Below are 121,896 nucleotides of genomic sequence, written 5' to 3'. Positions count from 1 at the left end.
AAATAATGTAAAGCAGTTGAGACTAAATGTTTTTCAAATGTTCATTGTGTGTAGAAAGAGATATCTCACCATAAAATTTTTACATGAAGTCTTAATTAGGAATAAAGATATCTGTTCTTGTGTGGAAAGAGACCATCCTTTCTGCTTAACAATCTCTTTCATTTAGTAAGGAAAAGCTGCCTTGCGGGAAGCTTCTTTTGATAGTTCTCAGAGTTCAAAGAGTATGAAACCTTCAAGACGATTTCATCAAGTCTATTTATTAATGCATTTCAAGTTTCAAAAAACCTTACATCTTTGCACAATACTTTATTTTTTGCAATTTTTAGTAAAAATTTCCAAAGTGAACAAAAAGATACTGTATAAAACACAGTGGACATTAAACTGACAGTAGTATTAGATCTCATTTGTCTTGATCCTTTTGTTTTACCACATCTTGATTTGCAGTGGAAAGAGTTCAGTGCACGCATCTCTTTTCAGAAAACATTTAACTTAGACTCAAAATAAAATAGGGCAGTATGTACCTGCCAAAACCCTACCACAGGATAACATTACAAGCAAAAAATGTACATGTTCCAAAGTCTACCACACTCAAGAAGTTACTAATAACTCTTGCAGAGTAAAAGTCACCATTTTAGAAATGCAAACCCACTTCCAACCTTTGCACAGTCCGAAAACAAAGGCATTTAAATGATTTAAAAGCAATTACATATATATCTACCTACTTGTTTGTTTAGATTTATAGTCTATCTGGGGTTTCATGTACAAAATTCGTCTCTAAATCATGTACAAAAAGCTGTATTTTGAAAAAAGTCACCACGTACTATACAAGTTTACAAGGAAGAGATCCCATTATTTTCTCTAGCATTTTTGGCCTTGCTGGCTTGCGTCACATTATGAGAATGATTGTGTAAACCTTATACTCTTAAGAAAAAAAGGAAAAAAAAAAAAAAAAGCCAAACACAAATCTTTTCAACTTTCCCTAAATTTGCCTCCTATGTGAAGCCAGGAAAATCATAGCTGTTTACTTCTAATTTAAGTGATGTAGCTGGAAAACAGAAGCAATAAATATGTCACAAGCTTAAAGTTTTTTTGTAATGCCCCCTTCCATTCCTGCATAGCAATAAGCCTGTTAATACATTAAATGCTTTTGCCTTCTTTCTTTAAAAAGCCAATTATTTACACCTGTTTAAAAAATAAATTTGGAATGGGACATTGTGCTGTTTCACCTTCATTGCAGTTAAAATATTTTAGGGAAAAAAAATGTCAGAAGGCCTAGCTACAATTTTAACTACTTACTGGTTGAGCAAATCACTCTTCTTTAGTGGTTACCAATGATCAGTGATGATATGCTGAAAACACTGTTCAAATATTTTGATAAAATAGAGACACAGCTTTTCTTTTCCGTATCAGACAAAACCAAAACGTAATTAGCATACAAATAAGAGGCTGCAAATAAAAAGAATCATTTCACTGACATAATTGCTACCAAACATGAATAAAATTTCACCTATCAATTAAAAAATGTAATTGAATTAGAAAGTTTAAAATAAGTAAGCGGAAATCAGACATTTACGTAAAGAACTAAGCCTGAAGTAGTAGTATGCTGCATATGTCCAGTTTGCACTTAACTGTGTTCTTCAGCATCGTCACTCTTGTGCTCTTAGCAGCCATTTGATAAAACAAAATGAATATCAGAACCAACTCCATCATAAGGAAAAGGTAAACTGATTCTTGTTTCAAAACTGCCTGTGTAAAGCATTACAGAATCCTGGACTACTGAATACCACTGTTCTCTGTTATCCTGAGTATGTCAATTAAACAGTAATTTTTCATTAAGAGCGGAAAAATTTTATAATACAAAGAAACATCCATATTGCAATTTCTGTTTACAATTGCACACAGAAGTACAGTGTACGTAAGAAATACATGTCTGCATATAACAAGGTATGTACATTGGCAAGTGATGTCTCCAATGTTGAGGTGGTCAAGCCTCCTAGCCTTGATTGGCAGTTGAAAAAAATATATATATTTCAATTTGTGATAAAAGTTTATCGAGAGCCAAGTTTGCCTGCAAGTGAAGAAAATGCAGCAACGAAGAACAGGGAACATGGGGCACATAATAATATTCTAAGACTTTGTGCCATTAGGTTAAAAATATCTGTCCATAAGAAAATTGGGTTCCTTTTTCACATCCCACCCCCAAATTGGAATTTTCAGGCTTTAAAATTTAAGTAATTCTGAGGACCTGATCTGAGGACATGATCTCTTGCCATTTTTTTCTTCAACTGTTATTTGTGAGGGTTTAGTTTGGGGATGATGATTTAATAGGTTTCTCTTTGGAGTGAAGTTTTCCCATTGTAGGCACTAGGAAGAACCAAGGCAAAAGCTGAGTTAACGTCTCATGTGTCCCATCTGATAACTCTCCCGGGGCCTCTGACGCTGGGGTTGCTGAATGGGCTGGGGAGGTCTCCTCCTCTTTAAAGTGCCTGTGAGTCACAAACAAAAGCAAGAGAGATTTACCAAGAGCTTTTCAATCTTTAAAAACAAAGCTGCCATTTCAGTTAAAAAAAAAAAAAAAAAAAAAAAAAAAAAAAAAAAAAAAGGAGAAAAGAAAAAGAAAAAAGGTTCTAGATCATCATTGTCCAAAACAAATATAATATGAGCCATGTATGTAAGTTTCTATTTTCTGGTAACCACAATGAAAAAAGTTAAAGAGAAACAGGTAAAATAATTTAAATAATATTTTTATTTCATTTAACCCAATATAGTCAAAATATTATCATTTCAAGATGTAATCAATATAAGGAATCATTAATGAAATATTTCATTTTAAAAATACTAAGTCTTCAGAGTCTGTATGTATTTTATATTTACAATACATCTCAACTGAGACTAGCCACATTTCAAGTGCTTAACAGCTACAACTATTAGATTAATATGGGTCTGAGGATAGACGCCATGAGGAAGAAATTGCTGGTGTCTTTGAGCAAATGACTTGGCCTCTCTGAAACTCAGATGACTAGTCTGTAAAATAGGGATAATAACTAACTCAGTCTGTTGTGAGGATTATATGATAATTCATGTAAAAGTGCTCAACATTTTTTGTGAGCCTTCAATAAACAACAGTTAAGAGATGGAAAATGCTTAAAATGAAATTAAGTAAAAGAATTGCATCATTAAATGAGGCCATAATTGGTAATGTATCTAAAAAGTGTCACTTGGCCCTTGGAAATCCCTAAGAAACTGACATCAGTTCCAGAGTGCTAACGTGCTAATTTACAAAAAGCAATGACATCAAAATCAAATTTCCTCTGATTCCCACCAAGATACTGTCCCAGCATGACCACTGACCTCTCTTGCCTTAAGATAGGTAAATATAGGGGAACAACTGAGGGAAAATGGAGAAAATTATAAGAAACCCCCAGTTTTAAACAACTTTGGGTAGGGCAGTGGATTTGGCCTGAGGCAAGAGGCTTCAATGAGAAGTGAGTGGGAGACAGGAGAGGGAACTACTGCCATTTACCTGGGGCCTTGGGACAGTGTTGTCCCACACCTACTTTGCAGGTGTCCTGAGTGGAGCGTGGAAGTGACACCTACCTTGGGGAGGGGGTGGGAGAGACGGGTGGGGCCTAAGCAACCCGGAGCAGTCGCTTCCTTACCCTCCTTCTCCAAATCCCTGGGGCTCGTCTAAAGAGGGTATCTCCTCCCAGCCCTGTCTCCCTGAGAGGTAAAGGGTGGTGGAGACAAAACCTTAGGAGTTGTTTTCAGAGATGGAGAATAACTATGGTTGTTTGGTAAGTGAAGCCTCTACTCTAAGACTCTCCCACAGACTAGGACTTATATTTCCCCATAAGCATCATCCCTAGGGAAAATGACTTTATGTGCCAGAAAATATTTCAAGAGCACGAACGTTAAAAACCATAACTGAAGCATAGCTATTAGAATAGAAAGAACAATCATTTAAAAGTAATCTATCATAATAAAACCAAAAAGGGAAGATTTTTGGATTTTTTTTTAAAGGATATATTAGCATTAAATCGGCAACCATAAGCTAGACTGGGCTGATAAAAAAAAAAAAACAACAAAAAACACACACTTAAAAATCAACTACATAATTCATCCAGTAATCCCTTCTCAAGGAGAAAAAGTATAATATATTAGTTACTGAAGACTCATTTATAATTCAGTTCTACTTGCTAAATGGTTCTGAGTAATAAAAATATTGCTCAAATTGTCTTACCTGGAAGAGGTTTAGGAGGAGGCAACTTTGGATTACTACTTGGAGTATGAACACTGCATATCTTAATAAAACCGGCCATTAACATGATCAGGGCAATTCCCATAAGTAGTACTGCCCACCAATAAGCCTAGAAATAAACAGATTTTTGCACTGAAAAAACTATAAAATATTTTAGAATATTTTAGATTATATAAAATATATAATAGGATATATTACATTTTAATTTTTGAAGAACATCTGTTCATTGGGAGTTGTAGATATCATATAAAAGCACATATATATTAATCTCTTTAAATTAAAAAAAAGTACAAAGGAGAAAATAAAAATCACCCATAATTTCACTTCCTAGAGGAAACCACTCAATCATATTTTCATTTCAGTCTCTTTTCTATATAACTATGTTTGTCATACTCACAGAAAAACACACGTGCAAAACTGGGGTCATCCTGCATATAGTTTATATTGCATTTTCCCATGTTACTAAATATTTTCTGATTTAAATACTTCCTTCCTTTCTTTTGCCTGTTACTCTTACAGACTTTGCTTTTTATACTATCCAGTGACTTAGAAGGTATATAACTTGCTTTAAATTCTACTAGATAGATTTTTAAAATATTCTTTAACCTATATTTTTTTCTCATCATCAAAGCTAAGACTGAAATTCTATCTTTTTTGAGGCCCCTCTTTCCTCTTTCTCTATTTCATTTGGAACTTGAGTCCCAGACTACTGTTATTAAATTATTCCTATACAATGTATCTTAGTTTTCATTATATATATATATAAAATATCTATTACATATATATTCACTTATTTAAAGGTTAACTGTCTTCTTTAATATGAAAAGTGGAAGGATACACACATTCTAGAAGCAGGTAAAGTTTACCTCTAAGAAGGTACTAAAAAATTTCATTTCCAACTTAAATCATATTAAATCAATTAGCCAAACAAAAAACCTTCAAAAACTACTGACATAATCTTATTTATAGAAAAATTACTGTTGCCATTCTTAATAAATCTATTTTCCAATTCAAAATATTCAATTTTTGTCTTAAGATAACATGTACTAATAAACATCATACAAAATAGTAACAACTAGAAAACTATGAACCTTATATATTGGCTTTCACACAGATTGTTATAATACATATACAGTTATTGCTAATTATTGCCAATAAAACTCCTATTTAAGAAGCGCTTCTCGGATCTGGGGCCTTAAAACAAGCAGGCTACTACTTCTATACTGTTTTCTTTATCCAGCAGTGACAATATAATTAAAGAAACAGAAGCTGAAATAAAAATGAATGTTGTGGTAAAATACCCCAAGCCACTTTCCCCGTGTGTGCATAAAGCCTTTCATATATATATATAAACATATCAATTTAATTTTGAAAGAATCCCAAACTTATAGAGAAGTTCCAAGTACAGTACAAAGAAGTTTGTAAAATCTGGCACCAACTGAGAGTAAACTGCTACCATGATGTCCTGTTACACTTGAACAATTCAGCATAGAGTTCCTGCAACTTAAGGGGGTTTTCCTAGATAATCACAACAAAATCAGGAAATTGGCATTGTTACATCACTACCATTTAATCCTCAGACCTCCTCATTCAAGTTTTGCCATATGTCCCAATACCATCCGATTCAGAACTGTGCTGCATTTACCAGCTGTGTTTCTTTAGTCTCCTGCAATCTGGAAACAATCCACAGTCTTTCCTTAGCTTATATAACTCGACACTTTTGAAGATTACAGGTCAGTTATTTTGCATTGGAATGTCCCTCAACTGGGGTTTCTGAGATGTTTATTATTAGATTCAGGTCATATCTCTTTAGTAAGAATATCTCAGAAGTGATGCTGTATTCTTCTCATTGCATCCAACCCAGGTGACACATGACTTTGATCTCATTACTAAGGACGTTAACTGGATCACTTGATCAAGGTGTTAACTGCCAAACTTTACCAAAAAGATACTCTTCTCTTTTGTAGTCAATGAGTATTTTGTACAGACATAATTTAGAACTATATAAATATTCTATTCTTCAGAAAACTTTCCATTTATCCATTTATTTATTCCCTCATGATTTCCTATTTTTCTTAATGGGTTACAATCCATTACTATCATTATTGTGTCTTTTGGGCATGTCCTCACCATTCTTTGAGCACTTCAGCCGGCACAAGGAGTTCCAGGTTCATCTTGTTCTTTCCCTGCCCCAGCACTGGAATCAGTCATTTCTCCAAGGAGCCCTAGTTCCTTTTAAAACTGCCCCTCCTAAGTAGACACCCTCCTCACAATACTTGTACTCTGACATCCCAAGCCAGTCACCCCTCCACAGGGTACAAAGGGCACCCTGCCCTGTGCCAGTACAGCTCCACTCACCAGGCATGGATGCCTTGCTTGGCCTCACCTAATTGCCTTTAGGAATGAAGTGTTCAAGAAAGGAGAGCGCAAGGGGTGATGCAAGTCAGCCTTACTGCCGAAAGATTTATCTTTAAAGAGAAGCTACGAATCTGAATTTTTACATGAAATCTGTTTCTAAATGCTAACAACTCATTCAAAATTTCTAAAAACAACAGGTAGACCATACAAAGACACAATTGCCAGGCTGAATCTGGCTTGGAAACCACAGCTTACAATCTACTTTTCAGAAGCCATTTCTTGCATCCTACTGAGATTGCCAGATAGTTTTCTAAAACTTTCTTTTGGTTTCTGTAGAAAATAATTTTCAGAGCACTGCTCCTCTCTGTAAGTCTTTAGGATTATATTCCCTTTCCCTTGTTAAATAAATTTCCCACAGGCTCCTGTTGTTTTTCCTGTTTTATTCATCCTCAAATAACAGACACCCTATTTATCAAAATAAAGGCAGGGTTTAAGTCCTGTCCTCAGTCTGTCAACTCAAGTTCTGGCTGATTCCTCTTTTCATTTCTGCCTACTGTCACATGCAGAACTACATGTACAGCTTTTGTCGTGTTCCAAGCATCCACAGGCCTTTTAAATGTGGCATTCAATGAAGTTAAGACCTTCTTCTACCTTTCCTGTCTGCAACTCTGACACTCTGACCCAGGAAAATCATTAAGAACCAAAATCACCAGCCTGTACTGCTACAAGTACTCTTCCTGCTCTATACCAGTGGTTCTCAACCTTGGCTACACATTAGAATCGGCTGGAAACTCAGATACCTGGACTAAATCCCAGACTCCAGTAGGGTGGGGGTGGGATCCTGACATCAGCAGTTTTGTTAAAGCTGCCACATGATTCCACTATGTAGCCAAGACTGAGAACTACTGGTCTCTACCAAGGGTCAGCAACCTTTTTCTATAAAGAGCCAAACAACTAACATTTTAGGCTTTGTGGGCCATGTGGTCCTGGTCAAAATAATTCATTTCTGCCACTGTAGTACAAAAGCAGCCATAGATAAGACACAACACAGGTGAATGTGGTTGTGTTCCAGTAAAACATTACTTACAATTCAGTGTTCTGGTGGAGGGCCCAGGGAACTGCATTTTAAACAAGCAAGCCCGTGACTAGGATGCAGATGAGTGCTTCTTACTCAGTGTAGACATGCTGGCATTGTGGTACAGGACCATTTTGAGCAATGCAGGAAGTTTAGCATACATGGCCCTCATCCATCAAATGCCAGTAGAGTCCCTCAGTTACTCTGACAACTACTGTATATTTCCAAATACCCTCTGGAAAGGCAGTATCACCTCTAATGTGATCCATTTTATAAGCACAAAGGGTCAAGGGTCTTCCTACCTTCCGGCTGGTGGGCTAGTTCTGTTATGGGAGATGCCCTTCCATCCCTGACGTTCATTCTATTCTCTAACACATTTCCTTCCTTCTAGTCTTCCCTGCTGAAAACCATCTTCCACATGGTCATCAGTGCTACAACTACTTAAAACACAGAACTATGTCATTCCTCTATGTAAAACCCTTCTTCAAAAGCTTCCCACCAAAGATCTCCAAGATAAATCATTAAGTGGGAGAGAGAAAAAAAAAAAACAAACCAGAGCACACAATGAATTGCAGCCCAGTAAATATATGATTCCTTGTCTTTTTAAAATGTATTTTCTTGTAAAAGTACAGTTTCTGGAAAATATATAAGAAACTCGTCTTGAGAGGACTGGGCTCCAGGGAAAAAAGGTGGCTTACTTTTCAACATATTACTTTGTCAATTAAAAAATAAAGATAATCACACTTTTCAAAAGGATAAAAGTGAAAAAAAATTTTATTTAAAATATTTCTTATGTCTGTGACTATTTCAGCTGCTCTATCTTCATAAAACATCCACCTGTCCCTCTACTTCTACTAGTCCTTAAGAACTTAGCTTTGGTATCACATCCTTAAAGAAGCCTTCTCCAAATAGGTTCTCCTATTTCCTGTGAAAACAAGATGCAGAACTAAGAATATGTTTCTGTGTGCTTATCCTCTCTATCCCAAACTGGACTGCAAGCTTTTTGAATTTATATTCTATAAACTCAGTATCTACTCTACCAAAAAGTACCTGTTGGACTAGTTATTACACGTGAGTCATTACTCCAAATACTGACTTATCGAAACACTTCTCATTTATTATATTTATTATATCTAGATTGCACATTTGTTATATCTAGATTGCACGCACGCACAAATAATGCAAAAGGCTCTTACAACAGAGGACATAAAAATTATGGTTTGACACCTCTTCTAATACCAGTTTTTCAGTACCTATACAGTTTTAAATAGAGATGCAAGTAGTATGGCAGTAACAAAAGCAGACTGGAGAGAGGAAGCCTGGATTTAATAGTGGTTATAACTTTGTAGAAAACAAAGGTCAAAAGAACAGAGTCCCAGCTGAGGTCAACAGACATTTACGAAAATGTGGCACCCAGGTCCTTGAGAATTTCCAGTCCCTTCTAGCAGTGTTCTTGGTCTTCCTCTAAAATCTTCCAGGTAACTATATACCTCAAAAGCCCAAAGCTGAGATGTTTTCGTGACAATGACAGTAGCTCTCAGAAATAGAATATTGCAGTGGATAGAAGATAGCAAGGACAAAACCAAACAAAACAATAGCACATTTGAGAGTGTTAGTAAATATGGTCACCTTTGGTAGAGAAGATTTCTTTTTAATGCCCCCTTCAAAAGAGAATTATCAGAGAGTGGTAAATGCTAAATCACATGTTTTCTCATATACTATAAAATCTGGAAAAAGAATACCAACCAGGCTAATAAGTGCAATATATGTGTTTCATCTCAGAAAAGAGATCAGTTTGTCCACCTGTTAAGAGTCTGAAATAAAAGAGAGCTGTCATTCATTCAACAAGCATTTAATGAATGTAAATTACCAGTCAAGCTCTTGTCTTTCATAGATACAAGGGTGTTAAGTGAAACTTAAGAGACAAAGAGAAGACATCCAAAAGTTTAAAAAACAGCTTAGAAGTTTACAAGTACTAAATCAAGTCTGAGAAAATAATTCTACATAAGAAACAGATAGATGATGTTCAATACATCCACTTATATGGCCAAAAGAACACAAAGTAGAAAAATTAAGTAAAAATGACAAAAATGAAAGGTCAAAATTTGCCAGTCTAATTTATTATGTTCTAATTACAATAGTTTTTTATTTAATAATCTAAATAAACAAAAAGGACCTATAGGATAACAAAACAATAAAACAGGTTTCACCCAAAAAACTGTGAGGGGGAAGGGGCAAGACAAGCCATCAAGTCTCTTCAGACATAAGATAATCTTAGCTTTAAAGATCTCTAGAAAAAGTTAATCATATAATTCTTTAGATGAATTTCCAGTGTTAACAACTCTCAGTCACAGCAAACATGCTCTAGACTTCCGGGTGGTCACAAGACCATGTGGGTGGGACCCACAGTCCCTTGTCAGGATACTGATTATGCCATCCTGCAGGGGCAGAAAGCTTCCCTTCATCCTTCAGAAGATACCATTGTCTGGACTCTGACTAAATGTTCTTTTATCTTTCAACACTCCACGGACCACCCCTCTGGAAAGCAACTGGCTACTAATCTTGTTACTTTATACTCAGCCTGGGCAAGCAGGTTAAAATATCACTGAGAGATACCTGAAAACATTACAACTTCGAAGTTGAAATGACCCAAAATAATATGTGTGAGTTTTTCTTTTCCATATAAATTATGACATAGTTATCTGCTTCATTCATCTAGCAAACACATACTAACTCCTTATCATATGCTAAGCCCTGTGACAATACTGCATGTTTGTTATTAAAGTTTCGGTAGTGATATCTATGAGGCCTATTCTACTAGGCAACAAAGGACTCTGGAGGTCCACAACCACCTTCCATTTTCAACATAGCAGGAAGACAAAGTAGAAAATTTCTGTTACAAGTCTTTTAAAAAGGAGTCATTACACTGCAGAGACTGTAAAAATGGTTCCCAAACTTTAGCATGCACCACCACATACCAACTCAGGGGTGCACGTGGGACCTGATCATCTGCATTTTTATCAAGTTCCCAGGTGCTGCTGATGCTGCTGGTCAGGGGACTACACTTTGAGATCCACTGGTCTAGATTAAGGCTTGGCAGACACTTCCTATCAAAGGCCAGACAAATATTTTAGGCTTTATGGGGCCAGGCAGTCTCTGCTGCAACTATTCAAAGTGCAAAAGCAACCATAAGCAATATATAACTGAATGGGCATGGCCATGTTCTGATAAGTCACTACTTATGGACACTGAAATTTGAATTTCATATAATTTTCAGAAGAACATATATTTTTAAAATTAATTATGGCCATTAGTTCTGTTACGGGTAATATTCTTTTTTTAAAAAACATTAATTTATTTTATTTATTTATTTTTGGCTGCATTGGGTCTTCATTGCTATGCGCAGACCTTCTCTAGTTGCGGCGAGCGGGGGGCTACACTTTGTTGCGGTGTGCAGGCTTCTCATTGCGGTGGCTTCTCTCGTTGCGGAGATAGGCACGCGGGCTTCAGTGGTGCGCTGTGGTACACTGGCTTAGTTGCTCCGCCACATGTGGGATCTTCCAGGATCAGGGTTCGAACCCGTGTCCCCTGCATTGGCAGGAGGATTCTTAACCACTGCACCACCAGAGAAGTCCCCAGAAGAATATTATTTTGATTTTTTTCAACTACTTATACACTTGAAACCATTCTTAGCTTGCAAGCCATACAAAAATAGGCAGTGGGCTAAATTTGGCTCATGAGCCATAGTTTGCCAACCCCTGTTCTACATGAATGGTTGGTTCTCAATCCCAGTTGCTCATCAGAATTGAGAGTTGGGAGCTTTGAAATGACCCAAACACTTATACTCCATCCCCAGAGATTCTGACTTAATTGGTCTAAGCCCTTAGGTGATTCTCATGTACAATATGAATAAAGGTCAGGTAAGTTTGGAAAATGAAGTTAAAAAGATTTTTTATCATGGGGCTTCTCACAATATTATCACAAATCTCTAAGAGGGGACTATAGTACGCAATATTTTCCAGATTCATTTGACTACCAAACCTATGGATCTAGTGTTCTGTGAAGTACTTGGAAACACTGCTCTAAATCTTTCAAAAAGAACACCAGATACTTACCTAGTTTCATAAAATTACAGCAAAATGAGAGAAGAAATTAATTCAAAAATGAGAAACATAGTTGACTCTTGTCAAAATAATAATAAAAAGATGAACTCCTGATAAATCTGAACAAATTAAAAAGAAAAACGCCACAATCTAACAGGTGATTATTTTAAAGTATGGGGTAAATACAGTGATAGATTTGAAAAAAATCAAGGTCAAAGGTGGTTTCCTATGTCAAACCTAACACAAAAGGTGCAGAAAATGTGAACACATCACTAACTATGGAAGAACATGAAAAAGAATTACCAATGTACCCATTTAATGAAAAGGCGACAGTGGCACAGCGTCTTAACAGATTTACTGGTGAATGCTCTCCAACTTTTCAAGAACTAGGTGACCCCTCGATAAATCCAAAGGATGTATATCATTATCTCCTGGCAAGACACACAGTAGGCACTCAGCCTACATTCAAACATTACTGTCAAAAACAACTTTTCCCCAGAAAAGAAAGTAAAAGTCTTTATTACATCATTTCCATGGCAGTCAGTGCCTATAGCAGTCAGTAACTCATGCCCTGAACTATTAAACTGTTAAGGTTCTTCCCACTCTACCCTCATGAGGAAAAAAGATGCCATAGTATACTGTGGAAAGGAGACAAAAAAGTCACCAGGTACCAATGGAAAGGAAAGTCAGTGAAACTAACCCATCATCCCTTTCACAGCTTCTTACCAGAGCAAACTAATAACCTACATTACTAACTAGAAGGACACTTTCCTTATACATGATGAAAGACCAGTGTAGCAAAATGAACTCTGCTATGCAAGTGAACTCTGCAAGTAACACAAATGAGACAAATAACTTGTAAGGAAGTGGCTGTTGTTTATCCTACTGTTTGATCTGATTAATGCTCACAAATGCAGCAACAGCCTAATGGTACTCTTCAGGCATTATGGACCATGCTATTTGAAAGGGTGGCATGTGAATGTCAACACTGATTTAATAGCGTTCTATACCCATTTAAGGCAAATCTGCATAAACCTAAAAGTGCCTGATTAATCAGTTCCAGAGCACAAGAAAAGACTTCACATTGCTAAAATTCATTGTAAGAAGCATTTCACAAAATCCTCAAATCTAAAATATGAAATAAGGTTTTAAAAACACTTTAACTAAAAAGATCATTTCTATTAAATATTTTAAAATAGGAATGAGTTTTTGAAATTCTAAATAAAATGAATCAAAATTAAATATAATGGAGAAAAGTGAAAAAATATTATTTTTAGATGATATGATTTACTATCTAGAAAACCTAAAACATCTGGTGCAACAACATAAACTCAGCAGAACATAACTCTGAGATTCCAATTATCTGAATTTTTTTCTTTGAACGCACTGTTTCCCATAGTAGACAAGTATACCAGATCTCAACTTTTTCTTATTAGAGATAATCAGAAGAAAAGAAAATAAGAACTGGATCTGAGTTGAAAACACGGAAGTAAGGGAGCCATGAAATGTAAGCTACCTGAAGTCACAGAATTGTCAAACGTCAGAAGGATGATCTGAATCCTTGTGTAATTCCAAGCCTGTACTCTTTTCACTTTTACCATAGTGCCAGAAGGCACCTTTAGTTTTAACAGGTACTCTCTGAATACATAAATTATACACCCAGCACAGGAGTACAAAAATGAGTAACATACAACATTTTAAGGAGACCCAATTATTTGGTTTAAAACCTAGGTCTCCTAAATCCAACTTCAACAATCCTGCCACTATATAGTCATCATTACATATCTAAAAATCACATATTCTAACATGCAAAGTATTATACTTCCTATGTATAATAAATACCATTTTAATGCTAGAGATAATTCCAAAAATTTTATTATAAATTTTTACTACAATAGTACCAAAAAGGGGCAGACAACCTAGACAGAGGACTATTTTTGTGTGTGCTTTTAAGGCATCCTCAATCCTGAACACACATTAAAAAATGTAAAAAATAATTTGGCAAGGGCTTCCCTGGTGGCACAGTGGTTGAGAGTCCGCCTGCCGATGCAGGGGACATGGGCTCGTGCCCTAGTCCAGGAAGATCCCACATGTTGCAGAGCGGCTGGGCCCACGAGCCATGGCCGGTGAGCCTGTGCGTCCGGAGCCTGTGCTCTGCAACGGGAGAGGCCACAACAGTGAGAGGCCCACGTACCGCAAAAAAATAAAAATAAAAATAAAAATAATAATAATAATAATAATAATTTGGTAAGTGGGGAAGAGCTGAGTTTTAAGTCAATTTCCAAAGCAAACTCATTCAGTTCAGGCACAGTACACTCTCAAATACATCACCTGAAAGTTTCCTACTGTTATTTTAATGCAAAAACTTAGAAACATAAATATTTAAGTGACTTAATATAGTCATTCTCAGCAATCTTTTTCAAAAATGCAATATTTGTACAACTGGGGAAAATGTGGGCTTAAAAATAATATAGTTCAGTAGATATATATTGAATGAACATCCATAATCATTAAAAAATCTGCAAAAGGCTCTGTACCTGATCTTACCCTAATCAACCTTTCCTATAACGGACAAGATGAAGATGCAGAAACTACATTGAAACATCAGAAAAAAAACCTTTAGAAAAATCTTTCATCTCTCCTGTTCAGCAAAGTAGAACCCAGAGCTGGCTATATTGAGACAAGGGAGAAGTATAAAAAGCAAGCAGGGCTTTCCAAAACAACTTCAAGAAAAAGTTCCATGACAATACTCTCATCATATGGACCAAAGGATGAAGTAACCCATCCAGGACATGAACCAGGGAGCAGAGTAAAACAGAATGACTCCCATCACCTACCAACTAAATCTATGAATGATACATATGTGGAGATTCTGACTACTTGAGGAGAAAATAATACTCAGGGCTACTTGAACTTTAAAAATCACTCTTCAGATAAAATACAGTTGACCCTTGAATGTGGCAGGTTAATCATAGTTAGCCAACCACCTCCAAAGAGCTCTATATCCATGGTTCCTCCATACCTGCAGATTCAACCAACTCCACATTGTGTGCTACTGTAGTATTTACTATTGAAAAATATCTGCTTATAAGCAGACCCATGCAGTTCAAACCCATGTTGTTCAAGGGTCAACTATAACTCCAGTATAAACAGAAAAGAAGTGATTTTCTCATAACAGCGGTGACCTCTAACCAAGTAAAATTATGATCAAATCATTTTAAGATAAGGTTTCTTTATAAATAAAAACTATACTTACCACAATCCATTCAGCTATGTTTTCATAGAGCTCTGGACTGAAAATTGCTTTTTTAAGCCTAGCTAGAGGACCATCAGCATCTACTAATCTGCACCGCATGAAAACATCACAGTAGCCTCTAAAATCATTGCATGGGGATCCAGGTTGCAGGGTGATGGTTCGACCAAGGAAGTACTTGTTCCACTGCACAGACCCTGTACTGGCACAAGTTGATGGTTCCACTGCAAAAGAAGTGTCAAATATAAGCTGAAGATCAGATTTCCTATCGGGCTAGCTAGGGAGAGAGGGAGGAAAGGAAGAAACTGACTAAAATCATCACCATGACATGTTATATAGACTTTCATTAGTTAGACTAGATAACACCACTGGTAATTAACCTTAAATATTACAGCATAAACAAAGAACCAGCAACTCCTGACTTAGTGCCTACAATAGCTTTAAATCCTTCTAACTATTTATATTAATTATTGTAAAAATGCTGGCAGGTTTTGTCTAGTTTATCATTTTAAAAACATTGTAGGGACCATAATACTAGAAACACAATTCTATACTACATTTTAAAATTTCTCAAGAGGATCAGTTCAGCTGGAAATTATCTGTCCCAACTGTATATCAAAGTTTAACACTTAAAATTTAGGAGAAAATAAGGTTTTTGAAACAGATTTTATACTCTTGCATTTTAAAAGCCTTACTCTTCTTCATACAGCAGACATGGCATAATTCCTTATCATCTTTGCCATCAGAACTGGCACAGGTACACTCCTCCAACCCATACTTCTCACAGATAGAACCTGCACATTGCTGAAAGAAAAATAAAAGACCAATTATTTAATCCCTATACGATACGGTCAAACCTCTTGTTGACAGTAACAGACAGAGACACCTCCAATGCTAAAATAATTAAGTAGAAATACAAGTCGGGGTGGGGGAGCATAGATTAGTATCAGAAATGGATTGTATAAACACATCTTTAAAAGAGTAAGTGCAAATAAGATAGTAAATCTTTAAAAGAAATGGTAACTTAAAAATCTAGACCAAACAAAAATAGAGAAGGAGATTAGATGAGCATCACTTTATGTTGGTTATTATGACTCCTTTATAAGAAGAGAAAAATGAAATTTTCCTCATGTAGAGGAAAGTGATTATTTAGCCAAGAAAGCTTTAAAGGCTTCACATTCAGAGGAAATAACCAAGAGTTCTTTTATTTAGAGTATTAAAATATTAATTTATAAAACTTAAAAGCAATACAAAGTTACATGCCTAGTTACGTAACTATTTTTCTCTAGAGAGTATCAAACACATGCAGTAGAAAGATGAAAGACAAGTCAATAACTAATCAAATGCCACTAGGCACTTATGCCACGTAATGCATTCACAGCTTTGTGAGGAAATAGAAAGGGATGTTGAAACTGGGACCAAGATTAATTACTTTATGCGGCTTTAAGTGGCAACAAACAATTATTCTGAAAAAGGTTTCATAAAACTAAATAAACAACATACAAATCAAATGCTTACCCCATTAATGCACACTTGTGTATGCCTATTACAGTCTGTAAAGTTTGGTTTAGGATCAGATGCTGGGCAGACAGCTGTGACGCCATTACATATTCCTTCTTTTGCACAGTCTGAATCATCCCGACACTTCTCAGTTTTTGACTTGAATGCACACTGTGCTGTGCAACAGGGACCTTGACTTGGACTAGAAGAAACATTGAGGTGAGTAAAGAAAATCACTAGGATATTTCCTATACACACAGATACAGTCCTAATTTTTAAATCATAAATCTCATCTTTTAAATGCTAAGTATGTTACTGTTAAACAAGTCTTATTGGAATAAGAGGCTATTAAATTTCAACACTCTAATAAGTGCAGAAAAGTGATTAAGAATCTTGTTTTTATAATGAAGTCATACTATATTCGGCTTTCTTATTCTATTCTATTTGCCTTTAGTAAAAGGCTACAATGGAAAATGGATTAAATATTAGGCAAGTCATTGTTTTTCATAGATACACATTAGTCAATTTATCAACTTTTCTCACATATATACACTAAAATCAAACTAGGATACACAAAACATCCATTTTGAAAGTACTGCACAAACAATATTCTACTGCTTATATCTATCACTACCAAAATAATTTGGCAAGTGAAATTATATGACAACTAAGTTACAGGAGTGTATGGAAGCCATACTATCTAAATATTTAAAGTTAAGATTCTAAAACTACTGACAAGTCACATTTTTAAAGTTAGGCATTAAATAATATGTATTTTATTGAGTGTCCTTTGCATGTCCTTTTTTAACACCCGCCACACAAACTACAATTACAAGTAGTTCAATCTGCCAACAACAGTGCACTAAATACTACTACTCCAGAAAAATAAACCAACAACAAATAACAAAATTCCAAAACCACATACATCTCCTAATCTCAGTTTGAAATCTGACATAACTGCCCTCAGGTGACTTCCCAGGAACATTAACACTACTGGAATTAGCAAGGTACCTGCATTGCTTTCCAGGTTTCAGCTTGCATTTTTTCCCTTCTGGTTGGTTTGCATCATAGCAGCACTCATCTTTACACTGGTCACTATAGCCGCAATCACATTCTTCACCTTGCTCTACCATTCCATTTCCACAAATAGGTTGGCCAGATTCTGAAGAAAATAAGTAAGACAAAGTAAGCACTATATGCAACATTAATTTTATTTAAAATTCACAAACTCTTTAAAGCCACAGAACAAAAGAAGAAAGGAAAATTTCGAAGAATAAGAAAAGTAGAACAAACTAGGAATCTGGAAATTAGAAGATCTAATTATAACAGTAGCTTGGTCACTAACTAGCAATGTGGCCTTAGGCAAGTCACTTCCCTTTTTTGGGGCCTCAGTTTCTTAAGCTGTACAGTGAGGGAATTTGACCTGATGCTCCCCTTCTAAGGTCCCTCCCAGAAGCGGTAGCATTCTATTTAGGCCATGCCACACTGAGCTTTACTGAACAATGACTGTACTATTTATATTTTTAGCACATAAGTACAAAGTAAGTCAGTGTTTCATCAACCAGAAAAAAATTAAACCTTTTCTGTTAGAAAATTTCAAACATACACAGAAGTAGTAAAAGAATAAGTACAGTGAACTCTCATGTACCAATCACTTAGCTTTAACAACTTCAACAATTTGCTGTACACCTCCATCTAACATATTCTTCTGCTCTTAATATCCCAAGATGAATCTAACAGATAAGGAGTTCTTTCTTTTTAAAATCTAACCATAATACCATTATCACATCTAAAACACTTAGCAGTATGCTTAATAGCATCTAATAGCCAATCCGTGTTCAATTTTCTTCAATTGCCTCTTTACATTAGTTTATTTGAACCAAGTTTCACACAAGCTTCCCCCAACCCCTCTCCCCACGGTTGCTTTTGGTTGACATGTATCTTAAGTTCTTTTAATATGTAACAGATTCCCTCACCTCTTTTTATTTTTATACTATTAATTGTTAAAGAAATTGGGTCATTTTATTTTATGGAATTTCCCACATTCTATTTGGCTGACTGCATCCTAGTCAATTAGTAAATTTTTTGTAATGTACATTAGTTTTGCTTGTCAGCTAGACCAAGCTCCTTAAGGGAAGAACCATGTATTATTTACACTTGTTGTGTTTCCAGAGTCTAACAATATTGGGTCAGATCTTAGTTCATTAAGGTTAGACTGTCTGGTCTAAGCATAGTGAATAATTTCAGAAAGATTTTTAGGCTCTTTTTAAAAGTTCTTTGATTTTTCCAGTGAAGTTTAAAACTGGAACAAGAATGCTAAGTCTAAGAACATAAAATCACTGAATTTCAGTATCTGCAGGGAAATGAAAAGAATCAAATGTCTTCATTTTAGAGAAAAGAAAACTAACTTTCACAGAGTTTGTGACTTGCTGGAAACCATATGCCCCAGTTATGGACAAAACACAGACTAAACCCAGGTCTTCTGGATTTAAAATCTGGTGCTCTTTTCTTTCTGCTACACCAAATCAATGTGCAAAACAGCTGTAGCACAGTCTTCAAACTGAGAACTGAGTGAGTGAAAGGGAACATATCTCTAGCACAGGAACCCAAAACAATGCACATCTGAATCAAAAATATTCTAGAAAGCCTAGCTTTATACTCAGAAACTTCATTCTTATGCTTGACCACATCCAACATTAAAGGAAATTTTAGAGGTAACTGAAGCTCCATCCCACCCTTTCCTTTTTCTTTTTCTTGGCCATGCCACGAGGCTTGCGATCTCAGTTCCCCAACCAGGGATTGAACCCGGGACCATGGCAATGAAAGTGCCGAGTCCTAACCACTGGACTGACAGGGAATTCCCTCTCTCTTTCATTTTATACCATCTCTTTTGTTCTCAAAAACTAGAAGCATGAATATGCAAATATATACTAAGTAAATAATAATGATTTTTCTACAGTCTAGCAATAATCATTTTATAATTCATGTGACATGTAATTTAGGAGAAAAGGACAAATGACAAAAGTCAGAAAACGATTCATGCAATATTTACTACACATTAGTTTTCATCTCATACAAAAATATTACTTCAAATCAGCTATTTGCTAACAGCTTAAATAGAGGGAAAAGGGGCTGTTTAAATACAAAAATTATAATATGTACATATTTCATGGTAATTTAAGAAACAAATTTCCTTCCCATACTAAAAAGCAATATGCTCGTTTTTTTCTATCTTATGTAAATGTTATTTATTTATTTATGTTAAACTGTAGTATCGATATTTTACAATGTTGTGTCAGTTTCAAGTGTACAACAAAGTGATTCAGTTATACACACATACATCTATGTAAATATTTCTTTTTCAGAATCTTTTCTATTATAGGTTATCAATATATTGAGTATAGTTCCCTGTGCTATACAGTAGGTCCTTGTTGTTTACCTATTTTATATATAGCAGTGTGTATATGTTAATCTCAAACTCCTAATTTATCTCCCCCCCATGCCCTTGTCCCTGCTATCCCCTTTGGTAACCATAAGTTTGCTTCATATGTCTGTAAGTCCAATTCTGTTTTGTAAATAAGTTTATTTGTATCCTTTTTTTAGATTCCACATACAAGTGATATCATATGATGTCTGTCTTTCTCTGGTATTTGCCTATACTACAAAGCTACAGTAATCAAAACAGTATGGTACTGGCACAAAAACAGACATATAGGTCAATGGGACAGGATAGAAAACCCAGAAATAAACCCATGCACTTATGGTCAGTTAATCTACGACAAAGGAAACAAGAATATACAATGGAGAAAAGATAGTCTCTTCAAAAAGTAGTACTGGGAAAACTGGACAGCTACATGTAAAAGAATGAAATTAGAACATTCTCTAACTCCACATATAAAAATAAACTCAAAATGGATTAAAACCTAAATATAAGAACAGATACTACAAAACTCCTAGAGGAAAACATAGGCAGAACACTCTTTGACATAAACTGCAGCAGTATTTCTTTGGATCTGTCTCCTAGAGTAATGGAAATAAAACCAAAAATAAACCAATGGGACCTAATTAAACTTAATAGCTTTTGCACAGCATAGGAAACCATAAACTAAACGAATAGATAACCTGCAGACTGGGAGAAAATATTTGCAAACAATGTTATTGACAAGGTGTATAATTTCCAAAATATAAACAGCTCATACAGCTTAATGTCAAAAAACCCCACAAACAACCCAATCAAAAAATGGGCAGAAGACCTAAACAGACATTTCTTCAAAGAAGACATACAGATGGCCAACAGGCACATGAAAAGATGCTTAATATTGCTAATTATTAGAGAAATACAAATCAAAACTACAATGAGGTATCACCTCACACCAGTCAGAATGGCCATCATTAAAAAGTCTACAAATACTAAGTGCTGGAGAGGGTATAGAGAAAAAAGAATCCTCCTACACTCTTGGTGGGAATGTAAAGTGGTGCAGCCACTATGGAGAACTATGGAGATTCCTTAAAAACTAAAACCATATGATCCTGCAATCCCATTCTTGGGCATATATCTGGAGAAAACTCTCATTCGAAAAGATACATAAACCCCAATGTTCACTGCAGCACTATTTACAAGAGCCAAGACATATAAGCACCCTAAATGTCCATCAGTAGATGAATGGATAAAGAAGATGTGGTGTGTATATACACACACACACACACACACACACACACACACACACACACAATGTAATATTACTCAGCCATAAAAAAAGAATGAAATAATGCCATTTGCAGAAACATGGATAGACCTAGAGATTATCATATTAAGTGAAGTCAGACAGAGAAAGACAAATATGCTCACTTTTAAAGTCATTTTCAATCAGGAAGTTTATTGTGAAAACCCAGTTTACAGATGAAGAATCTATGTGTCACTTCTACACTAAGAAGATTTAGAAAAACTACCACTGATAACAACAATAACAAAAATTATAACATCAATGTAACTTTAATCTGCCCTTTTAAAAGAAAAAGGCTTTATAAAAAAAGTCAATCAATAGAAGTAAAAATTGATCATTTGAACATCATCAAAATTTGACTTTTGCTCTGCGAAAGACTGTAAAGAGGATGAAAAGACAAGCTAAAGACAGGAAGAAAATATATGCAGACCAATATCTGACAAGTGACTAGCATCTAGACTATATAAAGAACCCTCAAAACTCAACAGAAAAAACAAAACCAAAAAACTCAAGGGCCAAGAAACATGGACATTTCACCAAAGAAGATATACATATGGCAAAAAAAGCACATGAGAAGATATTCAATGTCATTAGTCATCAGAAAAACACAAAGTAAGCTACAATGAAATACCACTATATACCTATCACAATGGATAAAATAAAAATACCAAAACCTGACAAGGATAGAGAGAAATTAGATCACTCATACACTACTGGTGGGAATGTAAAATAGTACAGCCTTCTAGAGAACAGTTTGGCAGTTTCATGTAAATAAAAACAAACAACGGCTATATTCATCCATCAGTTGGATTTGGAGGCATTTATCACAGAGAAATGAAAACTTATATTCACCTGAAAAGCCTGTTTATAGCTGCTTTATTCATAACTGCCAAAAACTGAAGATAACCCAAATATCCTTTAATAGAAAAATCGTTAAACTGTAGTACACACATACCACCTACAATAAAAAGGAAAAAACTAGTGATGCAGGCAAACAATTTGGATTAATTTCCAAGGAATCATGCTGAGTGAAAAATCCCAAAGGTTACATACTGTATGATTCCATTTATATAACATTTTTGAAGTGACAAAATTTTAGAAATGGAGAATAGTTTAGTGGGGCAGGTGAAGGGACACCAGGAGGGAGGTGAGTGTGGTTATAAAAGGGCAACGCCAAGAGTTACTTGTGGTGGGACTTCCCTGGTGGCGCAATGGTTAAGAATCTGCCTGCCAATGCAGGAGACACGAGTTCGATCCCTGGTCCGGGAAGATCCCACATGCTGCGGAACAACTAAGCCCGTGCGCCACAACTACTGAGACTGTACTCTAGGGCCCATGAACCACAACTACTGAGCCTGCACACCACAACTACTGAAGCCCGTGTGTCCTACAGCCTGCATGCCACAACTACTGAGCTCAGGCACCTAGAGCTCATGGTCCGCAACAAGAGAAGCCACTGAAATGAGAAGCCCGCGCATCACAACAAAGAGTAGCTCCCGCTCACCACAACTAGAGAAAAGCCCATGCACAGCAACAAAGACCCAACACATGGGCTTTCCTGGTGGCGCAGTGGTTGAGAGTCCGCCTGCCAATGCAGGGGACACGGGTTCATGCCCCGGTCTGGGAGGATTCCACATGCCGCGGAGCGGCTGGGCCCGTGGGCCATGGCCACTGAGCCTGCACATCTGGAACCTGTGCTCCGCAATGGGAGAGGCCACACAGTGAGAGGCTCGTGTACCACACAAACAAAAAAGACCCAACACAGCCAAAAAAAAATTAAAAAAAAAAAAAAAAGAATTACTTGTGGTGATGGAACTATTCTTTATCATGGCTGTGGTGATGGACACATAAAGCTACACATGATATAACTGTATAGAACTAAACACACACCCAGAGAAATGAGGACAGGAAAAACTGGGGAAATCTGAATAAGATCTGTGGGCTGTATCAATGTCAATATCCTTGCTATATGTAATGCTGTAATGATACTATACAGTTTTGCAAGATGTTACCACTGGGGGGAACTGGGTGAAGGGTATATGGAATCTCCATTATTTCTTACAACTGCATGTGAATCTAAATTATCTCTGTATAAATTTCAATTAAAAACAAAAGGCCAGGGCTTCCCTGGTGGCGCAGTGGTTGAGAGCTCGCTTGCCGATGCAGGGGACACGGGTTCGTGCCCCGGTCCGGGAGGATCCCGCGTGCCGCGGAGCGGCTGGGCCCGTGAGCCATGGCCGCTGTGCCTGCGCATCCAGAGCCTGTGCTCCGCAGCGGGAGAGGCCGCAACAGTGAGAGGCCCACGTACCGCAAAAAAAAAAAAAAAAAAAAAAAAAAAAAAAAAAAAAAAAAAAAAGGCCATAGTGTTATGTCAATTATACCTCAAAAAAAAAAATGCAGGGCTTCCCTGGTGGCGCAGTGATTAAGAATCCGCCTGCTGGGGCTTCCCTGGTGGCACAGTGGTTGAGAGTCCACCTGCTGATGCAGGGGACATGGGTTCGTGCCCCGGTCTGGGAGGATCCCACATGCTGTGGAGCTGCTGGGCCTGTGGGCCATGGCTGCTAAGCCTGCGCATCCGGAGCCTGTGCTCCACAACGGGAGAGGCCACAGCAGTGAGAGGCCTACGTACCGCAAAAAAGAAAAAAAAAAAAAAAAAAGAATCCTACTGCCAATGCAGGGGACATGGGTTTGAGTGCTGATCCAGGAAGATCCCACATGTCATGGAGCAACTAAGCCCATGAGCCACAACTACTGAGCCTGCGCTCTAGAGCCCATGAGCCGCAACTACTGAGCCCATGTGACACAACTACTGAAGCCTGCATGCCTAGAGCCCATGCTCCGCAACAAGAGAAGCCTCTGCAATGAGAAGCCCACACACCGCAACGAAGAGTAGCCACCTGCTCACCACAACTAGAAAAACCTGCATGCAGCAACGAAGACCCAATGCAGACAAAAATAAATAAATAAAATAAATAAATTTTTTTTTTAAATGCAGCTAAAAAAATGAAAGGCCATGCTTATCTGGAAACCTTCCTCAATTCTTTCTCCTTTGTTGCCATATGTTTAACTCATCTATAAGAGTGCTGTTTATGTGCAATATGAGCAGGCCTCAGTGTCTGCCCTCAAGTAACTTAAAATCTTGTAAAATAGGACAAGGACCCCCCAAAACATAATAAAAGGTAGAATATTTAGAACATATTAAATGCCCTACAAGAGGCATAACAGATGAATGGATAAACACAATGTGGTATATCCATATAATGGAATATTATTCGGCCATAAAAAAGAATGGCATTCTGATACATGCTGCAACTTGTATAAATTTTGGAAATTTTATGCTAAGTGAAATAAACCAGATACAAAAGCATTATCCCATTTATATGAGATACCTAGAATAGGCAAAGTCACAGAGACACAAAATAGATCAGAGGTTACTAGGGGCCGGGGAGAGAAAGAAATAGGAGTTATTGCTTAATGGTTACTGAATTTCTATTTGGAGTGATTTTAAAAGTTTGAAAATGGAAAAGCAGTAATGTTGCATAATACTGTAAATGTACTTAATACTACTGAATTGTACACTTAAAATTAGTTTAAATATAAATTTTATGTTATATATATTTTACCACAGTAAGAAAAAAATTCATAGCAACTTTATTCATATTAGCCCAAACCTAAAAAGCCCAAGTGTTCCATTCAATAGGAGAGTAGATAAGCAAACTGTGATATATTCATATAATGCATATAATTCAGTGGGGAAAAAAAATGGTACAAAATAGTAATAATGAGGGCTTCCCTGGTGGCACAGTGGTTGACAGTCCGCCTGCCAATGCAGGGGACACAGGTTCGTGCCCTGGTCTGGGAAGATCCCACATGACGTGGAGCAGCTCGGCCTGTGAGCCATGGCCGCTGAGCCTGCGCATCCGGAGCCTGTGCTCCACAAGAGGAGAGGCCACAACAGTGAGAGGCCCGCGTACCGCAAAAAAAAAAAAAAAAAAAAAAAAAAAACACAACTAATAATGAATCTCAGAATAGTACGCTGAGTGAAAGCAGCCTTTCACAAAAGGGTGCAAACTGTATGATTCCAATTATATGAAATAAAATAAGCAAAATTTATCTATGGAGAAATAAATCAGAATAATGGTTGCAGGAGGGGTGCAAAGATTGATGGGGAAAGGAAATGAAAGAACTTTCTGGGGTGACAGAAATGTTGTGCGGGTACTTAGATTACACAGGTAAATGTATTTGTCAAAGCTCATCAAAATGGTGGACTTAAGATTTGTATATTGCACTTATGTGAAAAACAAAAACACCACAAACAATACTGAACTTTACTTAAATTGAACTCTACTTATGTAGGCTAAAGTGCTTAGGACTGAAGTATACTGATATCCACAATGCACTTTAAATTGCAACAAAAAAATATGGATTGAGAGATGAAAAGATTGACAAGTGTGATAAAGCAAATGTATTAAAGTGCTAACAACTGTAAAATATAGGTGGTAGGAACATACTAGGTGTTTACTATATAATTCTTTCAAGTTTTCTGAATGTTTCAAAATATTCATAATAAAATGCTGGGAAAATATACATACCAACAAAACAGTTGTTTCTCTTCTTCTCAAGAACTTGACTTATATTTCTAATACTACAGAGTGAGAATTTATTGTTGTTAAGTTTGTCCCCAGATGTTGCTCTTGCATACATGATGTAATTGCCATTTTCTTTTTGTCCTAAATTCTTAGATTCTCCTGGAGTGCACTCTGTTCCAGAATCATGCTGTCAAAAAGAATATAGAGTTACATAAACAGGAAGTAAAATAAGGTTTTCAGGTCATCTGATTAAATGTAATTTTCTCATCAGAAGAAAAATGGAAGCGTGTGGACTCTCCTTTAGAGTAGATCTTACAATTATTTTAGACTGTGAAAAGGAAGATAATTTGCTCTTTTAGGGGTCACTGTCTCAGAAGGGAAGAAAAAAAATCAGTGAAGGTATAACTGCAATGGATACCTTTTTTATTTTTATTTCTTCTTTTGAAATTTACATAAATCTCTGACACATTCTGCAGTTATTTCTTTTAGTTGGATTCCCAGAGGCAGAGTTACTGAGTTAAAAGGTCAAACATTTTAAAGGCCTGGATACATACTGCCAAACTGCCTGACAAAAGGGCCATATTAATTTACATTACATAACCACATGGATCAAGATTTCAATAGGCAGAAATGGAAAGGAATTGGCTTCCTGGCAGAAGTAAAGTTTTTTAAAATGACTTAATTTGACAGGGAAGAAGAAATAGCACTGGAATTACACTTAGACACAAATTATGGAAAAACCTAAATGCTAAGATAAGGAAATTGTATTAGCAATATCAGCAGGTATTGGAAATTGTGAACAGAAGTGACATGATCAGACCGATTAGAACTATACCTAGGGCTTCCCTGGTGGCGCAGTGGTTAAGAATCCACCTGCCAATGCAAGGGACATGGGTTCAAGCCCTGGCCCGGGAAGATCCCACATGCCGCAGAGGAACTAAGCCTGCGCACCACAACTACTGAGGCCTGTGCTCAAGAGCCCGCAGGCCACAACTACCGAGCCCACGTGCTGCAGCTCCTGAAGCCAGTGCGCCTACAGCCCGTGCTCCTCAACAAGAGAAGCCACTGCAATGAGAAGGCCATGCACTGCAACGAAGAGTAGCCCCCGCTCACCATAACTAGAGAAAGCCCGAGTGCAGCAACGAAGACCCAACACAGCCAAAAATAAAAACAAATAAATTAATCAAAAAAAAAAAAAAAAGAACTATATACACCTAGACAAAGATTCATCTGCTAAGAGTCAATACATTAAAACTTTCATACCGAGAGACAGGAACTTGTCTCATTTATGCTTACAACTCCCCACAACAAAGTTTATAAAGTGGTTAACAGCAGGTATGCAATAAACATTTAGGATAGGATAAATAAATATAAGGGATAGAGTGAACCACTCAGAGAGAAAGTAACATTATCATAATACAGATACATGACAGAAGAGATAAAGACAGATTTTAGATAAAAATGTCAAGGGAGACAGGCTCAGGAGTTCATGGTCTGGCTGATCTCACTATTAAATTACTTAATACATATTTACTAAGTACCTACTATCTATATGTACGGTATCATGAACAACATACACAAAGGGATGAGGTGTATTTGAGCATGACAGAAACATTAGAAGTAGTCTGGTATGATAGGAAAAGATAGCAAGGTAGGCAAAAAAATGTGAACCAATTTATCTGCTCAACAATAAGCAATAATTAATATTACATTAATGTCTTAAAAAACACCTCTCTGGCAACCAGGCAGAAGACAGATTAGATGGGAATTGAAAAGAGAACAGACTAGATATCCTACTCCAAGTATGGCCCACAGACCAGCACCAGCAGCATCCCCTGGGAGTATCTTAGAAAGGCAGACACTCAGGCCCGACCAAAGGCCCACTGAAATGGAATCTATACTGTAAGATCCTCAGTAATTTGTATGCACATTAAACTTTGAGAGGCCCTAGACTAACGAACAGAAGAGTAGTTGGAAGGGTACGAAAATCCCCTGGTAAGGGTTGGATGAAGGTGACTGGGAGAGTCGAGGACATTTAACTGCCCTTGAAAATGCAAATTAACAAGAGTTCTCTGCTCATCTCTAAAATTTCAATTACTCTTTTTAGAACATATCACAAAAGCAGATAAGAGGTAGAGAGATTCAACACATTTTAAATACTTTATCCAAGGGTACTGATTATCTATCCATTTCTGATTGAAATTAGAAGAAGACTTGCAACTTAGTGAGAGGGTACTTATATTTTACAAACTGGGGGAACATTAGATAAGAGCATTTGAGAATTTTAAGCTATGAGATTACAATTGTTTTTCTAAACTCATAAAAATTTCCATTTTTACAAGTGATAAGGTAGAAGTAATGAATTTATATGCAGTTTTCAAATGAAATTTTCCCAAACTTGTTACTTTAGTAAGACACACCAAAATCACAAAGACAGAATATCTTTCAGTATTTTGTATTTCCATGTGTATTAATCTTCAATTCACTTGAAAATCAATACAATGAACTGGGTATTAAATGATAACAAAGAACTGCTCATTTTGTCAGGTATCATAACCACATGGTGGTTATGGAAGAAAATGTCTAATTTTTTATGAGATGCATACTGAAATGTGGAAAGGGGAGTGAATTTGATTCTAACACCTTACGAAGAAAAAGAAAGAAACACAGAAAGGAGATGTGGCAAAATCTTGGTGATCGTTGAATCTGAATCAGAGGTTGGCAAATCACAGCCCACAGCCTGTTTTTATATGGCCTAAGCTAAGAATGGTTTTTCCATGTTTAAAAGATTGTAAAAAGAAAAACAACAACAAAGAAAAATATGCAACAGAGACCAAATATTGTCCCCCACACCTAGAATGTTTACTAGTAGACCAAAGAAAAAGGTTGCTGACCCCTGTGTCCTGGATATGAACGGAAGACTTTGCCGTACTATTTGTCTCTACTTTTATGTATGTTACAAATTTTTCATACCAAAAGATTTTAAAATAACAGTCTCATTCCACAGTAGAGAAAGACAAACTAGTAAACTCCAATAATGCTTTAATAGAAACCAAACAAGAACCCCACAATTTGTTAACATTCAAAATGTACTTTAAGCAATGAAAAGTGATTCTCATTCAATAAATATTTGAATGAATCATGTACCAGGCACTATTCTAAGGTCAGGGGAAACAGAAGTGAATGAAACAGACAAAATTCCTTGCTTTCATAGAATTCTGGCACTGTTGTGCTTATTTTCTTATTTTAATTACAAATATTCTATCTTCCTCCTTTTCAGTATTATGGTCAAGTACATTACTGTGTTCTGACATATAAAAACTAAATATTCATGTGTACTTGTTTTCACTGTAAACAATAACAAAAATTACACAATATGAAAGATTAGTAACTTTTAAAAAATGTAATAATTAAGCAATACTTACTGGAGATCCAAAGTTATGTCCAACTTCATGAGCAAATGTAATGTGAGAGACTTTGGGGGGTACATGAGACCCATAGTTCTGAACAGTAATAATTCCAGTGTTTAAAGACTTCTTCTTACCATCTGAATAAAGCTTACTTTTTTCACATATGCCTCCAGAGCTTCCTAATTCAAAACAAAAGATGGCTAAAATTAGCATCTATTTCCACCCAGATAATTTTCTTATATACGCTATATTAACTTGAAACATTTTATATGTATTTTGAGTCCAAAATTGGTACACATGTATATCAAATACTCAAAAGTTTCTTTGGTCCAAGGTTAGGAAGTCATTTCAAATAAAAGTTTTAATGGCACACATAAATTCCCAGGGTTGAACACAAAGTCCTTATAAAATGTTCCTCTTCATAATCAAAATGTCCCCCAATTTTTCTCCCATTAATTTAGCAAAACAAATATTTAAGAGTCTGTTAAATTTAAATATTTCAGCATTTACACTGGGTCAAATCCTACACCTCTTCATCTTGTAAAAAACAAACAAAAACAAACAAAAAACAACTTATACTTAAGTTAAATGAAAGTTGAACACAATATTCTCAAAGAGATTCTGAGAAAGTCACTGCTACCAATAATAGCAGTGACGCAAAGGAATATGTGATTCACTATTCTGAGAGGCAACATACAATGTATTCTTAAAAAAAGAAAAGAATTAGTGGTCACACAGGCTGGGGGTAGGGGAAACAGAGAGAGACTGATAGAGGTACAAACTTCCAGTTATAAGAAGAATAAGGTCTGAGGATCTAATGTGTAACACATGATGACTTTAGTTGATAACACAGTATTGTATAAATGAAATTTGCCAAGAGAATAGAACTTAAACATTCTCACATACACGAAAAGGAAAAAGGTAAATATGTGAGGTGATGGTTGTATTAATTAACTTGGTAGGGGGAATCCTTTCACAATGTATACAAATATCAAATCACCACACTGTACACTTTAAATATCTTACAATTTTGTCAATTACATATCTCTCAATAAAGCTTAAAAAAAGGAAAAAATATGTCAAGTGGGTTAAAAAAAAGGGAGGAGGGAATGAAGGAGAGAAGGTGGGAAGGGAGAGAAAGCAAATGTGGCAAAATCTTAACTGATTAATCTATCAAGAGTTCACTGTACTACTCTTGCAACCTTCTGGCAAGTTTGAACTTTTTTTCAAAATAGGTTCAAAAAACTGAATTATGATTTTCCAACATGCCTTGAGGATACTTTCAAATTTTAAAAGAAAAATCTTCATTTTTACTTATATGATACATATTAAATAATTTTGTAGTTCACCTGTTCGTTTACAGTTCCTGAACATCAGAGCTTAAGACCGAAATGAAAGTGCTTTCACATCTAAAGACAGTTAATTTAAGAAATTAGAAAAAGAACAACAGCAAATCAGAAACTGGCTGGCCAATCATTGTCTTTATGTACACTAAACTGAGAAGACCACAGTATTTTAAATAACTATTAAAGACTTTCAGTGAGAAGTTCTTTGGTTTACATTAAGATTTAAGAGGTTACTCTATTTAATTATTTTAATTAAAATATCACATGGATTAGGATATTCTGATAACTGATCAAATTATTTCAAATTAGCTTTCTACTACACATAAAGTTACAACAAAGTTATTTTTTTTGTGTGTGGTATGCGGGCCTCTCACTGTTGTGGCCTCTCCCGTTGCGGAGCACAGGCTCCAGACGCGCAGGCCCAGCGGCCATGGCTCACGGCCCCAGCCGCTCCGCGGCATGTGGGATCTTCCCGGACCGGGGCACGAACCCGTGTCCCCTGCATCGGCAGGCGGACTCTCAACCACTGTGCCAGCAGGGAAGCCCACAACAAAGTTATTAAACCATTTTTACAAGTCTAACATTTATAATCTCTGATAAAGTGTATAATAGAAAGCAATTCAAAAAAGATGTACACAAATGGCATGACACTACAATTGCTGCCTTGTTCCTTTTAATATTAGAAAATACATAGCAACAAATCATAAATTTAATGACTATTAGGATACAATTTAAGAAGCAGAAATGATAATGTGCTTTCACAGAAAACTAAGCTGAAAGGCTAACTCATATGCAGATTTTAACCAGCAAAGGACTGAGAACCTCTATATTTAAAACTTACTACATTTTCTACACCAAAAACTGGATAGAAAGAAAACAGCAAATGATTTATGAATATTTAATATATTCTCTTAAGCTACTTCTACTTTTGGAGCTGAGTCCTAAGGACTGTATCACTATTTCTAGAAACTAGAAAAGATAGAAATAAGCGCTCTGTACGTAATAATTACAGTCTATATATTACAGTTTTAAACAAATAGTAAATTAATATCCTGCCTCATCAAAGATCTGTCATATGCAAATTGGTCCAATGCAGTACTGTCAAACTTGAATTAAACATAGAAGACTCCACGCTGCAAATCTTTATCAGTTAAAAAAAAAAAAAACTAAGCAGCATATATTAAAAACTCTGGTTAATATACCTTATGTATTTTTAAGGTCTATCTAATTTAAAGGAAGATCATACATAAACTTGAGTGTACTATTCTGAAATATAGTCTTTATAATTCATATCTTGTTCAACATCTTAACTGCTTTTGGCTTTAATAACTATTGTTTACTTAGAAAGTTTATTATCTGTTACACAGACTAATAGCATATGTTGGAATAATTCAGTTATACAGGAAGAAATAAAATATTATGTCTAATATTATAAGTCATGGTTTAACTTTTTAAATACGCAACCAGTTTTGATATGCCAGAAACTCAATTAATGATATCATAAATACCTATAGCTAAGCCATAACTCAAGTTCGGTAATTGCTTTACATTGTAAATTTAAGATTTTACTACATATAGTCATTACTGAAAAACAGAAATTATGTAATGAGAAGAATAAAATGTTTTTAATTTGAGTCAAAAGCAATTATTGATGGATGGAGGACTCAGTGACCAACAAAGAAGTATGACATTTTTCTATCTACAGGATAGTGTGAAAGCTAGTCACAGAATATCAGTCTTAAACTTTAAAAAAGACTCCCCCAAAAGAAAAAAATTATACAAACTACAGGGTAGTATACTACCTTGACAGAATCCATAAATAAAGTTTTGATGTGAGCAGGCCTAAATATCTAAAACAATAGTATCATGCTGACCATACAATATTAATCTGGGCAGTAATTTTGAAGCTGACATTAGTACCATTCCCAGATAGATTATTAGGAAATGTCTGAGGGAATTTCTTTATCTGTCAAGTCTGGGGAGCAGTACTCACATATAATGGGTAGGGACCAAAGATGTTAAACATCCTGCAAGGGACAATCCAGACCTCTACAAAATGTCAATATTAAGTGCCCTCTATTCTAATGATGTAATATTTTAATGACATAATTCTCCTAGCCTTTTAATTACACTTTTAAACAGGTTAAGAATTCGAGGAATATTAAGGAGATTGGCTCAAGATGGCAGAGTAGAGGACGTGTGCTCACTCCCTCTGGCGTGAGCACTGGAATCACAACTAACTGCTGAACAATCATCAACAGGAAGACACTGGAACTCACCAAAAAAGATACCCCACATCCAAAGACAAAGGAGAAGCCACAATGAGATGGTAGGAGGGGTGCAATCACAATAAAATCAAATGCAGTAACTGCTGGGTGGGTGACTCACAAACTGGAGAACACTTATACCACAGAAGCCCACCCACTGGAGTGAAGGTTCTGAGCACCACATCAGGCTTCCCAACTGGGGGGTCTGACACAACCTGGCGGTCCAGAAGGGAGTGGAGCAATATACTTAAAGTGATGAAAGGGAAGAACATACAACCAAGATTACTCTACCCGGCAAGGATCTTATCCAGATTTGATGGAGAAATCAAAAGCTTTACAGACAAGCAAAAGCTAGACAATTCAGCACCACCAAACCAGCTCTACAACAAATGCTAAAGGAACTTCTCTAAGTGGGAAACACAAGAGAAGAAAAGGACCTAAAAAACAAACCCATAACAATTAAGAAAATGGTAACAGGAACATACATATTGATAATTACCTTAAACATGAATGGATTAAATGCTCCAACCAAAAGACACAGGCTTGCTGAATGGTTACAAAAACAAGACCCAAATATATCTGCGGTCTAGAAGAGACCCACTTCAGACCTAGGGATACATACAGACTCAAAGTGAGGGGATGGAAAAACATATTCCATGCAAATAAAAATCAAAAGAAAGCTGGAGTAGCAATACTCATATCAGATAAAATACACTTTAAAATGAATGTTACAAGAGACAAGGAAGGACACTACATAATAATCAAGGGATCAACCCAAGAAGAAGATATAACAACGATAAATATGTATGCACCCAACATAGGAGCACCTCAATACATAAGGCAACTGCTAACAGCTATAAAACAGGAAATCGACAGTAACACAATAGTGGGGGACTTAAACACCTCACTTACACCAATGGACGGATCATCCAAACAGAAAATTAGTAAGGAAATGCAAGCTTTAAATGACACAATAGACCCAATAGATTTAATTGATATTTATAGGACATTCAATCCGAAAACAGCAGATTACACTTTCTTCTCAAGTGCACATGGAACATTCTCCAGGATAGATCACATCATGGGTCACAAATCAAGCCTCAGTAAATTTAAGAAAACTGAAATCATATCAAGCATCTTTAACCACAATGCTATGAGATTAGAAATCAATTACAGGGAAAATAACCTAAAAAACACAAACACATGGAGGCTAAACAATACATTACTAAATAACCAAGAGATCACTGAAGAAATCAAAGAGGAAATCAAAAAATACCTAGAGACAAATTACAATGAAAACATGACAATCCAAAACCTATGGGATGCAACAAAAGCAGTTCTAAGAGGGAATTTTATAGCAATACAAGCCTACCTCAAGAAACAAGAAAAACCTCAAATAAACAATCTAACCTTAAAACCTAAAGGAACTACAGAAAGAACAAACAAAACCCAAAGTTAGTAGAAGGAAAGAAATCATAAAGATCAGAGCAGAAATAAATGAAATAGAAACAAAGAAAACAATAGCAAAGATCATTAAAACTAAAAGCTGGTTCTTTGAGAAGAGAAACAAAACAGATAAACCTTTAGCCAGACTCATCAAGAAAAAGAGGGAGAGGACTCAAATCAATAAAATTAGAAATGAAAAAGGAGAAGTTACAATACACACCATAGAAATACAAAGCATCCTAAGAGACTACCACAATATGGTAGTCTATGGACAATAAAATGGACAACCTGGAAGAAATAGACAAATTCTTAGAAAAGTGTAACCTTCCAAGACTGAACCAGGAAGAAATAGAAAATATGAACAGACCAATCACAAGTAATGAAATTGAAACTGTGATTTAAAATCTTCCAACAAACAAAAGTTCAGGACCAGACAGACTCACAGGTGAATTCTATCAAACGTTTAGAGAAGAGCGAACACTCATCATTATCAAACTCTCCCAAACACTTCCAGAGGAAGGAACACTCCCAAACTCCTTCTATGAGGCCATCATCACCCAGATACCAAAACCAGACAAAGAAAGAAAATTATAGACCAGTATCACTGAGGAATATAGATGCAAAAATCCTCAACAGAATACTGGCAAACAGAATCCAAAACACATTAAAAGGATCATACACCATGATCAAGTGGGATTTACCCCAGGAATGCAAGGATTTTTCTTTTTTTTTTTTTTTAATTTTGTTTGTTTGTTTGTTTGTTTGTTTGCAGTATGCAGGCCTCTCTCACTGTTGTGGCCTCTCCCATCGCGGAGCACAGGCTCCGGACGCGCAGGCTCAGCGGCCATGGCTCACGGGCCCAGCCGCTCCGCGGCATGTAGGATCTTCCCAGACCGGGGCACGAACCCGTGTCCCCTGCATCGGCAGGCGGACTCTCAACCACTGCGCCACCAGGGAAGCCCAGGATTTTTCAATATATGCAAATCAATCAATGAGATACACCATATAAACGAACTGAAGAATAAAAAGCATATAATCATATCAATAGATGAAGAAAAAGCTTTTGACAAAATTCAACACCCATTTATGATAAAAACTCTCCAGAAAGCGGACAGAGAGGGAAGCTACCTCAAAATAATAAAGGCCATATTTGACAAATCCACAGCAAAAATCATTCTCAATGGTGAAAAACTGAAAGTATTTCCTCTAAGATCAGGCACAAGACAAGGATGTCCACTCTCGCCACTATTATTCAACATAGTTTTGGAAGTCCTAGACATGACAATCAGAGAAGAAAAATAAATAAAAGGAATACAAATTGGAAAAGAAGAAGTAAAGCTGTCACTGTTTGCAGATGACATGATACTGTACATAGAGAATCCTAAAGATACCACCAGAAAATTACTAGAGCTAACCAATGAATTTGGAAACGTAGCAGGACACAAAATTAATGCACAGAAATCTCTTGCATTCCTACACACTAATGATGAAAAATCTAAAAGAGAAATTAAGGAAACACTCTCATTTACCACTGCCAACAAAAAGAATAAAATATCTAGGAATAAACCTACCTAGGGAGACGAAAGACCTGTATGCAGAAAACTATAAGACACTGATGAAAGAAATTAAAGATGATACAAACAGATGGAGAGATATACCATGTTCTTGGATTGGAAGAATCAATATTGTGAAAATGACTATACTACCCAAAGCAATCTACAGATTCAATGCAATCCTTATCAAATTACCAATGGCATTTTTTACAGAACTAGGATAAAATATGTTAAAATCTGTATGGAGACACAAAAGACCCCGAATAGTCAAAGCAGTCTCAAGGGAGAAAAGGGAGCTGGAGGAATCAGACTCCCTGGCTTCAGACTATACTACAAAGCTACAGTAATCAAGACAATATGGTACTGGCACAAAAACAGAAATACAGATCAATGGAAAAGGATAGAAAGCCCAGATACAAACCCACGCACCTACGGTCAACTAATCTATGACAAAGGAGGCAAGGATATACAATGGAGAAAAGACAGCCGCTTCAATAAGTTGTGCTGGGAAAACTGGACAGCTACATGTAAAAGAATGAAATTAGAACACTCCCTAACACCATACACAAAAATAAACTCAAAATGGACCTAAATGTAAGACAGGATACTCTAAAACTCTTAGAGGAAAACATAGGAAGAACACTCTTTGACATAAATCACAGCAAGATCTTTTTTGATCTACCTCCTAGAGTAATGGAAATAAAAATAAACAAATGGGATCTCATGGGACTTAAAAGCTTTTGCAAAGCAAAGGAAACTACAAACAAGATGAAAAGACAACACTCAGAATGGGAGAAAATATTTGCAAATGAACCAAAGGACAAAGGATTAATCTCCAAAATATATAAACAGCTCATGCAGCTCAATATTAAAAAACCAAACAACCCAATCAAAAAATGGGCAGAAGACCTCAATAGACATTTCTCCAAAGATGACATACAGATGGCCAAGAAGAACATGAAAAGCTTCTCAACATCACTAATTATTAGAGAAATGCAAATTAAAACTATAATGAGGTATCACCTCACACCAGTTAGAATGGGCATCATCAGAAAATCTACAAACAACAAATGCTGGAGAGGGTGTGGAGAAAAGGGAACCCTCCTGTACTGTTGGTGGGAATGTAAATTGATACAGCCACTATGGAGAACAGTATGGAGGCTCCTTAAAAAACTAAAAATAGAATTACCATATGACCCAGCAGTCCCACTACTGGGCATATACCCTGAGAAAACCATAATTCAAAAAGAAACATGCACCCCAATGTTCACTGCAGCACTATTTACAATAGCCAGGTCATGGAAGCAACCTAAATGCCCATTGACAGATGAATGGATAAAGAAGATGTGGTACCTATATACAATGGAATATTACTCAGCCATAAAAAGCAACGAAATTGGGTCATTTGTAGAGACGTGGATGGATCTAGAGACTGTCATACAGAGTGAAGTAAGTCAGAAAAACAAATATCGTATATTAACACATATATGTGGAACCTATAAAAATGGTACAGATGAACCGGTTTGCAGGGCAGAAATAGAGACACAGATGTAGAGAACAAACGTATGGACACCAAGGGGATAAAGTGGCAGGGGGTGGTGGTGGGGGTGTGGTGTGATGAATTGGGAAATTGGGATTGACATGTATAAACTAGTATGTATAAAATAGATAACTAATAAGAACCTGCCCTATAAAAAATAAATTTAAAAAAAGAATATCAACTAATTAAAGTAGAAGGAATGATTAAAAAAAAAGAATTCAATAGGCTGTGGGTTATCTTGAGAACCTCATGTTCAGCTCTGCACGTGGTTAAATTCTAATACGTAAAGTCAAACTAAAATTTCTAAATTAAGAAAAACAGAAGAGACAATTTCTACCGAATCAAATGTCTCAAAAAATGTTCTTTACAAATGGTCAGAGGAATACTGAATGGTTCAGGATTAGCTCTGGAGATGAACTCCAGACCTAGCCTTTTTCAGTGACTTGGCAAACTGAGACTATGTTCATTGGGTTAACTGATAACATTAAGAGGGATAACAGATGAGCAGAATGTGCCTTAATAAACCAAAAAATAAAGGCCCCTCAAAAGCAGGTTAGAAAGGTGTAGCAAATGAAGTAGAACAAAGGGATTATCTGATATAAAGAATCTACTTTGTTAAGGAACCAATGTTTCAGTCTCTAAAATAAGAGGCTATTATCTGCTTAACACAGAACTGTGTTTATATAAAGAGAAGTTTAGAGTAATCTTTCTAGATTCATATTCAAGACTATCTTTGTTTTGGAGACCAGACTCCTCCCTTTTTGGGGCTCAAGTGGAAGCCTCCAAGTCATCCCAGCTCACAAGCTGTTTCTATTTATTATGGAGTTGGGGCAGGAGGTACTGTTTTTCTCATTAAGGTAACTGAAGGCAGTACCCAACCACAATAAGAAATTTTAAAAGAACAAATAAAAAGTAGCATAAACAAGACTTAAAGACAAGAAACCTACTATTCAAATGTTTTAACCCTCATTGCTTTTCCCAGCTTAACTGAGTCAGTGAAGAGGACTACAGAGAATTTGAGTAACTATTCTGCAAAAATTAACACAACAGTATCAAAACAAAATCCTTTCCACCACCATATATTTGAATAGTGAAACAGCTGCAGAGTTAAATGATACAACAGAAATTAATTAGGCCAAATAAAAATGAAAAAGATTGAGAAACAGTAACACATCACAAGCTGAACACATCAGCTATAAAATGCTATTTTAAAAAATAGTGTAACAGCAAGCATTACTAATATCTACATGCAGAAACATGAAGTATCAAAGGAAGGGCAAAGACAGAAGAAATTACAACAAAAAATAAACAAGCTGAAGCAAAATGATTTACCTGAATTTACAGAGACAGAACAGACAAGGACCCCGTCTCCTAGTTCCCAAACCAGTGCTCTTCTAATTATGCCTTGACAATTACCCAAAATGATGCTTAAATAATATAGAGTAGTACTATGATATAACTCATCTCTCTTAAGAAAGAAGGAAATAGATTCCATCTCTGCTTAGGTGCAGGAAACATTTCAACTTCTTCTTGGAAATGTCTTAGAAAGATAGAAGTAGGATGTCACATTATAACAATACCTAGTAAAATAACTACCAAATGCACAAAACCTGGAATCAAAAGGTCCAGATTCGAGGTTCTGTAAGATACTGGGTTGTTGACAAAGTCTCTGAATCCAATCCACCTGTATAATGGAGGAAATAACCTACACCTCATAACGGAACTCAATTAATCAGTAAGAGCAAATACATAAAGTTCCTTATAAAAAAAATAAAACGTAGGTCAAATAAACTAAGTTCAGGTAGTCTAAGGGCAAAGGGAAGTGAAGAAGAAAGCTGTCAACGCAGGTATTTTATTCTAGAAAATGTTGTGTCAAAGGAACAAAGATCCCTTCTCTTTGCCACTCTGGCCCCATTCTTCCTGCCGAGCCCCTCCCCCAGAAGCTCTTAGAAAAAGGCTTCTGAGAGCTGGAGTTAGGGGTTTAACACAGAGTAAAGGAAGAGGGCATCAGATGAAGAACACGATGACAAAAATACAAGTAATGTGGCCCATCATTTTCAATCCAGAACTGCTGCATCAATAAAATAAGCAGCATTTCATAAAATAAGTAGTCCAGATATCATAAACAACTAGAAAGAAAAACTCTCCCCCCAAACCCATAACCCCAGTCCAATCATGAGAAAAACATCAAAAAGAATGCAACAGAGGGGCATCCTACAATATCCTTGACCAATACTCCTCAAAATTTTCAAGGTTATAAAAAAACAAGAAAAGTCTGAGAAACCATCACAGCCAAGAAGACTAAAGAGGCATGACAATTAAACGTACTGTGGTATCCTGGACAAGATCTTGGAACAGAAGAAGGACCGTAGTAAAAACTAAAGAAACCTGAATAAACTATGGGCTGACTTTAGTTAACAATAATGTACCAATATTGGTTCATTAATTGTAACAAAGGTACCATACTAATGTAAGCTGTTAATAATATAGGAAGGTAGTGGAGATGACTCTATCTGCTCAATTTTTTCTATAAATCTAAAACTGCTCTAAATATATAGTCTATTTTTTTTTTTAAGTAGACATGAGGATATCTGAAGTTTCAGGAAAATTTGACCAAGCTCTCTCAGGACCATTACATTCTTAATGAAAACAGTCTGGAGTTGAAAATGCAAAATGGCAGAAAGTTTTTAGTCTGAGATCATCCAGTCATTTGCCCAGAAGACATTTTGTGAGCAAAAATATTAAGATGGTGGTATTCAAATTTTAGTATGCATCAGAAACACCTGGAGGGCCTCTTCAAACAAAGATTGATGGGCTCCACACCTAGAGTTTCTGATTTAGTAGACCTGAGTGAGGCCCATGGATTTACATTTCTAACAAGTTCCCAGGTAATACAGATGCTGCTAGTCCATGGAGCACACTTAAAGAGCAAATATATTAACAGTAATATATAAAGAAAAAATGAATCCCTGAGTTTCCACAGTACTTACTGATGATTAAGGAGAAGGGACCATAAACTTTGTGATAAAATTATCCAACTAACCAAGGAGGGGAAAAGAAATTTCAGAATATAAGTTATAAAACATGTGAATTATCATAGGAAAGAGTGAGTTGTACAATCTGCTGACAACGGAAGTAACACAAAACCAGCACAGATCATTGTAAAGGACAAATATACAAAAATACTGCACTATGATATATGCAGCCTATGACATAAACTTGTACTTTAATGACATCATGAAATTGAGTACACTTTAAAATGTGGAAAGCAAAAGCTTTGGAAACTAAAAAGGATATTCATTGCTGGCTTTAAAAAAAAAAGCACAAGAAGTATAAAAGCAAAAATACAGTATTAAAAGATGTTAAAATATGCATAACAAACCAAAGAATAAACTAAGAATAGAAAAGCCTGTCTTGCCCCGGATAAAGCAGAAGTTGATTCTTTGAAAAAGACAGAAATTATGTATCAGAAGGAGAAACTGCTGTGTATAGCTCAGAAGATGATAGACTACTGATCAAATTCTATATGGCAAAATTTAAATTCAAAGAGTCCAGGATTCTTTCCACTCATCTTTCAATTCATCAATTTGTATTTCTCTAAAGTAGGCTACTGAACTTATTACACTGTGAATCACAGACCCCCACCCCGTCTGCATGGCAAGGGGATTATCCCATCCCAGTTTCCTCAGTGACAGCAGCTTTCATGGCTAAGGCAGAAACCCCAGCGTAACGTGGGGCCATGCAGTCAAGCCAGTGGAGCTATGGGTACTGGGCCTCCTGCCCACATCTCTTTTCAGGCAACACTTCCCTTTTGTTAAAATAAAGGTGAGAAATAATAATAATAAAGGCAGTCTTTCTTTTCTTTCTACTTGCTATTCCTGAGTAGGATTTCTCTGCTCTTTATCTCAGGGCAGAAGCAGCAAGAACACAGTTTTCCCCTTTTGACTCTAAGAACCTCTCCCCATCCCCCTACCTCCCCAAATAATTAATTAATTACATTAACTTTTGTGAAAAAATTAATATTTTGCTTTTCATTTCAGAACTAAGTACCACTTTTTCCCATAAAATTATTTATTTCAGCTACTGAATGTACCAAATGTCAGCATATCTCCCTGTTAGTACTCATTTACTCATTTCAAAATAAAAAGCTGCTTCAACTATTTTTCCATTTACATTATGCTTATGAATTCTGCCTAACTCAAGATGTGTAAATTTAGATATTGTACAGGCATCACTTTCTCCTATACTTTGTAAAATTCAATCCATCAAGAGAACTGCTTTTCATTTCAAGTAGTAAGTCAAGACATATTTAGATAAACTACCTGAAGGTGCTCCAACCCAAGCCAGACCAAGGACACCATCATCAAAATCTCGGTCTGTGAAGACATAGGCCAAACAGTAGTCATCATGATTCTGCTCAGAATTTAATTCCAGAAACTTCTCCACACCAATATTTGGAAAACGGAAGGGATTTGTAGGGTCCTTCTCATCAGCAGTTGTGTTGATCTAAAATCCAAAACAATGATTTTAACAAGCAACCAACGTTAGCAGAGCCTTAGTGTTAAGTAGTATCTACCTGGACAATATGCTTGGGGCTCAAGGAAGTCAGGCCTAAATTAAAGCTTCTACAGTTATTCCCACTACCTCCATCCCTGAGCTAATCATAGAAGCCAAAAAGGGAGGAAGGAAGGAGGGAGGGAGGAGGGAAGGAAGGAAGGATGGACGGGTAAGGGAATTAAAACTGAGTATATTACATTTCTGAGCAAGTGTTCACATATTCCCGAACACTGAACACTTGGGATGGGAAAACAAGTTCTGCTTTCAAAATTTCCAATAAGGAAGTACAGTTTCTCAATTTAATCATTTGATGAGTCTCCTTTAGTGCTAATCTCCTACATATGATGAGAAGTATGACATAAAACCCTATATTTCAGCTAATTAGTAAAACATAAAAGAGATATTGAACCCTAAACTGTCAATTCAGCAGACAAATCATATTCTTGGTTCTCCTTGCCTAGAATCATGAGTCAAGCGCAACTAACTTCAAGTTCAATTTTTTCCCCTGAATGTGAGCAAGAATTTTTTTTTTCTTTGCCAATTCGTTTCTCTTACTATTTCAAGCTGAGTTCCTCCAGAATGTTTCCTTGGACACTTAGCTACTATACTCCTGGGTGCAGGTTCCTCCATCACAATGTGAATAATCAGTTCTGATACCAAACTTCAACTAAAACAAAAGCTTTCATTTACTACTCACTGCTTCCTTTCAGAGACCTCTGCCTAAGCTTTGAAGTCCTAGAACAATTTGGTTTTCCCCAAGTAAGTCAGAGAATTACATACAAGACTGTTGGTAGAGAATAAAAAGGAATATGTATGAGTAAACATTGCTTAGAAGGGAAATCTCAGTCTATTGAAAATATCAGTGATTAGGCTATTACAGTTAATAAAATGAAAACTATAGGTCTTTTTAGGATCCACATCCTTCAGTAAAAACCAAGGAGCTTACAAACAGGATGGTAGAAACACCACTGAAGGCAATTTGCCTAAAGACAGATATGAGACCATCTGGTTCATCCATAAACAATTAACCAGAAACAATCAGTTATGGTCATCTAACACACAAACACACACACACAAATCCAAAAACAAAAACACTATATATTAAAGGTAGCCCATGCTTAGAGACATGCTGCATATCGCTTTTTCCCACTAAACGCAGAAATGAAATTCTCTGATACTTCTGTAATATTGGCTACAAATAAAAACTGCATCTAAATTTTAGTTACCTATATTAAAAATGGGATGATTAATTTTTTTAAAATAAATTTATTTATTTATTTTTGGTTGTGTTGGGTCTTCATTGCTGCATGCGGGCTTTCTCTAGTTGCAGCAAGCGGGGGCCACTCTTCATTGTGGTGGCTTCTCTTGTTGCAGAGCATGGGCTCTAGGCGCACAGGCTTTAATAGTTGTGGCACGAGGGCTCAGTAGTGGTGGTGCACGGGCTTAGTTGCTCCGCGGAATGTGGGATCTTCCCAGACCAGGGCTCGAACCCGTGTACCCTGCATTGGCAGGCAGATTCTTAACCACTGTGCCACCAGGGAAGCCCGGGATGATTAATATTTAAATATTTGCTTATAAAATATAAATTTCAAATTATTTAATGGGTCACAAACAAACTTCAACTGATGACATTTAAACTAAAGTTTTAATCTCAGTTAAAGGCCTGAAAAACAACTAATTGCCACAAAACTCTTTTATATACATGCATCTCTTCATAATGCAAATTATTTTAGTCAAACAAATGTGTTTCACTAAAATTTGTTCAGGTGTTCTCTACTTTTCACTACTTTGCATTTCATTACTCTGTCTACTAAATAGCAATACTTATACCACTTATCACTTTTACTTGCTCATTTAAAGGTTTATATTGCTCTCAAAGTACATGAAAGCAATTGATTACAAACAGTTCTTATACAGTATATCAAACCATATTTCACCTTAAGGCAATCCAATGTAATATATAATCATGTCACTTCTAAAAGAAAGGACCACTTTCAACTATTTTTTTTTTTTTTTGCAGTACGCGGGCCTTTCACTGTTGTGGCCTCTCCCGTTGCGGAGCACAGGCTCCAGACGCACAGGCTCAGCGGCCATGGCTCACGGGCCCAGCCGCTCTGCGGCATGTGGGATCTTCCCAGACTGGGGCACGAACCCGTGTCCCCTGCATCGGCAGGCGGACTCTCAACCACTGAGCCACCAGGGAAGCCCTCAGCTATTTTTTAAAATATATTACACATGTGTACTAAAACTATAATCTACTCAACCATATTTTAAGAAGAATAAAAGCACAAAATATAAAGAAACCCTGTGGGGTATTCCCTGGCAGTCTGGTGGTTAGAACTCGGTGCTTTCACTGCCAAGGGCCTGGATTCAATCCCTGGTTGGGGAACTAAGATGCTGCAAGCTACCGGCGCAGCCAAAAAAACGCCGCACAGCCATGTGACGCAGCAAAAAATAAATAACATTAAAAAAAAAATAAAAGCCATTAAAAAAAATTTTTTAATAAAGAAACCCTGTGGCAAGTACTTTTGTAAAACGATGATTTTTAAAACCCAGGTTATCTAGCTTATAAACTCAGATTCTTAAAAGCTTTATACTTGGAAAGAATTCATATTTAGAAAATTTTTGAAACAGTCCAATTTGTTAATAACAATATTTACTTATTAACAATTTATAACATTAAAACTAAGAATCAGTAGTTCTGGATCAGCATTTCTCAAAATGTGCACTGCAGGTCTTTGGAGTTTCAGCTGATGTTAATACAAAAAGGTTAAATTAGCTTAGAAAAATATGGATTTCTTTCCCAAAGGATTTCTCAAAACTTGAAATACATTAGTGTGCACTGTTAAATTTCAAGAGGAAACAGTATTAAGTGTTTTTCCAACTTCCAATTGTATTTAACCACTGTATCTATCCTTCCCTCCGCTGCAGCATCAAATGGGACACACTGAAATATACTGCATAAGGCAAATCTGAAGAAACTGGGGAATAATATCAGGGAGAAAAATGTCAAGTACAGTATCTGCAGTTACTTAGAGCACTTTCTAACTGGTATGTTAATCAGATAGATAGAAAACAGTACTTTCTACCATACCTCTTCTGCAGTCCAGATTAAAGCCCTATAGATTTAAGTCATAAACCCAAGTATCCCCTCTGTGTGTGTGTAAAACCCAAACGTAAAGATAACCTGAATCAGCAAATACAATTTAACTATTTAATGCATGAAGATGAAATAAAAGTCAAGCATTTTTCTTTTTGTAAACATGATCCTTATTGTTTCTCTTTCTTAATGTTCTTAACTATTGAAATTCCTTACTTACTCTTATGCGTTTCACCATGAAACTGATATTACGGATTCCAGAGAAGTCTGTGGTCTGGTAAATTGTATCAATCGCTTTAACATGACTGGATATCTATTGATTTAAAAAAAAAAGACATTTTAGAGGCAATGTCAAAATGTGAAAAAGACTGTGAATTTCCATTTCCCAAATCAAGAATTATTCATATTCCACCACATTCAAATTTTAAAATGTCAGTATCATATACTAGATGAAAGGATGAAAAAGATTAGTGAGCTGGAACTGAGAAGGGAAATTCAGGGACTTTTCCATATTTTTCTCTGGCCAAAACCAAACATGCACTCTTGCCTCAGTCATATATTGGGGTGGCCGAAAAGTCCCTTTGGTTTTTAAGTAAAAATAAAAGACATCTTTCATTTTCACCAAGAACTTTATTGAACAATGTATTCACCATTTTGTTCCACTACCTTCTGCCATTTTTCAGGCAACCTCATAATTCCATTCCCAAAACTTTTTATCTTTTCAAGCAAAGAACTGTTCCAGGTACCTTTCACAGTCTTCCAGGGAACTGAAATTTTTTCCATTAAGAGAATTTTGTAAAGACCGAAATAAATGGAAATCTGAAGGTGCACATAAATGGAAATCTGAAGGGGATGAATCAGAACTTCCCAGCCAAACTGTAACAGTTTTTGCCTGGTCATCAAAAAGACATGTGGTCTTGTGTTATCCTGATGGAAGATTCTGTGTTTTTTGTTGACTAATTCTGGACGCTTTTCGTCAACTGCCGCTTTCAGTTGTCTAGCTGGGAGCAGTACTAGATGGAATGAATCGTTTGGTTTTCCAGAAGGAGCTCATAATAGAGGACTCCCTTCCAATCCCACCATCTACACAACATCACCTTCTCTGAATGAAGACCGGCCTTTGGTGTGGTTAGTGGTGGTTCATTTCGCTTACCTCACGATCTCTTCCGTTCCATATTATTGTACAGCAGGGGTCCCCAACCCCTGGGCCGTGGACCAGTAGTGGTCCTCAGCCTGTTAGCAACTGGGCCGCACAACAGGAGGTGAGCAGTGGGCGAGCAAACGAAGCTTCATCTGCGGCTCCCCATCACTCGCGTTACCGCCTGACTCATCCCTCGACCCCCACCCGTGGAAAAACTGTCTTCCACAAAACCAGTCCCTGGAGCCAAAAAGGTTGGGGACCAATGTTGAACAGTATCCACTTTTCATTGCCCATCACAATTTGTTTTAAAAAACAGAACGTTTTCGTTACATTTAAGTAGAGAATCACATGCAGAAATACGGGCAAGAAGGTTTTTTTCGCTCAACTTACGTGGAACCCAAACGTCAAAGCGACTACTATAACCGAGCTGGTGCAAATGATTTTCAGTGCTTGATCTGGATATTTTGAATATGTCGGCTATCTCCCACGTGGTATAACATTGATTGTTCTCAATTAATGTCTCGATTTGACTGCTATCAACTTCAACTGGTCTACCTAACCGTGGAGCATTGTCCAGTGAGAAATCTCCAGCACGAAACTTCGCAAACCACTTTTGACACGTTTGATCAGTCACAGCACCTTCTCCATACACTACACAAATCTTTTTTCACGTTTCAGTTGTGTTTTTACCTTTCTTGAAATAATAAAGCATACTATGCCAAATTTTTTCTTCCATCTTCAATATTAAAATGGCTACACAAAAATTCACCAATTTTGATAGGTTTTCTTTTAATGCATGCTGATCTGACAGCTGTCACAATACAATCTAACAAAATTGTTTCAAATGAAATTAAAGACAATTAAGCACTACTAGTGACAACTTATGGAAACAACTGAACGAACTTTTTGGCCAAGCCAATAAAACTTGGTTTCTTCAATCCATCCTGCAGTGTCATACCTCCATGCCTTTTCGCATGCTGCTTCCTTATTTATGCCTAGGGTATCTACCCCTTAGACTCAGCTCAAACATCTTCTGTGAATACCTCCCTGATAATATCAGGACACTCAGTCATTCTCTGACTTTAGTCTTTCCATTGATGCACTAGTACATATTCTGTAAGTTTTGTCCACCATTTAACTATATGGTAGGTGCTGTTTTAGGTGCTGGAGGTATAGGGGTAAACAAAATTGAGAAGGTCCCTATAAATTTACAGATTTATTCTAGAGGGGGAAAAAGGGAAGGAAGTAATACAAATATAAATAACATACATTCAGATTTCGCTAAATTCTAAGAAGGGGTAAACAGGGTAATAGAACACAAAAAGATCCTCTTTTTCCTAGCTGACTCCCAACTTAACACTCTGGCTTCTAAACCACTCTATATACAACCTTCCCACCTTCATTTACAAAAAGCACTCTTGCTACCACTTATGTGAAAACATGCATATATATATAGGTTCAAAACTATTTTCAAAGAAATTATATAAACATAAATAGTCAAGTAAAAGCATTAACAATAATAATTTCAAAAGTAGCCCAGGTTGCCAAACAATGATAAAGAATATCATAACACTGCTGATAAAGTCCATTATAAATCTGTGCTATCTACCCTCAGCTTGGCCTAGCAATCCCTTATCCAATTCTCACTGTTCCTTCTCCACCCTCAACAGTGGTAGTTCAAACATTTTTCCACAGATGACTGATCAGACATCTTACTTTACCGAGGGTTCACCTTGATCTCCTGCTCTTTTAACCTTCAAACTTTTCTTTCTTTCTTTCTTTTTTAATATTTATTTATTTATTTGGTTGCGCCGGTCTTAGTTGCGGCAGGCGGGCTCCTTAGCTGCAGCATGCATATGGGATCTAGTTCCCTGACCAGGGATCAAACCAGGGTCCCCTGCATTGGGAGCACGGAGTCTTATCCACTGCACCACCAGAGAAGTCCCCAAACTTTTCTATCTTCATCCATTTCTATCTCCCTCAAATGATAACTCTTCCTTAAAGAGTAACTTTTCTATATTCTTAACCCCAATCTTTACTGGATCTTCAAGGACATTGTTTCACATCAGTTTTTCTTTCTCATCAGTTTTTCTTTCTCATATCTTACACTGCTTCTCCACTGCATCATTTTCCTCTTCTGACCAACTTCTTATGTATCCCCCTTTCACTCAAATATTCCATATTATTCCTAAGACACCATTTTTTTTCTGTTTTTCACATCTCCTGAAACCCTAACTGCTCCTGCCAACCCATTCCTTATTGTTCACAATGTTTTCACCCTCACAACTTTATTGAGAGCTTGCTTAAAGTCCATCAATAATATTCTAATAACTAAAAATCAGCTAACCTTTATAATCATTCTCTCTTTTTTTGCAGCATTACTGAGGTATAATTGACAAATAAAATGTAAGATATTTAAAGTGTACATCATGATTTGACATACATATACAAATATACATTGTATATTTGACATACATATACATCGAGTTAATTACTTTGTAGTCATTCTCTTTGGTATCTCCACAGATGACACTATTGGTTATGCATTTTGTTGTGAAACTTTGCTTATTCCTTGGCTAATCCTATTTTATCTTCTACCTCTTTAACTATTATACTTTAGCCCATAGCTTCTCCTCATCATCCTATTCACTATAGAGATTTTATCTCCCAGTTCCTTCCCTTTTGATTTCATTCTCTCTCCCTTATTTTAACTATCTCTTTTGCACCCTTAAATTCCATGCAGAAAGCTCAAGGCTAACCTCTCCCAAGCTCCAGTTCTACATTTTCATACCCTATAATCACCATGTACATGGGCTTTTAAATGTGTCTAAAAGTAAGTTCATCACCACCAACAAAATGAGTTTACCATTTATACTAATGACACCTCCACCCTCTCAGTCTCAAATCCTTGGACTCAAAATGCATTCATCAAACTCTCACTGGATACCTTCAAAATGAAGGATATTTTGAAGAGTGTCTCCAAAAAATTTATACTTCAATAAGACACAAATGCAAATAGTAATGTAACTTAGAAAGTGTTAAGTACAAGGAGAATACAGAATAGAAATTAAATATTCTTATTGGAAAGACTCCTCTACCTTTCCCTCCTTTAAGACCACAAATGACAATTTGACCCTCTTTTCCAAGCTAAGCTCATCATCTCATCATCATCATCAGTGTCATCATCTCCTTCATGAAATCATTTTCTTACATCTCTCTTTAGAATGACACTAAAATATCCTAACTAGTCTTTCAGTTATTTATGTTCTTATCTTACATATTTTCTCGTATCACAATTGAAAATACATAGTCTTTATTTTTCCAAAATGAGATATGCACTAACTTTAATTTTTAGAGGAATATACAGGTATAATGAAACAATATGAGAATATGAAAACTAAAATAGTAGCAAAATTATAAATACCTGGGCGATCACAGCCTCTCGTGTTCCATAATATTTAAAAAACAGATGATCAGTCTGAATATAAAGCTGACAAGTATTTTTTTCAGCTGAAGTTGTACGTTTTTTCCTCAGGAGTTCTGGACCATTAATAGCATGTTCTTCTTGAGGTGTCTATATGTCAAAAAGAGTCATTTCTAATCATCAGTATGCTTCACTATTATAATTTTATATAATTAAGAATATACATTATAAACAATTTCACTTTCTACTTTATTATATAAGACCATAGGTATTTCCTTGCACTGTTAAAAATTCTTCATAAACACCATTTTCAGTCTCATAACATTCTACTACATAGATGACTTATTTATTCAAGCAATTCTTTAACTTTGAAACATTTTCAAAACATACCATTTAATATGTAAATATAAAGCAAGTCTTACAGTAGTTTACAATACTTTGATATCTTCCTCTACCTCACCTCTAATACGCAATCTATCACCCAGTCCTGTCAGATTTAGCTTCTAAATACTTAGGGCATCTGCCCATTACCTCTAGCTCCATCACATTAGCCCAAGCCACCATCACTTATTACCTAGAGTATTGCAATCTGAGCGATGGGAATCTACCTCTATCCACTTCTGGCCTTCAATCTAACCTTCATACTGCAATCCTTTCAAAACACAATTTTGAAAATATTACCCACCTGCATTTGTATTTCAATGATTTCCTATGGCTCTAAGGATAAAGTCGTAAATCCTTTATATACACCACCCAGTCAGCACTGCAGCCTCTACTTACCTGTCCAGTTTCGTCCCATTCCATATTACTTCACAGAGAGACCCTACTACATTACCCAACTCTAACTCTCTGTGCTACAGATACATAGGTCTTCTTTCCAATCCTCCAACACACGGTCTGCATCCTGTCACAGTCTTTTGCACATGGTGATGCTGTCTCTCCTGATCTAGTTAATTTCTTTTCTTCAGATTTAGCAAAGACCAATTCACCCGTCATACCACCTCACAGAACCATGTACCCATGTCCTTTACAGTTTATCATGTGGTTATTTGTTTATTTTCTGTCCCCAGCCCACCACCATTACTTCAACCACTAGAATGAGAGTTCTGGAAAGAAGAAATTATCTCGGTGTTTGCGTCTCACTATACTGCTATCAGCTAACACACACTTCGCAGGCAAACAGTAGACACTCAATAAGTATTTGTTTAAAGAATTAACACTGCTATTGAATCCAAGCACTTAAACATTTGTTGACATCTAAAAGCACCATGGTTAAGTGAATTTTGATGACAGAGTAATAGAGAATTCAACTTAAATTAATTAAATTTTAAGCCACAATTCCAAATTTACACTCACATTTTATAATTTCCTTCTCCCTTGACAACTCCATGTTTGACTGTTCTCTTAGTTACTGTCTTCATTGTACTTTTATCTATTTTCGCTCAGTACATCATTCTAGGATGGCAGTTACTGTTTCAGCACATTCCATTGTCTTCTGGTTTCAACTGTTTCCAATGAGAAATGAGCTGTCATTTTTACTGTTGCTTCTCTGAAGGTGACTAGACTTTTTTAATTGGTTGCTTTTAAGAGTATATTCTTTGGTTTTTAGACTTTTCTAATATTGTGCTAGTGTTATTTTCTTTGCGAAAGACTTTTCCTGCACTAATTACAGGGTTTACTAAATTTGTTGTTTGATATTCTCTGTCATATGTGGAATTCTCAGCCACCATCTGTCCTTATTTCACTCTCATTTTTTCTCCTTCTGAGATATCAATTACACATACTTTAGACCTTTTTAATGTATCACCTATGTCTCTTAAGCTCTTTTCTGTATTTTCTACACTTTTGTTTCTAAGTGGTTTACCCTATTTTTTTATGACGTACTATTCAGATCTAAGCCCATCAAATTCTTCGTTTCTGCTGTTATATTTTTCAATTCTATAATTTCTATTAGGTTCTTTTGTTCATTTTCAATTTTCTGCTGAAATTTTTAACTTCCTCTTTATGTACTTAAACATATTATAAAGTCTGTATCTGTGTCTGATCATTTCATTATTCACACACCTTTAGGTTGTTTACATGTCTGACACCCCAGCTATACTGTAAGCTCTCTGAGGGTGTATACCTGTCATTTATTCTTGAATGGCTAATGTTTGATAAATAATTTTTTCCCTCTCACTCTTCCATCATGTTGTCTCATTTGCTAATGTGCTGATTATTTTGAACTGAGTGCCAGACAATGTGCGTGGAAAACCATAGATATAATCTGAGGCTTCAAGTAATGATATCTTTCTCAAGAGGAGATCTGTTTTCACTTCTGGCAGGCAATGAGACTTGGTGCACTAGTAATCCTCGATTACCTTACTCCAATCAGAGATTAAGAAGATGTGGTGTGAAACTTTAACCCCTGTGAGGGGAGGCAGAACACTTTCTGATTCACCCTTACTTCTAGGGAGTAGCCCTTCATTCAAGATCCCAACCTGAAGTCCCGAAATAGTATTTTTATCTTTAGCCTCAAGAATCTGGAGGGTTCTATTCAGCTTTTCAGTCTCTTAGCTACCTCCTCAGAAACTGGAAGATATAGCTAGAGAAAAGGTAGCCCCAAACATCAGGCTCACCTTCCTAAGTGCCCTCTTTTTTCCCTAAGATCTGGTCCCACACTTCTTCACAGCTTTGTTCTCTCTCCAACGCCTTCTAACAAATACACACACATGCAGACACAAATATATATATTTTTTAATATTCATATTTTGAGGTCAGGTTGGTCTCTATTAGTGTTCTAAACAGGAGGATTACTTCTTTATTTCTTGAAAAATTTCTTTGTCCATGTTATGAATTGTCAATATTGTCTCAAAGTTTATAACTGTCTTCAATTTAAGGTGTCCTTTACTCTTAATTTTCATAGAATGAAATACATCAATTCTTTAATAGTCAAAGATTCCATGCCTTATTCAAAATGTTTCTCTACTTCAAAATACAAAGTATTTTTTAATATCTTCTTTTGTCAAGCATCTTTTCAAATGCTTTTGCCCATTTTTTAATTGAGGTTTGACCATTTTTAAAAAACCGAGTTATAGGAGTTCTTGTTATATTCTGGAGAAGCCTTCTGTCAGATATATGTACTGCTGACATTTTTCTCACAGTTTGTGGCTTCCTTTTACATTTTCTTAACTGTATCTTTTGAGAAGTTTTTAATTTTGACAAAGTCGAGCTCGTAATTTTTTTCAGCAGCGTATTTTTGTGTCCTAAGAAATTGTTGTCTATTCCAAAGTCACAAAAATTTCCTCCATATTTTTATCTAGAAGTTTACGTTTTAGCTTTAAGCATGCAGATTTATTATCCATTTTGAGTTTATTTTTGTATAAGGTGTAATGGTATAAGTTGAGGTTCTTTTTTTAAATGGATATTCAATTGTTCCAGTACTATCTGTCAGACTGCTCTTTCATTCCTTAAATTACCTTGGGACTTTTGTGAAAATCAACTGGCCAAATGGATAAGGACTCTCTATTCTGTTCCATGACCTGTAAGTCTATCCTGAGGTCAAGATGACACCATCTTGATTACTGTAGCTTTACAGTAAATCTCAAAATCAGGTAGTATAATTCCTCTAGATTTTGTTCTTTTTTGAAAATTGTTTTGGCTATTCTAGGTCCTTTACATTTCCATATAACTTTGAAAATCTGTTTGTCAATTACTAGATAAATCCCCACTGGGGGATTATATTTGGTTCTTTAATTATAATTACTATTCTCTTCTCTTTGTTTTCATAGTTTTTTGTAGTTTTTTGAACACATTAATACTAGTTGTTTCAAAGCCCTCATGTGCTAATGCCTGTAATTTCTAGTCTGTTTCTATCTGGGTGGTTTTTTGTTCTGATTATGGATCACATTTTCCAACTTCTTGAGCCTCTGGTCATCTAGCAATGTTTACTGAACATCTGACATTCTGAATGCTACATCGTTGAGTACCTGCACTCAGTGTCCTTCTTTAACAAGTATTATTGAGCTTTGTTCTGACAGGCAACTAATTTACTTGAAAATCACCTTGATCTTTCTGAAGCTTGGTTCTTCAGCTTAGTTAGGACAGGTCTGGAGTAGCCTTTAGTCTAGGGTGAGATTAGCCTACTCCAAGCATGGCCTGGGATCTCTACCAAGTACAATTTCTGATTGTTGTTCAGTTCATAGATTCCTCAGTAGTTTTTCTTTCTCGGGTAGTTTTCTCATAGAATCTCACCCGGTGCATGCACAGCTTAGAATCTGGCTAAGATTCAAGGCGACCCCTGTGCAGATATCTAGAGCTTTTTTTCAGCATAGCTCTCTCCTCTCAGGTACTATGTCCATAAATCCAGATACCTCAGCCTTCCAGAACCTGAATGTATCTCTTCAATTGTGCAACAGCGCTGTGCACTTCTTACTCTTCTTGAAATGCCCTTCATTGTGCCATTCCTAAAATTTTGCCTCCAGTCAAAAAGTCAGGGAAATCACAGAGATATTTATTTCTCCTCTCTCAGGTATCTCAATCCTGTACTGCCTGTTGGCCAATATTTGAAAACAATTATTTCTTTTTTCTGTTGTTCTTTTGTTTTCCAGTTGTTTTTTGCAGGATGGCTAGTTGGATACCAGTTATTCTATCACAGCTGGAAAGGGAAATCTCCACTTACTTGTTCTAAGAGTTTCAAAGTTTTCGTTTTAGTACTTTATAGAGTTTTGTTTTGTTTTAAATATAATGTGAGATGAAGATCCAACTTCATTTTTTCCAAATGGATAAACATTTTCTCTGGCTCCATTTATTCAACAGTCTCTACTTTCCCCCCTGATTTGAGATTTCACCTCTACCACATAACAAAGTTTCATATATGTATGGATCTGTTCCTGAGCACTCAGTTTTATTTCTCTGGTCAATTTGTACATCCCTTTGCTGAAAGTACACTCTCAATTACTACAGTCTTAATATCTTCCAGGGTAAATCTCTCTTTCCTGTTCATCACCTTCAGATGGGCCTCATTTCTTCTTAGCCTTCACTTTTCCTTTTAACATTTTAGACCCATCAAGTGCTGTGAAAAATCATGTTGTAATTTGTATGGAATTGCACTGAATCTACAAATCAATATGGGGAAAATTAATGTTTTTATATTAGGTATTATGTTTCATTTTATATAGTATATCTCTCCATAATAAAATCAATCATTTGTAACATTTCTTATAAAATTTTGTAATTTTCCTTATACAGGTCTTATAATTCTTTGTTACATTTATTCTTTGATACACATATTCTTGATATTATTTTTAATGGTGTCCTCTCTTACATGACATTTCTGGTGGTGTGCAGCTGATATAAAAAAATACAACCTACATTTGTATATTAAATGTTGTGTCTAGCCACTGTTAAACTGTATTATATCTAGCAATCTATACTCTCAGCCTCTCTATCCACATTGCCGATACCTTAGTAAAAGCCACTATCACTTCTCAACTGAATAACTGCAACAACTCCTAATTAGTCTCCCTGTCTCTAGTTTTGCACCTCACTCTGAAGTTGCTATCTCTCTGGCCTTGTATATACTGTTCCTCCTCTTTCCACCTCTTCATGGTCAACCTAACTTCTGCTTTTTCTTTTAGTTTCTGATTATTGTCCTCAAACACTTGCAAGGCTAGGTTAACTAGTCTTCTTGTGTGTAGAATATCACCCTTTGCTTAATCTTCTTCCATTTCTTACTATCTTCAATTTTTCTGTGTCTCCAATTAAACTATAAACTTTGTGAGGACAAGCCTTCATCTTAATTTCCACATATTCCAGAACCTATCACAGATCTTCTGACATATGGGAGATCAATACAAAATTGTTCAATGAATATAAGAATAAAATCTCACTTAGACTTAAAAGACCCATTTGAAATGGTATTATTTTATGCCATTTTGCAGATCAAGAAACATACAAATCTGCATTTGTGACTCAAGAAATGTTAATCCATGCTACTACTTTTAGAAAGGATGTTCAAAATATATGATGTTTTATTATAAAAATAAAAATTTTTTGATTTTAAACTTGTTTTAAATAACCATAAAACTATCACCTACGAATGAAATAAAGGAGGTCAAAAAAAGAATAAAATGTCAACAGTCAATGGCAGAAAAACTTACAATTAAAATATCAAAAGTACGCTGATTTTTATTAGGGTAACTAACCATCTTGGTTTGCTTAGAGACACATGATTTTCAATGTTAAACTGGAGAGGTCTCAGGCAAACCAGGGGAAGTTGGTCACTCTAATTTTCATATTAATACAAACACATTTATACAAAATACATGTTCAGACTGGATATTTTTTAACTTTATGATAAAACATGTAAGAGAATATTTTGGACACATTATGTTTTTTGGGTCATGCAGATTTGTATTCAAAGCGCAGCATCACACCTTTATTATAAGCAAGTTACTTGGTGTCTTTGAGAATTAAAAAATATAAATATTTCCTGACGGCAGTATAAATCTTTTAGAAATCCCAGAACATACATTTTTAATGCAGAAACACATACCCAAGTTCACTTCCATTTCTTAAACACAAGTTTGTATTAAAATCCTTACCTGTGTTACTTCTTCCACACCAGTCATCTGGTACTTCCTCATCCTTTCAAATACTGAGTGATCTGCACAGCCTCCCTGTGGACCATATTTATAGGGATAGTCTAAAACACAAAGAAGAAATGTTATTACTGTCACATGTTTAGGTATTAACAATTATCTTATAAATGAAAATTTAACTGTCATAATTAATGAAAGCCATAAAATGCTTATTGGGCTCCAATGGGAAAGGCATTATGCTAGGCATCCTACTTTTAAAACCTGGCAGGTTCTGAAGTTCTCCTTCAACATCATTGGTCTCTAAGTTTTTGTCATATGAATGATTTGTGAATTCTAAAAAAGAACAATAATCATTCTTTATTCTGTGTTTAACTTTCCAACCTGTCCCACTTCAGATATATAGAGCATTTTAACATTGCAATTTACTTCATTTTGTAATTTATAACTTTCAGTTCAAACACATTAAATTTCTTATTCTGCAAATGTGCAAAGCTACCTCAACTTGAACTACAGTTAGGCAAATATAATATCATATTTGGTTTGAATTCCTTCAATGAATACCAACTAGTCATAAGGGAAAGTAACCTAGAAACATGGTCCATGGCATAGTAAAAGCAGACTGAGTTTAAATTTTTTCAATGTATAAGTCAAGTGAATGCTTTACAAAGCAATAACTATTTTATTATCACTTGCTTTCCCTTTATAATTAAACAGTGATTAATTTAGCCTTAACTGAATTGTTTCTATTTCCAGACAGCTGTTCAATTTAGTGTAGTCATTTAAAAGTTTATTCCACTCTCTCAAAGTTCACATACTTCCCTTGTTAAGGTTCTCCTTAGTTCGTGAACATATTTTATAATTCAATCTACTACACATAATTAAGAGAACTATCAAAATAAAATATCGAGACATGGGTTAGAGGGGAAGCACTGAAACATTCTTAAGTAGCATACAGTTATAATACATAGAATTATAATTAGAAACACTGTTTCTTAAGTAAATCTAGAACCTGAAGTGGACACTAGTGACCTATTTCACTGGAAATACTAACTAAATATCACAATACAAATCTAAACTGGCAGGTAGGAGGTTGGGGGTATGGACAACCTACTTACATTGATGTAACAGCTCTGATTTAAACATTAGTTTTTACCAGAGGTCAAGATTGCAACAGCTGTAAAATTCCAATCAATAAATGTGGAAGAAATGATAGACTTAGGGACTTCCCTGGTGGCGCAGTGATTAAGAATCCGCCTGCCAATGCAGGGGACATGGGTTCGAGCCCTGGTCTGGGAAGATCCCACATGCCACGGAGCAACTAAGCCCGTGCGCCAAAACTACTGAGCCTGCGCTCTACAGCTGGCGGGCCACAACTACTGAAGCCCGTCTGCCACAACTACAGAAGCCCGTCCGCCTGGAGCCCGTGCTCCGCAACAAGAGAAGCCACTGCAATTCGAAGACCGCGCACCGCGACAAAGAGTAGCCCCCGCTCTCAGCAACTAGAGATAAACCCATACACTCATCCTACCTTTTCTCCAACTGTCTTCTCCTACCTCAATTTCTGAAACCCCTTCTTAATCTCAGCTTCCTCATCCTACTTTCTTTCCACCACTCATCTTTTCAGAACATTCCCTTTAGACTTCAACAATCCTTTGACATCTCAAAAACCCTTCAATCCACCTATGCTACCACCCTGTTCACTAGTGGATATTCTCTTTCTCCTTATTCAGCTTCAATCCCATAGTCAATTATTATTATAATTACTCCACTGCATTTACCTTAAACTCCCTTGCCACCACCCCGTTCCCAACTCTCCACCAAACCCTGTTTAAATTCAGCTCTCTACCTATACTGCTCCAGTTGAATGGGGCTAGAGAAGCAACTGGTAACTATAACTAATTCTCATTCAAAATTATAATCTGTAACCTCAAGCAGTTCCTTTATGCCACCTGACAATGATAATGTATTTCCAGAGTCCCTTCTCAATCCTATTTCACTGTTTAACTACAGGCAGTCCCCGCTTTACCACAGTATTACAGGCAGTAAAATTGACCATGCAAGCTGAAACTATGCAAAGTGATCTTAATAATCAATGGGGAAAATTACAACTGCTCCATGACCTTCAAAATTTTTTGTCAAACTACTGAAACTCTCTTGTTATTTATAAATGTGTAGGGGAATTAAAAAATAAAATGATGATCTATATAGTACACTTTAATTTAAAACATTAGAAACATCAAGGGATTTCCCTAGTGGAGCAGTGGTTAAGAATCTGCCTGCCAATGCGGGGGACACGGGTTCGAGCCCTAGTCTAGGAAGATCCCACATGCCGTGGAGCAACTAAGCCCATGTGCCACAACTACTGAGCCTACACTCTAGAGCCCGTGAGCCACAACTACTGAGCCTGCATGCCACAACTACTGAAGCCCACATGCCTAGAGCCTGTGCTCTGCAACAAGAGAAGCCACCGCAGTGAGAAGCCTGCACACCACAACAGAGTGGCCCCTGCTCGCTGCAACTAGAGAAAGCTCGCGTGCAGCAACGAAGACCCAACATAGCCAAATTTTAATTAATTAATTTATTTATTATTTAAAAAAGAAACATCAAGAATTAGAATATTTAAAAGAACTAGTGTTTTGTTTCTTTGTAAATTGTATTTTATATATCATAAATTTTATATATGCTTCAAAATCTGTCAGCACAAAACTCTCCCAATAGAAAAAAAGGAATCGAGGATAAAATGCTTCCCATATACTTTCAAAACTTCTAAAAGAGCCTATTTTCCCTGGTCACCACATTAACTATGAAAATGGACAATAACATTTTCCCTCTAAAATTATGGACAATATAATCCCCATTTCTAGAAAAAGCCTTTGTTCAACTAATGAATAGGCCCTCATTGAGATGCTAAATCATAGATGCAACTGTAGTTCCCCTGAAAAGGCCAAACAGCATATTCTTTCACAAAGAATGAGTCATTGGCGTAGAATTCAGCCTATTTGAAACAAAGATCAGCTTTAAATCTATGGCCTTTCTTCCAGTTCCTCTGCATGCCAACCTCTTGCTTCTGTTTTGTTGTAGGAAGCACAAATATAAATAATACATATATTGTGATACCACCTCAAGCAGGAAATAGCTCTAGTTAACTCTCAATCATCCACTCCAGGAAGGGGGAATATTTACAGTACAGATCATCTGCCCAACAGATGAGTAAAACACCCACTTCTTACTACAGACTAACTAGACTAGACTTTACCTCCTCACTACTCCCAGCAAGCCATCCCTCCCTCAACATGACTGCCAGGTTAGGAATTTGACTGTAGAGTCCAAAGCTTCTAACCATCAAAACTTGGTGTAATTCCTCCAATGACACACTATGAATCACTAAATTCAATCAAATGACCCAACTTTTATGATATTCATTGAATTAAAAAGACAGTGGTTCCACAGACAGATACTGTACAAAACGTTGATTTGCTAGGTATCTGAAAGGTAGGTAGGTTGCGTCCTTGCCCATGAAAATGCCATTGACTCCCAAAGTTGCCAAAAATCCACAAGGACTCATTGAGACAGTAAAAAGACGAGCAGACTTTTTGTTTTCTTTAAGGAGAGATGATGAGTGTGGAGGAATGGACGGATGGGTCAAGCAGCCCCCAAATACCCTTCCCCCTTCCAACTGCAGTGGACAGAGGTCCCTTTCTCTCTAGTGCCCCTTTCCCCATCCCCCACAACCAGTCTCTGTTTGGGGAGGGTGGGGAGAGCAGGGAGAGAAGGGTATAGTATGAAGGACAGTAAGCTAAAGATGGTCCCCTTTTCAACATGCACTCACAACCCTGCTCTCCCAGGAAACAAACTCAGAGCTGGTCCAGGCATGTCCCTTCCCACCCCTGTTTTTTAAGAAAGGTTAGTGTTGGGGGCCAAGGGAATCACGGGTATCAGGTCAATAGGAGAAATGTTGCTCTATTATTCTGATCAGGAGACTGTTAAGTGCGTTAGGACAGAAACTGCCCTGTTCATCACTGTATCCAATGTATCTGAAAGTGTCTTGTACAGATTAGACATTCAAATAATAAATAAAATAAATGTATTAAGAAAAAAAATGGGGCTTCCCTGGTGGCGCAGTGGTTGAGAATCCGCCTGCCAATGCAGGGGACACGGGTTCATGCCCCGGTCCGGGAAGATCCCACATGCCACGGAGCGGCTGGGCCCGTGAGCGATGGCCTCTGAGCCTGCGCGTCCGGAGCCTGTGCTCCACAACGGGAGAGGCCACAGCAGTGAGAGGCCCGTGTACCACAAAAAAAAAAAAAAAAAAAAAAAAAAGAAAAAAAAAAGATAAGCAAGACCTAAAGGGCTATTCACCAAAACGCTAATGGTGGTGGATACACTTCATCTTCTACTTAATTCACAAGCAAAAATGTCTATTTTATAGTCATTTGATCATCAGAAAAAACAAAAATATTTCCAGCTTTAGAGGAAAAGTAGTTTGGAATCACCAAATTTTAGAAGAAATAAGAAGTATTAATGATCTACATACTCACTTTATAACATGAAGAAAATGGCACCCAGAAAAGGTAAAGTTACTTACTTGCATAAGGTCACAAAGCTATTCTAAAACTTCATCCTGATTTCCCTTCAAACTACTTTCTCATACAAATGCCATGCCTCAGTTCTGACACATTACCTCTTGTGCTTCTTTCTTACCATTTCTCCCACTAACTTGTGTGATCTTAAGCAAATGAATTAAACTCTGCAACAGTTTTAACTAGTTGATCTACAAGGTCACCTTTTTTTTTAAATATTTTTTCATTTTTTGGCTGTGCCACGCAGCATGTGGGATCTTAGTTCCCCAACCAGGGATCAAATCCGCACCCCTTGCATTGGAAGCGCAGAGTCTTAACCACTAGACCGCCAGGTAAGTCCCCTACAAGGTTGCCTTAAGCCCATGATTCTGCAGGGGAACAAAATTTGCCACCCCATGTCTCTCTCTAGCATAAGGATTATTTTAGACTGATTATTTTTAAGAAACAGAAGACTCAGGAAGTCTTTCTTTTTACCTGCCCTTTAACTGCATAGAAGAATTTAGATAAAGGGCCTAGTTCAGGAACAGCACTATCAACAGAGAGAGATCCACAAAGAAAATGGGCTAGGTGTGGCAGGAGGAACTTGGCAGGGCCCAGAGATCAAGTCCTCTCTGTGTCCCCTTGTCCCTGCATGGCAGAGCAAACATTTGTTTACCCAACATTTGCTTTTCCATATTCCTAAAATTTTTTTCCTCCCCCTTGAAGTACCAAACCCCAGCTCCTTCTCCTCTCAAATGCCATATAAACCTCAATTGCCTAACTGGGGCCTCATTTTTCTGATGGAGACCTCGTACATACATAATTAAATTTGATTTTCTCCTTTTAATCTGCCTCATGTCAATTTAATTCTTAGACCAGCTAGAAGAACCTAAAAAGGGCAGAGGGCAATTTTCCTTCCCCAGCAATTCTAAACCTCTCTAGTTGCTGAAAGCAGTAAAATCCACATCAGTGGATTACTAGTCTAATGTTTGAATATAAATATAAGATAACAAGATTGCTTATGGAGATTATCTAATCTCCAAATTTATAATCCATGAACAGAATTTAACATTTTTATAATAAATCTTTTATCACAATGTAAAGCAGCTCTTTATAGGACCCAAGTCCTGGACTAATGTCCTCAGGCACACTCACAAGGTCGCTAGCATAAACATCAAGCATTGAATTGTGCTAGAAGAGATGTGAAAGACCTAGTTTTACTGCCTCTTATCCTTAGTACATACACACATATATAATCAATGCTACTTCTACTAGTTTTTCTGTAACTCATCACTCACAAAAGTTGAACCTAAAATGTACAAATTTACTCTATTTTTCAGTAGGGAAGATAGCCACACTTCTGCAAAATCAACAATGATACCAAAAATAAAGCCTTAGCTTTCTCCTAATCTTTTTTTTTAATCCTCACAATAATTATCTTTACCGCCATTAAGTCCCTTGACTTTAGCCACCTTTAAACAAGTCTCTAATAACTTACAATGTAACTAAAAAGTACTGGAGTAAAACCCAGGAAACATGGATCCTTGCCGTGAAAATATCTTGCCCAAGTTGCTTAAGACTCTTTAGGCTTCAGTTTCCATCATCTTCAAACCTAACATTTAGAACTAATTCTAATCCCTTTTGCAATCGTACTAAAGTTACAGAATTCTATTGAATTCAGAACTACATCTATCTTCTGGTCTACTCCAGAAAACTCTATTTTCCATGAACAGTTTGCTGATGAGGTATGATGAAGAAACAATGCCCCCCAAAAGAAAATCCCTATTTTTTAAATGCATATGCTTGTGAAGTCTTAATTTAAAACTTTCAAATTCATTCTTCTTACTACTACATCAAATGTCTATAAACTTTTTCCAAACTCTCAAAACATAAGACTTGACAGTATAATGACAACTTATTAAAAACTGCATCTTTAATGCAATATTCAGATGTATAATGAATTAATTTTCTTATTCAATCTATTTGTAAAAATATCTCAAACACTGCAAAACACAATCATGAGATGATATTTCTCGGAAAAAAAGGAGAAAATTCCCAAATATAATTTTACTTTCTAGGATGAGTTTTAAAGCTGTTTTACAATATAAGAGCTTTGTTATTTTTAAATAATCTTATGTTTCTGAAATGATCATTATGCAGCCAAAATATTTTCTATTTATGTTTTTAAATAAATATATACACAAATATATATTGGGTTGGCCAAAAAATTCATTCAGGGTTTTCCGTAACATCTTACGGAAAAACCTGAATGAATTTTTTGGCCAACCCGATACATACGGTAACCAATCAGAAAATGTCTTGATCTAAAGTGTTCTCAACTTGAGTCTTATTTACATAAATAAAACAAAATAAACTGTGATTGAATAATATGAAAGGGCTGGGCATATTTTCTCCAAATTCTGCAAAAAGAATTAAACCCCTCACTGTCTCTTTTTAATCTGTTTTTAAAAATGTGTTCCCAATTAAACATCTCACATTTCTAATTAAATATTTTTCAAATAGCTACCATTTCTCACAGGCTTCTCAACTTTTCTTCATTTGTGCCTGTGAACTATTTGGAGAAATTATATTTCCCTAGAGATTAACTCAGAAAAAAAAAAAGCAAAAACAGAGTCAACAATGCCACTAAATTCTTATATTTCTTTTAAATACTGCCACTTTGCTTAAGAAAATTAAATATTTAACATCAATGCTAAGTAAAATGTGAATTAAAACATACAGTATAGACATTAACCAATAAACTTGTATACTCTATGGGAGTTCTGAAGTCATGGGCACTTCCTATCATAGTCTTAAGCCATTCTGCTACTGAATTATCAATCAGAACACTCCATTCCTTAATCTTTCCAAGTGTCTACCACCGTTTGTCACAATTCCATACACATAAGCACATTTCCAAGCTCAGACTGGACCTTAAGCACATACAGAAACTTTCCACGATAATCCTCAGAATTTCCTGGTACCTCTGGAAGGAAAATGTGACAATCTAACAATGTCAGATTTGAACAATGCTAGTCATTATCAATACTTTCCAATTCAGTTCTTCCTTTCCTCTTTTCCTTCTATCCTTTGTCCCTCCTTTCCACTAACAGTGACACAAAAGGAGTTGGAAGTCTTAGAGACTATGACAAAACTCATTTACATCCACAACTTCAAAAACACAATATGAAACTAATTGATTTTTTTTAAGGTTTATTAAAAGCAATACCCTGAAGTTTCACAAATGAAGAGGCTTCTACCAGAAGGAGGCCTTCACCTTGAACTGGTTAAGTAAAATTTAACAGTATCAATTTTTCAGAACAAGAAATAAGGGGTCTTTCCATTGAAGCACAAGAGAAAGAAGCGATAAGTACAGTTACGGTTAGCACACAGACTGAAAGTAAGAGTAACCTACTATTGATACAATACTATGAGGCACAGGCAAATTCAAGCTCTTTGGGCTTTCCTATACCACCCAAAGGAAAACAAATAATCTGAAGTGAAAGAATAAACCTAAACACTCTTACTCTGCGGCTTCAAGTATTTACTTAAAATATCTTTTAGTTCAGAAACAAAATATTTCTTTATAAGTACAGCATGGGAAAATTACTTAGACCTTTGCCTCTCGGAAAGGTAGTATACAAATGGGTGCAAAGTTTCACTATGTACAACTAATGATTCCAAGCAATCATACAGTCAGTCATTCCTAAAAGCTATTCATATTATTAAGACTAGCAGTATAGTTTATGGGACAATGTTTTCCCCAGTTTCTTTAAAATAAACTGGGACAAGAGGCAGAGGACTAAACAGTGTTCTTACCCTGTCATAATTGTTCACACTTCTATGTCTTAGAAGAGAGTGTTTTTTACCACCTAAGTATAGAATTGAACAAGTATGAATTTTAAGCTGATAACTAACTACATGTAGTTATCACCTTCACATCTAACTGGATATCAAAGCATCTAGAAGCTATTAAATATTTTCACTGAAAACTGTCTCTATGTTCTGGTACAGCCTCAGAAGCCATTCCCTAAGGTTCTCCAGAATATCAGTATCATTTTCCATGGTGGTTTCATATATTCATGCCTAGAGTTGCAGAAACAGTATTAAGAGGAGGGTAGCCAAATTCTCATCAGGATTCCTATCCAAAGTTGGCATGCCTCCCCTATCATTTGCTTCCGCTGAAAATAACAAATACAGGGACACCAAATTCACTCAAGCAAATACACAATGATCTAAACAGCAATGCAGTACTTTAGCTGTAAAAATAAATTATTGGCACTTAAGCAAATTATATGAAAATAATAATAATATTATTATTAAATAATAAAGGGACATCCTCTCCCTTTTAATTAGTTGTGAAATAAAGTATCCATTGCTAAATATGTTAGAGAAAGAATTTGGATCTAAACAGCAATAGATGCAAATGTGTAATTTCAGGGAGGCTTACAGATTTCAGAAAAGACCCAGAAATCCTTGGAATAATGGCAGTGAGAATTTACAGCTTTCTTCCAAGAGTGAAGCAAAAGACACATGGTTAAGAACATGAGATCCACAATCAAGTGACATAAGTTTTCTAAGGCTTAGTTTCCTCATCTATAAAGTGGGGATAATATGTGTGCCTATATACCTCACAGGGTTATTGTGAAGAATCAACAAAATAATGTAAGCAAAGAACTTTATATGATGCTGGTTACACATCAAAGAGTAATAACTACTTGTACTACTACTAATACTATTAGAACCTTAGGTATTCTACACAGAGAGGTTAAAGGGCCAATTAAAAGTAAATTTAATCTAGACAAATATGTTGTTTCACTTACATGTGGAATCTTAAAAAAAAAAAAAAGAAAGAAACCGACTCATAGATACAGAGAACAAACCAGTGGTTGCCAAAGGGAAGGGGAGTAGGAGACTGAGCAAAATAGGTCAAGGAGATTAAAAGGCACAAACTTCCAATTATAAAATAAGTAAGTTGTGGGGAGGTAACATACAGCATAAGGAATACAGTCAATAATACTGTAATAATTTTGTATGGTGACAGATGTTACTAGACTTATCGTGGTGATCATTTCATAATGTATTTAAATGTCAAGTCACTATGTTGCACACCTGAAGCTAACATAATATTGTATGTCAACTATATTTCAATTTTTTAAAAAAAGTAAATTTATCTAGCTATCCTCTAGAAGAGGGTAGGCAAACAACAGCCTGCTATCTAGATAAATGAGTCCTTTTGTTTGGCATGAAAGCTAAAGATGGTTTTTACCTTTTCAAATGGTGGGAAAAAATTAAAAGAATAATATTTTGTGTCATGTTAAGATTACATGAAATTCAAATTTAAGTGTCAGTAAGTTTTATTGGAACATAGCCATGCTCGTTCATTTACATATTTCCTATTGCTGTTTTCATACTACAATGGCAGAATTCAGCTGCAACAGAGCAAATATGGCCCACAAAGACAAATTATTTACTATCTGGACCTTTACAGAAAAAGTTTGCCAACCCTTGGTCTAGAATCTAGACTAGAGCAACTATTTAAAAACTAAATGGTTAATACATGGGTGCTTTCCTTTTGTAGTTAACTTGACAGATATTCAGATAGTTTTTCAAAAGTAACTGTCTAAATCTGCAAGCATTAAAAATTCTGTTTAAGGCAATTGCTTCCCATACTCTTATCCTCATATCATTACATTTCCATTTACCAGAAGTTACAAACAAAATCAGTCTAAACATTGCTGTTTTTAGGTTCTAACACCACTACTGGCATGTAATAACAAGCAGAACGTGAGAAGATCTCCTTACCATGAATATATGTTTACCAAGACAAGTAAGAGTTAAGCACTGAAATCAATGGTAAAGTTAAATGCCAAAAGGAACAGAAAACTAAGTTGTATCCAATGTCACTGATTTTGCAAGCTAACTCATCACCTTTGGGGAAAAAGAACAGGTTGAAATAAAGGAAGATATTTGAAAATTACCATAAGATGCAAAGTGAAAGAAATGCAATTATATGATGAGGAAGAAACAGAAGTATGAAAAAAGAGCAGAACATTCTTAAACTACATACAAGTAGATAAGAGAAGAAAGGAAACGAGAAAGAAGACAAAACAACAGAAATCATAAAAGGCAGAACAAACACAGTTGAAGATACTTATAAGACATACAAAGCAAAGGAAAATGTTTGATTACAATATCATGGAAAGGAAATCATCAGTTCAAAATCTATCAATCATTTCTTCCTCTCCTTTCTTTCCCAAAGGTCTTGGTTGATTTTGAGAAAACATTATAGGGAAAATGTTGCAGGACTTTACTAAGTATCAGTGAAGAAAGTGCTGCAGAGATAAATGATATCTGAAACGTTAAAGGAGCAAAAGAAACAGAAACTGCAGTTAGAGAACTTATACACCCTGATAGGGGAGGTAAACCTGCAAAATGATTAAATTACTCAGAAAATTACAAAGTAACATACAAATGAAGTAGATGATAATTCTACTGGCAGAAAGAAAGGCAGGCAAAGGAATTCATACTCTAGCTTGTGAAGGAAGACTGTAGCTTGGAGCTTGAGGAGAGTCTGAAATACCAGGAGGGGAAATTGGAAAAGGAATCAAATAGGGATGAGCAAAAATGTGCACAAGTAGCATTAAAGAATTTATGATTTAACAAGTAGCCAAAATCATAAATGTAATCTACCTAGAATAATTATGCTATTTTCTATAGTAATCGAGCATTAGAGATGACAAGCAGTTGGACAGACTTAAGTACAGAAACTGTCAGAGCTGATAAAGCAAGAAGTCGACATGGTTTAGACTTTCCAGTACATTTACTAGGGGTGAGAACGAAATTACTGACAACAAATTTCTATATGTAGAAAGAAAAATGAAGCCTGGAAGCTGCCAAATAAGGAAAATAGGCAAAATTGATAGACTACTCTTACTACAGTCAAAAATAAAATATGAGTATTCAAGAGGCCTGTGAATTAGAGGAATGTATTTCTGGGTCATTTCATTACAGCATTCTCATGATTAAATGACTATGGATATACAGACAATGGCAGAATGAAAAGGGGAAGTCTAAATACATTTTCTACTCTTAAAACATAGAAAAAGTACTCTCCCAACAAATTATCATCATATAAAGACCACGGTCGAGAACAAAATCCATAAAGATAAATCTGAAGTCTTACCAAGTGGAAGTCATTTCAAGATTCCAAAAAGAAATACTCAAAAGGCTTAGAAATTACAAAAATATCTAAAATATTCTTTAAATACTATGCAAATAAATATCCACACTGAAATTTACATAAGAAGATGATGTTTCAGTAGGCCACACAAAGGTGTTACAGCATTAAATGACTGGATGATATCACAATATAGAATTTCCAGTTCAATCGGAGTTGGTTGACTCATAGTTCAAATAGAATTGGTTGTAGCATATCAACAAAGTAGTACTGGCACAGACTGACAATGATATTGTCTCAACTATATAGATCTATTCTTTAATTGAGGTTTTAGTTGTGAAACTATTTTCTAGCCTGATTAATAGCTTAGGAAAGAAAACAGCTCAGGCTTCATTTGTCTCCACATAGTTTTAACTATTTATATACTCTGCAAAATTTAAGTACTTACTAATATCATCTTCATGATAAATGACAGAGTGAAATGGGAGAGTGCGGTCTTTAATATATCTCTCTGCTGGCTCAACATAGAATGTTCCACCACGAGTCTGAATGAATCCTTCAAATCTTCCATCAATAACAGACCCATGGCTAAAACTTCCTTCTTCACCTATTAATGAAAGCCACAAACTCTTAAAAATTTGATTTGCACATGAATGTTAAATTCATTCTCCTTTATAAAGCCATTCTTATGTATTGAAAAAAACTAAATACAAATTAACCAGGGAAATTAATTTTCACATGAAACATATCAACCTGAATGTGAACAACTAGAACATAGTTAAAATATATACAGTATATATATATAGTAACAATGAAAAACGGAACATCTGTCTTGCTGACAATCAAATTCCCAGAACCTAGCACAGTGCCTGGCATGCATGCAAGTCATTCAAAAAAATGACTTAAATAAACTTAGAGGCAAGCAGATCCACTGATAAAATATACACTTTCAAAATAAAGATATTAAAGTATCTTTTGAATTTCTACTCTAATTGCCATAAGAAAAAAAGTTCCTTTCCCACCTAATATATTCTGCACGAACCTTTTAGCTTCCTTACTACCAGTAGGCTTTATAAATACACTTTTAAAATAAGACAGTATTAAATATTTCAGAAGCAATTAGAACAAAAGTATGCCAACAATTCTCTCTAAGATAATGGAAAAAGGTTCATGATAGTGTCCCATCAATTATATTTTTTTAGGGAAAGAAAATTATAAGAAAAAAGGTAGTTTTGGTTTTTAATACAGTCATAAAGAAAAGCTGAGTACCAATCAAATTACAAGAAGAGGTGGGAAGTTAGGAGGGGGCTTAAAAGTTAAACTTGCCATTCAAAAATTTCTCATTAAAACAAAAAAATCAGGCTTTCTGCAATTTCTAAGTTGTAGATTAACAGTAATTAGTTGACTTTAAGTTAATCATAGACTGAAGCTGACTCCAAGACATTTGTATTTTAAATGATATGATGTTTATCTGCAAACTCATTTAGTCTTGTACGCTTTTTGACTATCACCTACCAAAAAAAAAATGGGGGGGGTGGGGGTGGGCTGGGAGACTAGTAAGTTACTTGCCCAGCAAGATAAATGATCAAGAAAAATAACAGAAAACTATAATCTAACATTAGGAATCTCGACCGATGGAAAAACACTTTCCTTTTCCATTAAAGAATTATAAGAATACAAAAAAACTTTTAATTTTTTAACTACGCTTGATCTACAAATAAGAAATTTTAAGTACAGAAATGTCTCATTTACCCATCATCATTAAAAAAAATAAGAAACCTTTCTCAAAGCATTTAATTTTTCAAGTCAGGATTTTGAATGGAAATCTCTCTAATATGTAGAAATGAAATTTAACTTTCAGTTAACTTTAGTAACTCTTAATAAATAGGATCATCCTGAATATTTATTAATGTACAGTTATAACTCAATGATATTTTGCCCCTAATACCTACAGAAGACTTCGATTTTTAAACTTTTTTACGACTTCCATCAATTGTTCTGTTCTTCCTACATTACTAAGCTGACAGATATAATTTTCTATTGGGCTAATAAGTGTGTCCCCCATCTCCCTAATACCTTTTTAAATCTGGTGTAGTGAGAGAAAGTCATTAGAATTGTGAACAAAAAGCAAATAGATCCAGAGGAAGGAAGGCCCTGGGAGGATTTTCCTATGAATGACTTTGTCACATTATTTTTGGCTGTTAAGATAATCTTTACAGTTTCATTATAAAACATAGTTAAGTTACTGTTAATTCCTTGCTTGGAAGATCAGAAAATTATATAAATCATTAAAATTTTTTTAAAACCTAACAGTTTGGAGGTAATGAGAGAGTCAAAACTTCATACCTTTCAGAAGTCAGACACTGCATAATTCAATACTAAACATATATGTAAAGGTTGATCCAAGAATTACTTCATTCTTCAAAGCCCATTGCTCTTCACGATACACTCAAATCTCCCCAGGATTTATCCCATCTTTCTGAAATATTTGCCTATGCTTCAAAATGCATATATTTCCTTGTGTAGAAAAAAATTAAAGAGAGTTCTTTTAAGGTTCAACTTACCATAAATATGTCCAGTGTAAATATGAGAGGTATCATAATCAAGTACCGTATTTGATGTTTCCACCCTAAATTCATCACTGAAAAGGGAAGTGTCCCTCTTCATTCGTAGGTTGAAATGTCTACAAACAGGGTAGGAAGGGAAAAAAATGAAATTAAAAGGATCCAAATTTAAACAATTATTTTTTAAATTTAAAAAAATCTGCAAAATGTGGATAGTTTCACACAATTTGTCTATTTGGCAAATAACTGGCCAAGATTTTCTTATAAAAATTCTGCTCTGAAATTCAAGCTAACACTGTGATACAACTCACATACAATTAAACAGTAATCATCTAGGGATATATTAAAAAAATAAATGCCCACAGACTGATTCTCACATGGTGAAACAAGATCATTCCAACATCAACTAAGTTGCTTGAAGATAAAAACAAGCTTCTTGACCCAATTACTGTTAATTCACCACTACCTGTCTCCCCTCTCTAGTAATTCCACAGCTTTTCCATTTTCCCCTATCATTCACAACTCAGATAAGAGAATACATAAGAAAGTGCCATCTAATTAGATACTTAACATCTCTTCTCAGAAAAGCAAGTATGCATGCTCTTTCTTTCACACACAGACACACACATACAGAAAGACAGACACACACATACAGAAAGACAGACACACGCACAGAAAACATTAAAACTCCTTTATTTTTCCCTGGGGCATCTTCTTCTAATTCTTTTTAGACTTTTCTCAGTTCAGTTTGGAGATCCCAAACCCAAAGGACCATGATATTAGCTGAAATCATACTCATTCTAACTGTCCTCTATAAAGGAAAAGGAAAGACCAAAATACTGAAATAAAAAGAAATAAAGAAATCTAGGGTTTTAGAATCAAACTCAGAATCAAAGTCTTAAGCCTAGTAAATCCTTACTAGCCCAGGATTCCTGTCCATTAAATGAAGATAACACATTCTATTTTCTGGAACCATTTTAAGGATTACAGATTATGTAAAGTCATTAACACAGTACCTGGCACAAAGGAGATGTAAAGAGTAGCAAAGTAGCTATCATTACTAAACTTTAAAAACTATATCAAGTCTCTTTTATAACTGCCATAAAGGTCTGCATATAACGCAATTTCTACTCAGTGAATATGAACCAAAGTCTTTAATTAGCCAACCCCCAAATGTTAGTAGGATGTGGAATAATTTGAACTCTGACACATTGCTGGTGGAGGTAAAAAATGGTACAATCACTTTGGAAAACTGGCTGTTTCTTATAAAGGTAAACATACAAAAACCCTGACCCACAATTCTATACCAAGAGAAATGAAAATATAAAATATATGTCCACACAAACAACTGGACACAAATGTCCAAAGCAGCTTTATTCATAATAGCCAAAACCTGGAAATAACCTAAATGTCTATCAGCAAGTAAAGAGAGAAAAAGGTTGTGGCTTATTCATACAATAGCAAACTATTCAGCAATAAACTAAAAATAGGTACTTTTATAAAACACAAAAGAATGCACACAGTATATATAATTCCATACATATGTAATTCTAGAATAGGCAAAATCTATCTTTAGTGACAGAAAGCAGATCAGTAGTTGCCTGGGATGGAGAGATTAAGAGCAAAAGGGAATGAAGGAATTTTTTGCTCTGATGGAATGGTGATTTGAATGGTGGCTCACAAGTGTATACATTTGTCAAAACTTAACTCAAACTATACACTTGAAATGAATATATTTTATGTAAATTATACTTGAATAAAGTTGATTTTAAAGAAAAAAAACCAAATCATTTTTCAAGTGAATAGGGGTCAACAGTTGGGTACAGCCATTACCTTCATAGAGTGTCACCCTTTCTGAACACTATTTTACCTTTTTCCCTTAATTTCCTGTACTGGCAACCTTTTATTTTGCAGCTGCACTCATTTCTACTTGCCTAAAACTCTCACCAAAAAAACTCCTAGGGCTTCCCAACTACTGTGACAAGGACTGTAGGCTAGGAAAGACATCCTGAGAACTTTAACGTTCCAATCTACTGCAGCAAGTAATCAACAAAGCCAAACACATCTTCTAAATGGGAACTCCACAAAGTCAAAAAAAGACAATCCTAAACAAACAGGAATCTTGCCTGAATTCTTGTTGTATATCCTTTTCATAAAATTCCTTTTAACCAACTAATAGACATGAAATTCTTGATCATAAATGTGAGTATAAATACACACATTATTTTTTAAAGGATGGCATTTTGGAAAACCATTAATTTATTATTATATACACTTTTAATGTACTATATAAATACCACCTCTAAAAGAGCATCTTTGTTAAACAGACTAAACAGTAAAAATCCTAGGGCTTAATATGTTTGTCATTCAGGATTTATTATTCAGCAAAACTGTTTTACCTTAAAATCATTATAAGCAGCAGCATTAGTACGCTATATCTCCCTCCCCCAAAATGGTAAAAGCTTCAGAAAGGACATTTAAGTTCAATATGAGAATAATCTATGCTGCAATCCCTACTCAAAAGAATAGTTTATATCACTTTACTTGTCTATGCAGATAGCAATCCTAGATGGATGTTGTAACAGAGAGAATTTAAGAACACTTGAAGTAGGTCCCTTCTAATCTTGATATTGATTTCATAAGAAAATCATCTCATATATACAAAACATTATTCTCACTATTGATTTAAACTGGATTGAAACCATATATAAAATCAGTTTTCAATTATGCACATATAGAGTCAAGAAGCAACATAGATAATAAAACAAAAAATCAAATTTACATCATACCCCCAAGATGCACTGCTCTATTAATATCAAAATTAATGTGTACCTGAAACATATATCAACAAAGAAGGAATGGAACAAGGGTGAGCCTGGAAGGCAGGTAAATGGTAGAAGAAGCCAGACTGAATTAAACTCTGTCACAATCCATGAAACAGATCAACTACAAATGAAAAAATCAGAAGCTGGATATATTATTCCATTAACTAAGTCATTGGATTCCAGTTCTCTAATTTTAATTCCACTACCATCTGTTTGATAGTTCATATCTTGACACTATTTTAATATTTATATAAATTGCAAATTATTTGCAATAGTCCTGTCAGACAACACATTATAAAGTAATAATAATAATTAGCTGATGAACACATCCTACCTTCCCAATTTCTCAACAAGCCTTGAATAAAACATAATCTGAAAACATAACCTGATTCTTTTTATTTTATTTTATTTTATTTTATTTATTTTTTGGCTGCATTGGATCTTTGTTGCTGTGCGTGGGCTTTCTCTAGTTGCAGTTAGTGGCGGCTACTGCTTGTTGCGGTGCGCGGGCTTCTCACTGCAGTGGCTTCTCTTGTTGCAGAGCATGGGCTCTAGGTGCACGGGCTTCAGTAGATGTGGCTCATGGGCTCAGTTGTTGTGGCTCGTGGGCTCTAGAGCGCAGGCTCAGTAGTTGTGGCACATGGGCTTACTTGCTCCGCAGCATGTGGGATCTTCCCAGACCAGGGCTCGAACCCATGTCCCCTGCATTGGCAGGAGGACTTTTAACCACTGCACGATCAGGGAAGTCCCAACCTGATTCTTTCATTGCTTAAACTTTTAGCCCAAAGGTCAGAAAAACTACAGTGAACACTGCCTTATAAAAATCACTGTATTGGGCTTCCCTGGTGGCGCAGTGGTTGAGAATCCGCCTGCCGATGCAGGAGACACGGGTTCGTGACCTGGTCCGGGAAGATCCCACATGCCGCGGAGCAACTAAGCCCGTGAGCCATGGCCGCCAGGCCTGTGCGTCCGGAGCCTGTGCTCCGCAACGGGAGAGGCCACAACAGTGAGAGGCCCGCATACCGCAAAAAAAAAAAAAAAAAAAAAAAAAATCACTGTATTTTGGGAAAACAGTTTGGTGGTTCCTCAAAGTTAAACAGAATTAACATATGACCCAGCAATTCTACTTCTATGTATAAACCCAAAGGAATGGAAATCAGGGACTCAGATACTTGTACACCAGTGTGTGTGGCAGCATTATTCATAATAGCCAAAAGATGGAAACAATCCTAATATTCATCAATGTATGGATTTCAAGATGTATGTATGGGGAATTCCCTGGTGGTCCAGTGGTTAGGGCTCCGCACTTCACAGCCAAGGGCACAGGTTCGATCCTCGGTCGGGGAACTAAGGTCCCATAAGCCGCATGGCGCGGCCAAAAAAAAAAAAGATGTACATATGAGTGGTATATACATATATACATACAATGGATTATTCAGCCTTAAAAAGGAATGAAATTCTGATACACTACAATACAGATGAACATTAGAAACATTATGCTAAGTGAAAGGAGCCAGACGCAAAAGGCCACATATTATATGACTCCAGTTATGAAGGACCTAGAATAGGCAAATTCCTAGAGATAGAAGGTAGAACAGAGGTTACCAAGGACTGGTAGGAGGGCAGAATTGGAAGTTAATTGTTTCTGTTTGGTATAATCAAAAAGCTCTCAAAATGAATCACGGTGATAGTTAGACAACACTTTGAATGTACCTAATGCCACTGAATTGTACACTTAAAAATGATTAAAATAGTAAGTTACATGTTATTTTGCCACCATAAAAATAAATAAATTTTTAAAAATCATTGCACTGGGACTTCCCCGGTGGCACAGTGGTTAAGACTCCATGCTCCCATTGCAGGGGGCCAGGTTTGATCCCTGGTCAGGGAACTAGATCCCACATGCATGCCACAACTAAGGAGCCTGCATGATGCAACTAAGGAGTCCGCCTGCTGCAACTAAAGGAGCCCATGTGCCCCAATTAAGGAGCTGGTGAGCTTCAACTAAGGAACCCACAAGCCGCAACTAAGACCCAGCGCAACCAAATAAATAAATAAATAAACTTTTTTTTTTTTAATCACTGTATTCCCAAAAGCTAGGGTATAAAATAAAATTGTGCGGGCAGAGATACCCTTCCTAGTGGTAAAAGCCCCTAGAGAATTGGTTGAGATAGTAGTATTGTGATGATAATGATGAGATTATAACATTCTTCTTAAATTTATATAGGTTTACAGTTTTCAGAGCACTTTCACACATATTACTGCATCCCATCCTCACAGTAACATTGTAAAGAAAGCATGATGAATATTTGTATCAAAGGGTATGACTCAGGTCACAAGACCAGAATTAGGACTAGAACTCTAGCATTTGGTTGCTGCATTTTGCTTTCAATCATACCACGAATGCCTCTCAAGCATGTGCCGGAAGCAGTTAAGCTAATAAATATATGCTGAGTGTTGTAGCAGTCTTAATGTATGTAATATTATCAGTCTTCACCAAGTCACCTTTTAAAATTTGAACAAATGCAAGTAAGATACAGAAGTGAAAATATAACCTTATTTGAATTTCACTGAAAATTCTACTTTACAACACCACCATCAGAAGTTCCCTTTGATTATTAATCTCATTTTACTATGTTTCTTTCAGTAAGTTTAGTTCTCTTTTTTATATTTTATAACATAGTATACTGTCATCAAAGATAAACTTTAGATTTCCTCTGAGGAAGAAGATGCTCTGTATAAGGAACATCATTTGCCTTGGGAATATTTTCCTACTGTTAGATTTAATCACTATGTTGATTCTATGGATCAATAGTATTTTGTCTCTCATCCTGATTATAGTAGTCCTATTATAATTCTTTCCTCAGTGGCATATAGCAAAGTTATAAAGAATAGAGCAAAATTATAGGAGGGCAAAATCAGCTAACAAATGACAGCAATTTGAAAAAATACACGAAACAGATTCCAAATCTCTGGCCTCAGTGCTTTGAAAATGCAGTTGTACCATCTGGTAATAATAGTTGGTTTTCCCATCTAAGGCTTGAGAAAAGCACTCTAAATCTAAACTAAACAAACAAACAGAGGTACCAGAACCACCTCTGGTACAGAAAAACAAAATAAATTATGCTAGGATATGCTAGGATATGATTCTTTAAGTTTTTGGAATATATATAGAATATATATAGAATACCTTCTATATTAAAGAGGCACCATTCTATATATTAGAAGAGTAAGAATATAAAGTGAAAAGAAGTTGCCTTCTCCCATATGACAGCTATTTAGGCTAAAGATAATATGGCTCTGATTCTCAGAAGAAAACAGCAAGAGTTAAAGGTGCATCTCTTGAACTGAAGTCATATCAAGACAAAAAGCCTCGACTAATCAAGTACCTTGGTAACAGGGGGAAGAAACCTGAGAGCAAAAACCTTGCTTCCAAGTATGTCTGTAATCCAGAAGTCCCAGACGGGTCTACTGTGTCTAAATGGAACAGGTAGGCCTGTTTATGGTAGGCCTGGGTAGTGATTCCTAGAAATAAAACAGTACTTAATAGCCATCCCTGACATTTCTAGGTATTCTTTTCCTTGTAACATTCACCTTCTTCTTAATAAAGATGCTTGACAGAGTCTCCATCCAAATTATTTTTGTAAGACAAGTTGCCAGTATTAACAGCAAATATTACTATGAGTCAAATATCTAGTTTACTTCCACTAGTATACTTCTTGAAACAGAAAAGTCCTTTTTCAAATTCTCTTAAAGAAGCCACTATTCACCTCCTCCAAAAAAAAAAGGATAAAACAGAACAGGTTGGTAGAAGGGGAAAGGGCAGAGTCAGCCCACCTGCGGCCCATTGGGAAGAACCTGAGGCAACCTCCACAGAAATTCTAGGGTTCTACAGTTTGAAAAACACAGTTCCAGGCTTTACTAATGGCCCTGAGGTAGACAGATTACCTCAAATAAGCAAAAATACATATACGAGATTCCTCAAGAGTTCCCAAAGAAGATAAAAGTGAAACTAAAACCCAAGCAAAAATAAGTAAATTTATCCTGTATAAGGAGAAGCAGGGACTTCCCTAGTAACTCAGTGGTTAAAAATCTGCCTGCCAATGCAGGGCACACAGGTTCAACCCCTGGTCCGGGAAGATCCCACATGCCATGAAGCAACTAAGCCCATGCGCCACAACTACTGAGCCCATGAGCCAAAACTACTGAGCCCACATGCCACAACTACTGAAGCCGGCGTGCCTAGAGCCCGTGCTCCGCCACAAAGAGAAGCCACCGAAATGAGATGCCAGCGCACCACGACAAAGAGTAGTCCCTGCTCGCCACAACTAGAGAAAGCCCACATGCAGCAACAAAGACCCAAGGCAGCCAAAAATAAATTAATTAAATAAATTAAATTTAAAAACAAAAGAAAAATACTTTTACACTCTTATTTCCATTCCTTTTTCAAAACAGGAGGAAGCTCAGTTTTTAAAAACTCATTCCCTGTCTTCTACATAAACCCTAGTTAATGCTTAAAAATATGAAAAATAAAAACAAAATTTCATGTTAAAATCTTATCCAAGAAGCTAAGCTCAGAGCCATCATCAGCTCTCAATTTAACTTCTTCAACACAGAATTAAGATGAACACAACTCAGTTGCTATTTCTTATTTCAGTAAGTAATTCAAAGAGCCAGTGTAGCCTTCAGAGTTTTAAAAAACATATGTTAGGCTTTTAATTTCTGTGTAACGAGGAATCAGGCAATAACTAAGAATTGCATATCCTAGAAAATCCACTGCTGAGACAAAGAGTGGTATGAAATATACTTAAACAAAAGTATATGCTAGAGCTTCCCTGGTGGCTCAGTGGTTGAGAGTCCGCCTGCCAATGCAGGGGACACAGGTTCGTGCCCCGGTCCGGGAGGATCCCATATGCCGCACAGTGGCTGGGCCCGTGAGCCATGGCCGCTGAGCGTGCGCGTCCGGAGCCTGTGCTCCGCAATGGGAGAGGCCACAACAGTGAGACGCCTGCGTACCGCAAAAAAAAAAGTATATGCTAAAGGGCACTGTACCTGACATAAAATAGGAACAAATAAATACCATTTTCCCTAGGAATTTTTGCTCAAATCTTGTTGGAATAGATTTCAGCGTCAGGTCAGTATTTTTTTTAATTTTGTTTTTCCATATCCATAACAATAGCATTTTTACACAATTCTAATTTATTCTGTTGCTCTTCTTTATGAGCTGGCATCTATCTGTGCTCCCTAGATTCTCACTTCTGCTTCTTAAAGTGTGCTGGTTTGTCTATGGAGTTAAAAGCATCCTGGGTTTCTGCTACACTACTGATAGGTCAAAGATAAAGTCTAAGACACTTCCTGACTAACCCAGCTCCAGTCAGGACCCAAAGAGAATACTTATGCCTTTTACAGGTTACCTGGGCCACATCCTTGATACCCTCACATTTCAGAGGCAGGGAGAACTTGAGTCTCAAACTGCAAAGAAACTTCAAATCAAATTATCTGACCATTTATTTTGAACAGTTTATAAATGTACAGTTAAGGCTATAGGAATAATTATCTTATCAAAATCAGAAAAAAGAAAAGTCTAAAACATCGCACTGCACTTAAATAAAATTTTGGTATCTTTTACACTATATACAAATCACATATTAGATGGAAACAATTTCTGATTTATTATGTACCTAAACAATTAAATACAGAAGCATAAAAAATAGTTTATTACTGACTAGACAGTGCTTTGAGTTTTTTTAAATTTAGTTACTTGAGTGTTACTAATATATTTTGTAGAACTTTAAAGTAGGAAGAGGCCTTAAACATTATCTCATCCAAACTTCAAGGTTTTACTAATGAGGAAGTTAAGGCTCAAAAGAAATCTCTAGATAACACATGTCAAGTCAGAAGAGAACACCATTCAGGCCCCAAATTACCACAGTACTCCTTTCTCTACCCAGTTTATGACTGTTTCAATACATATATTATACTTCCTATAAAAATCACAAGTTCTTTACTAAGTAGCTTCCTACTCAAATGCAAATCTATGAAAGGCAGTAAAGTTAGCAAAGTCGTAAGAAGACCAGAAAATAAAGTTGACTGCCCAAAGTATATAATGGGAAACAAAACATGAAGGAAATGTTTAAAAATACATATACACACAAGAAAAAAAATGTAACTTCATGATGTATATGAGTCAAATTATTATGCTATACATCTTAAATTTATACAGTGCTATACGTCAATTATATCTCAATAAAACTGGAAGGGGAAAAAAAGAACAATGGTTTTTCACGGAATTCTCAAGAATGGACATTAGGCTTAAAGAATCTTGACATTCCTTCATTTAACACTGATATTTGTAAACTTGGGATGTGAGTCACCCTTTCTTATTTAGGAATCATGGAAGCCAGGTTGAAAGAATTGTATTCATGTGCTTAGGCATAAAACAAACAGAAGAAAGAATGATTTTAATACTGAAAGACACATACACACACACACATACCCATACCCTACAGAGGCTGTGCTAGTACCCAAAACCAACATTTTGTATATGGTGGAGAAGGAGAAGAAACTTAGCAGGAAATCTATAATTATATTTATCAAGGTCATTTTTGTAGGCCTATTTCAAGGAAAGGGAGAAATAAAACTATGAGATCATCACATTTTTAACTAAGGTATGTTAGAAGGTAGTTACAATAACCATGTTTTAGGGCACAAACTCTGAGACAGTGTGAATATACAAGTATAATAATTAAGACAACAAAATAAAATTCCTGAATTCAGATCTATTCTAGAAAATGTGGTATATGTATATAGTTAATTAAACAGATTTCTGTTGAAGTACCTAAGATAACCACTAATACACAGAATGAGATTTCCTAGGTCCAGGTCCTTTGCTGAGAGCCTCAGCTAGAAATAAGTCCTCCTCCCTTTGAATATCTACAGCATTTTATCTGTAAAGCACCATATCACATTTTCTTCTTATACAATGACTTACGCAATCTTGCAGCTCCTATGAGAATAACTAAATAACAGCGTGTACTTGTACACTCTCTCTCAGTTACTCTCACACATGTACCAAAAAAAAAACAAAAGGAGGTAGGGATTTGTTTTTGCCATATGTTCAATATGAATTATGTAATGGAGCTAATAAAAATCTAATGATGTAATAGAAATGTGGTATATCCAAACCAAAAGCAGCTAGAATCTCAACTTTTCCTTTTGGCAGTCACACGATATTTGCAATACAGCATTAAATTTACTTTGAGATAGTTGCTAAAAACTTAGGAAGGCTTAATGATTGCTTATTATTTCATGGTACCAATAAAGAATGGGTAATTAAAATTTTTTCTGAGGTTAAGGGTCATAAAAATTTACATGATTTACCATCACTAAAATTTTTATCTAGAAGAACAGATCCTGAAATGAATTTTTTCTTCCTTCAAAACAAAGTAGATTTTATAACTTGAAAGTACTTTTTTCTATAATGATCATTGTTTTGTAATATGGAAATTAAGTTAAGTAATGCATTTATTTCCATGTGCAAAATACTTTGTTTCATAGCAGTTCTTATTATCTGATTTTTTTCATCCATTAAAAATCTCTTGAGTGTCTATAATATAAGGGCAAATAGCAGACACACTAAATAGCAGCATGTGTCTGCCTGTGAGGAAGAAAAAACACAGTTACAGAAAAATAAGCAAGAAATACACACATGAAAAGGAAGAGATACTGAACCAATGCCAACGGTACAGGTAAGTAATTTAAAGGTTCAGAGGAAGGTGTAAATAAAGCTTCAAAGAAGTAGAACTTGAATTGTGTATTAAAAGATGATCAGAATTTAAGATAAATAATACAGGAAACTGTACATGGTATATTCAGCAATGAGCAGCTCATTCTGAATGAAACAGACAGAATATTGGGAAGTGGAACAAAGTAAGTTTAGAATAGACTTGAGTTAATTTACAAAGAATATTGAAAGCCCAGTTAAGAAATCTGGCTAACAATCATTAATTGAAGACTTTACAGCAATAAGCTGACGTGAAAAAGGAAGCATTTAAGGAAGAGTCATCTTGTAGCAATACATAGGATAACTTTAATGATAAATGGAATGGAAGCTGGGAAACCTATCAGGAGGTGAATAATAAATCAGGGTTACAACTGTAGAAAAAGTACAAAAGGAATAGATTTACTCATTACAGCAGGCAAGGCAGGGAATCTGACAAAGAATACTTGAAGATTTTGTATCTGAGTACTCCTAACAGACAAAGAAAAACATAATATGGGGTCTTGAATCAGCCAGGTCCGGGTAAAATCTGTGCTACGTAACTTAAAAGAAATTATTTAACTTCTCTGAGTCTTAGTTTCCTTGGATAGAAAAAGATTTACTTTGTTTGGGTGTAGAGAGATTAAATAAGAAAATGCATATAAAGCATGTACCTGGAACACAACAGGACTAAATAAATGTGATTTTTTTTTTAACCTCTCTCCCTTGGCTCGCTGTTCTTTATTCCTTAACAATTCTGTCTGAGAATTAAGCAGTACAGTAGGTCATCTGTCTACAAGTTGTCATTTTAGAGCTGATAAAATTGAGTTAATGAGAAATTAAATGACTTATTTAATGGCCTACAAGTAGCTATCTTCACTGTTAGTACCAGAGAACAGACACAAAGGCCATAAAACACATAAAATTAGCTAAACCACAAACATAGACTCTTCTTTAAAGACACATCCTCTAATAATACAACAGAGGATCTGATTCATAAACCTAAAAACATTTAAATGTGACTGTTTCCTTAACAACATAAAAAGGGCAATCCATTTTAAAAGAAAACATTTTTTAATGTATATACCAAATTTCAGTGTAGGCTCAATTTCCAAATGGGGACCTTTCCATTAGAGAAGGAAAATTAAGGGTATAAATTTCTTCCTTAATATAGATTGAATACATAGGAACTTCAGACACAGTCAGTATAAATTTACTCACCTTCCATGAGCATGGAAATCTAGACGTAAAAACTGGTCCTCATGTGAAACTGCTCTTTTGGCACGCTGGTGTTTTTGGTGTAATGAATCCACATCATAAGATAATCCTTCATAATGTCTAATGTACTTATTTAAAGGATTTCCATACTGACCTATAAAAAATAAACAATTTGAATTAATGTCATCTTGTGGCCCATTCTAGTTCTAGTATGATTCCATGATTATTCAAACATCTATAAATATGAAACTGTTTCACTAATCCTAGCACTTTATTTTCATATACTTTTTTTGGGGGGGGTAGGCCGTGCAGCATGCAGGATCTGAGTTCCACGACCAGGGATCGAATCTGCACCCCCTGCAGTGGATGCATGGAGTCTTAACCACTGGCCAGCCAGGAAGTCCCTAAAAACTTATTATAATGGGAATTTTAACCACACACACAAGTTTTGATGTTAGCCATAGGTTTGTCTAGGATGTCCTTTATCAGGTTGACAAAGTTATCTTCTATTAATACTTTGCTGATAAAAACTATCAGGAAGAGGTGTTGACTTTTGTCACCCACTCTTTCTGCATCTATTAAGATGATTATAATAGATAACCAACAAAGACCTACTGTATAGCACAGGGAATTATGCCTATAAGGGAAAAGAATCTGAAAAAATACATATATATAAAATATGTATAAATGAATCACTTTGTTGTACACCTGAAACTAACACAACATTGTAAATCAACTATACTGCAATAAAAATAAGTAAATAAAATTTTTAAAGAGATGATTATATGGTTTTCTTCTCAGTTTATTAATATGGAAAATTAAAATGACTGATTTTCATGGGCAGAAGAACTAAATAGACACTTCTCCAAAGAAGACATACAGATGGCTAACAGACATGTGAAAAGATGCTCAACATCACTAATTATTACAGAAGTGCAAATCAAAACTACAATGCGGTACTACCTCACACCAGTCAGAATGGCCATCATTAAAAAGTCTACAAATAGGGCTTCCCTGGTGGCGCAGTGGTTGAGAGTCCGCCTGCCGATGCAGGGGACACGGGTTCGTGCCCCAGTCTGGGAAGATCCCACATGCCGCGGAGCGGCTGGGCCCATGAGCCGTGGCCGCTGAGCCTGTGCATCCGGAGTCTGTGCTCCACAATGAGAGAGGCCACAACAGTGAGAGGCCCGCATACCACCAAAAAAAAAAAAAGTCTACAAATAATAAATGCTGGAGAGGGTTTGGAGAAAAAGGAACCCTCCTATACTATTGGTAGGAATGTAAGCTGGTGCAGCCACCATGGAGAACAGTATGGAGGTTCCTCAAAAAACTAAAAATAGAGTTACCATACGATCCAGCGATCTTATTCCTGAGTATACATCTGTACAAAACTATATTTCAAAAAGATACATGCGGGCTTCCCTGGTGGCGCAGGGGTTGAGAGTCCGCCTGCCGATTCAGGGGACACAGGTTCATGCCCCAGTCCGGGAAGATGCCACATGCTGGGCCCGTGAGCCATGGCCGCTGAGCCTGCGCGTCCGGAGCCTGTGCTCCGCAACGGGAGAGGCCACAACAGTGAGAGGCCCGCCTAGCACAAAAAAAAAAAAAAAAAAAAAAAAAAAAAGATACATGCAGGCTTCCCTGGTGGCACAGTGGTTAAGAATCAGCCTGCCAATGCAGGGGACACTGGTCTGGGAAGATCCCACGTGCTACAGAGCAACTAAGCCCATGTTCCACAACTACTGAGCCTGCACTCTAGAGCCCATGAGCCACAGCTACCAAGCCCTCATGCCACAACTACTGAAGCCCGTGCGCCTCGAGCCCGTGTTCCACAATGAGAGAAGCCACCACAATGAGAAGCCCACACACTGCAACGAAGAGTAGCCCCCACTCACTGCAACTAGAGAAAGCCCACGTGCAGAAACGAAGACCCAATGCAGCCAAAAATAAATTAAATAGGGCTTCCCTGGTGGCGCAGTGGTTGAGAATCCGCCTGCCGATGCAGGGGACACGGGTTCGTGCCCTGGTCCGGGAAGATCCCACATGCCGCGGAGCGGCTGGGCCCGTGAGCCATGGCCGCTGAGCCTGCGCGTCCGGAGCCTGTGCTCCGCAACGGGAGAGGCCACAACAGTGAGAGGCCCGCGTATCGCAAAAAAAAATAAATTAATAAATAAATTAATTAATTAAATAAATAAAATAAATTTATTTTTAAAAAGATACATGCACCTCTTATGTTCATAGCAGCACTATTCACAATAGCCAAGACATGGAAACAACCTAAATGTCCATCAAGAGATGAATGGGTAAAGAAGATGTAGTACATATATACAATGGAATATAACTCAGCCATAAAAAAAGAACAAAATAATGCCATTTGGAGCAACATGGATGGAACTAGAGAATATCATACTAAGTGAAGTCAGAAAGACAAAGACAAATACCATATGGTATCACTTATACGTGGAATCTAAAATATGACACAAATGAACTTATCTGCAAAACAGAAACAGACTCACAGATATAGAGATCAAACTTGTGGTTGCCAAGGGTGGGGATGGAGGAGGGGTGGAGTGGGAGTTTGGGACTAGCAGATGCAAACTATTACACAGAGAACAGATAAACAACAAGGTCCTCCTGTATAGCACAGGGAACTATATTCAATATTCTGTGATAAACCATAATGGAAAAGAATTTTTTAAATGTATATATAACTGAATCACTTTGCTGTACAGCAGAAATTAACACAACATTGTAAATCAACTATACTTCAATTTTTTTTAATTGTTCATTTTCTAATGTTAAACCAACCTTGCATTACTGATATAAATCCCACTTGAATATGGTATATTATGCTTTATAATACTGCTGGATTCAATTTGCTATAATTTTGTTTAGAATTTTTGTTATCTATGTTCATGAGAGACACCGGTCTGTAGTTTTCTTGGACTGTCTTTGTCAAGTTTTGGTATCAGTATTTTAAAAAGACCTTGCAAGTATTACCTCTTCTTCAATTTTCTAGACAAATGTATGTAGAATTGGTATTATTTCCTCCTTAAATGTTTGACAGAATTCACCAGTGAAGCCATCTTGGCCTGGAATTTTCTTTGTGAAAGGTTATTAATGACATCAATTTGATATATAAACAGCTATTCTGGTTATCTACTTCTTGAGTGACCTTTGGTAAGAATTTGTCCATTTTACCTAAGCTGCTGAAGTTATGGAGATAAAGCTGTTCATAATATTCCCTCATTATGGGCTTCCCTGGTGGCGCAGTGGTTGAGAATCTGCCTGCCAATGCAGGGGACACGGGTTCATGCCCCAGTCCGGGAAGATTCCACATGCCGCGGAGCAGCTGGGCCTGTGAGCCACGGCGACTGAGCCTGTGCGTCCAGAGCCTGTGCTCCACAACGGGAGAGGCCACAGCAGTAAGAGGCCCGTGTACCACAAAAAAAAAAAAAAAAAAAAAAAGTTCCCTCATTATGTTTTTTATATCTTTTGAATCTATAGTGATGTTACCTCTCTCATTCCTGATATTGGTAATCTGTATCTTCACTCTTTGATCCTGATCAGGATAGCTAGAGATTTACTGATTTTACCGATCTTCTCAAGAACCAACTTTTATTTCCTTTGATTTTCCTTATTTTTCTGCTTTCTATTTTTTTAGTTTTCGCTTTGATCTTTCTTTCTTTCCTTCTGCTTACTTTGAGTTTAATCGCTCTTCTTTTTTTTAGTAAAGACCATTGATTGGGCTTCCCTGGTGGCACAGTGGTTGAGAGTCTGCCTGCCGATGCAGGGGACACGGGCTCGTGCCCCAGTCCAGGAAGATCCCACATGCCGTGGAGCAGCTGGCTCCGTGAGCCATGGCCGCTGAGCCTAAGCATCCAGAGCCTGTGCTCTGCAACGGGAGAGGCCACAGCAGTGAGAGGCCCACGTACCGAAAAAAAAAAAAAAAAAAAAGACCATTGATTTAAGACTTTTCTTTTCTAATGCAGGTATTTAGTGCTATAAATGTTCCCTTAACACTGCTTTAGCAACATCCCACAGACTCTGTTATGCTATGTTACCATTTTCATTCTGTTCAACATACTTTTTAATTTCCTTTTTGATTTCTTCTATGATTCATGTGCTATTTAGAAGTCTGTTATTTAGATTCTAAATATGGGGAAATTTTCAGTTATCTTTCTGTTATTGACTTCTAATTTAATTCTACTATACCCAGAGAACATACTTTGTATGACATCAATCCTTTTAAATACATTGAGACTTATTTTATGACCAAGAATGCAGTCTATCCTTGCAATGTTTCATACACACTTGAAAAGAATGTACATTCTGCTGTTAATGGATGAGTGTTCTAGAAATGTCGATCTCTGCACTTATTGAGTACAGTGTTTTATAAATGTCAACCAGGTCAACTGGCTGACAGTGTTGTTCAAGTCTTCTATACCCTTCATGATTTTCTATCTACCTGTTCTATTATTGAGAGAAAGGTATTGAAATCTGTCTGTAATTATGACTTTCTCTATTTCTCCTTGCAGTTCTCTGCTTAATTTTTTGTTGTTCTTTTTTTAAAAATTTTATTTATTTAATTTATTTTTGGCTGCATTGGGTCTTCGTTACTGCGCGTGGGCTTTCTCTAGTTGCAGTGAGCAAGGGCTACTCTTCGTTGCGGTGCATGGGCTTCTCATTGTAATGGCTTCTCTTGTTGCGGAGCATGGGCTCTAGGCACGCAGGCTTCAGTAGTTGTGGCTCGTGGGCTCTAGAGCTCAGACTCAGTAGTTGTGGTGCTCAGGCTTAGCTGCTCCACAGCATGTGGGATCTTCCCGGACCAGGGATCAAACCCATGTCCCCTGCATTGGCAGGCGGATTCCCAACCACTGCACCACAAGGGAAGCCCTGCTTAATTGATTTTTGAAGTTCTATTATTACACGCATAAATGTCAATGATTATTATGTATTATGTCTTTTGGATTAATTCACTCCTTTATCAATTATCAAGTGATCTTCTTTATTCTCTGTAATATTCTATGTTCTAAAATCTACTTTGTCTGATATTAATATAGCACTCGTTTTTTTCTTTTTTTTTTTCTTGACTGGCATGGTATCTCTTTTCCATCCTTTTATTTTTAATCTATTTGTGCCTACATATTTAATGTGAGTTCACAGTAGGCAGCATAGAGCTGGGTCTTGCTTTTTTGTCCAATCTGATAACCTCTGCCTTTTAATTGGAGTGTTTGGATCATTTACATTTAAAGTAGTTACTAATGTGGTTAGGTTTAAGTCTATCATCTTGCTATTTATTTCTGTTTGTCCCATCTGTTCTCTGCTCCCTTCGCCTTTATTGGGACTAATTAGTTTTTTATGATTCTGTTTTTACCTCTTCACTAGCTTATTAGCAAAACTCTCTGTTTGGTTATTTTAGTGGTTGCTTTAGGGCTTGTAAGTATACATCTTTAACTTAGCCTACCTTCAAACGATATTTTAACACTTCAGGTGTAAGAACCTGACATTACTATACTTTTATTTCTTTCCTCCTGGTCTTTAGACTACTGTCATCATATACTTTACTTACTTGTATCTTATAAAGCCCACAATACATTGTTAGTGTTTTGGTTTAAACAGACAATTATCTTTTAAAGAGATTTAAATACCAAGGAAAAAAATCTCTATTTCTCATTTCCAGGGTTCTTCATTCCTTCATGTGGATCCATATTTCCATCTGGTGTCATTTTCCTTCTACCTAGATAACTTCCTCTAAAATTTCTTCTGCTGGTGAAGAGCTTTTCCAGATGTTGGATGTCTCAAAGTCTTTATTTTTGTCTTCATTTTTGAAAGATATCTTCACTGGGCACAGAATTCCAGGTCGACAAGTTCATATCTTTTCTTTAAATATTTTTAAAACCTTGCTCCACTATCTTTTCACCTATATTCCTTCTGACAAAAAATCTGTCATCCTTACCATTGCTCCTCTGAATATAATGTGTCTTCTCCCTCCCTAGTGCTTTTAAGACTTTCCTCTTTAACACTGGTTTTGAGCAATTTGATTTTGACGTGCTTTGGTTTCTTCATATTTACTGAGCTTTAGTTTCAGTAAACTCCTTGGCTCTGTGGGTTTATAATTTTTCAACTCTTATTTCTTCAATTTTTTTCACTCTCCCCAGCCCCACCCACCCAAGGACTCCAGTTACAAGTATATTAGGTCACTCAAATTCTTCCCACAGCCCACTGATGGGTTTTTTCATATTTATCAAAAATTCTTTTCTTCCCTGTTTCATTTTGAATAGTTTCTACTGCTGTCTTCTAGCTCAATAATATTCTGTAATGTCTAACCTGTTGTTAATGCCATCTGGTGTGCTTTCCACTGAAAACATTGTAGTTTTCATATGTAGAAGTTAGATTTCCGTCTGTTTTATTTATACCTTTTAGGTCTCTATTTAATTTATTAAACATATGAAATACAGTTGTAATAACTCTTTTAATGTTCTTGTCTGCTAATTCTAATGCCCATGACAGTTATGGGTTAGTTCCAAATTGACTGCTTATTCTTCTCATTACAGATTGTGTTTTCCTGCTTCATTGCATGTCTCATAATCTTTCACTGAATAAATGGCAGATGCTGTGAATTTCACCTTGTAGGGGCTGGACATTTTTTGTATTCTTATAAATATTCTTAGGCTTTGTTACAGGACAAGGTAAAGGTAGTTAGAAAGTTTGATCCTTTTTTGCCTTTATGATTTGTTATATGGGTCTGGAGCAGTGTTCAGTGTAGGGCTAATTTTATTCCCTACCATTGGGGCAAGACATATCTGAGTACTCTATCTAATGCTCCACAAATCATGAGTTTTTCCCATCTGGCCAGTAAGAACAAGTACTATTTCCTGCATTATGTGAACGTAGGGCACTGTTTCTTTCCCTGGCCTCAGGTAATTTTCTCACATAAACACACTTAATAACTGTTGTGGGCATTAGAATTAGCAGACAAGAACATTAAAGGAGTTATTACAACTGTATTTCATATGTTTAATATGAAAACAATTAAATCAATACTCTGCCAAACACTCCAGGGGAACCCTCTGCATATCTCAGGGATTCTCTCTCTATGCAGCGCCCTTCATTCTGATATTGTCTGCAAACTAGCTGCTTTGGTCCCATTCCATCTCAACTCAGAGTTTGTTGGTCTCCACCTAGGTTCCCTCTTGTAGCACGAATGAATTACAGATGGAAATTCGTTCCAGGCAGAAAGCTGGAACAATATAGGTCTCAATTCATTTGTTTCCCCTCTCTTGGGGATCTTGTCCTTCACCACCTGGTGACCAGTGTCTTAAAAACCATTGCTTCTCACCTAAAGTATTGCATAAAGCCTAAATGTTCCATCACTAAATTTTCTGTTTATGCAGTCAGTTGCTTGTCATCATATGGTTAAGGATACAAACTCTTAAGTCATCTGGGTTTAAGTTCTGGAGACCGCACAAGGTAAATATACTTAACACTACTGAACTGTGCACCAGAAATGGTTAAGATAGTAAATTTTATGGTAAGCATTTTCTTATTAGAATAAAAAATTCTCTGGGTTTGAATCCCATTACCTTCACTTATTGTTTCCCTGATCAAGTGGAAAACTCAACTTCATTCTCCCACCCTTAAAACAGAGAGAAGTAGAATACCTCTTTTTTAAGGCTGTTACAATGATTAAATGATTTAAGGCATGTGTGGCAATTAGTAAAGTGCCTACCATACAGTGAAGGCTCAGTAAATTTTTCATAATCACCATCTCGTCCCTTTCCTCCACCTCCTTTTTTGCCTTCTCTCACACTTGTCTTTGAGACCTATGTACACAAATTGAGGCCATACATTCAGGAATAAAGAGAGAACTAGGTTTGAATTCTGACATTTCCTCACCATAACTACATGATCTGGGTAATTATTAAACTTTTTTAAAATCTCAGGGTTTTTTTTTTTTTTAATCTGTAAAATAGAGACAAAAGTGAATACCTTAAAAGCAAGTAAACTGCTTAGCACAAAGGCTAGCATGAAAAGACCATTCAATTTAAAATACTGAGTCACTGGTGGGAATGTAAATTGATACAGCCACTATGGAGAACAGTATGGAGGTTCCTTAAAAAACTAAAAATAGAATTACCATATGACCCAGCAATCCCACTGCTGGGCATATACCAGAGAAAACCATTAATTCAAAAAGACACATGCACCCCAATGTTCATTGCAGCACTATTTACAATAGCCAGGTCATGGAAGCAACCTAAATGCCCATCGACAGATGAATGGATAAAGATGTGACACATATACACAATGGAATATTACTCAGCCATAAAAAGGAACAAAATTGAGTCATTTGTAGAGACGTGGATGGATCTAGAGACTTTCATACAGGAGTGAAGTCAGAAAGAGAAAAACACATATCGTATATTAACACATATATGTGGAACCTAGAAAAATGGTACAGTTGAACTGGTTTGCAGGGCAGATATTGAGACACAGATGTAAAGAGCAAACGTATGGACACCAAGGGGGGAAAGCGGCAGGGAGTGGGGATGGTGGTGTGATGAATTGGGCGATTGGGACTGACATGTATACACTGATGTGTATAAAATGGATGACTAATAAGAACCTGCTCTATTAAAAAAATAAATAAAATTCAAAAATAAAATAAAATAGACTCCTAAAAAATAATAATAATAAAATAAAATAAAATACTGAGTCACTTCACCATACTCTTGAATGCACTGTTCTCAAGAGAGGTGACAGAAATGGAGTCTGAAACTAGAATCCAAAGCTATCTTACAACTAGCATAAAAAATACAGTGAACCCAAGGTATAAAAGAAAATAAAAAACCTCCCAGTATGGAACTTCTAAAAATCAGGACTCAATAATGGAATTATATATTGTACCAATGTATCTTCCACATTCCTTAAAAATATCTTTGAGTTTATATGTGGCTTTTTTTTTCTTATATATATGTGGCTTTTAAAAAATACCTCACACAAGATAAAATATCAAGAAAAAATCAAGAATGGGGAAGTTGTACTATGAGAACTTTGGGGTAGGTCTTTCATTTTCAAAATCAAAATAGGATACTGAATTTTATTTCTTTTAAGTGGACTGAGTAGTCATAGTACAAACTTAGCTTTGCAGAGTTACTGCTTCCACTCCTTTTTCAGCACCAAAAAGTCAACTTTTTAAGTCACAATGCAGATAAAGCATTTTGCCACTTCTGATAACTTAAAACAGTAACTATGGCTGTTCTGGTGAAGCATATGTGATAATGGCTAAATTATTTGCATGTATGTAACACTTCTGGGAGAGTTATTAAACAAAGTCATCTCTTCTCTGTCCCACACACAAAGGAATTTTATGAAGCAACATAATGTTTACCTTCACTTACAAAGGATCTGAGTAATGACTTTCAGAATCTTCATAATTGAGATAAAACATGATTCACAGGGTTTAAATGGGAAAGTTAAAAACGCTACCCAGGGACATACAGTTAACAAGTCCACTTCAGTATCAGCTTCTACATAAGACCTATGTTTCTTTGTTAACTGTGCCTAAATATCAGTATTTATGATATGATCATGGTAATACTTTAAAAATTATTGAAGAAAATGTATTAAATGAGGGAATTCCCTGGTGGTCCAGTGGTTAGGACTCAGCACTTTAACTGCTGGGGCCTGGGTTCAATCCCTGGTCGGGGAGCTAAGATCCCACAATCCACATGGTGCGGCCAAAAAAAAAACATGTATTAAATGAAACTGTATTATGTAGTTTCTCCCTCCAATACTTAATGAAACAATGGGAGAATCATGGGGAAAAACAACTATAAAAAGCAGCCCACCCTCCCACATTAAAAAAAAAAATCCTTAAGAACTAAAACCAAGTAAGAAATGGATATAACCAGTGTGTGATAGAGCTAGCTGATATGGACTCATGAGTGCCAATTCTCTTCCCAACTGTGTTCAGTGACATGTTGGTAGCTTGAAATCAGCCATGGGTAGAGTATTCATGCTACTGAAATTAGAAATGGCTACAAATCAGAGGATTTTTTTTTTCTTGTTTTCAAGAGAACCAGTGTACTAAAACAACACTGGGTATAACCTAATGGTATAATCTTTCAAAGAAGCAGCCAAGGAAATAAACAGAATACTCTAATGAGAAAGTGTCAAAGCATAGCACACTCAACTCCAGACGCTGCCCCTAACCCTCATAAGCCATACAATTCACTTTTTAAAAAAATCTCAAGAGAACAGAACCCTGGAATTCTCAAAAAGGTTGTATATGGTCATGAGTGCTGACTGCAGAAAAGTAGGTAAAACACAAATTCTATCACAGAAAAAAAACGACAGAACAAAGAAGAGCCACACAACCATGAACATGTTGAAACATACCAGAACAAAAATAATGAAAAAAAAAAGCAGGCTTCCCTGGTGGCGCAGTGGTTGAGAGTCTGCCTGCCGATGCAGGGGACACAGGTTCATGCCCCGGTGCAGGAAGATCCCACATGCTGCGGAGTGGCTAGTCCTGTGAACCACGGCCGCTGAGCCTGCACGTCCGGAGCCTGTGCTCCGCAGCGGGAGAGGCCACAGCAGTGAGAGGCCCGCGCATACCGCAAAAAAAAAAGCAAAAGAGAAAAAAACCCAACTGAGAAAGGAAACAAAAAACAAACACTTAGAAACAATCTGAGACAAACTGGAATCAATCTGTCTTAGATGATATTAAGGAATTCTTGTTAATTTTCTTCAATACAACAACACTGTGGTAATATAGTAGGAGAATAATCTGAATTTGGAGAGATGTACTTTGAAGTACTTAAGAGTAAAATGACATGCATACTGAAGTGATTCAGAGTGGGACAAAAAAGAAAAAGGACACAAACTGCTATCAGTTTCCACTTCTGACTATAATGAAGTAAGAGAACTAAATTTAACCTACCACCATAAACATTCAGAAAACTTGACAAAATACATTGGAGGATAAACAAGTGAGATAAGATCTACAATTGGCCCAACTTAACTACCCAGAGGCAGTTTCAGGTCAATATTCAGGGTAGAGGAACCCAAACAGAGCCTGCTGGTCTTGCTGAATTGAGGGGCCACATATCTGAGTTCTGAGAGGTCAGGCATTTAGAATTTGTGGGTCAGAGTGCCAAAGAAAAGGAAGCTAACATAAAAGGAGCTCAGAGATCTAAAGAAGGGTCCCCTTACATGTTTGGCAGATTCATATCTGATCATGAGAGAATCAACTATCCCAGGCCAAAAAAATAAACCACAAAAAGAGTAAGCAGAACAATCTTAAAAGCTTATATTGATAGGGCTGGGAAGTGTTCATATTCCCACCATCCAGAGAAGAAAGACCTGTAATATACAGAGCATTGGGTAGAGCCCTCAGGAAAACATCACCTTATTTACAGGGCAAAATTAGCCACAGACTAAAGGCTGTTTGGGATCCACTCTAACAAAGCTTAAAGGCCATCTTCCAAAGGACTCAACTGATTCCAAGTAGTTTAATTGTACACCAAAAAAAATCTGACAGTGTTTAAAGGCAAGACAAAATCAAACACACACAAAAAAGTAAAAATCAAGAATGATCTGCAGCCAATCAAAAACTACCATGCACGTAAAGAATCAGGAAAATGTCTTTTTCTCATATTACTGGAGAAAAAAAATCAGATATTAGAAACAGAAACTATGGAGATGATGGAATTAACATACAAAGAAATTAAAAGTTATCATGGGCTAACAGCTGAAAACTAGGGACAAAAAAACCCTTAAAATCAGCTGGTGGGTTACAACCAAAGGAGCTACAGAAAAAGACACATTACATACAGAGGAGCAAAGGTATAAATGAGAGCATAACTACGTAAGACAGAAGATAATTCAGCAACATGTTTAAAGTACTACAAAAAAAACATTGTCAACCTAAGATTCCATACCCAGTAAAAATATCTTTCATAAATGAAGATGAACCAAAAAAAAGGTAAAATGAACCCTTTTTCAGACATCAAAGGCGACAATTATCACCAGTAGACCTGCATTACAAGAAATGTTAAAGGAAGTTTTTCAGGCATAAGGAATATACCAGCTGGAAACCTGTGTTGACACAGACTTGTGTTGACACAGGAACAATGACTATAATGAGAAAATAAAAAAGATTTCTTCTCTCATTCTTTAATCTTTCAAAATTAAGTGACTGTGTTCAAGAAACACAATGTACTATAGCATTTATGATACACATAGAATTAAAATGTATGATAATACAACACAATGGAGGAGAGGAGAAATGAAAGTACACTATAAATGAAGTGGCATTTTATTTAAAGGTATACATTGATAAGTTACAGGTGTATACTGTACACCCTAGGAACAACCTCTAAAAGTATATACTAAGCAGGTATATCACATAAGCCAATATCAGAGATAAAATGAAATCATTTTTTAAAGCAAATTAATCCCAAAGAATATAGAAAAAGAGGGGTAAAAAGGACTATGAACAGATAGAACTAACAGAAAACAAACAGTAAGATGGTAGTTTTAAACTCAATCTTATCAATAATTACATTAAAAGTTAATGATTTAAACATAATTAAATGAGAGAAAGTCATTTTCTTATTTTTCAAGAAAGAAAATGTTAATACATGCTGTCTAAAAGATACTTTAAAAAAAATAAAGATGAGTTAAAGTAAAAAGAATGGGAAAAGTTATACCATCCAAACCCTAATCCAAGAAAGCTGGAGTGCCTACAATATTATCAAAGTAAACTTTAAAATAAACAAACCAAAGGAAAAAAAAAAAGAAGGATTAAAAAAAGACATTTCAGGGGCTTCCCTGGTGGCTCAGTGGTTAAGAATCCGCCTGCCAGTGCAGGGGACATGGGTTTGAGCCCCGGTCCAGGAAGACCCCACATGCCGCAGAGCAACTAAGCCCATGTGCCACAACTACACTCTAGAGCCTGTGAGCCACAACTACTGAGCCTGTGTGCCGCAACTACTGAAGCCTGTGCACCTAGAGCCCATGCTCCGCAACGAGAAGCCACCGCAGTGAGAAGCCCACGCACCACAACAAAGAGTAGTCCCCACTCTCCACAACTAGAGAAAGCCCGCATGCAGCAATGAAGACCCAATTTAGCCATAAATAAATAAATAAATAAAAATTTTTTAGAAGGACATTTCATAACCCATCGAAAGAACATAACAATCCTAAATGTTTATCACATAACAGAGCTTAAAGTATGTGAAGAAAGAGCTGATGGGGACTTCCCCGGTGGTCCAGTGGGTAGGACTCCCCTCTCCCAGCGCAGGGAGCCCAGGTTCAGTCCCTGGTTGGGGAACTAGATCCCGCCTGCATGCCGCAACTAAGAGTTTGCATGCCGCAACCAAGAAAAAAAAGGAAAAAAAATCCCGCATGCCGTGGCTGGAGATCCCACATGCCTCAACGAAGATCCCACGTACCACAACTAAGACCTGTCACAGCCTAAATAAATATATTTTTTTAAAAAAGAACGAGGAGGACAATTTTTTAAAAATTAAAAATGCTGACAGAACTGAAAGTAGACAAATCTGTAAATTATAGTTGGAAATCATGAACACTCCTCACTGAACAAGTAGACAAAAAATAAGGACTGGACACTATCAAACAACTTGACCTGATTAACGTTTACAAAATAGTCCACCCAACAATAGAGTTTATATTCTTTTCACAGGCACATGGAGTATTCACCAAGATAGACCTTAATTCCAAGCCATAAAGCATGTTTCCATAAATTTTAAAAGACTGAAATCAGACAGTATGTTTTCTGACTACAGTGCAATTAAATCAGTAGGAGATACTTGGAAAAATTCCCAAATACTGGGAACTTAACACACTTCTAAATAGCCCTTGGGTCAAAGAAGAAATCAAAAGGGAAATCAGAAGGATTCTGAATTGACTGCAAAGAGCACAAGGGAACTTTACTGGTTAGTGTAAATGTTCTATATTATTATTATTATTATTATTATTATTATTATGGTGGTGGTGGTTAAACAACTATATACCTTTCTCAAAATTAACTGTTGAATTTTATTGTATGGAAATTATACCTCAATAAAGCTAATTAAATTTTTTGTAAAGAAAAATGGTGAGTCAAAGTGGTAAGCATATGGGTATTTGGCCTTTCTTTTACTCTTCCCTAAGTTATACACTTTTTCCAAAAAAAAAAAAAAAAAAAAAAAAATCCAGAATCTAAAACAAAGACAATTCAAAATAGTCCAGCTTGTCCTCCGTTCAGGAAAATAAATAAAATCAACATTCTACTCACCTCTAAGAAACTATTAAGCATCCTATAATGACTCATTATTCATAAGTAACTATATTTTTGTTAATAGGACAGACATAAATAGTAAAAGTTGGGGGATATAAAAGAGTAAATGACAACCAGTGATCCCAACATGCAAATCCTACACAGGAAACCTGACCCAGAACTTACAGATTTTTCCATAAACATGAAAGCATTCTCCATTATTATCTTAATCAATTCCCATACTTCTGATACAATAGTCTATTACATGAAGTAATATTCTACTACTTGACAATAATATTGGAACCCTCCCTATTTTATCTTCCTTAAGATTATCCCCAGCAGCAGCAGTACACACCATAATTACCCCAAAAATATCTTGTGAAAAACACCAACACTGTCCTGCCTCTCCAATCCCACTTTTGTACCAGAAACACAACCTTAAAACAACCTTAAAACAAACTTAAAACACAACCTTAAAACAGAAAAATCTGTCATAACAGTCTGAAAGATGCACACTATTGGCAAAACTTCAGCAAGCATACATGTCTGCTCAGTTCAGAATCCAGGTCTCCAGTGATGCTTCTGATTAGAGGAGCCTAGTTCAGAAGACTAGTTTACATGCCTGTGTCCTAGATGCAAATGAAAGCTGGGGAATCTAAATTAAGGAGATGGAATTCATAAGGCTGAAAATGTGCCAAACAAAGCAAGGTTCAAAGGGTTCTAGACAATCAAAAATCATTGCAAATAACTGGCCTCTTAGCTTCCACTCTTGCCCCCCACAGTCTATTTTTCACACAGCAGTCAGAGTAATAATGTTCAAATAAAGTTACATTGTGTTACTCTTCTGCTCAAAATCTTCCACCCCTCACCCACCCCCCTCACTCGCTGTTCCCCCTCCACAGCCTTCATCATGATTTATAATCTAAAAAGAAAAAAAAGTCATAACCGTGGCTTATAACGCTGAAGATGGTCCTCATAAGGGGCTGCATTCCCCCACTCCACTTCCATACTGGTCTCACCTTATCTTCTACCACTCTCCCCTTACTCTGTGTATTACAGCCACATTAGTCTCCTTATCATCCCTCTGTCTGGAACATCTTCCCCCAAAGCAAGGTTGGCACACTATATTCAGATATCTACAAAATTACTTCAGAAGCTTTCTCTGATCACCCTATCTAAAAGCTTATGTCCCAATCATATTCATTCTAATATCCTCCTCTTCATATTATTTTTTATTGACATATCCCTCTACCACCAGAAGTTCCATGAGAACAAGGACTTTGATTTGTTCAATGATGTACCCTCATTACCTAGAACAGAGTAAGAAAACAGGTGCTCAGTAAATATCTGCTGTAAGAATTAATGAATCCACTCAACATTTCATGGAAATTTCCTTTTTCATTTGAATTTATAAAGAAAGCAGTCTATACCTTGCTGATAAGAAAGCCATAAATCAATCATCAGAAAATGTGATCTATGATACTCATCCAAGAAGTATCAGAATTTCTAACAGGTCTAGTATTTGCGAAGTGCTATTTGTTAAAATTAAAATTATTATAGATCTATTCTCTAGGTAAGATTTTTTTTAATCTTCTACTGATGCTATGAGTGCACTTCAGGTATTTGTCTCTGCAACTACCTATGCAGCTTTCATCACCATTTTGCATGACTTTCTGCAGTTAAAAATGTTATATTCCTTTTCATAATGAAGTTTTTCAATTACCGTGGAAGTATATGGTCAACATATCTTACTTTATGTTTCAACAGTTTAGCAAGCATTATCTTTATTTATAAGTCATGTGTTACAATCCCAACTGTGCCACTTACTGGTTGAGTGATCTTGGACAAGTTACCTACCTCTCTGTGCCTCATTTTCCCTGTCTGTAAAATAAGTGAAATAGCAATACCTATACCTAACAGTGTTGTTATATGGATTAAATTACTTAATATATGTAAAGGGGCTTAGAATAGTGTACAGTACGTAACAGGTAAGAATTCAGTAAATTATGGCTAAATTAATTAATGAATGTATTATCTCATTTCACCCTCATAACAACTTTGCAGGGCAAGTACAATTAATCTTAAGATAAGGCACAGAGAGGTTAAGCAACCCACCCAAGACTACAAAACTTCCTTTTATTTTTTATAAATTTATTTATTTATTTATTTATTTATTTATTTTTGGCTGTGTTGGGTCTTCGTTGCTGCGCACAGTCTTCCCCTAGTTGTGGCAAGTGGGGGTTATTCCGCGTTGTGGTACACGGGCTTCTCGTTGTGGTGGCTTCTCTTGTTGTGGAGCATGGGCTCTAGGAGCGTGGGCTTCACCAGTTGCAGCATGAGGGCTTGGTAGTTGTGGCTCACAGGCTTTAGAGCACAGGCTGAGTAGTTGTGGCACATGGGCTTAGTTGCTCCACGGCATGTGGGATCTTCCCAGACCAGGGCTCAAACCTGTGTCCCCTGCATTGGCAGGCGGATTCTTAACCACTGCCCCACCAGGGAAGTTCCCAAACCTTCCTTCTAGCTCAAACATTCTGTGATTCTAAATTTACCCTAAAATGAAAATGGGTTTTTTAAAGTTTCATCTTAGGAATATAGCAAAGTTTACAAGTTTTATTGAGTAAAATCAGATAACAATGAAGACATTCTACATTTCCCCTTTTAGTCTAATTTTTGCAGTGAATGACAAGTGTTAAGTGCTTTAATAATATTTTTGAACAGGAACACATATTAGTTGAGTAAAAGCAACTTGGTTTCTATAAAGAATATTTTAACCCATTGAACCTACTTAATTCTTTTAACTAACTGGGCATATAAAAATAATGAGCAAAACCAATACACTAACAAAAATGGTATTTTCATTCCATTTTAAAGTCAATTAAAGTAAAAAAGATTAATTATAAGCTTTGAAGGCTTTTTTTCCAGACATACTCTTAGAAAATTGGAATTCTTATGTAATTCATAAAAAGTGAAATAATCTAGTTGAGTAATCATTCATCTATTCACTCAGCACATATAATGGGTACTTACTATATGCACTATATACTATATGGGCATTATTTTAGATGCTGGGAATATAGCAGCTAACAAAACAAAATTACTGACCTTAGGAAACTTTATTCTAGAGAAGGAAGGCAGACAATAAGACAAACAAGTAAATAACTTCATTTTTTTGGTGCATAATCAATTTTTTTATTTTATTGAAGGATATTTGATTTACAATGGTGTGTTAATTTCTTCCGTACAGCAAAGTGACTCAGTTACACGTATATATTTTTTCATATTCTCTTCCATTATGGGTTATCACAGGATATAGAATAGAGTTCCCTGTGAATAAGTAAATAACTTTGGATGGCTAAAAGAGTGTTATCACAGGGTGAGTGGATAGAGAATGCCAAGGAAGGGGTTTGTATTATATGTATGTATTTATACGAGGTAATCAGAAGACTTCATAATATTTCAGTAAAGACTTAGAGCAAAGTACAACAATGTGAATGCACTTAAATGCTACTGAACCACACAGCTAAAAATGGTTAAGCTGGTAAATTTTACGTGTATTTCACCACCATGTAATATTTTTTAACTTAAAAAATAAAAATAAAGAGGGTAGATAATACAGCAATCTAAGGGGGAAACTGTTCCATGTAAAAGGATCAGCAAGTGCAAAATCCCTGAGACAGGAGCAAGCCTGGCAATTTTTAAAGAGCTCTGTGTGGCTGGAGCAGAAATGAACAGTGGGGAAGGACTGGGGGCAGGAGGTAGGGAGAATAAACATATATGTACCTCAGGTAGGACCTTAGAAGCCACTACAAGGACATTGGATTTTACTTAAAATATTAAGCCACTGAATGGGTTTTTTAATTTTTTATTTATTTTGCTATTACTTTTTTGTTGAGGTACAATTCACAGAACATACACCTCACCATTTTAACCATTTTAAAGTATACAATGTACCAGCGGATGGTTTTGACCAAAGCAGCTTTTGAACACAATCACATTGACTGCTATGTTGAGAAGAGACTGGGAGAACAAGAGAACAGGGAGAAGAGTTAGCAGGTTTTACGGTAATTAAAGTGAGACGGATGCGTAGCAGTGGAGCTAATGAGAAGTTGTCAAAATTTGCATATACTCTGAAGGAGAAGCTGACAGGATTTGCATGCAGGGTGTAAGTGAAAAGAGGAATCAAGGATAACTCAAAAGTTTTTTGCCTAAGCAGCTGAAGAATGGAGCTCCCATTTACTGAGATGGGAAAGACTACAGAAAAAAAGACTGGGGTAAGAGGAATGAGAGGTTTGGTTTTGGACATGTTAAGTTTCAGATGCCCACCAGACATCTAGCTGGAGATGTAGCTGGGATACAGGAGTCTAGAATTCAAGAGAGAGTCCTGGGCTGGAGATACAAATATAGGGGTCATCATCATATTAGTTGTTATTTAACACAACTAATAAGTAAGTACCAGCACAGAAACTTCTTCCAAATGTCTGTTGCCATTTAAATTAACATGTGATTTGTGCCACAACAGACTACTATTTTCTTCCTCTAATTTAAATCCTTTATTTAGATGAAATAGAACTGTACAAAAGGAATCATAGCCTACAAGTCTAGGGGTAAAAAACAAAACAACAAACAATGCAAAAAAACTAATGTTCTGTTGCTGCCCCTGAATACAGAACTGGAGCTTCTTTTATCACTGATATATTACCCAAGCAGGGCAACATGAATGACGGGGAAGGTAACAGGAAGGACTCAATGGATGGCAATCTTTAACTCCTTTTCTCCCTTCTGATAAAGAATAGAATACTCACGGAAGACGTTCTGGTCATGTAAAGTCCTTAACAATGGAGAAACAGTTCTGTTACTAGACAATGATGAAAATAAAGTACATTTAACCTAGAGTATAGTAAGATGTTAGTAATCTGACATCAAAGGAAAATGACAGGTTCCACTGAGGAAAATTTCTAGATAATAGGGGTTTATCTATGTGCCTAATACCTTTCCTTTTGAACCATTACTGACTTTTTTTCCCCTCTACTTTAACATCTTCTTGAGCCAGGCTCACCCTTATTAACATCTTTAACCTAAGAGGTCATAATGATATGATAACCTCTAGGCTATTATGTTATTGTGCCATTGTTCCTACATAAAATAGCTCCATCCTGCAGTGTAGTTATTCTGTCAATGTCTCCTTTCTCTACTATTACTCTTTTTTACCTATACATAAAAGCATACCAACAGTGTTTTACTTTCTAGTCCTTAGTTGTAGTTGCCAGAAATCTGGCCTTCACAAAACATATAATAACTCACATGGTACTTAGTACCTACAAGCTCCATGGGAAATTTGAACACTTAAAAAATAAAAAAGAATCTTCTTGGTTATGTAAGGACAATGTCCTTAACCTTATGAGATGCATACTTAAGTATTTAAGGGTACCAACTTACTTTAGGGGTTCAGAACAGAAAAAGAATACATATTAAGAGCAAGAAAGCAAACGTGGTGAAAGATAACCACTAATAAACTTAGGTTAAAGGTATATAAATGTTAACTGGACTATATATACTTCCAACCTTTCAGAAAATACATACATTTTTAAGATAAAAAGTTAGGAAAAATTAAACAGTATACCAAGCAAATGCCTATGTGTAAAATTGGTAGAAGAATAATTGGACTGGACCTATATAAGATGGAGAAAACATATAATTAATTTTCAAAAAAAAAAAAAACTAAAAAAGTAAAGCAACACCAAAAAAAAAAAAAAAAAAATCACCTACAATACAAGAATGGCAGAAAAAAGATGGCCAGCAGGTTCTAAGTAGAAAAAACATAACTCAGTCTCCTTGCCACTGGAGATCTTAAGGCGCTCTCTCCCTTTTCACAATTTGAGAACAGTATTTTATTTCCTGGGACTGTTTTCAAAGTCACCAGGATACTGGTATTTACTAAAGGTAATCCAACTTTAAAAAATGTTTTTTTCTTTTTCTGTATCACAAAAGTTTTGTAAAGATACTTTTGTAAAAGATATAACCTATATCTCACCATCAAGAGATTTAGTATCTGTCCTCAAGCTTTTAAAAGATGAATACATGTATAAATTTATCTGTGACAAAACTGAAATGGTATTATGCATAAAATGTTCTCTAAGGTGCTTCTCCCGTCTTAACTGTAAACATTATCTAATGTCAAAAAAAAAGAAGAAAAACAAAAAACCTTTCAAAGAACTAGACTGACCAAAAGTCAAATGGCTCAAATACTGTAAGTACAAAGAGCCTAAATTATGCTCTGATGGCAAAATGACCCAATCTTCGTACAAAGGCAGAATCTAACAAGCTCATTATACTTTAAGAATCATACCTGGAATATAGTAAGTATGCCATAAATGCTAACCATTATGATTATTTCCCATATTCCATGGGTAGGCAGCATCTTACTTCTCAGGAATGCTTGCAAACAAAAGCTTCCTTCCTAACTCCTAAATCCAAAACATACAATCTTCTGTTCCAATCTAAATTAAATATAAGAGTAGGGCAAAAAAACACAGAATGAAAATTTCATTAACATCAGGGGGAAAAAACAGAGTATATCTTACTGATGGTGGATAACACCTTTTTGTGGGAGAGCAATATTATGTAAGAAATAAACTTGTTTTCCTATTAATATCAAAGAAAGTTGATAGTACAGTCTTAAGGATGGGGGAAAGAAATCTGCAAAAATCTTTTGACATTACACATCTCCCTATTTACAGAAAAACTCAATTACAATAAATGAGAGGATGTGTAAGAATAAGCTAAGGCTGGCACACTTCCATTCGTCAGAAAAATTACTTGTAATCAAGTTGTTTTCTACAGACTTTTCACTTGTGTAATTTTAAAATTAGGAACCAAGAGCATTTTTCCACAACTTTAAAGTGTATTTCCTTCCTAAGGAACTTGAGTCATCAACTGTGTCTTAGGCATCACACTGAGTTGACCAATGCTTCTTATATTTGATATGTATTCACTCTGATCTTGAAGCACTAAATACCATTAACAAAGCTGTTCTCTTGTATGACAAAGGTAGACTTCCAGGAACTATAGTGTCCTATATGTCAGCAATATACTTAAGTGCCTTTACTGCAGTTTTGGAAAAGTTACTTCTAAATTGTGACTTCAAACTTAAGCCACAGTATCTATTTCTTCACTAGAAACCAGTCAAATCATTTTCTACAAATATCTACACCTAAGAGTTACAAGTGAAAGCTCAAAATAGGAGAGTATGTCTACAATTATAAGCATATTCCAACATACCCACTTTTTCAGATAAGCTAGTCTCTAAGAATTAAAAATAGTAAAGTTAGCTGGCTCAAAGCGAAATTATAAACTATAAATTTTAAACTAAATCTATCACAAAGGACATAAAACATCAATAGTGAAAACCTACCAAATGTATTAAACTTCAACCACTTATGAAATACAACTTAAAAATCCAAAAGTGGAATAGGTACATAATTTAGATTTCTATGCTGATTTGAAATGCCTTTACACCATTTCAAGTAAATGCAAACATAAGTACAGACAAGGGACTTTGACTTTCAGTCCGCCACACACACACACACACACACACACACACACACACACACACACACACACACACAAAATGGCTCCAGCTACCACTGCAATGTTGATATATATTTACCCACACTTTGCATTTTATCCTAAACCTACTCTCAGCATCTCACCCTTCTCCCATATTGTACCCCAAACCATCTGCCTCTGCCTCCTTCCAGGAAATCTGATGTGTAAATAAAACAATTCTGTCAAAGATGCTACCAATGACAATAAGGGGAGGGAGGGATGGAGTTATGAAAAAGACAAGAAAGTTTTTGAGTACTTATGAGTTAAAATTTTGAAGAAAATAAATTGTGAAAAGTTGAAGTTGAGTAGAATTAATTCTGAACAGAGATTTGCAGAGTAAGCTACTGGTTAAGTGCCTCAAAGTATCTTTCAGAAACTAAAATCCTGCTAATCCATGGCTCTTCTGGGTTAACAAGAAACTGGTTTGGTTTGGTTTTTAGATAATCCTTATGGACTATCAGTCATTCAATCACTATTATAAATTAAGAGAATCAGATTTTCTTCCCAAATGCAAACTCAAAGATGAAGAATGGGCAATGCTGGAAAAAAAACTTTTTCCTAACTGTAGTGCACAGAACACTGGAAGAGGAAGGCTTCAATAGGATAAGAATAGTGGGGAGTTTATGTGACTTGAGTAATCAAGACAGTAAGCTATCAGAAATAACAACAACAATAAAAAAGATAAGAGGACAAAGACGGCAAATTTCTGCTACAGCAGAGTTTCTCAGCCTCGGCCCTAGAGACATTTTGGCCCGATAATTCTTTGCTGTATGGGGGCTGCCCTATGCATTGTAAAAGATGTTTCACAGCATCTCTAGCTTCTACCCACTAGATGCTAGCAAGCATCCCTCAAGCTCTGACAACCAAAACTATCTCCAGACTACTTATAAATATTTCAATGTCTGCTTGTGTATACATTTTAACTACACATTAATTTTTTAAAAGCTACAAACCACATAAATACTATGATGTAAATTCATAATAACAGGCATTTTAAAAGACTGAATGATTAATAAGTGATAGAACTGTGTTCGAGAAGGAATTATGGATTTCTCAAATTCCATTTGTTAATGTTTGATAATGATGTTCTAGTATTTCAACTTCTAAAAATACATTTATTTATCTATATTTTGTAACTAATAGATTCCAAATGAAATTAGGCCTGGAAACAACATATTTTTAACAATATCTGCACAGCACTTTACAATCCCTTCAGCATTTTTACAAACTTACCCCACTTAATTCTTAGGAAAAAAGAAGCAAATTAATGTTCTACCCAATTCATAAGTATAGGATTCTATCTGTATTCTTTTGAAAACTAAATCCAAAGTTCAAAGTTGTTCAAAAAATATGCATATATATCTCTTGCAATCATTAATGCAAGCAAAAATAAACAGAAAGAAAATTCTGCTCCACAAATCGTGTATGTACATTTGCCTCAAACGCAGAAGTCACATTCTTTTCCCCAATTTGTGTCACAATTCACATATAATCAACAGTATCAAACATATTCTTGAATTGAAGAGCCTAATTCCAACTAAAGGACAGTAAATATATACTTGTAAGGTAAAAATATACTCGTTAATGTATCTTTAATTTCTCCCCTCCACCTAAAATTCACCAAACATCTATCTCCCAACTGTCAGGAACAATGCTTCCCAAGTGACTACCCACAGATTACTGAAGGATTGTGCAAAGTTTTAACCAATGTCCAACAAAAGTATTAGTTTGCAAGTAGGATAAAATTCAACTCTGACACACATCCCAACCTATAACCTTCAATCTAGATTCAAGACCTTAGACACTTTCAACTTCAAAGGCTGAGGTCCTCAAAGCTTTATAAAACTACACTCTCTCCAATGCAACAGCTTCTAAGATCCAAACTCAAATCAGAGTGAGCCCTCAATAAATTGTGATACCTTCACATTAAACATCTGCCAAGTTTTACCAGTTTTTCTTCCATATGATTTCTTGTTGTACCTGTATTTGTTTCTACAATCACTACCCTAACCCAGGACTCAATCACCCAGTTCATCAAGCAGCTAATTTATTCCTTATTGTACCATATGCCAACTGCTCAGCCAACCAAAATTCCACAATACTCTTCTTCATAGTTATCATGGCCTATTATATGAATAATGAGAGTCCCAGTCATTATGGCCCAGTTAGCATTTCTCCTTATTTCCTGCCATAGACTCTCCATTCCAGGCAAGTAAGCCTACATGCATCTTACTACACTATAAGGCATTCTCTTCTATCTCAAAAAGCTCTCCCCAACTGGCTGATGTCCCTCCAGCTTAATAAATCCTCCTTTCAACTGCAACTACAATACATAATTGGAACTCTATTTTTATATCTTGGCATTTCTGTCTACTCTGACAAACTCAATGTTTTTTCTTCTCTTCTCACTCAAGACTGTGCCGTCCTGACTCCTACTAGCCACAGACATACAACAAACGCTGGTGACTAAACAGCAATGTTCTTACTGTACATGTTCTCACATTGTTTAGTTGGAATTGTAGTAGCTTCAGAATGAATTCACCCAACATCAAAGAGAGTCTTCACCCCCTGAGAACTATTCTCAGTACTGCTATTTCCTGCAACCTAGCTAGGACAAGACTGTCCCCACCCCACTAGTCCTAAGGCAAAGCCTTCACACTGCTAGACAGCAGTGTTACTGCCCTCATAGGAATCTAACTGGCAGGATTATTCCAGTTTTTCCATTTATCCTTAGTATTGCTCCCTTTTCCAAGTACAAAAATTGACAGCTAAACCAAGTTTAGCCCAAAACTGTAAGCTGTTCTTATACTAACCCTCAATCATGTAAGATTAAATTCAGTCCATTTAAAAGGGACACAGGGGTTCCCCTGGTGGCACAGCAGTTAAGAATCTGCCTGCCAATACAGGGGACAGTGGTTTGAGCCCTGGTTGGGAAGATCCCACATGCTGCGGAGCAACTAAGCCCGTGTGCCACAACTACTGAGCCTGTGTGCCACAGCTACTGAAGCCAGTGCACCTAGAGCCCATGCTCCGCAACAAGAGAAGCCATCTCAATGAGAAGTCTGCACACCGCAATGAAGAATAGCCCCCGCTCTCTGCAACTAGAGAAAGCCCGCGCGCAGTAACAAAGACCCAATGCAGGCAAAAATTAATTAATTAATTATTTTTAAAAAGGTATGAGGGGGCAATGGGTAAAACACCCAGGCTTTGAAGTCAAACTGGCTTGGGTTTGAATACCTAATTCACCACTTAGCAGGTGGATGATGCCAGAAAAATTATTTCTTCAAGCCTGTTTCTTCAAATGTAAAATACCACCACTCTCTCATATATGTTGAAAAGCGAAACTTCTAACACAATATCAGATACACAACAGACATCACAGAAATGTCCCTTTACTCTCCCTGCTCCAGCCTGCAAGTCTGTAAGATAATTTTTAAAATATTAGATAATAAACACCTTTGAAGATCTTAAACAAGTTATAAAAGGGAGATCAGAAAAGACAGGTGCTTGCCATGCCCAGTTCCCTCAAACCCTGCTACTCAGAGAGGTCCTGTACACACACAGAAAAGATACTGCTAATGTAGGGGATGGCTTGAAATGGGCCTTCTCAAGATCATACAGCTAACTGGATTATCAACCTCAGGTTGAAAAGATGAAGAGTCAGAGCTCCTTAAAGGTAAATACAGGACTTCCCTGGTGGCGCAGTGGTTAAGAATCCGCCTGCCAATGTAGGGGACATGGGTTCGAGCCCTATTCTGAGAAGATCCCACATGTCGTGGAGCAACTAACCCCGTGTGCCACAACTACTGAGCCTGCGCTCTAGAGCCCATGAGCCACAACTACTGAGCCCATGTGCTGCAACTACTGAAGCCCGTGTGCCTAGAGCCCGTGCTCAGCAACAAGAGAAGCCACCGCAAGGAGAAGCCCACGCACTGCAACGAAGAGCAGCCTCCGCTCACCGCAACTAGAGAAAGCCCGCACGCAGCAACGAAGACTCAACGCAGCCCAAAATAAATAAAATTTTTAAAAAATAAATTTTTTTTTTAAAAAAGATAAAGACAATAAGTCTGTCCCCTTCATTAATTTCATAGGCCCTTACTTGCTGGTAAAAGTGAAAGAAATAGTTTAAGCTTAAACTATGATACTTTTAATACTTTTGACCAAACTTCCAGAAAGCTTATTTCTTTTTTTTTTTTGTGGTATGCGGGCCTCACCGTTGCGGCCTCTCCCGTTGTGGAGCACAGGCTCCAGACGCTCAGGCTCAGCGGCCATGGCTCACGGGCCCAGCCGCTCCGCGGCACGTGGGATCCTCCCAGACCGGGGCACGAACCCGCGTCCCCTGCATCGGCAGGCGGACTCCCAACCACTGCGCCACCAGGGAAGCCCCAGAAAGCTTATTTCTTTATAATGAATGCTACAAAGCAAAGCATTTACACCAGATTTTTTAATATAAAAAACATGTCGGAATTCCCTGGAAGTCCAGTGGTTAAGACTCCACACTCTCACTGCCGAGGGCCCAAGTTCGATCCATGGTTATCAGGGAACTTAGATCCCCACGAGCCGTGCCTCCATCAAAAAAAACCCCACAAAAACATGTCATACTCTAAAGTTCATTTAAAGTATGATTTCATTAAACCAAAACATGGGATTGAATTTACTGCTACAGCTAAAATACCTGTGGACCTCTCAAACACACCAATTAATTTTTTTAAAAGAGGAGAAAGAAAAAACATCAACTCACCAACATATTTGTGTTAAAAAGTATAATTCATACATACATAAAAATTCTTTGGGCTATATTTAATCAGAATAGTTCTAATAAATTTCTAATGTGGTTGCATAAAATGAAGTATTTTTATGTATATATTTGAGTCATGTCTAAATAGAGACTTAACTAAACTCTAGAAAATTTATGGTATCTTCCTACAAATACAGCATAGGCTGGGACATGTGCAAGAAATGGACAACTTTAGGAAAGTTTAGTTTTATGATTCTAAACACATTCTTTTCCAGCTTCCCACCAACACACCAAGAGCAAGAAAAAACTAATGCAAAACAGTGACTGACGAATCAGATAGGGGAAAGCAACTAAAAAGGATAATTAAGTACCTAAAAACGACTTATACTTTAATAAAGTTAAATCCATATTTCCACTACAGCTTCTTCTAATCTACACAAACATATTCATTCTCTCATAAAAGAATCTGAATGTATTCTATTCTATCATCCTCATAAAAACTTCTTACAAACTTGACCATAAAAGCTCAGATTTGTAGATAAAAATATTATATATTACAATTAAATCACAAATATCTCCATGCACCCAAAAGCTACAATCCTGATGCCAATTTTTAAATGAAAGATTTCTTAGTGTCTTTTTGAACAAGTTCTGCTTAAAACCAACATCAAAAAGTAAGCAGCCTTTTAACCAATGTTTAATGCAAAGCGGTACTTTATAAATGACTCCAGATTTACAAAATTTTTGTTTAAAAAGTGCCTTAGCCCACAAAGATTATGCTGTTAATTTATACTTTTTCTTCGACCATCAGAATACACCAGTTTCTATTCTTAACTGTTTCACTCTTTAAAAGCAAAGGACATTTTACAGACTACTGCTCATCAGGAGTTTAAACTGCCTCACGTGGACGCCTTACTTTTTACTACCTCATTAGAAACCGGTGTCTAACAAAAAGTGAAAACAGAAATTTCTTGTAAGCCACATTTAGGACATAAATACAAATGTAAAAACAAAAGCCCTTATACAGGGTATCCAGCACAGATATTTCACACTAAACATCTACTAGAAGCTCCTAATCTGTTTAGCTAGCAAATGAACACTACAAACTACAATAGAAGTCTACCTACAAAGTATCAACCTCAGACCAAGTAGAAGACAGGACAAAAATATGCTTGTCTCTGCAGTCAGTTACAAAGAAAAGAACAAACACAATCCACTACATGAAATATTCAGATATTTTCTAAATTATCAAATTTGCCTATATTAATCCAAAGCACTCCGGAAAAATTTCCAATCCAATTCTTTTAAACATATTTTAAGGTCTTTAAGTATACTATGGAGGAAGTCAAAAAGTTAACCTAAAATAAAGCACTTTACACAACAACAAAATGATGCAGTTGGTCCTGGGATACACTGGAAATGAAAAGAGTCTTCAAAACTGGAATAATCAAGAAATTATATGCTTTTAGCACACTTAACGCCAACGTGGGGGGTGGAGGGTTGCCACTGTTTTGACAATCCACTAATTACGCTGTCTACTCCACCTGAGAGTTTAAGAAAACTCTTCAAGTTGGGTCACCGAGGGACCGTCCCTCTAAAAGACGCAATCCAACCTACAGATCAGTGACATCCCGAAAACGGCTTATCTTTCTCCCCACCAAAACCTTTCCCCTGGGCAACAAAATGTTTCCCCTGAACATAAACACACCCTCCCGCTATCTCTCTCCGAACACCCGGACAGAGGCGGGGCACTCCGGAGAGCCGTAGCCGCCCGGCTCAGACCAGCAGGAGACCACTGTTACCCCTCCACGGGCGGCTGCTCTGCAGAACCGGGTCGGTCTGTATCGCCGCGCCCGGTAAAGAACAATACAATCGCAACTTCCCACGAGCCTGCGCGGCGCTTCTCCGCGACGGAGCGGACTCTGGAATTCGCCACTAGGCAGGAGCTGGGGGCGGAAGGGTGAGGAGGGTGAGCGCGGGACCAGGATGGCAAAGACCGGCGGCCCCGCGGCAGTTGCCTGCCCCGGCGCCCGTCGAGCAGGCTGGAGGGATGGTGCCGCCGGCCTGAGCGCCACCGGCTCTCGCCTGGCGACCTGGATCTCGACTTTGCTTCTCAGGCAGGCGACCCCAGGCTCCCCTGCTGCTGGGGCGGCAGGGGGCGGGAAAGGCCTCGCCGAAGGCTCGGAGCCTCCTCAGCCCGCCACGGAAGGGAACGCAGTCGGGGCGCGGGGGACAATAGGGAGCGGGGAGCGCCGCGCGCCCGAGTGGCGCCGCCGGCCGGCCGGGCTGACTGACGCGCCAGCCGCACGGAGGAACTGGGCTCCGCTCGGCCCGGCCGCCGCTGCCGCTGCGCGGTCTGCCGTGCTCACCGCGCCCCCGGCGCTCAGGGTCGTGCCTCACCTCCCAGTCCCGCCGCCCAGGAGAGGAGCAGAATTAACACTCTCAGAAACACCATCTTCCGCTGCCGCTGCCGCTGCCGCTGCCACCGCCTCCTCCTCACGGGTTAACAGCAGCACATCGATCCGGAGGGAGAAGCTGAAGAGGCTTGGTCCGGAGCCTCCACGGGGAGCCGGGACCTCCCCCGGCAGGAGAAACGGCGAAGCACCTCCCTCCCGCCCCACTTCAGGGGCCGGCAAAGCTCCCAGCACCTCCAAAACAGGGACCTCCCTCCCCCTCGTTCGTTTCCTTCCTCCCTTCCCCGCTTTCCTTCCCTTGCTCCTTCCCTCTTCTCTACCTCCCTCCCACCGAGCCCGGTACCTCCGCCTCCTTCCTTGCCACGTGACCCGCGAGCGCCCAACCAGCAGGCGGAGCCGCACCCCTTCCTCCCGCCCTCCCCCTCCCCCAGGTGCCCCAGGGGCGCGCGCATGCGCGCTGCCGCTGGTTCCCGGGCTGCTAGGCCAGCCGCTGCTTCCTGTCCGCAGGCGGAGAGCGGGGATTGGGCTTGGGAGGCGGGGTTTCCTGGGGTTCCGCCCCCGGACCGGAGCGCAACTCTGTGGACTGCACAGGACTGGTTTTTAGAGCTGCTGAGAACTGTCTCTTGGGTTAAAATGGGAGAGTCAAGGGGCAGCTGTTCACTTCTTAACTTCACAGGGAATGGTCATTTTGGTTACTTCTTTTTTTGCCTCTCAGGGTGCACGACGTCTACTAAGTCCCTCACCAAAAAAGCCAAGTGCGAAAAAGCGGCAATTACATCGGAGACAGCCGCCAACAATCAGAACCTAAATGTAAAGACCTTCCAGCAGCAGAAACACAGCCTGTCATATCTTTCTGATCGCCTTACAGATTTGTGACACAGATCAGGCCTTAGCCATTCTGAAAGCATGCCGCCTCAACCACAGAGTACGGCGGAATCTATAGCCCGAAAAATGTCCTATTTACCACTCTCTCTGTTCCATCCCTGAACAGAACTGTGGAATCTCCTTCACCCAACTTCTTTGAAGCTCCTATTTGATTTCACAGTAACTCCCTTTGATTCTTTAAACTAGTATTCCATGGATTAAAGACTTAAACATAAGACCTGAAACCAGAAGATTCCTAGAAGGAAACAGGCGAAAGCTTGATGTTGGTCTTGGCAATTATTTTTGTATGCGACACCAAAAACACAAGCAACAAAAGCAAAAATAAATAAGTGGGCCTACCTCAAACTAAAAAGCTTTGGCATGGCAGAAGAAAGAATCAACAAAATGGAAAGGCAACCTTCAGAATGAGAGAAAATATTTGCAAATTGTATCTCTGAGAAAGGGTTAATAACTAAAGTATATAAGGAACTCTTACAACTCAATGGCTAAAAAGCAGACAATCCAATTTGAAAATGGGCAGAAGAACTTAAAAGACATTTTTTCAAAGAAGACATCCAAATGGCCAATAGGTACATGAACAGATGCTCAGTACCACTAATCATCAGGGAAATGTGAATCAAAACCACAGTGAGATATTGCCATGCTGTTAGAAAGGTTATCATCAAAAAGACTAGGGCTTCCCTGGTGGCGCAGTGGTAGAGAGTCCGCCTGCCGATGCAGGGGACACGGGTTCGTGCCCCGGTCCAGGAAGATCCCACATGCCGCGGAGTGGCTGGGCCCATGAGCCATGACCGTTGAACCTGCACGTCTGGAGCCTGTGCTCCGCAACGGGAGAGGCCACAACAGTGAAAGGCCTGCGTACTGCAAAAAAAAAAAAAAGAAAAAGTAAAAGACAAGAGATACGTGTTGACAAGGATGTGGAGAAAGGGAAACCCTTGTGCATTGCTGGTAGGAATGTAAATTGGTGCAGCATTACAGAAAACAGCATGGAGGTTCCTCAAAAAATTAAAAATAGGGCTTCCCTGGTGGCACAGTGGTTGAGAATCTGCCTGCCGATGCAGGGGGCCCTGGTTCAATCCCTGGTCAGGGAACTAGATCCCACATGCCAACTAAAGATCTCACATGCTGCAGCAAAGATCCCACATGCAGCAAGGAAGATCCCGTGTGCCGCAACTAAGACCCAGCGCAGCCAAATAAATAAATAAATATTTAAGAAGAAGAAGAACTACCATATGATCCAGCAACCCCACTTCTGGGTATAAAAACCAAAGGAAGTGAAATCAAGATCTTGAAGAGAAATCTATACTCCCATACTCATTGCAACATTATTCACAATAGCTACAATATGGAAACAACCTAAGTGTCCCTCTATGGTTGAATGGCTAAAGATGTGGTATATAGATACTGTGGAATATTATTCAGCCATGAGAAAGAAGGAAATCTTGCCATCAAGGATGAACCTGGAAGGCATTATGCTAAGAGAAATAAGTCAGAGAAGACAAATACTGTGTGATCTCGTTTATATGTGGAATCTAAAAAAGCCAAACTTAAAGAAACAGAGAGTAAAATGGTGGTGACCACGGGATGGGAAGTGAGGGAAATGGGGAGATGTTGGTCAAAGGGAACAAACTTCCACTTGTAAGATGAACACGTTCTGGGGATCTAATATACAACATGCTGACTATAGTTAATAATACTGGTAAGCATTTTGCAATATATGTATATCAAATCAACATGTATACACCCTAAACTTACACAATGTTATATGTTGATTATATTTCAATAAAGCTGGAAAATATTTAAAACTAACTAACTAAATAAAAGTAAACAATTCAGTGGCATTTAGTAAATTCACAGTGCTATGCAACTATTACCACCATCTACTTCCAAGACGTATTCATATGACAAATAAGAAAAAAAAAAAACTTGTATTTCATGAATTAGAACGTTTCAATGACATCTAATTAGTCTTCATCTATTTGGCATCCTACTTCAGGAGGCTGAATTAAAAATGTAAGTATTAATACTATTAATACTAATAATAATTTGGAATTCCTACTTCTTTTTACTGTGTATTTTTTACAATTTATTACCATATGCTTCTTTAATTCTCATTTTGAAAAATAATTATTATAGTTTTTTAAAATTTATTTTATTTAGTTTTATTTTTCGCTGTGCTGGGTCTTCGTTGTTGGTGGTGAACAGGGAATACTCTTCATTGTGGTGCGTGGGCTTCTCATTGCAGTGGCTTCTCTTGTTGCGGAACACATGCTCTAGGCGCATGGGCTTCAGTAGTTGTGGCACGTGGGCTCAGCAGTTGTGGCTTGCAGGCTCTAGAGCGCAGGCTCAGTAGTTGTGGCGCATGGGCTTAGTTGTTCCGCAGCATGTGGGATCTTCCTGGACCAGGGCTCGAACCCATATCCCCTACATTGGCAGGCGGATTCTGGGTTTTTTTTGGTTGTTTTTTTTTTTGCGGTACGCGGGCCTCTCACCTCCGCGGCCCCTCCCGCTGCGGAGCACAGGCTCTGGACGCGCAGGCTCAGCGGCCATGGCTCACGGGCCCAGCCACTCCGCGGCATGCGGGATCCCCCCGGACCGGGGAACGAACCTGTATCCCCTGCATCGGCAGGCAGACCCTCAACCACTGCGCCACCAGGGAAGCCCAGCAGGGGGATTCTTAACCACTGCGCCACCAGGGAAGCCCCGAAAAATGAATTATTATAGTTTTGCTGCAACATTAGTAAGCTCAAAAATACAGTCAGAAGTTCTAAAATCATCAATAGTGTCCACTTACAATGAGATGTCTAGAAGGATGGCAGAATCTCATGATTGTTTTTTCTTTCTTAAAAGATCCAATCTTAGGACACAGTTACATGAAAATATTACATTGCATATACCCTGTGCTTATTACTATTTTCTTTTGGTGGTGCTATGAACAAATGTTCTGATTTTCTAGCTATTAGACCATCTTGTGTCATGTTTAGTGCTGCACAGTATTTTTTATAGTTAATTCCAGTGGTTAGAGGCAAATGGCACCTTCTCTTTAATTTCAACTGGAAAAAAACCAAAATCGTGTTTTACATTGCCAAGGTGATCACCAAAAATTACATTTAAGATTGTATCTCTTTTTATTTAAAAACATTCATCGCATACCAGCATCATAATGAATGGTATTCCAAAGTTACAAGTTTGAAACACTCTTTTTTTTTTTTGCCATTTTAACTTACTACATTTTTGGTATTTTGTAAATGTATGGGAAACTGATGAAATGTGGAAATATAAGGTTTGCATTTATACCATCATAGACAGTCTGGGTTGGACTCCCAGCTTTACCATTTATAAGCTGTGTGGCCTTGGCCAAGTTATTTCACCTTTCTTACCTCAATGTTTCTTTTATTAAATACGAATGATAAAATATGTCCCTCATGAGACTGTTTTCATGATTAAATTTAAACGATTTAACATTTGTAAAGTGATTATAACAGTGTCTAGCTGTTGCTACATAAGTGTTTAAATAATTGCTATATAAGTGTTTAAGTAAAAATATATAAATATCATGGCTCTTCCATGAACACTTGTCCATTTGAAAGCAGTGATTAATAGCATTATTTCCTTAGCTACAATACACAGCTTTGATACTACCAGTATAAAAGAAAGTTACCCTCAAGTTTTAATAATGAGAAACTCAGCTAGGAAGTATATGGCAGTATACAGTATATTATACAAGTAATATTATAGGAAAATGCTTCTTGCACAACTTAAAGCCAATCCTGGTAAACATTATAACGATTACATTTAAAATTTTCCAGCTCCTAATAAACTGCCTGCTGCATGTCTCACTGTCATGCCAAACTCAATATGTGTAATTTATCTCTGATAATGGCACCACCACCCTCTCAGTAACCTGGGATGGAGAGTGGAATCATCTCATATTCTTCTTCCTTTGTCTACTCATAAACAGTCACCAAGTATTGACTCTTCCCTAAAAATATTTTTCTTCTGCCTTTAATCCATCCCTACCCATTACTGTCACTCCAATTTACACAATTATTTTCTCTTGCTTGGTGGACTTCTAATTCATCTCACTCCAGTCTCTCTCACTTCTGATGCTGCTTTCAAACCTCACCTCAGCCCACTGCAGTTTTCTTCCAACACCATCACTCTCAAGGAGCTACTCTTCCTGGGGCCATCAAAGATCTGTTAGGGGCTTCCCTGGTGGCAGAGTGGTTAACAATCGGCCTGCCAATGCAGGGGACACGAGTTCGAGCGCTGGTCTGGGAAGATCCCACACGCCGCGGAGCAACTAAGCCCGCGTGCCACAACTACTGAGCTCGCGAGCCACAACTACTGAAGCCCATATGCCTAGAGCCCGTGCTCTGCAACAAGAGAAGCCACCGCAATGAGAAGCCCACGCATTGAAACAAAGAGTAGCCCCGGCTCGCCTCAACTAGAGAAAGCAGGCATGCAGTAACGAAGACACAATGCAGCCAAAAATTAAATTAAAAAAAAAAAGATCTATTAGTTATCGATGCCACTACACACTTTCACTCCTTATCTAACTAGACCTTTTGGTCAATTAACATTCTCTCCTCAAAATTCCCTCCTCCAATGTTTCCCAAGACTGTGCTCTCTCCTGATTTTCCTCCTTACTTTTTTTTTTTAAAGATTTTTTTAACGATTTTAAAAAATATCTTTATTGAAGTATAATTGCTTTACAATGGTGTGTTAGTTTCTGCTGTATAACAAAGTGAATCAGCTATACATATACATATATCCCCATATCTCCTCTCTCTTGCATCTCCCTCCAACCCTCCCTATCCCACCCCTCTAGGTGATCACAAAGCACCAAGCAGATCACCCTGTGCTATGCAGCTGCTTCCTACTAGTTATCTGTTTCACATTTGGTAGTGTATATTGGTCCATTCTACTCTCTCACCACGTCCCAGCTTACCCTTCCCCCTCCCCGTGTCCTCAAGTCCATTCTCTATGTCTGCATCTCTATTCCTGTCCTGCCCCTAGGTTCTGCAAAATCTCTTTTTTTTTTTTTTCAGATTCCATATATATGTGTTAGCATTTGGTATTTTTCTCTTTCTGACTTACTTCACTCTGTATAACATACTCTAGGTCCATCCATTTGTAGTTAATTCGTAGTTAACTACAAATAACTCAATTTCATTTCTTTTTATGGCTGAGTAATATTCCATTGTATATATCTGCCACATCTTCTTTATCCATTCATCTGTCAATGGACACTTAGGTTGCTTCCGTGTCCTGGCTATTGTAAACAGAGCTGCAATGAACATCGTGGTACATGACTCGTTTTGAGTTATGGTTTTCTCAGGGTATATGCCCAGTAGTGGGATTGCTAGGTCATACTGTAGTTCTACTTTTAGTTTTATAAGGAACCTCCATACTGTTCTCCATAGTGGCTGTATCAATTTACATGTTAGATAAGGAGTGAAAGTGTGTAGTGGCATTGATAACTAACAGATCTTTTTTTTTTAATTTAATTTTTGGCTGCGTTGTGTCTTCATTACTGCAAGAGGGTTTCCTTTTCTCCACACCCTCTCCAGCATTTATTGTTTGTAGATTTTTTGATGACAGCCATTCTGACTGGTGTGAAGTGATACCTGATTGTAGTTTTGATTTGCATTTCTCTAATGATTAGTGATGTTGAACATCCTTTCATATGTTTGTTGGCAATCTGTATATCTTCTTTGGAGAAATGTCTATTTAGGTCTTCTGCCCATTTTTGGATTGGGTTATTTGTTTTTTTGATATTGACCTACATGAGCTGCTTGTATATTTTGGATATTAATCCTTTGTCAGTTGCTTCATTTGCAAATATTTTCTCCCATTCTGAGGGTTGCCTTTTTGGCTTTTTATGGCTTCCTTTGCTTTGCAAAATCTTTTAAGTTTCATTAGATCCCAGTTGCTTATTTTTGTTTTTATTTTCATTTCTCTAGGAGGTGGGTCAAAAAGGATCTTACTGTGATTTATGTCATAGAGTATTCTGCCTATGTTTTCCTCTAAGAGTTTGATAGTGTCTGGCCTTAAAAACCTTAAAGACAATTAGGTCTTTAATCCATTTTGAGTTTATTTTTATGTATGGTGTTAGGGAGTACTAATTTCATTCTTTTACATGTAGCTGTCCAGTTTTCCCAGCACCACTTGTTGAAGAGTCTGTCTTTTCTCCATTGTATATTCTTGCCTCCTTTAGCAAAAACAAGGTGACCATATGTGCATGGGTTTATCTCTGTGCTTTCTATCCTGTTCCATTGATCTGTATTTATCTTTTGGGACCAGTACCATACTGTCTTGATTACTTTAGCTTTGTAGTATAGTCTGAAGTCCAGGGGCCTCTTTCCTCCAGCTCTGTTTTTCGTTCTTAGGATTGCTTTGGCTATTCGGGGTCTTTTGCATTTCCAAACAACTTGTGAAATTTTTTGTTCTAGCTCTGTGAAAAATGCCAGTGGTAGTTTGATAAGGATTGAATTGAATCTGTAGATTGCTTTGGGTAGTATAGTCATTTTCAAAATGTTGATTCTTCCAATCCAAGAACATGGTATATCTCTCCATCTATTTGTATCATCTTTAATTTCTTTCATCAGTGTCTTATAATTTTCTGCATACAGGTCTTTTTTCTCCTTAGGTAGGTTTATTCCTAGGTATTTTATTCTTTTTGTTGCAATGGTAAATGGGAGTGTTTCCTTAATTTCACTTTCAGATTTTTCATCATTAGTGTATTGGAATGCAAGAGATTTCTGTGCATTAATTTTGTATCCTGCTACTTTACTAAATTCATTGATTAGCTCTAGTAGTTTTCTGGTGGCATCTTTAGGGTTCTCTATGTATATTATTATGTCATCTGCAAACAGTGACAGCTTTACTTCTTCTTTTCTGATTTGGATTCCTTTTATTTCTTTTTCTGCTCTGATTGCTCTAGCTAAAACTTCCAAAACTATGTTGAATAATAGTGGTGAGAGTGGACAACTTTGTGTTGTTCCTGATTTTAGAGGAAATGGTTTCAATTTTTCACCATTGAGGACGATGTTGGCTGTAATATATGGCCTTTATTATGTTGAGGTAAGTTCCCTCTATGCCTAGTTTCTGGAGGGTTTTTATCATGAATGGGTGTTGCATTTTGTCAAAAGCTTTTTCTGCATCTATTTAGATGATCATATGGTTTTTCTCCTTCAATTTGTTAATATGGTTTATCACAATGATTGATTTGCATATATTGAAGAATCCTTGCATTCCTGGGATAAACCCCACTTGATCATGGTATATTATCCTTTGAATGTGCTTCTGGATTCTGTTTGCTAGTATTCTGTTGAGGATTTTTGCATCTATGTTCATCAGTGATATTAGCCTATACTTTTCTTTCTTTGTGACATCTTTGTCTGGTTTTAGTATCAGGGTGATGGTGGCCTCATAGAATGAGTTTGGGGGTGTTCCTCCTTCTGCTATATTTTGGAAGAGTTTGAGAATGATAGGTGTTAGCTCTTCTCTAAATGTTTGATAGAATTCACCTGTGAAGCCATCTGGTCCTGGGCTTTTGTTTGTTGGAAGATGTTTAATCACAGTCTCAATTACAGTGCTTATGATTGGCATGTTTATATTTTCTATTTCTTCCTGGTTCAGTCTTGGAAGGTTGTGCTTTTCTAAGAATTTGTCCATTTCTTCCAGGTTGTCCATTTTATTGGCCTAGAGTTGCTTGTAGTAATTTCTCATGATCCTGTGTATTTCTGCAGTGTCAGTTATTACTTCTCCTTTTTCATTTCTAATTCTATTGATTTGAGTCTTCTCCCTTTTTTTCTTGATGAGTGAGTCTGGCTAATGGTTTATCAATTTTGTTCATCTTTTCAAAGAAACAGCTTTTAGTTTTATTGATCTTTGCTATGGTTTCCTTCATTTCTTTTTTGTTTATTTCTGATCTGATCTTTATGATTTCTTTTCTTCTGCTAACTTTAGGGTTTTTTTGTTCTTCTTTCTCTAGTTCCTTTAGGTTCTAGTTCCTGTCTATAAAGGTTTTAATTTCTCCATCGAATCTGAATGAGATCCTTGCTGGGTAATCTTGGTTGTTGATTTTTCCCTTTCATCACTTTAAATATGTCCTGCCACTCCCTTCTGGCTTGCAGAGTTTCTGCTGAAAGATCAGCTGTTAACCTTATGGGGATTCCCTTGTATGTTATTTGTTGCTTTTCCCTTGCTACTTTTAATATTTTTCTTTGGATTTAATTTCTGATAGTTTGATTAATATGTGTCTTGGCATGTTTCTCCTTGGATTTATCCTGTATGGGAGTCTCTGCGCTTCCTGGACTTGATTGATTATTTCCTTTCCCATATAAGGGAAGTTTTCAACTATAATCTCTTGAAATATTTTTTCAGTCCCTTTCTTTTTCTCTTCTTCTTTTGGGACCCGTATAATTCGAATGTTGGTGCGTTTAATGTTGTCCCAGAAGTCTCTGAGACTGTCCTCAATTTTTTTCATTCTTTTTTCTTTGTTCTGCTCTGCGGTAGTTATTTCCACTATATTATCTTCCAGGTCACTTATCTGTTCTTCTGCCTCAGTTATTCTGCTGTTGATTCCTCTAGAGAATTTTAAATTTCATTTATTGTGTTGTTCATCACTGTTTGTTTGCTCTTTAGATCTTCTAGGTCCTTGTTAAACGTTTCTTGTATTTTCTCCATTCTATTTCCAAGATTTTGGATCATCTTTACTATCATTACTCTGAATTCTTTTTCAGGTAGACTGCCTATTTCCTCTTCATTTGTTTGGTCTGGTGGGTTTTTGCCTTGCTCCTTCATCTGCTGTGTGTTTCTCTGTCTTCTCGTTTTGTTTAACTTACTGTGTTTGGGATCTCCTTTTCACAGGCTGCAAGTTCGTGGTTCCCGTTGTTTTTGGTGTCTGCCCCCAGTGGCTAAGGTTGGTTCAGTAGGTTATGTAGGCTTCCTGGTGGAGGGGACTGGTGCCTGTGTTCTGGTGGATGAGGCTGGATCTTGTCTTTCTGGTGGGCAGGACTGCATCAGGTGGTGTGTTTTGGGGTGTCTGTGACCTTATTATGATGTTAGGCAGCCTCTCTGCTAATGGGTGTGGTTGTGTACCTATCTTGCTAGTTGTTTCTCTAGGGTGTCCAGCACTGTAGCTTGCTGGTCATTGAGCGGAGCTGGGTCTTAGTGTTGAGATGGAGATCTCTGGGAGAACATTCACCGTTTGATATTACATGGAGCCAGTGGTGGATATTACGTGGCCTCTGGTGGACCAATGTCCTGAACTCGGCTCTCCCACCTCAGAGGCACAGGCCTGACACCCAGCTAGAGCACCAGGACCCTGTCAACCACACAGCTCAGATGAAAAGGGAGAAAAAAAGAAAGAAAAGAAAGAAAGAAAGAAAGAAAGAAAGAAAGAAAGAAAGAAAGAAAGAAAGAAAGAAAGAAAGAAAGAAAGGTAGGAAGGAAGGAAGAGAAAGGAGAAAGAAAGAGAAAAAGAAAAGAAAGTTATTAAAATAAAAAATAAAAGTAAATTGTTAAAAATAAAGAAAATTTTAAAGTGGTTAAAAAAAGAAATAAGAGAGCAACCAAACCAAAAAACAAATCCACCAATGAAAACAATCGCTAAAAATTATACTAA

The 121,896-nt window shown here is 36.8% G+C and overlaps 1 protein-coding gene across 1 annotated transcript; it reads right to left on the bottom strand.

The window, feature by feature from the left end:
- Nucleotides 1–293: 293 nt before the first annotated feature.
- On the bottom strand, nt 294–111,732 carry ADAM10 (ADAM metallopeptidase domain 10). The gene is made up of 16 exons (XM_059056235.2): nt 111,364–111,732; nt 82,334–82,484; nt 70,529–70,647; nt 68,413–68,571; nt 56,229–56,329; nt 49,645–49,794; nt 45,300–45,392; nt 41,745–41,928; nt 29,286–29,449; nt 25,864–26,047; nt 17,559–17,709; nt 16,566–16,749; nt 15,743–15,851; nt 15,051–15,271; nt 4,241–4,367; nt 294–2,486 (listed from the first exon to the last, which is right to left on the bottom strand). The coding sequence occupies exons 1-16, from the start codon at nt 111,416–111,418 to the stop codon at nt 2,392–2,394; spliced, it is 2,247 nt and encodes a 748-aa protein (XP_058912218.1). The 5' UTR covers nt 111,419–111,732; the 3' UTR covers nt 294–2,391.
- Nucleotides 111,733–121,896: the final 10,164 nt, after the last annotated feature.

The sequence above is a fragment of the Kogia breviceps genome, chromosome 3, assembly GCF_026419965.1.
Source record: "Kogia breviceps isolate mKogBre1 chromosome 3, mKogBre1 haplotype 1, whole genome shotgun sequence".
NCBI lineage: Eukaryota > Metazoa > Chordata > Mammalia > Artiodactyla > Physeteridae > Kogia > Kogia breviceps.
This window is presented reverse-complemented; position numbering and strand designations above follow the sequence as displayed.

Excerpts from the sequence above, each read along its gene's own strand:
- ADAM10 (XM_059056235.2), bottom strand. The coding sequence starts at position 111,418 with ATGGTGTTTCTGAGAGTGTTAATTCTGCTCCTCTCCTGGGCGGCGGGA. Across the intron at positions 56,330-68,412 it reads TTATCATGAAGATGATATTA|ACTATCCCTATAAATATGGT; the intron begins GTAAGTACTTAA and ends TTTGTGTTTTAG. Across the intron at positions 17,710-25,863 it reads GAGAAACAACTGTTTTGTTG|AATCTGGCCAACCTATTTGT; the intron begins GTATGTATATTT and ends TATTTTCTTCAG.